Source organism: Camponotus floridanus, unplaced genomic scaffold (genome assembly GCF_003227725.1).
Source record: "Camponotus floridanus strain SB8 unplaced genomic scaffold, Cflo_v7.5 scaffold3, whole genome shotgun sequence".
Taxonomy (NCBI): Eukaryota; Metazoa; Arthropoda; class Insecta; order Hymenoptera; family Formicidae; genus Camponotus; species Camponotus floridanus.
In genome coordinates, this window is record NW_020229436.1 from 689,721 (window position 1) to 831,182 (window position 141,462).

The 141,462-nt window shown below is 32.0% G+C and overlaps 18 protein-coding genes and 1 long non-coding RNA gene across 40 annotated transcripts; 11 read left to right on the forward strand and 8 right to left on the reverse strand.

Annotated features, from left to right (window-relative positions):
• The first annotated feature begins 233 nt into the window (after nt 1–233).
• LOC105257660 (diuretic hormone class 2-like) lies at nt 234–17,463 on the forward strand. The gene is made up of 4 exons (XM_011268441.3): nt 234–355; nt 15,229–15,320; nt 16,065–16,169; nt 16,756–17,463. Exons 2-4 carry the CDS (start codon nt 15,229–15,231, stop codon nt 16,886–16,888), a joined length of 330 nt encoding a protein of 109 aa, XP_011266743.1. The 5' UTR covers nt 234–355; the 3' UTR covers nt 16,889–17,463.
• Nucleotides 17,464–20,366: 2,903 nt separating this feature from the next.
• On the forward strand, nt 20,367–24,489 carry LOC105257682 (lysosomal acid phosphatase). Of its 4 annotated transcripts, none has more exons than XM_025410136.1 (7): nt 20,367–20,782; nt 21,526–21,748; nt 22,292–22,387; nt 22,572–22,811; nt 23,097–23,403; nt 23,537–23,748; nt 24,238–24,381. In XM_025410136.1, exons 2-7 carry the CDS (start codon nt 21,581–21,583, stop codon nt 24,379–24,381), a joined length of 1,167 nt encoding a protein of 388 aa, XP_025265921.1. In that variant the 5' UTR covers nt 20,367–20,782; nt 21,526–21,580. The 4 variants fall into 4 exon arrangements, with proteins under 4 accessions (XP_025265921.1, XP_025265923.1, XP_025265922.1 ...); XM_025410138.1 differs by having other exon boundaries at nt 21,540–21,748; XM_025410137.1 differs by having other exon boundaries at nt 20,368–20,782; nt 21,549–21,748.
• Nucleotides 24,490–28,614: 4,125 nt separating this feature from the next.
• Nucleotides 28,615–32,315, forward strand: LOC105257662 (EH domain-containing protein 3). 3 transcript variants are annotated; one of them, XM_011268444.3, is made up of 7 exons: nt 28,615–29,152; nt 29,553–30,047; nt 30,177–30,490; nt 30,570–30,678; nt 30,811–31,129; nt 31,343–31,513; nt 31,603–32,315. In XM_011268444.3, the coding sequence occupies exons 1-7, from the start codon at nt 28,877–28,879 to the stop codon at nt 31,806–31,808; spliced, it is 1,890 nt and encodes a 629-aa protein (XP_011266746.2). In that variant the 5' UTR covers nt 28,615–28,876; the 3' UTR covers nt 31,809–32,315. The 3 variants fall into 3 exon arrangements, with proteins under 3 accessions (XP_011266746.2, XP_011266745.1, XP_019885049.1); XM_011268443.3 differs by having other exon boundaries at nt 28,615–29,022; XM_020029490.2 differs by lacking the exon at nt 28,615–29,152 and adding an exon at nt 29,247–29,313.
• Nucleotides 32,316–34,360: 2,045 nt separating this feature from the next.
• On the reverse strand, nt 34,361–38,675 carry LOC105257663 (dnaJ homolog subfamily C member 10). Its single transcript, XM_011268445.3, has 12 exons — nt 38,348–38,675; nt 37,945–38,098; nt 37,642–37,864; nt 37,198–37,409; nt 36,809–37,033; nt 36,460–36,663; nt 36,220–36,340; nt 35,923–36,138; nt 35,563–35,838; nt 35,202–35,478; nt 34,892–35,090; nt 34,361–34,804 (listed from the first exon to the last, which is right to left on the reverse strand). Coding segments are annotated over exons 1-12 (2,331 nt in total). The 5' UTR covers nt 38,350–38,675; the 3' UTR covers nt 34,361–34,582.
• A 1,623-nt stretch (nt 38,676–40,298) lies between these two features.
• Nucleotides 40,299–43,692, forward strand: LOC105257664. The gene is made up of 5 exons (XM_011268446.2): nt 40,299–40,514; nt 40,773–42,818; nt 42,891–43,010; nt 43,090–43,246; nt 43,456–43,692. Exons 1-5 carry the CDS (start codon nt 40,484–40,486, stop codon nt 43,550–43,552), a joined length of 2,451 nt encoding a protein of 816 aa, XP_011266748.1. The 5' UTR covers nt 40,299–40,483; the 3' UTR covers nt 43,553–43,692.
• Nucleotides 43,693–45,238: 1,546 nt separating this feature from the next.
• LOC105257665 (ras-related protein Rab-8A) lies at nt 45,239–49,105 on the forward strand. 2 transcript variants are annotated; one of them, XM_011268449.3, is made up of 6 exons: nt 45,239–45,487; nt 45,594–46,128; nt 46,424–46,484; nt 46,608–46,953; nt 47,273–47,275; nt 48,094–49,105. In XM_011268449.3, the coding sequence occupies exons 2-6, from the start codon at nt 46,005–46,007 to the stop codon at nt 48,190–48,192; spliced, it is 633 nt and encodes a 210-aa protein (XP_011266751.1). In that variant the 5' UTR covers nt 45,239–45,487; nt 45,594–46,004; the 3' UTR covers nt 48,193–49,105. The 2 variants fall into 2 exon arrangements, with proteins under 2 accessions (XP_011266751.1, XP_011266752.1); XM_011268450.3 differs by lacking the exon at nt 47,273–47,275 and having other exon boundaries at nt 45,243–46,128.
• A 362-nt stretch (nt 49,106–49,467) lies between these two features.
• LOC105257667 (early endosome antigen 1) lies at nt 49,468–52,941 on the reverse strand. Of its 2 annotated transcripts, XM_020029491.2 has the most exons (4): nt 52,860–52,941; nt 51,940–52,037; nt 51,061–51,452; nt 49,468–49,742 (listed from the first exon to the last, which is right to left on the reverse strand). In XM_020029491.2, the coding sequence occupies exons 2-4, from the start codon at nt 52,030–52,032 to the stop codon at nt 49,520–49,522; spliced, it is 708 nt and encodes a 235-aa protein (XP_019885050.2). In that variant the 5' UTR covers nt 52,033–52,037; nt 52,860–52,941; the 3' UTR covers nt 49,468–49,519. The 2 variants fall into 2 exon arrangements, with proteins under 2 accessions (XP_019885050.2, XP_019885051.2); XM_020029492.2 differs by lacking the exon at nt 52,860–52,941 and having other exon boundaries at nt 51,940–52,106.
• A 125-nt stretch (nt 52,942–53,066) lies between these two features.
• On the forward strand, nt 53,067–57,405 carry LOC105257666 (locomotion-related protein Hikaru genki). Of its 3 annotated transcripts, none has more exons than XM_025410024.1 (10): nt 53,067–53,443; nt 53,954–54,045; nt 54,300–54,462; nt 54,753–54,926; nt 55,173–55,307; nt 55,521–55,664; nt 55,736–55,948; nt 56,313–56,495; nt 56,746–56,834; nt 56,938–57,405. In XM_025410024.1, exons 1-10 carry the CDS (start codon nt 53,347–53,349, stop codon nt 57,052–57,054), a joined length of 1,407 nt encoding a protein of 468 aa, XP_025265809.1. In that variant the 5' UTR covers nt 53,067–53,346; the 3' UTR covers nt 57,055–57,405. The 3 variants fall into 3 exon arrangements, with proteins under 3 accessions (XP_025265809.1, XP_011266753.2, XP_025265807.1); XM_011268451.3 differs by having other exon boundaries at nt 53,076–53,443; nt 56,292–56,495; XM_025410022.1 differs by having other exon boundaries at nt 53,076–53,443; nt 53,960–54,045; nt 56,292–56,495.
• Nucleotides 57,406–57,476: 71 nt separating this feature from the next.
• On the forward strand, nt 57,477–60,843 carry LOC105257683 (ERC protein 2). Of its 3 annotated transcripts, XM_020029493.2 has the most exons (10): nt 57,477–57,781; nt 58,184–58,383; nt 58,494–58,598; nt 58,764–58,928; nt 58,995–59,243; nt 59,570–59,709; nt 59,780–59,926; nt 60,057–60,349; nt 60,471–60,638; nt 60,740–60,843. In XM_020029493.2, the coding sequence occupies exons 1-10, from the start codon at nt 57,688–57,690 to the stop codon at nt 60,841–60,843; spliced, it is 1,665 nt and encodes a 554-aa protein (XP_019885052.2). In that variant the 5' UTR covers nt 57,477–57,687. The 3 variants fall into 3 exon arrangements, with proteins under 3 accessions (XP_019885052.2, XP_025265806.1, XP_025265805.1); XM_025410021.1 differs by lacking the exon at nt 60,740–60,843 and having other exon boundaries at nt 60,057–60,367; nt 60,471–60,590; XM_025410020.1 differs by lacking the exon at nt 59,780–59,926 and having other exon boundaries at nt 60,471–60,752.
• Nucleotides 60,658–62,447, reverse strand: LOC105257668 (39S ribosomal protein L38, mitochondrial). Of its 2 annotated transcripts, none has more exons than XM_025410026.1 (3): nt 61,551–62,447; nt 60,931–61,475; nt 60,658–60,828 (listed from the first exon to the last, which is right to left on the reverse strand). In XM_025410026.1, the coding sequence occupies exons 1-2, from the start codon at nt 62,228–62,230 to the stop codon at nt 60,944–60,946; spliced, it is 1,212 nt and encodes a 403-aa protein (XP_025265811.1). In that variant the 5' UTR covers nt 62,231–62,447; the 3' UTR covers nt 60,658–60,828; nt 60,931–60,943. The 2 variants fall into 2 exon arrangements, with proteins under 2 accessions (XP_025265811.1, XP_025265810.1); XM_025410025.1 differs by having other exon boundaries at nt 60,931–61,470; nt 61,546–62,447.
• A 316-nt stretch (nt 62,448–62,763) lies between these two features.
• Nucleotides 62,764–74,483, forward strand: LOC105257670 (type I inositol 3,4-bisphosphate 4-phosphatase). Of its 6 annotated transcripts, none has more exons than XM_011268456.2 (19): nt 62,764–63,191; nt 63,258–63,309; nt 63,743–63,923; nt 65,115–65,207; nt 66,905–67,060; nt 67,229–67,429; nt 67,920–68,074; nt 68,159–68,331; nt 68,526–68,673; nt 68,790–68,905; nt 68,979–69,065; nt 69,142–69,302; nt 69,460–69,643; nt 69,725–70,818; nt 70,902–71,206; nt 71,281–71,498; nt 71,594–71,913; nt 72,000–72,267; nt 73,054–74,483. In XM_011268456.2, exons 3-19 carry the CDS (start codon nt 63,806–63,808, stop codon nt 73,184–73,186), a joined length of 3,930 nt encoding a protein of 1,309 aa, XP_011266758.1. In that variant the 5' UTR covers nt 62,764–63,191; nt 63,258–63,309; nt 63,743–63,805; the 3' UTR covers nt 73,187–74,483. The 6 variants fall into 6 exon arrangements, with proteins under 6 accessions (XP_011266758.1, XP_011266760.1, XP_011266759.1 ...); XM_011268458.3 differs by having other exon boundaries at nt 70,941–71,206; nt 73,054–73,238; XM_011268457.3 differs by having other exon boundaries at nt 63,798–63,923; nt 73,054–73,238.
• A 290-nt stretch (nt 74,484–74,773) lies between these two features.
• Nucleotides 74,774–80,203, forward strand: LOC105257672 (protein scabrous). Its single transcript, XM_011268461.3, has 3 exons — nt 74,774–75,826; nt 76,365–76,704; nt 78,535–80,203. Exons 1-3 carry the CDS (start codon nt 75,597–75,599, stop codon nt 79,849–79,851), a joined length of 1,887 nt encoding a protein of 628 aa, XP_011266763.1. The 5' UTR covers nt 74,774–75,596; the 3' UTR covers nt 79,852–80,203.
• Nucleotides 76,530–78,360, reverse strand: LOC105257671. Its single transcript, XR_889683.3, has 3 exons — nt 78,117–78,360; nt 77,133–77,600; nt 76,530–76,716 (listed from the first exon to the last, which is right to left on the reverse strand). It is a non-coding gene; the product is annotated as an uncharacterized LOC105257671 (long non-coding RNA).
• LOC105257673 (zinc finger protein 490) lies at nt 79,671–82,034 on the reverse strand. 2 transcript variants are annotated; one of them, XR_003122979.1, is made up of 4 exons: nt 81,890–82,034; nt 81,663–81,797; nt 80,465–81,584; nt 79,671–79,853 (listed from the first exon to the last, which is right to left on the reverse strand). XR_003122979.1 is itself a non-coding variant. In XM_011268462.3 (3 exons), the coding sequence occupies exons 1-3, from the start codon at nt 82,019–82,021 to the stop codon at nt 80,814–80,816; spliced, it is 1,038 nt and encodes a 345-aa protein (XP_011266764.1). In that variant the 5' UTR covers nt 82,022–82,034; the 3' UTR covers nt 80,287–80,813. The 2 variants fall into 2 exon arrangements, 1 of the variants encoding a protein (XP_011266764.1); XM_011268462.3 differs by lacking the exon at nt 79,671–79,853 and having other exon boundaries at nt 80,287–81,584.
• A 662-nt stretch (nt 82,035–82,696) lies between these two features.
• Nucleotides 82,697–87,076, reverse strand: LOC112638389. 3 transcript variants are annotated; one of them, XR_003122978.1, is made up of 6 exons: nt 86,700–87,054; nt 84,212–85,531; nt 83,760–83,940; nt 83,209–83,609; nt 82,880–83,094; nt 82,697–82,819 (listed from the first exon to the last, which is right to left on the reverse strand). XR_003122978.1 is itself a non-coding variant. In XM_025409993.1 (5 exons), exons 2-5 carry the CDS (start codon nt 85,381–85,383, stop codon nt 82,935–82,937), a joined length of 1,824 nt encoding a protein of 607 aa, XP_025265778.1. In that variant the 5' UTR covers nt 85,384–85,531; nt 86,700–87,076; the 3' UTR covers nt 82,831–82,934. The 3 variants fall into 3 exon arrangements, 2 of the variants coding, with proteins under 2 accessions (XP_025265778.1, XP_025265777.1); XM_025409993.1 differs by lacking the exon at nt 82,697–82,819 and having other exon boundaries at nt 82,831–83,094; nt 83,850–83,940; nt 86,700–87,076; XM_025409992.1 differs by lacking the exon at nt 82,697–82,819 and having other exon boundaries at nt 82,834–83,094.
• A 227-nt stretch (nt 87,077–87,303) lies between these two features.
• LOC105257685 lies at nt 87,304–88,733 on the reverse strand. The gene is made up of 4 exons (XM_025410112.1): nt 88,513–88,733; nt 88,354–88,450; nt 88,147–88,231; nt 87,304–87,440 (listed from the first exon to the last, which is right to left on the reverse strand). The coding sequence occupies exons 1-4, from the start codon at nt 88,724–88,726 to the stop codon at nt 87,330–87,332; spliced, it is 507 nt and encodes a 168-aa protein (XP_025265897.1). The 5' UTR covers nt 88,727–88,733; the 3' UTR covers nt 87,304–87,329.
• Nucleotides 88,734–90,244: 1,511 nt separating this feature from the next.
• Nucleotides 90,245–91,929, reverse strand: LOC105257674. The gene is made up of 3 exons (XM_011268464.3): nt 91,607–91,929; nt 91,145–91,451; nt 90,245–90,872 (listed from the first exon to the last, which is right to left on the reverse strand). The coding sequence occupies exons 2-3, from the start codon at nt 91,375–91,377 to the stop codon at nt 90,617–90,619; spliced, it is 489 nt and encodes a 162-aa protein (XP_011266766.1). The 5' UTR covers nt 91,378–91,451; nt 91,607–91,929; the 3' UTR covers nt 90,245–90,616.
• A 455-nt stretch (nt 91,930–92,384) lies between these two features.
• LOC105257675 (protein crossbronx homolog) lies at nt 92,385–94,337 on the forward strand. The gene is made up of 7 exons (XM_011268465.3): nt 92,385–92,566; nt 92,714–92,895; nt 92,965–93,029; nt 93,416–93,516; nt 93,597–93,784; nt 93,879–94,047; nt 94,120–94,337. The coding sequence occupies exons 1-7, from the start codon at nt 92,552–92,554 to the stop codon at nt 94,201–94,203; spliced, it is 804 nt and encodes a 267-aa protein (XP_011266767.1). The 5' UTR covers nt 92,385–92,551; the 3' UTR covers nt 94,204–94,337.
• Nucleotides 94,338–94,688: 351 nt separating this feature from the next.
• On the forward strand, nt 94,689–98,248 carry LOC105257676 (cdc42 homolog). Of its 2 annotated transcripts, XR_003122989.1 has the most exons (6): nt 94,689–94,960; nt 95,610–95,807; nt 95,898–96,007; nt 96,098–96,295; nt 96,867–97,175; nt 97,265–98,248. XR_003122989.1 is itself a non-coding variant. In XM_011268466.2 (5 exons), exons 2-5 carry the CDS (start codon nt 95,630–95,632, stop codon nt 96,954–96,956), a joined length of 576 nt encoding a protein of 191 aa, XP_011266768.1. In that variant the 5' UTR covers nt 94,689–94,960; nt 95,610–95,629; the 3' UTR covers nt 96,957–98,248. The 2 variants fall into 2 exon arrangements, 1 of the variants encoding a protein (XP_011266768.1); XM_011268466.2 differs by having other exon boundaries at nt 96,867–98,248.
• Nucleotides 98,249–141,462: the final 43,214 nt, after the last annotated feature.

A 141,462-nucleotide genomic window follows, 5' to 3' on the forward strand; every position in this document is an offset into this window, starting at 1 on the left:
TCGATAATCGAGGTACGAGATTCGAATTCGCGTATGAACAAAATTCGCGAACGATCGCGGGACCAGAGGAGGAAGAATATACTGTGACCGAAGTACCGGGGTACGTATGATTGGACGAGGATGCTTTGGTGGCGGATCGACGGACAGGGGTGGGAACCGGTCCCGGGGGTGGGGACGTGCATGGAGGGTGCGAGAATCGCAAAGTCGCGCTGGGCTTATATAAACGCGCGGCGGACGGTTTGCCTTCGCAGAGCCGTATCCACCGTCGCTGGACGACAGACTATCATCCTCGCAGAAACTCCTCGGTAGACCCGCTTCTGTCAGCTTCCCGGCTTTTATCAGCGTCACACACAAGGTACACATTCGTTTTCTAAATGTATTTATCTCTTGTTCCCACTTAAGAAAATCTCTCTGACATTTCATGAGAAACGTTCGACAAATGTCATCAGCGTTTTTTTTTATTGTATATAGATTTTTATCAAAAATTAAAATATCTTTAATGGAAAAATGTTAAGACCAAGAATTTTTGCGTTATAAATAATTAAAAATGATCAATAATGATGATTTTACCTTTTTAAAATAAAATAAATAATAAAAATATATATAAATTTAATAATATATAAATTATTTTATACATATATTATATTTTGATAGATAAAATCTTATTCTTCGTGTAAATTCAAAGACAATATTATTTTGATAAAGATTTAATTCATAGAATAAATACAAAAATATTTGAAACTAGTTCTGCTGCAATAATATATCATTGACAATAGTAATCTTTCACATAAACCGGATAATAAGTTGCATGTATTTCCCCAATCCGATATAATCTGTCAACAGCTAGGTATGTAAGTTTGCATTTGAGATTATCCAATAGAAACTTTTGGCTCTACATCTCCCAGTAGTAAAGCTCTACAATATCTCAGACAGTAGTAACTTCTGACTTGTAGTTTATCATATGATAGAAGTTGGTGAATAATTGGAAACTCTACTTGTTTTCTATATAATACAAGTTGGATATATTATTATATTAAAACTGATACTAAAACTTTATCCGATATTGACGATAAAAATTAATTTTAATTTAAAAAAAAAAATTCACGGTTAAAATAAAGTTTTATTGAAATATTTACGGTATATTTTATATAACATAAAAAAATATTGTAGAGATTATTTTATTTTCAATTATAAAGTTACTAAAATGATATCAGTTATATATTAAATAAGTTTTTACATTATTTTTTATTTATTTGTAGAAGGATATTAATTTTTTTAAATAGCGATACGATCTTAAACAATGGCAAGGAAATATTTCTTGAAAATAAGAAAAGAATAATGTATTTGTGTTATCGCGACGATAAAAATGCGAGAGTAAAATTAATTTGACTTAATAATAAAACAAAAAAGAGAGAAAGAGACGCTATAAAGATATATACTATGTAAAAGTGACATGAAGAAATTATTCAAGTTATTAAATCGTGAGCATATTATAGAATAGGATAGAAGTTCGAAGAATATCATCTATAAATCTATCGATATATGAAAAATTTTGCTTGGTTAAAAGCGTACGTACCTTCGAGTACTAGTCAGAAAAGCGAAATGAATTAGTATGAGAAGATTTTATTTTGATCAAATAATATGGATGACTAACTTATCTGTAAGAGAATTTTCAGTTATATTATTAATAAAATTCAGTTATATTATAATAAAATTAAACAAAAAAATTTAGTGTTTATTTAAAAATCAAATAAGTTTTACTCTCTTTTAGAGATATATACGAGCTTTCATTATTATGAGGGAGAAAAAGATTTTATTATTATTTAATGTAAAAAATTTGAATAAAAATATTTATACAAGATTATGATCTTTTTTTCAAAATAAAAAATTAATATTCTAAGTTTACATAAAAAAATTCTTAAAATTGATTGATTAAAATCGATTATATCGGGACACCCTGTATTAATGCATAAAATTCAACTTGTATGGACGCGCATCATTGCGCATTTCACACCGCAAAATACCTATCGTCACTAACATTCATTCCACGCTCGCAGCACAGCATATTCGCGGTTGAAAGGGCATCTAATAGCCTGTAGTAGCAAAAGGATTAATTGTTGACAGATAAAGCACCTAATGAAGCGCGTATACCGCAATAACCAATCGTGATTCTGCAACGCTATTGCTGGTGCACAAAAAAATAACCGACGCCTATTTGGACACAAAACATGAAAGCGTTAGATCCGCACCGCAGTTGCATTATGATAATTTGCAGTCGATTAATATCTAATTACAGCCCGGACACGAGCAAACATGCAAGTAGGATTATTCCGCGATGCGCGTATCCTCATAATTTCCACTTCAATTACCATGTACGGTTAACAAGATTGATTAATCAACTAATCAACTGCTTGTTTAAACTGATTATTTATTAAATTATTTGCTTAAAAAGTAGCATAGTTAGTGAGTAAATAACTTATTGATAAATTGCTATTTAAAATGCTATTTAAAAAAAAACTAATCAAGTCAATCTATAATTCAATTTTATAGAGTTCAAACAAATTCTAGAAACAGTGTTTTCATATAAGTAGTAAAAAACTTATTGGCACGCAGTTTTACGTTTTCATCTGCGACTTTTTACGACATTGTATGATTCCACAAAAAGCATTAATGTTCTTTCTGCCAATCGAAAAATCACTTTATTGGCAAAGGAAAAGAATAGAAAAGAAAAATTGTGCTATTTTGCTTTGTAAAAGCTTAGCATCCGGTGTTACTCCGCAGTTAATGGATTTTACTTTCGCATTTATATATTTATAAATTTATTCTTTATGAGAAAAAGATGAATTTTGTTTTCCTAGAAATATATACTACACATATAATAATTTTCAATCAATATTTGAAAAATTATATTATAATATAAAATGTATTAATTACAGCAATTAAATAATTATGATTAAAAGATCTTATCTTATTATTTATATATTATTTTCAGATTATAAAGCAATTACTATTTATATTGTTCATAACATCACATATTTCGTACATTAATTAATTCTCGATGGGAAGCTGAGTTTATTTTCAATATATAATTTTTTAAACAAATTTAAATTCCACATTTAAAATCTGTGCGTAATAAGATATTAATGAAATTCTAAGAAAGTAAAATGGATTATAAAATTAATAAAGGAGCTTTTATATATCATAAGAAAGATGGAATGAAAATAGTCGAATTTTACGGTAACTGTTACAATTGATCAAATATTTACTTTTACTATGGTTCGCGCACGGAAATGTAAGTAAATATTTTACGATTGACTTTAGATAGAGGTTACGCATTTCAGTATATTTACGAAACGATTAACGACAGTGGTCAGCGGCGCCGCGTCGACAGAAAAATGTTGAGCTAAAGAATTCGTTCCGGAATTAGCTGTAAAAAAAGCAATGTTGCCTGAGCGTGCTTTTACTTTACGTTTAACTAAGCGAGAGATGGAAAAAACTGGTTGCAATTAATTACTTCCTACAAGATAAAATATCTTTTAGCAAATATCCTTCTAGTGCTTCTAATAACTTGCAATCTTAATAATAATAATGCCACGTTTATTTTAATATAATAGAGCTCTTGGAAGCTCAGAGAAAGAGAAAATTTTATGAATAAAATTTCTCCTCTTTCTCTTTTTCTCTTTTTCATGTGCATATTTTATTTAAAAACTATTATTATCAGAGAAAATTTATTAAAATAAAATTTCTTAAAATTTTGTACGAATTATAACGAATCATACAGTGATATATTATACATTGTACTAGTTAATTCTATTTCTACATTTAAACAAGATGATGCTTTTTTAGAATAATTTGTATAAATTGTGGTGAGAAACAAATTGGACTCTGCTCATATATCGGTGGGACGCAACGAATAATGTTATTTTGCAACGGTACGTCTATGAATTTCGTATGAATGGACTCTTGATGGTAGCGAGTCCCACCTGTAACTGGAACGCGGTTTAACTTTTACGTTTAACGAAATGAAATCCGTGAGAGGATATATCTTGTCTACAAACGTGATATATCTCGCGCCGTAGTAAATCGTTTAAAATATTTACCTACGCTCGAGTCAGTGTTTATGCACAAGCACACATATGAAGAATGTATGTTTCATATTCAAAATTTACATAGTTTTAAAGAAGACCATGCGCGTAGACTAATCAGTATCATTGACTCACAAAATACATTAATTTATTTTTCTGTATCATGCTCTTTTCAATATTACGGGATATATTATATAGATGAAAATATATTATCAATGTGGCATATAATTGATCGAAGATTGCAGCAATATATTTCGATTGTGATTTCAATTAAAATGCGTCTTTTTTTAAATTGAAAGAAATTGATAGCCATTTTATTTGATTTTCAATGGCAAAAAATAATAGAATTATGTTTTATCAATGAAAGAAAATAGTTGCAATAAAATAAATCAATTACGATAAAACAAAACAATTATCAAAAAAAAAACACGAACTTATTGAACAATATAAAAATGCAATAAAAATAATTTCTGAACATCTATATATATATATTACTAACACATATACATAAGCTCGTTTAATAATATTTAAATTTATGAAAAGTAAGTTTATGAAGAGTAAGTTCTTATTGTTTTCTGAACAACTCTATTCCTTGAACTTATAGCATTTGTAGGTCAATCTTTTAAATTATGTTTCAATTGAAAACAGATATAAGTTTGTTTTACCGCAACAAAAATTCTCGTGAGAGGTAAGCTTTTGAACACGAATCGCATGGCGCGGAGTATCATTGATTTATAGGTAAACTCTTCTTCTATTACGATGGCCATAGAAATTCCAGTGAACTGAAAAATAGTAGCTTTTAATATAAGCACGAATGACACATCGTGAATATCCGTGTAAAGTACATAACCAATTTAACAGCGACATTCGTTGTGTCTATCGTAGAAATGTTCGAAGCTCAACTATTTTTATCTATGATTTCTTTACTTTAGGAACGATTTTTCTTTGGTTAGGATAAATTTAATTAAATCTGATCTATCCTCGCGATCTTTTAAAATTTTAAATTTGAGTTAATGGAAAAATTTGTATTCCAGCGTAGATCATCTGCTTAGAAAGTAAAAGGAGGTTGTCGTCCATAAAATGGATATCCTATATAACATTGACATAACACGAGCAGAGAAACGCGGAGGGAATTTTCTCGAGACGAAACGAACATGAGAATCGAAACTGCCGAAACGCGCTTCCTCCTAAGAAAAACACTATCGAGATGTTACCATAAAGTAAACATGGAGGCCGGTTTGTCTTCTTGATCGAAAAGATACGGGTAGCCTCTTAATAATAAAGGTCGGAGCAGTGAAAGCCAAGGCTTACGCGTAATACCATGAAAAATTGTGCAACCGGAGGAAAATAGGCCCGCAACTGGGATGTATTTCTACGAGGATAAATATACACAAGTTCCAATGTTTTTATACTATCCTATTTTTTTAAAGATGAATAGATATCGATATGTATAGATTGTATTCCAATGGAAAAACAAATTGATTGTATCGTTAATATCTCTCTTTTACAAGGCGAAACAATAGAAACTCAACATTCATTAATAAATGAAATTGGCAGAATGTGAACGATTTATTAAAACATATATATAAAGATGAGATTTAAATTTAACGTTGAATATATTATATCCAAATGTGAAATACAAGAGTATTTGATTATCTTGAATGAGATCGTTGTTCGTTTAAATACAAACGAAATGCTTCCAAAAATAATAAACATCCTCAAATATAATTTCGGTTATGTGCATTTGTATTTTATGTGTAATTGTATTGTGTGCTTATCATTATTAATAAAATAGTAATGTTGTAATTGACAGTAATGATCACAGAAATATTTGAAATTATGCGTAATTACTCTACTACATTATAATTAAGATGCAAAAAAGAAATTAACGATGTTTAATTAAATTGTCGAAAAATATTTTCTATGACATTTGATTCTAATTTTATTAATTATAAAAATTAGAATGTATAAATAATAAATATGTAAAATATTTCTAAATAAATAACCAGCATGATGATAATATTTTAGATAAATTTTCATGCTATAACTATTCATCGTTTGCATTCAATGTATTGCAAATATATATATAGCATTTCATCTTTGAGAGGAAATGATTGTTTAATTAAGTAGGATATATAATAAAATGCGGTGATAAATTTATGATAAATTAAAACTTTGAAAATCGGATTTCGAAAATAATACATTTAAAATATTTTTTATTAGCGCTTATAAATTGGGCCAATAAATTATTTATATACCTATTTTTTATATATCTATCTATTATATATTTATTTTATATATCTGTTTTCAAATATGCCAATCGAGCTGAATTAATATCACGAGTTTATTTAAAAAATTATTAGTTCAAATATCCTATAAGGCTGATCTGGTCTAAGTAATTTTATTGTAAAATATCGCATATTTTTCGCGGTATATGTGCAATTTTACATGCATAATAGTTGGATGTGCAATGCGTATACAGTCTACTAAATTCCTCGAATATTTAAAGTTAAATTATCGTAAGATACAACAAGAATGATAATTTTCTTTACAAGTTTTATTGTGATGTAATAACGTCATCACTTTTTAATCATAACAACATTTATTCTATACACAGGAATAATTTCAAATTCGCTATTTGTATTTTTAACTATTAAATATAAATTTTATGATATAGATTTTATTTTGTTTCAAATTTCTGCTAATTTATAAAAGTAATTATAATCAAAAGTGTAAATTTTTGATTAAAGATAATTGGTAATTTAATTGTCACTGATAATTATTTTAACTTATCACATTAACAAAATTTGTTAATTATAGTTGTGCTAATTAATTAATAATCATAATTAAAATCACTAATTGTAATAATCACTAATGTAGCTATATTTGGGCTATTATTTCTATTTTGCAATCGAGTCAATAATCGAAATTTTAATTAAATAATGTCTTATATACTTAGACTTTAAAATTGATGTCGCTATAAAATGTAATTGACTATTTAATCAACTGTCGAAGTTTTCTTGGATAAAGCTTTATGTGATGAATTAATTTAATTTGCGCACGATGTATCTTCTCTCATAGCGAATTTCGATTGAGTGCTTCATATAAGCAACGGCTAATATATAAATGTCAAGGAAACGATACATCATTTCGATGTATGAGAAGAACATCTCAATAAGAATTTTATCAAGTCATATTTATTTTGTCCATTCGCTTATTAATAATACTTGTAATATTATTTTTATGTCTAATTAGAAATTGAATATATTATAAAGAATTCTTTATAATATTATATTAAAATAAAATAAATATAATAATGTTTTATTCAGAGAAACACAGAGAAATTTAGATTTTTTACTTGAATAAATTTCATAACTAAATGCTTCGAAAATATTGAAAAATGTCTGAAAAAAAATCTGTTTCGCTTTGATATGATTTTTTATTGAATTTACGTGATGAAATTTTATAGCATATCTACATATATTGCGCAGGAGGTACACATGCTTGTTCGCGCCGCGCAAAATTCTCAAAGCGACTAAAACCGCGGATAGACAACCACGATAACAATGGCAGCAATGATGAACGGCGGGAAAAAGGATTTTTCCGAAACAAAGGCGCTTCATATGCGATACTAGCAAAACGAAGGATTGACGAAATTCCACTAGGTTGAAGAATTCCACTGCATGCGTGCATGAAATGCATTACGGTCCCAGTGTTAGCAAGCATCTCTGACATCTTTTTTAACCCTTAATCTCTAAGGAATTTTATCTCCTCATGCTTTTAAATATTTTATATACATAATAATATATTATATTTTATATATAAAAATATTATATTTTTAATTCCATTTTTATAACTATAAGGATTTGTTACTTATAAAAAAAATTGAATTAAAAATTTTTATAAATAATAAGAATTTATCTCTTTAGATTCTTTTTTATATTCTCCCTTATAAATGCTCTTTATATCGAGTACATTTTATCTCTTTCTATCAGAATAATATTCTCCAGAAGGGAGAAATGTAAATATCGCATAAAAGATCAAAAGTGCGCACACTGAGAAAGTTAAAAGAAGATATCTCCGAACTGCGTAAAAATTTTGAAATAATATTTGCAATTTTCTCAAGAGGAAAAACATTGCTCGATCGTCTGATGTGGACTGAATCTTCAATTGTTCCTAAGTTTACTTATCTAACTAAGTAAAGTATGAAGTCAAGCATTTTCAGGATTCACATAATGTCACACGAAATCGTGTTTCGATCAAAAAGTTACATAACTAGCATATTATAAGTCGCATGTCAATATCTTAAATCGTAAAGTTTAGAAATATACTTTCACGACAAAACTACATCAAATTTAAGTTCAGTACAGCGCGTATTATCACTAGCACATGTCACCTACAATGTGACTTACAATTGTACTTTGCAAAAGTTCAATTTCGCAAATTGAAATCATCCAGAGTCGTCGGAAAGACGGAAGCGATAAATATAATACAGCTTTTAATTACAATTCTACTTGATTATCTCATTCACTTTTCCATTAAAGTCTAGCAAACTTTCAACATGAGATGAAGTATTTAATGTTCTAAACGAAAACTAGAAAACGAATAGCACTTCATTTTGATTTTGCATAAACGAAAATGATGATGTTCTTTCTTCCTCCTCCTCCTTTTCATTTCTCTTATCGTGAAATGAACGTATTCTATTTTTGGTGCTGATAATCGAATTTAATCAGTTATAAGCAGTTACTAGACTATAACAATCTCATTATAATAATTGATCAATTATAAAAACGGAAATATTACTGTTATCTTATAATCTTATAATCTAACAATCAGTTAATTAGATGTTAAGTGTGACGTTGCCATTAACTCAAATAAAAGATACAGTAATGGAAATAAACATTTATACTCAAATACGGAACACATTTTTGAGCGAAAGCCTTTTGCGAGACCCTTTTTCGACATAACAGGAAATTTTTATTTCTTACACAAAACACAACGAAAGCAATACATATATAATGCTCTAACTCTGTACAAAACAATGCTTTTATTCTGTGTTAGACGTTTTATCAATGCAAAAATTTTTATAATACTTTTTAGAAAGCTGATTTATAATTTACAACAGTGATTGTATACTGGTACTATTCCTGGTTATATACTGGTGTAGTGCAATAAATTTATAAAATTTACATAATACACGCATAACGTTGGCAGAATAGTTGAGTATATTATTGAAGCGATACTATGGTAATAAATTCTCGTTATCACATTGTATATTTATTGCTTGCAATGCAAATGTTCATAATGTGTCAAACCGCATGCATCTTGGTACGAGATTTTAACTACGATCTAGTCATGTTAATCTTAAAAAATGAAGAAAACATTAATTTTTTTGTCAAAATTCTCAAAGTTAAAAATATTATGTGATACGAATTTTTAAAGAGTTCATATTTATCGAAAATCCGGAGCTAATTCCACAACTTTTACTTCTTAAATCTCGTGCGTTTCATGAGATGGAAAAGGCTGGAAATGTTAAGGATATGCCAAAGTCAAAACTTGATTAACCACAATGATCCCATAAAATCGTAATAAGCCATAAACGCGATTGAAATGATATCGAGACGTTACAGAACACTTATCTCGGTTTTTTTTAGTCGCACAAAATGACGTTTCTGGTCAGGCAAATATTCCTATAAAAGCGTCACTCATTGCTCGTTCGCGTAGTTGTATTGACCGTCTAGCTGCTCGTAAAAACGTGTTAACGCTATTATTGGAAAAACCCGGAGGACCCATCTAACTTGGTCTCGCATCCATTCTTATAATCCGCGAGCCTAACGCAAAGAATTCAATTTTCCCGATGTGAAATAAAAGAACATACGTGTCACATAATGTATCATTTATCGTGAGATAATATACATCAAGTGTCCAAAAATTTCGATATTTTTATTTTAAATGATAAATACTTTGATGAACTTTTAAAACTTTTCCATGAGAGAATTAATGCAATTAATAAACTTTAAATTAATAAACTTTAAATTAATAAACTTTAAAACATTAAATAACTTTAAAAAACGTATATTACATTTATTTAAAAATATTGCTTTTAAAATGATTGAAGGATTCATTATTATAATTAAGCTTAAAGACGTATGTATACGGATCACACACAACAATCACAATGCAAATGAGGATAATTATTAGATCTGAGGATAATTATTAGATCTTTAATCGTGCATTTGTATGAATTAATTTAAATTTATTGAAAGTGCTATAACTTGTGTGACTTATTTTACAAATATTGTTTTGCATTTTTTATTCAGCTCTCCATATATAATATATGAATAACAATAGATGCGCGTACCATGTATATTTATAAAATGATATTACTCATTTATTAATAATTAAATCAAATAATTGGCTTGTTAAGTTAATTTGCATTTATATTGCCACATATAATAATTATTTTTATGGTAGAAAATATTATATCGATAAAACCGTAATATGCCAACATTACTGATTAAATCTCTCTATCGGAAAACATATGAGCAGCCTGAATCGATTTGTCAATCGAGCTCGTTCTACAACTATATTTCTCATTCTCTTTTCAAGAGTATTTTTAGATTGATCTATAAATTATTCTGCTTATTTGTAATTATAGAGAATGTTTCGACAAAATACTAATCTATTTTTCTTTAGTAAAAATTTATAATAAATTTTTGAATAAATATTGAACAAAAAGTGTTTATAACTTTTTGACAGAGATAAAGTAAAACATGGAATTTTTATAGAGAATGATATTGCTTTACATAATAGAATAATATCGCTTTTACAGTCAAAAAGAAAAGCAATCATTATAGGATGCTCTATATAAGACTATGTTTACATCGAGAGATGAATTCCAATTGACACGAGTTAATCAAACATTGCAATCTCTTCATCATGTTGACTAGCTAAATGTTCTTATAACTCAATTTTTGCAAGATTAACCATGTCCGCTGGCATCGACGGTTATTGCGTCACGCTATTGTTAGCAAATCTACGTTTTATTTATGTATTCTTGTATAACGAGTACAATATATGCATTACGTACGCGACACATAGCGATAACTACGAAATGCATATAAATGCATCTACAATGACGTTGAAGTTACAATAGCGAACAATGTATTGCGGAATCGGCTCGGTTGTATTAGTTGTCGCTTTATCGCGCGTGTGGGAACATTTCATAAAAAAGATGCGACTGACACATGCATATCGCTGCGAAAGTTTTCGTCTCGAAATTACTGATGTGCGCGATTTGTATACATAATTTAATTTAAACTAGATTGAGAATTATCACAATAAAATTAAATAAATAATATAAAAAAATTGATAGGTTTTGCAAATATGATAAATACGCATAATTGTGAATTTTTTGTGCGAACGTGAAATATTTAGCAAGAGTAGACATGTATATATTTGTAGAATTTATTTGATTTATGATAAAACTCCGAAAAAAAAATCTCAGAATGATTAGTGCAACGCTTTTACATCCACACATGTTCGGCTAAAATTGATATCGTTCGAGATTCCATAAATATCGCTCGGAGTAGCATTTGCGATATGCGATCAGCGATCATTCGAATTTGCCCATGCGTAGCTCTTATCAGCCTGGGTGCATAAATTTTATAGGATTATCGTCCGTACAGTATTACGCACAATGTACGAATGATAAAAAGAGGGCCATCACGTTGACTATCACCCACATTATTCAAAAACCAATAGTGGCGACAGCATGATTGAATCGATTTAAGAAGTGATAGAATAATATCAATATAATGTGAAAAAAATAATTTATATAGAATACAATTGCGTTATCATGGCATGCTCCGTTTAAAAAAACAAACATTTAATAAAGTCAACGTAAAACAACAGAAAATGAGATGACTAAATCGCAATGTTATTGTAGCAGTTAATTGCATAAATACAACATTATTTACGTTATTTTTTTTCTTTTATTATTACTTACTATTCCGGACTTCTTCCTATCGTTTATCTAATAACAAGACTACTGAATTCTCAATTTTTACGATTTTTAGATGTAATAATAGTATTATTATGAATAGTATTATTATATAAATAGGACAAAATAAATAAGAAAATAGAGAAGTGCAAAAGGAATGATGTCAAATTTTAAACTTTTTAAAAAAAAGTTTGATTTTAAGTTGGTCAAGAATTACAAATACACATACAGATACATTTGAGAATTTTATAATATCGTAAGATTGACGCACGTTCTGATGGTGAGGAAATAATTTTTGGCAAACTGCAGATAGTACTGTGTATTTCGCAGAAAATAAAAACCTTTTAATGCGAACGAATACAAGAAAAACGGCCAAGATCTCAAGGTTGAAAAATCGACACAACATAACTACAGTCTCTAGATCGAAATTCGATTATCGCATTATTAGATTTACCGTGGCACTACCGGGAACAATTATCGGGAACGTGTTTTTCTAGGGAAATAAATTTTTATCGGACGTTAACGATATTAACCGCGAGGGCTATACTTAGCATGCCCTTACGTTGCCACGTAGCTTTTTTTTTAGATATGATTTGATTTATCCCGCCCATCTCGTTCAGCGCGCGGTTACGCCTAAGTAAGCCGGGGACGATAAATTCGACGAAATTACGCAGATTTATAGCTCGCGACTTTTCTCGAACATAATAAAATGAAGACGACGGCGCCAGAGTCGTCTAATTCGCATTAATGGCAACTGGTGTAAATTTAATATGAATTTTAAATGTTCTCTTGGAATGTTAACTCGATATAGAGTAAATTTTTGTTTTCTGTTTATTTTCAATATTATTTTTATCAAAATAAAAAGCATGAAAATGATCCGTGTAGAAATATCACAAACAAAGAAATATACTGTATAATTTGAAATAAAGATTTATCTTATTTACAATAGGGAGAATTAGTAGAGAGAAGGAAAGAAAGAAAGATATCAACACAAAAACAGTACTTCTAAAATTTCTTTTGAAGTGAAAAACATAATTTGCAAGAGATACAGATTTAACAAAAATAGGAACCTTCTCTTCATCAATTTTTTAACAAATACGTTGCACAAAATAAAACAGTGCGAAATTTTCTGCATTAATTGTATAATATAATAATTTCTTTGATATGATCAAAAAGAACAGAAATTCCCTGATATAGAGCTATAAACGTATCGTTTCATTCGTTGATGAAAATAAATATGCATATGTGAAATAACGGTCCGTGACCATCAATTATTTAGAACGATGGCTCCAATTATCTATCCATACTATAGATACCGTTCAAAGTGAATTGTGATTATACCGCAATAAAATATTACTTGAACAAACATCAACAAAAAAAGGACAAAATAAAAAATATAAGTAAAAATAACAAAAAGGAAAAATAATAAATTTAACTATATATCATATAATATTTAAACTTCATTTCATTAGAGATATATTCAGAGATTGTAAATTGCATGAAATTGTATAAAGCGCTATTTGTAGATTATTTACAATTTCGCGAAATATAATCTATTCTCTTTTTTTGCTATTTGATATTTTAATAGAACAATGCGAGAAATTTATTACAGATATTTTATAAAATTAAAAATTGTTCTATATTTAAAGTTCACACAACAATTTTTAAATCCATCGTTACTTGGACGCGCTATTTGACTGCAGAATGATTCTGCCTGTACATTACTGTCGTCAAACGATGGCAAGATGTTCTTCGTGGGTCGCGAGTTGAATAGTTTGTTAGCTGAGAATGCGCCAACTTTTCTCCATATATATCGAAGAGACTATTGTTTCATCTTTCACGCCTTCAACCAACCCCGCAATCTCACCCTCTTCGTCTTATTTAGCGTTTCATCTAACAGCCAACTTTCTGCATCTTGGAGGATGCTTGGTAAGATATGAGCAAAAGTTTCAGGACAATATCTGCATTATTTGATTAAAATGTAGCTAAGTAAACAATAAGATTGTCATTCAATCGCGTTTTCTTATTATGACAAAATAAGAAAGATAAGAGATGAGAAGAAAAATACAGGTAATTTAAATATGGAAATTTTAATTTCAAAAATATACGATTGGACTCTTCTAGCTTGTAGATAGATACTGTTTTTCTTATCACAGTCCTCGTTTATGATAACCCGGAATCCATGTGAACTATATGTTACATGTTTATGATTATAAAACAAGCTATCTCGAAATGGCTGGAAAAAGGACTTGATAAAAACACTGTTTCAATAGAATGCATTTAAACTTTTTCTCCCATCATAAAAATATCATACGGAATATTTGGAAACAACTACAACTCTTAATGGAACTAGAGTTGTTTCGAATAAAAGTTTTAAACGCATGTTTTTCAAGACACTATTTTATTTACTATGTTCTTTCGTAGATCATCACAAACAATAATATTCTCAATATTCAATTACCGTTGCTTAATTATTCATAAGCCAAAATTGAAAATTTACTTGAGATTGAGTATATCGTTCCGTCAAATTAGAATCCCACGGTAAAGATGAAATGCTTGCCTTGAGCGAGTACTTCGAGACAGCTATTTGGCACTCAATCCGTTGCTAGAATATGTGAGGTAGTAGCGAGTTGCTCGTATAATCAGAACGTTTCTCTCTTGGAGTTTACTACCCTTTAATCCACGAGCGTATGTACGATAAAGCGTATATATATACGTTGAAATCGTGGTACATAATTTTCTATTTAACGATGGAAGAGATAGTAGCTTAATAGTAGAACAATTAATATATCGCCGAATTATTGTATGAGAAATACATAGATAATATATAGATCTATGTATATTTACATCCTAATCTTATTTAACGCTGAATACGCCTAAGTTCTATTGATCTAATTTGGAAAGTATATATTTAATGTTAAATCAAATGATACGAATAATTCGTATGTACATGTTCACATATACGCTATAGTCTTGAATATCTAGACAGAAAATTTTTACAGAAAATCATATAATATTGATATTGCATTCATATTCCATACTTATTTATTTTTCACATTTCTAATCACAAAATTATTATTCAATTTTTGTAATTATAAAATTAATTATTAAAACTATAGGTATGTATGTAATTAATTTTAGATGCAACCTAAAATGACTGTCTTGTGCACACTGATGGCGTTTGTGATGGTCGTCGCAATTTCGAGTCTCACAGTCGATGCAATACCGCACAGGTAAAGTAATTCTTATTTTCTTACAAGAAATTAAATGATAAGAAAAAGCTTGAGAGAAAGATATACTGATAAGTATTATGAAAGTAAACGTAAACAAAACCATATATACATGCTTATCTATGTACTTGTCTGCGACAGGAGAGATTATTCTCTTTTTCTCTTTTAAATTGTTTCTAAAATAAAGTTTTTTATTACACAATAAAATAAATTTAATTTAGATTAAAAACAAAAAGACAGTAAAATTTTTAGCTACACAGTAAGCTTGCGCAAAAAGTCACGATATGTAAAAATAATTTTTAAATATATTCATAGAATATCAAAAAATGCAAATCGCGTGATTGCTCCGAGCGCGTATTTACAATTAAACGAATATATCGAACAAGAATAGAAATCCGCTTCGAATAGTTTAACCCAGTTCTGTCTGACGACATACTAACTATAGAAAGGAATCTCAGTAACTGAAAGTGACTTGCCGAATGACGTTCCAGACAATCACGATAGGGGTGATTTGAATTGCATGTAGGCATACCTACATTAACATTATTCTTGTATTATATTTACGAACTTTCTTCTTATTGTTTAATTTATAGTCTAATCCGAAGCCTTCGCGTTTTGGCTTCAATTCGTATTCGGCCAATTAAATTATATTCTTCGTACATTTTTACGTTGTATAATACCAAGCCTGTTGCTATATGTCATTTTCGCAATCAAAGTTAACCGATCGATCCAATTTTGCGCACGCAGCCATGAAAGTTACTGGGATCAACAGGATGACATAGACCGAGACGAGTTTTTAGAGCTACTTTCTCGTCTAAGTCGCACCGTTATGAACCGTCCCGAAATGGAAAAGTAAGATGTTCTAACGATCTTAATAATTTACTAAAATGCATAATATTATATATGTATTTTATATATATTTATAAATATATATATAGAATATATCTGTAGAATTTTTAAAATTAAAATTATTTTCTAATTTAATTTAATTTTATGATTAAATTAACTTAAATTTTAATAGAAATTATTTTCAAAAAATTTTGAAATTTAACCGTTAAATCTTCAAACCAATGTTTTACATTCAGAACATTGCCGATATCCTTCATATCATGACAGTTTTTACATTACATTTGCCTTTATTTTAATTCCATCAATTATAAATGAATTGAATGCATTTTAAAAAGGGCTTTATTTTTAAAATATTGAGAACGTATATTCACTGTACGCGTTCTCTTTTTATATCGAAATGTATTTATATGAAAAAGACTTTTTATTATTGATATCAAAGAAATAATAGGGGATCAAGAAATAACAGGGAAACATTCATATTAATTTTAATATGCGTGCCTTGTATTTCTTGAGAAACGAGATTTTGGGACAATATTTTTTCCAAGATGACTGATTGAAATAAATATAATAAATGTGGAATCGTTCGCAGCAGCAAACGAGGATTGGATCTGGGTCTCAGTCGTGGCTTCAGCGGTTCTCAAGCGGCGAAACATTTGATGGGACTCGCGGCGGCGAATTATGCCGGCGGTCCCGGACGGAGGCGTCGCTCGGAACAGGCGTAAATCGCAGACACGATCGCTGATGCAAAGAGATTACTATCCGTAATAACTATCCGTAATAATGTCACTTTTGACTCGATCTTTCCACTTTGTCTCTATCTCGAGCTTGAACCGCCACCAATTTCGAAATCGCCGTTGCCAGTGGCGTGACTGAATGAGCATGCAATTAAATCCTCTCTATTAATTATTCCTGCTCTTTTCCTAAATAAATCTTAATAGAATGTGCATAAATATGTACGCGTGTCCATCTCTTTAGAACGTAAATAGAATAAGTTCGTTATCAGTCTAAACTTGCGATAATAGTAAATTAACAATCGATGTTGACAAATTTAATCAATTTTTCATCTCTCTCTAGCCTTTGCACTTAAAACTTTGTACATTCCTCCATTTAGTTGCACCACTGGCCGTTCGTGTCTGCTGCATTGTTAAATTGCGAATTACTTTTTGTTTTATATCCTTTTTGTGGAAGTGAATGTGTGATAATATTGCTTGGCAGAGATGCTTTCATCTAAAATTAATGTAAAATAAAAAGAGTACCTATATGCATTTTTCAAATTATATAATGGATACAAACTGGCATACCAAAAAAAGATTATTTATTATACAAAAACATTATGGTCTAATCTTACAATTATTAAAAAAGATTAATTATTAAAAATAATTTTTAAATAATTTTACAGATTAATTTAAATCAAAATTATTTATTCGCGAAGGAATTTGTGCATTAATATTAAAATTTTACTATAATTTATTAAGATAATTTTCTGAATTAATATAGAGATTAGATATTTTTTTAAAATTAAAATTTTTCTTTCTTTTCAACTAGCGAGCAAAAATTCGAAAGCATCTTAAAAGCATCCATTATTATTATTGCCTTTTTCTCTTTTTTCCGTTACATTTATCTGTTATGCCGTGTACGAATTAGCAATCTTATCCGTGATGTAAGATAAATGAAATTGATAGATGTAGTATTTTGCTGATCCAACAGCAAGGCTCCTCCAAGTCGTGCGTCTGCGAATCGATGACGCTCCACTTCCGGGCTGGATTTATCCTAGTCATTACTATTTGCAATTGAAATCGTATACTGCGACGCGTATCCTACGTTTCCTGGAACGAACTGCGCTAGAGAGTTTTTCCCTTAATCCTTCACGCGCGTGGTATAATTTTTCTCCCGCGCTTCGAACGCTCGCTTCGTTATACTTTCATACCGTATTGGATGATCGCTTAAATCCTCTTTCGGTTTTTCATTTTTTTTTTCTTTCCCGATATCTTAGTGACTCTTATAAAAAGAATTGTTGTATTTAAACTATAATAATTGCAAATATTGCGTTTATTAGATCGAGTGTTCTCAAATTTCATTTGTGTCGACGAAACGTCAAATAAATATTTCGCGTGGTGTGCAAATTCCTCATCGATAAAAAATCGATTTCAAAATTTATGATCAGAGTTTGTGTAAAGAATATTGTGGTGAATTTTGAACGATCGTATTTTTTATTTTATATGATTTTTACGATTCTCGTGGCGTGTCGCGCGGAACAGTTTGAGAACCCTACTACTTAGATCATTTTCTTTTACTAGCTCCAACTTTATCTATGATATGCCTATGTAACATGTAATGTGCACTGGATGCACCGCGTTCGCATAAAACGAAATCGTATAAAAATACGATGTAGAAATAGTAAAATTTCGTCTTTTTTCGTGTTATAAACTATCTTAGATTTAGTCCGTAGATCAGGAGTGTGCAAAAAAATGTTCAATTTATCCAAAAATTTAAAAAATATATAATGAGGCAAAAATGCTTGACGACGAAATGTTTGTCTTCAATATTATTTTCGCATTATATTACAAAAAATATATTATAGAAATATATCAATAAAAAATAAAAGTAAAATGTTATTTATAATTTTTGCAATTTAATCCAATTAATTACTTTTTGGAAGAAATAATAATACTAATTGCGGCGTAAATATTTTTTAATTATTTGTTAATAGATAACAGAATTATAATCGCAAATATTAAGAATAATTTATTTAAATTTAATAAAATATGAATGAGCATGATGAAACAAAATTTAATGCGCCACTTGATTTATTTTGATTTAAACTGGACTCGATTCCTACTTTGACATTTAGGTTGTGCACTCCTGTCAACAGGTGGTAACCAAAGCGCACAGTAAGTTGATAGCGATTCTTAATCACGCTCGATAATAACACACGTTGTATAATTGAAAGACTTGGAGCAACGACTTGCTAAATCATTCATACATGCAAGATTTTCTTAGGTCACATTTCTTTCCAGAATTGACAATGCACAGAAATATGTTATCATGTTTACCTCAAAAATAGAGCGCTATAGATGCGATATGTTCGATATAAATGTACTTACAATAATCACACCAAGGTTTAACTCAATTATTTTTTTATTCACAAAATATTAATATATATGTTGTTATATAATCTTAAATAATATTAACTAAAAAATGGTTTAATAGTTAGAATCATATAACGTTATTATAAACGATATTTCTGTCATTTAGCATAGTGCGATTTAAAAATCCTGTTGCTCCAAATCCTTAAATAATATGCTCGATCAATGTACGCGAATTTTATTTGATAGATAAATTATCCAATATTCTAGAAATAAATGTGTCCGCGGATGAATTCGTTCCTTTAATCGCGAAATCCCACTTGGTTATCACCGACACCAGAATGAAGCGCGTGAAGTCGACCTGCGTCATTTCTGTGTATTATAAAGAAATTTATTGAGCCTCTAGTAATAACTGATCGTAAATAAAAGTTACCTACTTTAACCCAGCTATACGCATACATTATTTATTCCGATGCTCATATTTTCTTCGCATATTTAAATAATAATATGATCCATATAAATATGATCCATATAAATATGATCCATATAAATATGATCCATATAAATATGATCCATACTCTACTACATACGTATAAATATAACACTGATAAGTATATCACTAAATTTATTTAGAGATATGAGATTTCTTTCTAATAAATTACGTGACACAGCAATTTTTCAATATCAGTGTCAACAATCAAATATCTAATCGGAAATTTATTTAAAACTATTAATTGAAAATGCTTGAAGCAGCTTCAGTGAAGTATAAGAAGGTATACTGTATTAAAAATAATATATATAAAATTTATATATTAAATTTATATATTTATAATATTCACTGTATTATAAAGAACATTTTTGCAAATTTTAACAAATTTCAAAAAATATTTTATATGCGATTATTTGTATGTGCTATTTATAAATTTCATATCAATGGTATCAAATTTATCAGTCATCAAAAATTGAAGCCATTATGATATCACTTGAGTAAACTCAGACCAAATATATTAAACAATTATCGAATAAGATTACTTTATGACAAAACAAAACCAAGTTATCATTGAACAATTGACCCTAGATACTCGTGTAACATTTTGGGGAAAACAGATGATTTTTATATCGTGGTTACATAAGTGTGACACACGCTACAAACACAAACACACCTAATGGCTGCTCACAGTCGATCCTTCAGTTGTGCGTAGCACGCGTGCTGTGAAGAGGAACGCAACGCAGTTCTTATGCGCACAAGGTTTTTCGATTAAATCGTGGTAATAGAGTATATTATCGGAAACGCGATCGCGAGTCTGACCGACTGCCATACATTTTGGATTGCGAATTACGGAGCGTGTCGCGATTCATGTGATTCTGCATGACGTGTATTCACGTCACGCATCTCGCATTTCTTTCTGTTCTACGTTTCGCGAAGGATATAACGATTGTACCGCTCGACGCAACGCCTCCAAACAGTGCCGTACGCTATTTGGATTTAGTAGAGGTTCAAGCGAGGTTCTACATCGTAAGTGAATCAAGGTAAATCAAACGATTTTTCGAAAGAGAAATTTTTTCAATATATTAATTGCGATAATCACGATAATCAGGACGCATGTATCTCTTTGATTGATAAATAAATCTTTAATCTTTCATAGTATATGTGATATAAATATATAAATCGATATTAATCAAACATCTTATTTAGAAAACCAAATAAATTAACGGCTATGATTTTTTTGAACAAAGAAAGTAAACTTGATATTTGTAGCTTGATATTTCTAACCTTGAATTAAATATTGGAATTGAATTCTTTTAATGCAAATATAATATTGAAAAGAAATTTTTCAATGGAGACTTCATTTAATTTTTAATTTAAACTAATTTTTATTTAATTTAGATTTACGTTAATTAAAAATTGAAGATATAAAAGTTTAATAGTTAAAAATATATATATTTTTTTATTTCTTATCTTTATTTCATCTCTTTTAATTTATTGTTATTATTCAAAGAATTTAAAATTTTATTTCTCTGAAATAAATATACATTAATGAGATAAATGATGTGTTACATAAACAAAGTTAGTGCAATCACGCAAAATTGAATTAATAAGATAAATGATGTGTTAAATAAACAAAGTTAGTGCAATCACGCAAAATTGAATTCTTAACATGTATGTATTAAACTTAGTTTATACAAAAGACAGCTCTTATATCCGATTGCAATGACGATCGAATTACTCGACTCATTATATACTAGCTAATGAGCGCTAATTTACTATCTAGCCTTCTGATCAAAGAAGTTACAGGATTGCCACGCGAAAAGGTATAATTGGTTCAAATGGATCGAGTGAGAAGACGAACCTCGATGGGTAATTGTCGCTCCAGAAAGCTTGCCGTTTGCGTGAGCGTGACTATACTCGGGATCTTTATTGGTTGCACGCTATTAGCGTATACAGCGTTTGCTTCTTCGACTACTAAACATAATACATTACAGCAAGTGGTGTTTGTAAGTGACTTGTTTGTAACAATTGTTATCTGTCACCTCATTATTCCGCTCTCGTAATATTAATTTAATTTTATAATATTAAATTTAATAAAGTTGTTAGATACACAGATATTTAATTAACGAATATCATTAAAATATGTACCATAAATTTATAATGAAAATGTAATTTATTAAAATGTATATTAAGTGTATATTAAAATATTTATATCAATATAATATACATATATAAAATTTTAAATATGATATATATATATATATATATATATATATATATTCCATAATTAAAATGATATATATATATATATATATATATATATATATTTTAATTATGGAAAATAGCATTTGAATCAATTTTGTTTATTTTATATATTTTAATCTTGTTTATTTTATATATTTTAATTATGGAAAATAACATTTGAACCAATTTTGTTGAAAGATTTCAAATTTAGTCAAATATTCGGCGAATAATGTAATTAGCTTCCAATATCTTTAAACAAATAATTTTTTTCTAATTCACACAGAAATTGTTGATTTTTTTAACAGTTGTTTCGTCACGGTGACAGAAATCCTACAGAGACCTATCCTAAGGATCCCTACATAAATTACGCTTGGCCCAATGGCTGGGGTGCCCTGACTAAGGTTCGAGAAAGATATAGGAATATTGTTAAATCAGTGTTTCGTATAATAATAATAGATAATATATATCTGGACTCGCTATAAATTAAATCACCTCTGTGCGCACAACATGTATCGGATATAAGACGCGCAATCGAGCGCGAGTAATAAGATAGGATACATTATCAATCTTGAAATTCGCTTTCAGAGAGGAATGCTTCAGCTGTATAACGTGGGTCAATGGATTCGCCAAGAATACGGCGTTATAATCGGTAATAAATTCGAAAGCGCAACCACACTGATGCGTAGCAGCTATGCGGATCGGTGCATTATGTCGGCACAGGTATTACTCGCCGGTTTGTTCATACCGAGTCCTGAGGATATGTTTTTGCCAGGATTAGCGTGGACTCCTGTTCCTGTACATTCCATACCACGAAATTTGGACAAGGTATAAACAAAAGAATTAATTTTTTTCATATCAGCTAAAAGACTTATAAGATCTTAGACCCCGCTTCCTCTTTGAGAAGGTTTTCCACCACATTATCTTGAAAAAGTTTCTTAAAATAACTTGAAATATGATTAAAATAGCCTGTGTGTATATGTGATTAAAAAAATTCTTTTTCAATTTGGAAAATAAATATTTTTATCATATAAAAATTTAAGTAAATTGCAAGAGCTACTGGTTAAAATATGCAGATCTATAAAAAAAACTTATTTATTTATCATATTACAGCTGATAACGATAAAAGCACCATGTCCGAGACTAGAGGAAGCTTTAAAACAGGCATATTTAAACGAAGCAATAAGATCAGGCGCAAAAATGGCCGAATATTATAAAGAACTGACGGAACATACCGGTCAGAACATGAGCACGATTACCGATGTCGAATTTCTTTACAATACTCTCGAGATTGAAGAGCAACACGGTTTACAACTGCCACAATGGACGCAAAAATTTTATAATAACGAGATGCGCGAAATAGCCGCCCGTAGTTTGGCGATCTTTACCAACAGCACTATTCAAAGACGCCTTCTGGGAGGTATGATGATACCTTTGTACGATCAGTATCATTTCAGATGCGTTTTTTAAACTGCATTGCAAAAGAATATTGTATACCGTTACGGAATACCATAAAAATTCTAATATTGCTGCATAAATTTTAATATTTTCAGGTCCGTTACTAAAGGAAATTTTATCGCATATGGAAGAGACTAGAACCGATTCCAAACCGAAACGATCTTACTTTTATTCTGCTCACGATATAACTATCGTTAACGTGTTGAGAACGATGGGATTCACGAACGAACTTTTTAAACCCGATTACGGAGCAACGCTCATATTCGAGCTACATCTCGCCAATAATAGTATCGATCAGGAAGTAAAGGTATTGATATGGTTATTGGTAGTGTTATCGTAAAAATTTACAGTCATAAATATTTTTTGTAAAATCAGAAATTGTTTCGAATATTATATAAATTTTAAGATGTTTCTTAACAAAAATTTCATTATATTCCATCATTATATGGCAAATTTAATAGCTATGTATAATTACCAGAAAATTAGATCTGATTAGTATAATTAGTTGATATTTTGCAATTATAATCACTGAAATTCATTGCGGGATTTCTAATAGCTTGCACAATTCTAATAGATAGCACAATTACGTACAATAAGAATATTGCTTACATAATCACGTACGAAGAATATTGCATATGCAATACATCTATATTATCTCTCTAAATTAATCTAAGTTAATCCTGTATATATCATTTATAAAATTATTATTCTATAAATTTTTTAGATTTTATATCTCTATATTTTTACTTATAAAATAATTATACAATTATTTTATATGTTCTTTTCTTTATTATAGGCACTATATTTGAATAATACGGAAACGAAAATCGCGCATCCTTTGGAAATTCCTAATTGCGCGACTCCTTGTTTATTACAGAATCTGAAGCAAGTGTGGCATAAAGTAATCCCAAATGATTGGGACGCAGAATGTAAAATATAAAATCACTAAATATTTTCTGTATTAATTGTCATATATTTTCAATGCGAATTTTTCCAATCATCTTTTTATACGGAAATTGCAGTTAAATATACATACAATGTAATACAAGACTGAAATATATACATATATAAATTCAACAATTGTTTTTATATTTACATATTAACTTAAATATTAAAATTTAAAAAAGAAATATATATATATATATATATATATATATATATAATTATATGTATATTTCTTTTTTTCATTTTTTAATTTTAATATTTTAATATTTAATTTTAATATTTAAGTTAATATGTAAATATAAAAGCAATTATTAAATATTTTTAAATATATTTGTAAATTTTGTATCTTATAATTGTCAGTAAATTTGGACATATTAATATTTATATAATTAATTATATATGATTTATGCATTTATATCATCATTGACTAAGATTTATAATGAACATAAAGATTATTTGAATAAAAAGAGAAATACAAACAGAGAAATTATATAAGCATCTTGTGTGAATAATAATAATATAAAAAATTTTGTTTTACTTACCAACATTGATCTGCTAGTGAATATGCTAGAACAGCAGGAATTAATACTGTTGTTTTTTACCTGTATGTAGAGACGCACTGATAGAAAGAGTCCATCAAATCTGAAAAAAAAAATATATATATATAAACATGTGGACATAAATTTATGTGTAACTTGAAAATGTACGTATGCATATTTATTTAAAAAATTTTCATTTTTATGTATTTAGAATATGAAGGTACAAAGAGTTTTGCACAGAAGGCGCCTCTGATACTTTGCGGAATAGCGTTATTATCAACATCATTATCAACGAATGTGTTAGCATTTTATATAAGATCCGATAAATGATCCGATAAGAAAATATCTTTAACGCTGTCTATATTGACATTAATATAAGATAGAAATTTTTACACACGAAAAATTCCCTTCTGCAAAAAGTTTTGAAATCTAAAAAATTAGTATTTCTCAGAGAAAATTTTCATTAGATTATTTACTGCTTTAAAAAAAATAATAATATGCTTATAAAACAATTTGAAATTGTTTCACTGAGAGATCATAGTGTTTGTATTGTTTAAGTTATTTTTTACTTTATATTTTCATATAAATTTTAACTTTTTAAATTTTAATAATTTTAAGATGTTTTAGAACATGATTATATCAAAAATATTCATAACTATTATTCTATTTCTAGAGAGATTGTAAACGTATGGTCAAGTGTATAATACGCTGCATAACTCGGTATCCTAGCAAACCAGTTGTAATTCAAGCGAAGCTTGTTAAGATGAATAAATGGACACGAAATCGTTTAACCGGGATGTGCCCGGTTTGCTTATGCAACGGCTGACACTGATCATTTTGCATATCATTGTGCAATATCACATGCGATTATTGTGTGAGTTATTGTCTATTATATCCGATATTGCGTGCGCAATTAGTAATTAAACAGTGCAATGTGCTCAGTGCAATAATAGGAAATATATCTATCACAGATATTTCTATATCTGTGATCAATGTGTTTCATTTTCTGATAATTTTGGAGAAACATTTTATAATATTTTAACCAAAATATTTTTTAATTAGTAGCTTATTATTCGAGATTTAAACAATAAAAATAACAATATTTTCTGATGAATAAACAAAAATAATTTAAAGTGAAAGTGAAAATAAATATTTATTATAATTTGTTTTAATTACATTCAATGCAATAATGTTTCAGTCTGAAATACGAAGCCTTCTCTCTCTTCAAGTGAGTTAAAAGGATCTATTAATTATAATTATGATTTATTAATTTTTTTTCATATATGATATTGCCTCATTAATTTTATTTCCGCAATATATTTTGCTTTTTAAGTCAAAGCAAGTCAAGGAAATTGCTATATATGTAATATCATGTATTTAACAGAAAAGATAAGACAGAAAGCTCAGCTTGTGCTTATCTATTACCATGATTCACTATTTGATGATTTAAATTCCGCGGTTTTATCCACGCAGATTTATTGCTTTGCTCACAATTCAATCGAGCGCACTATATAAGAGAAGGCCATAGTTATCGATTGTCTTTTAACATGGTCACACATTGTTAACATTACGTTCTGTGTCGTTATGTCACTGTCATTCACAACTATTACAGAGTTACATAATTTACTGTTCGTATATAGAAGGAAATCCTGGAGTAATTTGAGATACTTTATGCTTTCTATCTATTTTTATCAGAAGAAAAAATTAATAAATCAATTTCTTCATATATCTATTAATTTAATCTATTAATTTGCTATCAATTTATATTTTTTTATCTTTAACAATTTTTAGTTACAACATGAAATGTGTTCTAACAATTGTTATAATTAAGAAAGTGAGCTATCTATTTATTAATTAATACAATACATGCAGATGGAAATTTTGAGAAAAAAGAAGGAGCGGAGGAGCATTATTTATTTTTTATACCCTTTTAAAATATATTTTTTTGATTAAGAGAATGTGCATATATATACATACATACATATATATATATATATATATATATATATATATGTACATTATAATAGTATACAATATTTGTAGTAGTATTGCTATAAATGTATTCGATACTCATATAAGTATATATAAAAAGAATAAATATATCCACATAATCGAATGTGAAATTCTTCACTTAATTCTTCACTTTTATTTAACAGATTTTAATGCAGTTTTCTACTTCCGGCTATTCTTCTAACCCTTCTAACCTTGATTCTTCATTCGAAGAAAAATTCATCCTACCTTGATATATCTCTGCATATTTTGCCGTCCTTCGGTTTACACACAATAACGACATAAAATTTTTCGGAAACAAATTAAATACACGTTTTCTTTTTAGATTCAATCTATCGTCGATGCACATCGCGCGATTTGTACATCATTCGCGTCCGCAAACTTTAGTTAGGTTTGAAAAATAATTTACGTAATGAAGCGGGGCAATTTCGCGCCTAATCTAAAAGTAGTCATCTTCAGACGTCAGGGCATACAAATGTCGAGTGCGTGAAAATTTTCATGAAATTTTTAATTCAACTTTTAACTGAATATATATTTCGCACAAAAATTGCAATCGTAAATTTTAAAAATAATTTTTAAAAGTAAAAAAACCTTTTGGCTTATGTAATCGCGCGTTGTCTTATCGGAATTCTACGAGTACAAATCATGTCCGATATGCGTGCAATAAAAAAAAATTAGATAACAAATAATATATTGATATTATATATATAAGTACATAGTATTATCTCGTTTTTAGCTTACTTCTTTTCCGTAACTTTTCTGTTTGCTATCTTTTATTTCGAACGAAGCGACGAGGCGTTTCTCGATCAAGTATACGCGTTCAATGTGAAGTAAAGTTATCACGCGCGATCTTATTAATCGACCTGAATTCGCGCACGCGACTCTTGTGTTCGACGGCCAATCAGAATCGAGAAAAGGCAATTATGTGATTACGCAAAGTATATCGAACTCTGTATTTTTTCTTAAGGTTGTGTTCCAAAATTTACTGCCAATACTAAAAATCTAAGTGTACGTCACGTAAACTATAGATTTTCAGTATCGGCAGTGAATTTTGGAACGCAGCCTAAGATTGAATAATAAATTTTTAAAAATTAAAAAATCAAAAATTGAAATATTTTCTAGTTTCTTTCTACATTTTTGTGGCCGGTATATTTACAGTCCGTTCGTATATTTATATCGTCTTAAGCACAATTTTACAATGTTATAAACCAATCACCGCATAGAGAGCTGTATTAGCATCTTAAGACATTACTTATGGTCTTGAATTATGAACAGACTGTGAATATATAATTTTGTTTTTACTTACTTTTATGACCTACTCAATGATCTCTACTCTGATCTCTACGCTTTAGTTATTTTATATTCAATAAATTTAATTTATTTGAATTATTATAAGATTAATTTATTTTTATTATGTATAATTTATATAATTATGATTAACTATGATTTACAAATGCACATTTCATGTATATAAATAATATAAATCCAGTTCCTCCATACTGTCTTGTTCATTCATTCGCGCCTTGACAATTGTCAGTTGTCAGTCGCGCTGTCAGTCAGTCGCAAGGAAAGAAAGAGAGCGTAAAGAGTACTAAAGAGAGAAGGAGATAGAGACAGCGAAGGAGAGGGGGAAAGAGAGAGAGAGAGAAAGAACGCATCGCTCCGCGTCTGTACGAGGTGCACGAGGAAGGAGTGCCTCAGAGATCTAATATATCGGTTCCATTTATCAGTGCGGCACCGCCTCGCGATCGTTCGCTCGCTTTTTCAGTTCGTTCTCGTGAACTGTTCACGTTTAACATAACGCAACGCACGCAGTGCAACGTGTCTATCCATCGGTTTGCGTCATCATTGACGATTGTGACAACCGCTCCTTTGCCACCACTACTACCATCACCACCACGTCCTCCGGAAGTCCGCGTTGTACGCGATCTTCCGCGGTCGATGTGCATACGTCACGTCGGCGGCGGATCATCTTGTCGTCTTGATTGCGCGCTGTACTTTCCCACTAGTATTAGTCCGCATCTGTCTTGTATATCGCGCTCCAGCAAGCGCGCCCGTTCAACCTTGACTGGCGGATCTGAACAAAGGTTGGTGCTCGCCCGGCCTCCCACAGTCCTGTCCGTGAGCTCATCTTCACAGTTTTTGCCTTTTCGCACTTCGCTGTTCATTGCACGCGTTAAATATTTTGTTTCCGAGGTTTTAGAGCGAGTCTTGAAAGTGAGTATTGAAAGATATAATAAATGGAAGGAAGGACTAGGTCGAAAAAGAGGATTGTACCTTGTGTATGGTGGAGAGATTAGATTTTTTAGAGATGATGCTCATCACGATACTTATCATCCGTCTTTAAAGAATACTTAAAGCACAAACAAAATCAAAGTGTAATATTTTGATTTATAATTAACGTGATTTCTAACCTTTCTAAACCAAACTATTCCAGTTTAGCTGACTTTGAATTATCTATAGCACTAATTTTGTCTATAGTATTTTAAATAAAGAAAATATGTTTTATACAGGGTTGGGGAGAGTTAATATTAGAGAGCAATGAATAATTGATAATATAATATGAAACTGTATTAATACAATATTATTAAGCAAAAAAATATTTGACTTGTTACAGATCGCCAATATGTTTAGTTGGTTAAATCGCGAAGAGAATAGCAAGCAAGATCTTTTCGAAAATGTCACCGAAGGTCTCAAGAAGATATACAAATCCAAGTTATTACCATTGGAACAATATTACCAATTCCATGACTTTCATTCACCACAGCTGGATGATCCAGATTTTGATGCAAAACCCATGATTCTCTTAGTCGGACAATATTCAACTGGCAAAACTACATTTATCAAATATTTATTGGAAAGAGAGTTTCCTGGTATTAGGATTGGACCAGAGCCTACTACAGATCGATTTATAGCAGTCATGTATGATGAGAAGGAGGGTGTTATTCCTGGAAATGCTTTAGTTGTAGATCCTAACAAACAATTTAGACCACTTTCAAAATTTGGCAATGCATTTTTGAATAGATTTCAATGTTCAACTGTAGGTTCGCCTGTTTTAAAAGGCATATCTATAGTAGACACACCTGGTATATTGTCTGGTGAAAAACAACGAGTAAGTGTTGCTCTTATGTAATTTATTCTTTGATAATTTATTTATAATAAATAATTTATTTATAATAAAAGATGTATAATATTTGATAAATCTAAATACTGTATATCTAAATACAAAATATTCTTTTAGGTTGATAGGGGATACGACTTTACTGGTGTTCTAGAGTGGTTTGCTGAACGTGTAGATAGAATTATATTGCTATTTGATGCTCATAAACTCGATATATCAGATGAATTTCGTAGATCTATCGAGGCCTTACGTGGACATGATGATAAAATTAGAATTGTTCTTAATAAAGCTGATATGATAGACCATCAACAACTCATGAGGGTATATGGTGCATTAATGTGGTCTTTAGGAAAAGTTCTGCAAACTCCAGAAGTGGCTAGAGTTTATATAGGCTCATTTTGGGATCAACCATTAAGATATGATGTTAATAGAAGGTAAATGCTCTTGTATATCTTTTCTTTTTTTGGTAATTTATATGTTATACCTGTAAGTCATACATATGAATCTTTTTAGATTATTTGAAGATGAAGAACAAGATTTGTTCAGAGACATGCAATCACTTCCAAGAAATGCAGCATTACGAAAGCTTAATGACTTAATAAAACGAGCACGCTTAGCTAAGGTATGTAAGATAAAGAATTTAGATAAAAAAATTTATCAATATATATCTTAAAGAATTTAGATAAGAAAATGTATATATCTTGAACTGAGTATAGTAAGAAACAAATCTGTAATTCTTATTAATAATTTACAGGTGCATGCATATATAATAAGCGCCTTACGAAAAGATATGCCAAGCGTGTTTGGCAAAGATAACAAGAAGAAAGAGTTAATAAAAAATTTGGGTCAAATTTATGATCAAATACAAAGAGAACAACAAATTTCACCTGGTGATTTTCCAGATCTAAAAAAAATGCAAGAATCTTTAGCACATCATGATTTTAATAAATTTAATCCTATTAAACTTAAGCTATTAGAAGTGGTAGATAAAATGCTTGCTGAAGATATTGCAAAACTTATGGCTATGATACCACACGAAGAAGTCACCACAGTTTCAGAACCACTTATTAAAGGTTTATCTTTATTAATGCATATATTTAGATTTTTTATCTTGAATAAAATTTATTTTAAAAAATTTTTAACGTTAAGAAAAGAAGATAGAATAATAATCTCACAAAATTTTTACTAAAAAAATAAATATAAATATTATTAAAGAGTTAATATAATAAAAATAGTGATTACATATTTTGACTTTCTGAAAAACGTTTGTATTTATTTAATTTTAGGAGGTGCATTTGAAGGTGTAGAAGATCAAGTTAGTCCATTTGGATACAAAAGAGGAGAAGGAATTGATGCAGGAGCAGGTGAACCAGAATGGATTGTCAATAAAGAAAGATATAAATATGATAGCATCTTTGAATCACTTGGGCCACAAGATGGAAAGATTACGGGAGCAGGTAAAACTAATATATAAATATTTGCAAACATATATTTACTGTTATTAAAATAATATGTCTTAATTTGTGTAATTTTTGTATTACTGTAGCGGCTAAATCAGAAATGGTCAAGTCTAAATTACCAAATAGTGTGCTCGGAAAGATCTGGAAACTCTCAGACATTAATAAAGATGGATTCTTAGATGCTGACGAATTTGCCTTAGCTATGCATCTAATTAATGTAAAACTCGAAGGTTATGATCTCCCAGCTGAACTGCCAGAACATCTAATACCACCATCGAAACGCGATACATAATGATATGCGTTATATGATTCCTGGTACTATAATTTAATAAGTTTTACAAATGGTATGTGCGAGTGTGGTTTCTTGGAGTCACAAGATTACCACAGATATTAGGGCGACTTATCATTTGTGCACTGATTGATGCCATTGGTTCATAAAGTTCGGGAAATATAAAATTATACTTTTATGATCAGCTGTATCATATTATGTGTATATTATATTATTCTGATAATATATCAAGGCCGGGGGACATATATAGCTTGCAATTTCTAGAAAAATGTGCTAAATTGTACAAGATTGACTAGCACAAAACGTATATGGCATCTTTCAAATAATATTTTTCTGAAACATGTATAAATGGAGATAAAAATTATACACATAGTATGCCCACATGCTTATTGGCATATTAGTATCTAAACAATTTAGAATATTTGCTTTTATTTAAGATAAGTTGTTACTTTGGCCTTGGAATTATATTTGTATTTTATAACTTCGTAATTATACATGTCCTGAATTGAAGAACGTTACTCGATCAATGAATAAGAGACTGTATTTGGATATACTAAAGCAAATAACTTTTTTCTTTTTTTTAAATAATATACAGGATATTTTTAACAGATCTGATCTAGCTTGAGAAACATTTTGTATATAAAATAAGCTTAATATGTCTGAAAGTATTTCATGTGGATTTCATATCTATATACACATATAAACGAATATTTATTTTATACTTAGAATTAACAAAAAATGTTTCTAAAATTGGGTCAAATCTTTTGAAATATCTTGTACAAAAATAAAAAGAAAATAGACAGTGGACATTTATAAGAAGATAAAAGACTGGATTAAAAATGTAGGTTTTGCATATTTTAAGAAAACGAATAAATTTTTGAACTCTGACGAAAAATATTCTCAACAATGAAAAAAGTTTCTTATACTATATATCAATAAAAAAATCACAAGAATGAATTTTGAATTTTTTAAATTATAAATAAGAAGCGAAAGCGATAAAATTCTTAACCAAGCTGACCAAAAAACATTTAAAATTTTCAAAATTATAACGAAGAAATACACAATCTTATTCAGTACATTATTTATCAATAATAAATAATGCACAAAATAAATTATTTTAAGTTATAATTTTTGAATTTATTTAATTTATATTGCAGCCTATGTCTATTATGTCTGTTATGCTATTTTATCAGACTTGTTTAGATTATTAAGTTTGTCTTTTCTGCAATATTGACCAAAGAATACAATGTTAGAAATAAAAGTATATGTATGCAATATAAAAAAATTTTTAAACAAAATTTATATATTATTATTGGCAAAATGCTATTTATAAAAATTTCAAATACAGTTGAAATATTTTATTTTTTTTTCTATTTTATTTATGAAATAAAACAAGAAAATTATGTATATTTGTTATTCTTTAATTATATCCGCACTGTAAAAACGGCTGTAACACTACTTTGTTTAATTCTTAATTACATTTTTCTATTAGCACTGCCTTTGCATTTCGCGAATTTATGTGATATCAGAAAATACATTTATATTATAAAAACTGTTTACACTATTTGAACAAATATCCACCTCAAATTTACATTAAAAAATATAAAATGAAGAATAGCCAAAAAACAAGGCTATTTTGGGATAAATAATAATAATAATAAAGTGTAACTAAAAAATTTACTTAAAATTTATAACAATTTAAAAGAATGCGTATCTATTCTATGTTATATCTAGAATGTTGCTGCAAAATTTTTAATCCATTTTTGCATTAATATAAATACATTCGTTTAACCCATGTTTCTGTATTTTTATCACTAATAACATATGATAAAAACTTTCTATAGCAAATATCTTTTTAGTACAATTATTAAGAAAAAGAGAACATGAAAAAGCACAGCACATATATTTAGATACCATTTAATATACAAAATATATATATATATATATATATATATATATATATATGTATATATATATTTCACAGTTCTTTATATATTTATAAGTCAAAATTATAAATAGTTTTTAAATATCTACATGTGTATAAAATATAAAATATTTTATATATATTTTATAGAAAATATTTGGATACATATAATGCATTAATTTTAATTTTTATAAACAGCAATAACACGCACGGACTCATGTTACAATACAGCGTTTTTTATAGAATTAATATTCATCTTTCTGTATATTTAATTATATATATGTAATAACTATATACTCGTGGATACTATTTTTAGAGGCAGCGCGTCAAAGATTTTATTGAATTAAATGTTAATGCATTTACAAAAAGCCACAGAAATTTATTTTTTATTAAGATAAGAAAAAATAGAAATATTAAAAAAGAAAATTTCATTATACTTTATATTAATAAATGAAATGTATATGATATCTGTATCTTTTTGTTATACAGAACCGAAACAAATGAAATTGGGAAAAATTTTATTAGTGTCTTTTAATCTGCTTTGTAAATAAGATCCAAGATTTATAAATCATAATTTGTTTATTAAAAAATATTTTTATAAGTTTCAGTATGTATAAGGAAACAATGTATATTTATTAACTATTATACATATTATTCGTATGTGTTTAAGGAAAGTTGCAAAATAAGTATGTGTGTCTTAAAATTGTTTTACATATAAAAATATGTAAAAGTATCACAATGAAAGATATATATTTGATCTAATTTATACCTCATTCCTTCTAAAAGAATGGAATACGAATTTTTACGGCACATACAATTGCGGCAGTGGATCATTGTATACATTCTTTATCTATTATAACTCGTCATGTTTTATACGAAAATTAATAATCTTCAAAATTTCATCCCTGATTTCCTCAGCTGTCGTTGCAACAATACTGATATTATCCATATCATGTCTATTTTTCTTCTTCTGCTTCGGTTTATATAATATTAACGTCGGAAATACTTTTATATGTGCACATTCATTCATGTAGAAGTTACAATTAATTCTTCCAAATTTTACTTTTTCTAACAACTAGAATTAAAATGGATTATATAGTTTTCATCGAATAAATTGTCGAAAGCTAAATTGTAATTGTATTTATAATAGAATGTTATTTACCTGAGCAGCAATTGCAAATTCGGGTTCCATTTTTTGACAGTGCCAACATTGTGGCAAATAAAAATCGACGATCCATATATACTTACTAAACTCCAACATTCTTTGGAAATCAGAGGGATTTAAATCGTGGATTTTCTTTGGAAGGAATTTTGTTATCCATGTTAATATGGATAACGAATCTCGTTGTCCATTATATAAACTATAATATATAAAATATAACATCTATAATTTTATATATTAAAAAATTTATTATTTTTACGTAATTTACATGAATATATACATGATTGAATTGTGAATTATAATTACTTACGCGATTGTATTTAAACCTTCACTTCCTAATGGATACATTCTAATGGTAGGATAAGAGCGTATTCCTTGCGACGCGCACAAAGAAGCTTCAGCCTCGCAATCTACACTGGCTACATTTACAAACGACAAACTGCTCAATGATTTTGCAACAGCAATCCATTCAGATGCTAATCTCTGACATGGTGCACACCATGATGCGAAATAATCAACAATCCACATAATTTTACTTTTCTTTTTTGCCAGTTTACGATTAAAATTTTCCGATGTTAATTCTATAACTAAATTAAACAACATAAAACATACAATAGAGATATGAGAAGAAATGAGAAACATATAATGTTTATATATATATTATCTCTTACCTGATGGGTTTCTTTTTTCATTAATGAATTGGATAATATTTGCAGCTGTTTTTTGTAGTGTAAATTGATATGTTTTGCTGCCATTTAGGAGCATTGCAGTAGGATATTGCTGTATATTGTGATGATGACATATCATAGTATGAACAGTGCAATCAATAGTACCAAAACGGACAATAGATGCATCAAATTTTAATGATGCTCTGCGAAGTTCCGACAAAAACCGTATACAAGGTGGACACCTTGGTGAATACCAATCTAAGAACCACACTTCATTTTCTGTAACATTTTACACTTACACTTAGTATTGCAAAATCGTTTGTCACAATTAGTATCATCAAAATGAGCCATGTGTTTAGATACCCTTGTTTTGTAATATTGATAATGCTTCCTCTGCAGAGAGCGCCCAAAGATTTGTAGTTTTTATACTAATCTGTACAAATTTGATGATATCATTGTTAGTAGCTTTTCCATGATTCAATTCAAATGCTCCACCTGGTTTAAGCATACCCCAAACTGGATAACGATTGATGCCTAATTTATTACAAAATTGTCCATTTTTACCACAATGTATTATACCTATAAACATATATTGCATAAATATGTAAAAATATTCTATAATAGATCTCCATCTATAAATTCATAAATGCAAATTTTTACCTAAATTAATACCACTAATTGAAAATTTTTTCATTTGCAGATTTAAATCTTTCAGATTTTCCGAGTCGCCAATATAAAAACATATAAGCCAAGCAGCATTAAACTCTGTTCTCTTAATAATCTACAAATTATATTAGATATAATTATATTAGATGTATTAGATATATCTAATACACAAAATTTGAAAGAACAAATCGTATATCTATTATAGAAAGATTAACAAAATAATACTTTACTTACATCAAAATCATTGTCCGTCAGCTCTTGTGGATTTGGCAATTGTTCCCAGAGTTTTTCTATTAATGTATTTATATCAGATGTACTATTAAAGAACACTGGTTTGTAAGATGTGCTATACATTGGCAGATAGATCGCGCGTACCTTCTCACGATACATGTCATAATGATCCTCGCATATATATAATCTTACATCAATCAGCTTATCCTGAAAAAATCCCATATTGTTTATATTTAGAATATTAATCTAGAATAAATACAAAATCTTTTGGTAAAAATATTTTACCAAAAGATTATATTTTATAAAAATATATTTTAGAAAATAATGTTTATATGAATAATATAATATTTACAAATGTAGCTGCTACTATAAGCCTTTCATCAGAAGTGAAACAGTTTTGCTGATCATCACATATAAAAATTAGCACAGGTCTTTGTGTAATGATTTCGTGGTTTAAAAATAATTCCCATTGCATTTTATTTATTTCAGATATGTGGATATTTAGTCTATCTAATGCAAATCGCATAATGGCTTCTTGTGATTTTTCCTCTGTATAGTGCTCTCCATGCTGTGAACGCTTTGAGACAAAGATGAGTTAGTATTTTATTTTACTAACAAATATGATCCATATATATGGTGGAGGAAAAAATATCTAAAATTATGTAGAATCTATTTCCTAAGAAAAAATAATATGTAAATTAAGCATTCCCTCTTTCTTATTATCTCTGTATACATATATACCTTTCCATAACAAATCAATGTAGGATAAGCACGAACTCCTTCTCGATGGCATAGTTGCCTGTTATATTCACAATTCACTGCTGCAATTTTCATAATGCCATTGAGTAACTTAGCAATTTCCTTCCAAGTTGGTGCTAAGTAATGACAATGACTGCACATCGGAGAATAGAAATTCACAAACCAGCTTGAATCCGAATTCATAATATTTTCAACTATAAAAAAAAGGTATATATAAAATATTAAAAATAGATAAATATTAAAAAAAGGTATATATATAAAATATTCAGTTTGCTTTATAACTAACTAATTCTTAATATTAATTGTTTTATTTATTTATATATATATTAATCTTAATAAATATAAATTTAATAATTAATAATTTTTAATACAGAATAAATGTAATATTTACAAATGTAGCTGTTACTATAAATCTGATATACTCACAATAATCACTTTCCTCCAAATTAATAACATATTGATCATCTTCATACATAAAACTATTTTCATAATAATAAGGAGATGTCCATGAATGATAGGTTTGCTTCTTATTAGAATTATTAAGGCCATCTTCTCCATAAAGATCATATTTTTTTCTTAAATTATTATCCTTCAATACCTCATAAGCTGTTGTTAATCGAACAAACTTATCATGAGCATTTGGATCATCCTAAATTATTACAGTATTGTTAGTAGTATTTTAAACAATGATAGTTTATTGTATTATTTATATAATAATAATTAACACACATTATTTTTATCAGGATGATAAATGATAGCTAACTTCTTAAAAGCCTTTCGGATTTCATCCTGATCAGCTGATCTGTTTATACCAAGAATCTCATAATAATCTTCTCCTCGTATTAAAGTAATAATAATAAAGAAAGTAAGGATAACTTGATACCTGTAGTAGAGAGATTTTTTAAATTATAAATGTTTATTTGTAATAATATTTGATTAAATAAATAAATATATATATATATATATATATATATATCTCATGATACAAAACTAAATTCTATTTCAAAAAATTGTTTTGTAATTAAATAATATTCAATTCAAAACAATGGAATTTTATGTAAAAATTATAGTAATTAATTAGAAAATCAATCTTTTTTTAGAAAATTGGATATAATATAAACAATGCACTTACATTTCTATAAAAAATTTTAAAATTAAACTGAAAATGTGATTTAATACTTTGCTATCAGATCGAGGCTGCAGTCAAGGGGACACTGAAGATGCTTTAAAGCATTTGATTAATCAGAGTAAAAGGAGTAAAGATTTCTTTAACCTGACGGTTCCTCAGCATCTCTTTGACCGAAATAGTCAATTATACTTCATAGTATATCACGTATCCTTATAACCACCCACGCTTTAGCTTTGTGACGTTATTACACGTACATTTTACCGTATTTGGATCAAATGACAATCCTAACTCGTCCAATTTTCAGTTGCAGAAAAAAGAGAAAATATTTATAAATCTCTCTTTATAAATCTCTATATAAATATAATCATAATACACTGTTAATATTTCATAAATATGATAACATTAATTCAAACTTTTTTATAAATATACTTGTTTTGCACTGTATGTTCTGTGCTTTTTAAAATTATTTAAATTATATTCTACATATTTTCCATGTTTATTTAAATTTAACTATTTTATTTATGTGACAATTTATTTTACATAATTATTATATTACAAATAATATAGCATATTTTACATGCAGGTAGATTTGTTTATACATCAAGGGTGCATTCACATCTTTGCAATAAAGTAAAAAGCCAATCAAAACTTGCGCTAGTACAAATTGTGTATAAGCAGTACATAGAAGGGCAAAAAATAGAAATTGTAACTACTAGCGCGAATTCTGATTGGCTTCTGCCAAGGTGTGAATATATTCTTATGGAATTTAACGTTATTGGACAAAAAAATGCGTGCCACTGTAGGCAACAAAATCTTTGCGCATGATTGATAATAAAATATCCATACAGTATCGATTTGATGCCACCAAGTCACCTAAAGTATTAAAACTGGATATATTTTTACATTTTAAATAAATTACTGTTGGAATTATAATACAGGCTATTATAAATTAATATTTAAAAGAAGTATTTGAAAATGTTACACTTTCGCGCGAAATATCACGTGACATCAGTGGACTTGTTGGCTCTTTGGGTACGTTTTCAATAGCACAAAAAAGTGAAATATATACATTTTTCTTTTAAATATATACGAATAATTGATTTTTAATTATAATTTTAATAATTTGTGAGATATAGATAGATATAGATATATAACTATTTAGATCATCTTTTTTTTAGTTTTTTCCAACTTTTTATTATGAGAATTATTATTTGATTTATTCAAATTCTCTTTAGATGTGATAAGCATTGCAGAGGTTGCTAAAGAGAATTTAATCAATCAAGTTAAAGAAATCTTTACTCCTTTTATCTTCGGTCAATCAAACGCTCCAAAGCATCTTAGCGTTTTCTTGATCGCAGCCATTTTTTTGGATTTTAAGTAGCCTTGGGACAGTTATTGAATGTGTTTTTACAAAACCTAAAGAAATGGGCGATTTCTTAGATGTTTTCTTAAGTCTATGAGGAATAAGCTTAGGTATGACAGTAATCTAGATTTTTTACATCTACGGCAACAGTTTTTCGTTGAAATTTTTTATTAAGCATTTTATTTAAATCTAAATTTTATGAAGCATTTGATTAAAAAAGATCGTCTCTGATATATTTTCTCATAAATACTTTGTTATGTTTATATCCTTATATTTTGTTATATGAGCGTTCCAAATGAGAACTACAGTTGAATTTTTTAGGGAAAGGCTGTATATCAAAATAAAGTATTACGATCATTAGCCAATCAATGAGGTCAAATATAATTATTTCAAGCTAGTATTAAAATTAATCTACATTTCAGCAGCATTGTCGTCCTTAAATAAGCCAATTTTTATATCGCGTTTTTTAATCGCTTGCATAATTATATATATTCAGCGCGAAATACGTTGTTATTTGAAATTTCAGGTATGTAACGACGACCAATCAAACGAGCGCATTAGGAACGCGCACATGAGGAACCTTGCTATTGGTCGTTGACAAAATAGGCGCGCAAGCATGGCCAAGCTGCTTCATGCCAAGCTTCGAGTCCTTTCGAGTTAAATTAGTGCTAAATAATATCATTTGTAAGAACATAATCAATTATATTTTAATTATTTAAAGTACATTCGTGCATGAATAGATTCTGTTGCAAGAAACGTCGAGATCAGAAGGTTAAATGTCACCGAGGCGAACTCGTGCGGGTGCAGGTGAGACAAAAATATGTATATTTTGATCTTCAGGATCTAGAAGATACAAGGTTATAATTTTTCTCATATTTACAATTGTCAATTATGTCTGCGTATATTTTATCATCACGTGGATTTTGAAAACTTAAGATTTTAACATTCTTCGTTATGATTTGTTAACGAAATAATTCTAATGACTAATCAATTTTAAAGCTTCATATTTTCTTGTCAATTTTCGATGTCGCAAAAAGGATTTTAAGATAGCTCCTTATTTTACAGCGAAACAATCTGCCGTTTCCACCAGATCTAAAAGGCAGAAAATAAATAATGAAAATGAAGATGCAGTAGAGTTGATACAGCAAACTAGGCAATCGCAAAGAAGAGAAAAGTCTTTCGATGTCAAGAATGATTTTAAAGCCGAACAAAGTATCAAAAAAGAATTGCCTGATGCAATGATAATGTTGAGAAGATCTGCGAGAAAGAAAGATTCTCATCAGAAATTTAATTTAGTCCAAGCTGAAGCTGAGGATAAATTTACAGTGCAAAATCTAAATATGGATACCAATGAATCAATCAAATTATTAAGAGATAGGCATAATAAAATATCTATGACAGAACATATCAAGCACAACCTTTCTCAGTCAAATACTTCACAAGATTTGGATTCAAATAAAACGCTTAATAAAAAATTTCAACGGAAAACTGTTGCCATAGATGTCAAAACTTCACCTATTATTGTTACACCAAAAAGCACACCGCCTAAGCTTAGTCTTACTCCTCATAGATCTAAGAAAACACCCAAAAAATCACCAATTTCTTTAGGCTCTCCAAAAACACATTCAATAACTGTTTCAAAGCTACTTAAAAGTCCAAGAAAATTATCTCTACTTGCCACATCTGAAGAGAATTTAAATAAATCAGATAATAAGTCTCCCAATAAGAGATTGGAAAAAACTAAAAAAAATGACTTAAACAATTCTTCTATGTCCAATAAATTATTAACATCACCAGTAACAAAAAGTAAACACAAGAAGTCTGATAATTTAAAGACATTTGTACGAAAATTCTCAAAATCTCCAAAAATAATGTTAAAATCTCCAAAATCACAAAAATCAAAATTACGTAAGTTGAAGTTATTATCTCCAGCTCAAAAAGTTAATAAAAAAGATTCATTAAAAACATCTAATACTATTACTTCTGATACATCAGATCTTAATACTACAAAATCAAAAGTTGACACAAAAAGATCTCCTTTATCTAAAGAAAAGAATTTATCAGGAATTAAACGTCAATTAATAAAAGCACTGACAGTTTCACAGAAGGAAGATGTGTTAACAGATCCAATAGTATTATTAGAAAGATTATCACCTGAAAGAATACAGAATATGTTAGCGGTTGCAAATAAAAGTCAATCAGATACTTCAGTTACAACAAAATCTCCTTTAATCAATAGAGGGACCAAATTTAAAGTATTGAGAACTTCTGCTGGATCAAATATATCTGTTAATCAAAATTCCAATGCTAAATTAAGGAATAATAATATAGAAGAGAAACTCACTAATAGAGTGTCACCAAGAATTAAACATAGTACACCAATGCAGAGAAAAGATAGGTCTACACCTTTATTGTCATCAACTCCACGAGAGGAGAATATACCATCAATAGATATCAATTTGGTACCCAATACATCTGTTATAAGTACAGATAATATACCTATTAATACTAGATCAAGACATCAATCTGAAAATCAATCCAATATGTCTAATACAATAATGGATAAGAGTACAACCATTGAAAATATATCTAAACCTTCTCTATTTGATGATATTAGTGATGTTGGTCAATCTCATACTTCAAATGTCAAACAAGATGCTACTTATGATAAGGATTATTTGATAACGCCAGTAAAGGAACTAGACAACAAAAAACGTAATACCTATGAATTAGAACAACCGCAAACATTAAGTTTACGACGAATGATCAGAAAACGTACTTCAAAAGATGCAAATTTAAGCTTCAAAGAAAATTTTAAGAAAGCTAAAGTACATTTTGTAGATGGAAAATTTGACACAAATAATGCACACAAATTAATTAATAAATCCACTGAATCAAATAGATCACATAATATTAATATGCAAAGCAATAATATTATAAATTCTGTGCAGAGATCGAGAAAAATTGAAATTTCAAAACTTAGCCGAAATTCATTAGCTTCTCCTTTCAAGACGAGATCAAGTCCAAAAATAAATATAGTTACACCAAGAGTTCAATTAAATAGAATTCAAGTTACACCACAAAATTGTACATTAATAGAAAAGAAATCAGGTAAAATAAAATAAAAAATTACTTGTATATTATATTTATTTTGATTTTAATAATATATAAGTTTATCTATAGCGAAAAAATCGTCGACAAAAAAAGTACCAAATTTTGGAAAAATACATGAACAAATGTTTGCTAAGTCAGAATCGCTCGTGGATGCAAAGAAACGTTTGGAAGCCAGACACTTAGCATTCAGTAATTAAATATATTTATTATTCATATGTCGACAAAATTGTTACATATTTTTTTTCACTTTGCATAAACTTGTTTGCAGCTGCAAAGAAAGTTTTTCCAAAAATAAATGCAAAGAAAGAAGAAAAGAGACCATTGCCAACCGACACAAAAGATGGCACTCATAATAGATTTGGTTTTAAATTAAGAAAAAACGAAGCAACACATGTCATATTGAAAAAGCAACCTACTTTTTCAAGGTACGTTAAATTTATTTAAAAAAAAAAGATTACATAATTATATATGCACAATGTATTTGCAAAACATGTATGTATAACAATTTACTCTTTATAATTAAATACTAAAATTGTAAAAGAAGCTTTAATATTATTACAAATATTAAATCATATATTTGTGCAAAAAATTTGAAAATTTAATATAAAATTTTATGTAATATAAATATTTGCAGGGAAAAGCAGCAACTTGAAACGCGAATGACACTGAAGGGTATACGAACAAATCGACGTTTTGAATTGCAAATGAAAGCTCGCAACTTAAATCTATAAAAATATATGTTTTATGTGATATATAAATATATATAAATTGAAACTTTGGATAATATGTTATTGCACAAGTTTTACTTTCTTGAGATATGAAAACATTTTTGCTAATATGTATTAACTTTGGAAACTTCAAGAGATTTACAAGGTATACTTTGCATTTTTTTATTTCACATTCATTTATATATAAATATCAAGAAATATGTATATCATATGCTGTCCTTTAATTTTTATTCTTATGGAGAAACTACAATCTTGTTTTTGTTATATAAATAGAATTGAAAAATTATTATGTCAATTCGCAAATTAAAAAAAATTTAGATTATTAGTATTCTTAGTTTATAAGGACAACAAATGATTGTTTATTAAATAAAATAATTTCTATAATGTAATTTATAAGATAAATATTATATATTTATAAGATAATATTCTATAATGATGTTTCCCAAGATAAAATTATTGATCACTTTATTGTGATTTCAATAAATCAGTTCAAAACTGATTTATTGATTTTATAATCTAAAATTTAAAATTTTATTTATCTTTCTATAATTAAAACACCAATAATATCATTGTCGAATAAACTTATATCATGATACTATATACTATTGTATACTAATTCATTAATTTCTTTTACTAATTTCTTAAATCTTGTATAAATTTGCTAACAAAGATCTTGCAATTTTTTGGAATATGTAACTCCTTTGGAAATTATTTAAGAAAATTTTGTTTATTATATGTATATCGGACAATCATTATATTTATCAATATTATCGATAATTCACAGTTTTTTTCATTAAATTCTTGAATATTTTCTACTAAAAGATGTATCTGAAAAGGAAAATTATTTCAACACAAATTAAAGAGCTAATTCCTTTTTTTACTCTCTGATAACAAAAAATGGAATAATTATTAGAAAGAAATCAATCTTTACTTCATAACAAAGAAATTAATTAATAAATATCGATAAATAGTGATACAAAAGAGTGGAATCTATTACTATTTATATCTATTATTAAGACTTACTATTCTACTATTAAGACTTAAATTATAATGTATTTAATATAAAAAAATTATTTTATTTTATAAGCAAAGTTTCTTTTGAGATAGTTTCTACTTTTATGAGAGCAAGAGAATTGAGAAAATTGTTATATATATACATATACATATATTGAATTTATATATTTTATATATATGTTATATATGATTTAAATATATATTAACAAGTATTAGGCAAGAAAAAAATTATGTATACAATATCTCAATAGATAAATAGTCATAGAAGTAACAATGGAAGAATAAGGAGATAACTCGATATGTATAATCAAGGATAAATATCATTCGTATCTTTTTCCTCTCTATTTTCCACCAGCGATCAACGCCTCTTACGATTTTATCGGGAACGATGTGAACGCAGTCTGAGAAACCGTGATACACATGCGTGCGTAATACATACGTCTGTTGAAATGCCTGGCAGGACACAAGTCAAGGTGGCCACAATACGAGGGAAAAATCGCAGTGATCAAATGGCTGTCGTCGCTTTTTGTGACAGATGTTTTGTGTGATTAATCCGCTTTGTTAATTCACGATAGTAGAGTATAAAATGTTACTCCGAGTGCACTCAAAATTGGGAGATGAAAAAACCTACAAAAAAAACTCATAAAAGGACTAGAAAAAATGAGTTTTTATTCAATTTTCAAAACTTTTTTAAGCGAATTTCAAATCTCCCACAACACGCGGATTGATCACAAAACATATCTCATAAAAAGCGATGACAGCCATTTGATCACCGCGATTTTTCTCTCGTGTTGTGGCCACCTTGACTTTGTGTTGTCAGCGCATTTCAACAGACGTATGCATGTGTATGTTATAATGCACGCATGTGCACACGTGTATCACGGTTCTCAGACCGCGTTCACATCGTTCATTCCCGATGAAATCGTAAGAGGCGTTGATCGCCGGTGGAAAATAGAGAGGAAAAAGATACCAATGATATTCGTCCTTGATTATACATATCGAGTTATCTCCTATTCTTCCATTGTTACAGGCGTGTTGTATGTATGTATGTATCAGACGAGCTCTCTCCTCTCTTGAATCTCGCGCGGCGAAGCACGCGTCATCGCCCGTGTTGTCATCTTCCGAATTGTATAAAAAATTTCGTCAGAGCAGACAGAGAGCGAACGAACATCAAAGGAAGAAGAACGCGCTTCGTCAAATGTCTCGCCGACGAAGTGGTTAGATATTGAAGAGCAGAGAGAGATAGAGAGAGAGAAAAGGAAAGACAGATAGATAGAATTGGAGCCAGCTGGTTTTGCGAGCAGCCCGTCGCGGGCCCGTCGCGTACGCTGAGAAAGCATCGTCTGCGAGGAGTGTCGAAGTGTCGTGAAGTGATAATATCGCTCGGGGAGTCCAGCGGCGGACATCGCACACCGAGCTATCAATCGCGCGCGCGACAACAATGGCAAAGACGTACGATTATTTATTCAAGTTGCTCCTAATCGGCGACTCCGGCGTAGGCAAGACTTGCGTGCTGTTCCGATTCTCCGAGGACGCGTTCAACACGACCTTCATCTCCACCATCGGTATGTGCGAGAGAAGACACGTCGTGTCCTCTCCCCCCTCCCCTCAACCCTACGCTCTATCATTAATCGTCTTCGTCGTCGCGCCTGGAATCGCGCGCTCCAGGGTGTGTCTCGAGACACATGTATCCGGTGCGCGCGGGCCAAATGTCATACGGGTATATTAGACAAAGAGTACATTATGTACCAAGCTTCTCAGTAATGTGATTCATCGTGTATATTGGTGTTACTCGTTTGTATTTATCTCTCTAAATCCTTGAGAGTGCTTCTTGATTTATGATTTTGTTGTACGTTACAGGCATTGACTTTAAGATTCGTACCATCGAATTAGACGGCAAGAAAATTAAACTACAAATATGGTAAATATGTTCTTGCGATGTTCTTCCTTCTCATTTCTATCAATTAAATTGTCTCGAATGTGATTTATATTTGTAGCATAAAATTATATTCAACTATATTTTGGATCATGTATATAATTGTAGGGACACTGCTGGACAAGAAAGGTTTCGTACCATAACCACAGCGTACTATCGTGGAGCAATGGGAATTATGTTGGTGTATGATGTTACAAATGACAAAAGTTTTGAGAACATTAAAAATTGGATTCGAAATATAGAGGAAAACGCATCTGCAGATGTGGAAAAAATGTTATTAGGTAATAAGTGTGAGCTTACAGACAAAAGGCAAGTGACTAAGGAAAGAGGTGAACAACTAGCTGTCGAATATGGCATTAAATTTATGGAAACCTCTGCAAAATCTAGTATCAATGTTGAAGAAGCTTTTTATACTTTGGCACGTGATATCAAAGCAAAAATGGAGAAAAAATTGGTAAGAATGCATGTGAATTGTATTACATACTTTAATAAAATTAAAAATATTATGTTTATTACATGGATTATTCATTGGTCATTGGTATTCATATTTCACAATGTTTATATAAAAACTTTCACATTTAAAAACTTATTATATAAAGTTTAATATAATTAGAATATACAAATTAGAAATGCTTAATGATATCCTTATAATACTAAATTAAGCATTAGTTTTTATGAACACAAACATTTTTCTCATATTTATTGCAAAATAACCACTTTTCTCTGTTTCCTGTCTCTGTTTCTCTGTATTTGGTGCTGGTCTATCTTGGCAGAAGGTAATTTTTTGTACACTGTTTTTAGTTGGTTCCTAATTCTATACATATAACATTGTAGCAATCCCTAAAGCATTTTAATCATATTTTAACTATTGCATATTCATTATTAATCTCTATTATGGTTCCTATCTATTAAACTATTTTAATAATATTTTAACAACATTGCATGCATTTATGTTTGATACACATTAATTGCCTGCTAGAAAAATATTGTGACTTTATGTTTATTAAATATTAATTAAAATACTTTTCTCTCTCATATATTAAAAGCAAACAGATTTTACATACATCTATGATATTAATTTCAGTTTTTGCTTTTGTATATGTGTAGTGTGTGCATGCGTGCACGTGTGCGCGTATGTGAAGTGTGCAAGATAAAAACTACATCTTTTTCACATTATATATATATATATATATATATAAGTAATCTTAATAATAACTTTAATCTTATTTAGTTTTCTATTTCACACATAATATATTTTACAATTAATATTTCTAATAATATTATTACTATTATTTTGTAATAATAATATCTGTACTATATGCTTATTATATTTTCTTTATTTAATTATTAAACTCTGTAATATTTGTTAATAACAAGCAACACTTTATTTACTTCATGAGTAAATTATTTTAAAAAATATATTGTGCAAGGTTACAACAAACAACATATAATGTTAATTATAACATTATAAAACAGTTAATTTAGTGGTAATAATATAATTTGTTATAATATATTATAATTAAGTTATAATATATTATAATATATTATAATTTATTATTTATGTTGTCAATATCATGTTTATTATTTTCTGCAGGAAGCGTCGAATCCACCGAAAGGCGGCGGTCATCAGTTGAAAGCTTCAGAACCACAAAGGAAACCACCTAGTTGGCTCGCTCGTTGTACTATACTCTGACCCTTTAAATATTTTCAATTATTCAGTGAGAAGACACATCTATTTACAATCATTAAATACTTATGTTCATTTTGTCGAACAAAACCAATGTTTTGTGGAACTTTTTATGTCCCCAGTATTGGGTTTAGCAATGGGCTTACTCCTTGACAATGAAACAATCACATTTGTATTAAAAACTCAAAAATTACTTACATGAATGTATTTTTTGCCGAAAAAACCCTCAGAGGAGAAAATATATGTTAGAATTTTGTATTTTATTATATATAAGAAAAAGAGGGTACACATTTTAATGAAACTATTACAATTGCTATGTACTCTTCAATTCGTTAATTACTATAATTAAGTGGATTTATATATAGGTGATAATTTTTGTGATAAATATATCGATTGAGATTTAATTGTCTTATATCTTATCATATTACTTCGAAAATTTATGATATAATTATTAAATTACAATTAAAAATTACTACATGTGATATATTAATAAACACACAATGAATTTCTCCTCTGGTGTTTTTACACATTCGATGGGTATAATCACAATTTTTTTATCAAAAAAACTTGAATATAAAGTGTATCTTAATTTTATGGCAATGGGATGAACATTTTTTATGCACGAAATTCTGTATTGTTTCAAGATAATTTACATCGTGTGTGTTTTTTGAAGGATCATGTTTGTAAGAATATATATAGAAACATACATCACACAAACACACACTATGCAACATCACATAGAACGACTAAAAATTAAAAAAAAAAATAAATAAGATTAAGCAGTATAGATATCACAATCGTTTTTATACTGTTATTAAGCAGATATAGCTTTTTCACAAAATTAACGGAAAAACATAAAATGTACTAGAGCATTAACTGATGATGTAATTAAAATGCCTTGTGACGAATTGAACAAGAACTTTATAGACAATTTTATTATATTACTGATAGTCGTAGAATTTTATTAAGTCTAAGGATTTTTGCACACAGAACACGTCAATGCGTTATATGTGCAAGAACTCTTAAAAAGATGAACGCGAAACTTGTTTTCCGTAGAATTATTATTTTATAGAGGTAGATTCGTGCGCGTTTACAAGGATCTGCAGCAAACAAATCTTTTAATCGCTGGTTGTCATAATATGCAAGTTTATATTTTTACTTGCCAGACTTAAGTTTGCATTTTTACCATCAGAAGTTGTCCAACTTATACTTAAATATATAAACGATTATTATAATACATTTTTTATTAATCATGTATATACATAGTTTCAGTGTATTTATTAGTAAAATATCCTATCCTATTATTCTTCACATAGATTGTAGAGATAAATATCTATTTTTCTAGATGAACATATTTTACAAGTTTGTCTGTAAATTCTTCATTTCTGACTGACATTGAAGCTAGCATATATTCCAAATCTTTAATTTTTGTTTCATTCTTTCGATGTATCGCGTGTGTGCACATACCTATAACTTGTAAGCGTTGATTAAGACTGATAATTGCTTCACAAGACTTTTGCAGATTTTGTTGTTCTTGCGAAAGTTTCGTGATTTTGCTGAAATCAATCGTGAACTTCATATATACTAATATTTATATATTAATTATCGTTAAAATAATATTAAATCTTGCTTTATCATTAACACTGTCATTACAAAAAAATTGGATTGCAAATTAAAAATCGAAAAATTACAATTAAAATTAAGATAAGTCGGGTCTGCAAATTATACGTATTTATGTGCATTAAAATATATGCGTACATATATTAAAAATAAGATTATATATAATAATATTATATAAGATGAGACATCTTTGTATTTATATTTAAAGTACAAAGAGAAAAATGGCCAAATGGAAGTTTATGATATAAAAAGAGTATAGTTCAAACTTACACACACACATGATAACGAAATATATATACATGATAATAAAAAAATGATATAAAAAATGATATCAAGCTCCAAGTAACATTTCGAACAGAAAATAAAGTGAATTTTCTTAAATGGTTTTAGCTGTTAAGAAACTTAATATACACAATCATATGATATTGCAAATATAATGCACAAAATTAAAACAATGTTTATAAAGAAAATTACAATGCCAAGAACAAATAGAAATAAAAGGATTTACCTAATTGAAGAGATGGGAAGTGTAACCGTAAGAAACGCTCTAGTAATTACTAATTAAAATGATACTTAATAAGCATATCAAAGATTGATTTATTAATTGTAATTTTAATAACGATTATTAAATTTTTTTCCTCTCTTTGCATCTTCCGTCTCTTGAATTTGATGAGTCTTCTTATTTTCATTGTTTTTAACATTACAATTTTCTTTATGAACATTGTTTCTGTAATTTTACGCATGTTCTATTTGAATGTTTTATCTGTGAAATTTCTTAATAGCTGAAACCGTTTAGAATTAATTTTGTTTACTTTCTGTCCGAGACATAAATTACGTAGAGATCGGAGAATAATTTTTATATCACATCATGCATATATATATATATATATATAAAATTCTTTTTTCTCTTATATTATTCTTTGTATCGTTTCTTAGTATGACACGAATAATTTCTATTAACAATTACTGAAAATGGTCTAAAAAGGAACTAAAACATTTAATAATTAAAGGATTTTCAGGGGTGGATTTGGAGGTTTAATTCTTTTTATTCGTGCATTTTCGCTAAATTCTTAGCCCATTTTCCTCTTTATGTTGTACATTATTTATTAGATTTTTTGTTATTATTTTTATATATTTCTTACGTAACAATAGAAAGATATTTTTTTTAACTAAATGCGGACTCTCATCATATTATTCGTGAATATTCGTGTTACGATGGGTCGACAAATTTATTCTTGACGAGGTCAAACTTACTGATCGATAGCTGTAATAGTGCGCAAACTATCATGTTCCAGTTCATTTAACGTTTGCTCCAATCTCTTATTGCTCATCTCTTTCTGACGTAAGTTCTCTTCTAAGCTTTGAATTTTAATTTTGCATTTAGTCTCGTGTACTTTAGCGGTCGTGGCTTCATTCATCAGAGAGTCGTATTGTTTCGCCATCGCATCATATTTGACTTGTAATTGAACGCCCTCGACTTGACTTTTTGTTTGCTGTTGCTGCAATTCATTAATTGCATTCATAGCTGCTTTCAGTTGCATTCTTAACTCATGAGAAATTCTACGTTCTTTCTCGAGTTCTGACTCCGTACTATATAAAGCGTGACGAGTTTCCAGAAGTTCCTTTTGCGTCACCCGCAAGGTATCCTGTATTCTCGAAACGTATATGTATAATATAATTTATATGATATATTCTAGGATAAATTATCGCATTCCTGATTGAATAAGTCATTGTAGAAGAATGTTAAGAGATATAATAATTTCTACATAACCACTTAATTATTAAAATTTTCGAAAAAATTACCAGAAAATGAGATACATTCTGCATGCTTGAATTATTTCAAAATTCCAAATTAAAGAGTGATTTTCTTTAAAACAAAAATCCCCTTATTCTTTTTTTAAAATTCATTTGCAAAAAAATTTATTCAAATATACTTTTTGCAATATTTGATTTAATTCGCATGTTGTAATTTAGATATTCTTTGAATATATCAAATATTTTGCAATATTTAAATTTCCACATATGCATTATCGTTATCTTTTATGTTATTTAAAGGGAATGAAATTCTACAGATAATAATATAGGCTCGTGTAAAAGACTTCAAGTGTTAATCAATATAACAGTCGTACTTACCGTATTATTTTGCAACTCGTATAGCTTTTCTTGAAATTGTCGTTCTAATTGAGAGATATCTTGTATATTCGATATCATTATATCGTCATCCATGATTACTGCAATATATTATCGTCTTAAAATGTAATTAATTGTTAATTAACGCAGAACAAACACATCTGAAGAATTTTCTACTTTAATTTTCTTGTTAGTAACCAACTTCAACTTAAAGAACGCAAGTGGAACATTTTTGAATAACTTCCAAAGATTTAAATAATAAATTGTAATTACATAATGTCGAATATAAAATATGAATGGAGATCTACGCGAAAATTTGCGACTTTTTTTGAATAATATATTTTTTTAAATATAGTATAGTATTTTCAAATCTTATAAATTTTGATCGCATTTGAAACTACATTCGTATTTTTCATTTTATTTTATTTTTTCATATCTACATACTCGAATATAGTATATGAATATTTTTAAATTTTCTATTCTCTATTTCTCTCTTTTTCTCATACATTTTTTATATGAGATTTTTAAAAAGAAATAGAAAGATAGGTCATACAGATACTTAAAACGAGAACAAAATGATTTCGATCTCTCGTAATAACACTTCTATATAAGATTTCTATATAGGGTGCCTCATTTCTTCTATGCTTTATATATTTAGAATCAACAATCAAAGAATCTTTTCATTAAAATTTAATGCGATAATGTAATTATCGCATTAAATATCTCGATTTTGAGTCATTGAATTTTGTATGATCTCTTTTTTTGGTTCTATAAATTTTAATTCAACCAAAGATCATTTAATATTTATTATATCACTTAGATAGTGTGTAATAAATATATTGAATAATTAATATTATACACATATAAAATAGATAGCATTATTAAACGTAAAAATTGCTTAAGATTATATAATTGTTGCTCACAGAGTTTTTGCGTATATCATAAATGTTATAAATCCATTAAACGTGTTATCACCCGGTATATTCACAGAATTACAGATGTGGCGCATGGACCAAATGGAGTTCGGATGTAAAAACGGCAACGACGGAGAGAGGAAGAGAAACAGAGAGAAGGCTAGGGGTGGATCGCATGCGCATCTCTCGGAATAGCGATTCTCGGCCACCCCCGCCGATTATGGATGTTTAGTATCGACGTTGTTGCTAGTGTGTCGTTGCTCGCTCTCTCGCTCCTCCAAATTGCAGATTCCAAATTTATAATTGTGTTTACGAGTGCGACGAAAGTATTGGTGCCGTTTCGATCGAGAGATAATGATCGAAATCGCGAAACAGATACCGGAGTACATTGCGGATACGCGATTATGTGTCCGTATCGTTACCACGCTACATTAGCAACCCTCGATATCATTAATCATGGTCCTGCGTGATCGCGATCTACCAGGACACGAGCAACATGCCGAGCGACAACTATTTGGGAAAGACGCACACACATGTCGCAGTGATAGCGATTATGACGTTGCTTCTGCTCACGCTAAATATCAAGTGCATAGGTGAATATCAAGTGTCTTTCGCGACATCTTGATATTTCAATCTCATTACATCATTTTTACTTAAAAAAAATTACAGAATTAAAGAAGCAAGCGAAAAACGATTAATTAAAAAAATATATAAAATATTCTGGGGTGTGTGTTTAGCATCATGTAATTAATTTTAATTTATAATTAGTTTCATATTATCTTTATCTTATATATATATATATATATGAAAGCTTCGTATGTACAATTTCCTACTCGTTTAGTTATCTTAGGACAACATTGAAGGGATAGCACGTGGTACCCTTTGCTTTATGATTCAACCGCGCGTGGACTATGCCAACGTAACCGGTTGTTTCGCGATGGGTGCCACGCGATCTTAAGTCAAAGCGATCTTTAATTCGGCGTTTATCGCGCAAGCCGCTATAAAACATGATCGATCTTCGGGATGCTGTTGCGAGGGTGTGCGCGAGCGTGCGCGCACTAAAAGGCATAGTTTCAAATTCTCCGATTACTTATCGTGTGTAGTTGCAGATACCGCCGAGAGCTTGCAACGAGGATGCAAATTAGAAGGCCTTCACCCTCTCCTTATTGTTACCTATAAAGAGATCACTATATCTGTAAGTATATACTCTGCTTTTCACTTTTTATTTATTTATTTATTGCTTGATGATAGCATTAAATTAATAAAAATATAACTCAAAATTAAGAAGATAAATTTAGGGTATTCTGAATATTCTTTTAATAAATATTATTAATAAATATTTTAAATCCATTATTTTAAAGATGGAAAGAAAATTTTGTGTGATACAGCTCTTATAGTTTTTAGGAATCATAATGAATTTTCCAATGAAAAATATAACAAATGTTGTAGGTAGACAAGATCACGGTACCTCACAATGAACGAATCACAGTGAGGTGTCGAGAACTAGGTAAATACAAACTCATCGGCGAGCCTTTGTTACACTGCCGTAATAGTACGTGGAACGGAAAGACACCTTATTGCGTGCCTACCACGGCCATTTCCAACTATACTGGTATGTTATAATTAATATCGTGATCATATTTAATAATCGATTTAAGATTTCATATAATACAAAAACATTTAGTAAAATTTTTTAATTATTCAAAAGCATAAGATTGTTAATCATTTTCTATCTAAAAATAGAAAAAATAATATATATAACTCTTATCTTTTAATATAATATATATAATTCTATAAACATATTTTGATATATTTTGATATATTCTGGATTTTTACGTGGTATCTTTAGGAAGGATGATAACTTTTGACAAATCTTCTTTTCTTATTTTAATTTCTTAACAGATAATGTACCGCCGACCATTGTCTTCGGTCTACCAGCCGGTTCGGCCGCCGTAGAGCCAACTGGTGCACTCGCTGTCTTCCCAGGAAGTATTCTGCATCTGGAATGCCTCTTTGCGAGAAAATTAGGCAATCCTGAATGGACATGGACCTCAACTTTCCGCCGATATCTGACAGGTAAATCGCAAGAGCTAAAAATTGTGAATATAATGAACAAAAAACCTTACATTTTTATAATATTTATAATATTTTTATAATATTTATAACATTTTTATAATAATTCATATTATAAAATCGTATATTTGAATCTCTAAATTATGTCTTTTAATTTTGCTATTAAAAGAAAAATAAGAAAATATAACTATCTCGAGCAGTTTCGTTTTAATGATCACTCCCTCTTCGTATTTTATATATTTTTTTTAGGATGGGCAATCGCTGCACGAGAAAGAGACTACAAGTATCGTCTCTCGATATACTACGCTAAACATCATGATTCCGGGCTTTATACGTGCTCCACACCCAAAGGATTATCCAATTCTATACAAGTTCGTGTTATAGGTATGATCATAAAGCTATGCCGTGTTTTGAAGATAATATATTAAAAAAAATGTTTGTACAATAAATAAATAAATAAATAAATATAATAAGTAAATATATTGTATAATAAATATATATGCTTTTTAGAATTTGTCATATTAATATTGATCGTATTCAGCAGGAGACAATAAAGTTTTCCAACTATCTTATCATTTAAATTTTGTTGTTTTGCAGATGTCCAGTGTTCGGTATTGGCCGTTCCTGAACCACCGTTGATCAGTGATATCGGGGGTAGTCGAATAGGAGACAATGCAATTTTCGAGTGTCCAATGGGTTATAGATTAGAGGGTGCTTCCGGTATTACGTGTCAATATAACGGTACGAAGTGATGCGCTTTCTTTCCCTGAATATAATTAGATATGAACTTAGAAAAAATGCTGTTTTTATAGGCAAATGGTCAGCAAGTGTGCCACATTGCGAAGAAATCGAATGTCCAGCAATAGATATCGCAGACAACCCATTATTAACTTTGATCGAGCATAATAATACTTATGGCGGAAAAGTTGTTTTCACTTGTATGTGGGGATATAAGCTGTCTGGTTCGCAAAGTATAAAATGTGAAGGAAATGGCAGATGGAATGGAACTATACCAACTTGTCTTGGTAAAGTCATTTAAACAAACATTACGATCAATATTATTCTTAAAAGCCATTTCTTTATATTATATTTCTAAATATATATATATATATATATATATATATATATATATATTTTATTGAGAAAAATATTACTTAAATATCTTCTTAAAAGGAAAAATTGCTAAAATTTTAAGCATCTGAATTTTAAATTTTTAATTCAAACATTTCATTTGATTATCTCTTAACTATAAAAATATAATCCTAAAAAATTTTTTGTAGATTTCAATGGTTTTTATTATCACATTCTAATCTATCTTTCATTATTTCAATCAAAGATAATGCAGATAATAAGGAATAATATTTACAGAAATTACTTGTCCAATACCAGAGACGCCACGAAGCGGACGCATCATCGAGCAAACACGATACTCTAATAAGAAGCGATATCGCGCCCAAATATATAAAGTTGGTGCCCTAGTGAGATTCGCTTGTTTACCGGGTCATCAACTGATAGGAGAAGCATCCATCATATGTACTGAAAACGGCACCTGGTCTCACCGTCCACCCGTATGTGAGTAGCGTTGTGACTAAGCTTTCTAATACTTTAAGTGTCACTTCATAATCTATAAATTTAGCATTAATTAAAAAATTTATCTATTATATTTTAGAAAAGATTGCCAATGTTATTCTATAATTTTGTCAAAAATAATGACATTATAGAAATATTAATGAAATATTATTTTCCATGTATATATAGTATTTTCTTGAAAATTATTATTAAAATTTTTAAATAGTAAATACTAATCAGTGCAATATTTTAGGTAAAGTAAGATGTCCTTACCCGGGTGATCCTCCTCATGGTCGAATCGCGCCTCTCAAGTTTTGGTACAAACCAGGAGACAACATTCAAGTAAATTCCATTTTACATTTAACATATAATTATAGATCATGATGTAGTGATTAACTTTCGAAAATAAATTATTCGAGCATAATTCTGGGATTTACACGGACAGGTAACATGTTCGCCTGGCTATGTGACTCCTTTGGAACCAGTGAAGAAACCGTCGTGTCGAGAAAATGGCATTTGGAGCGCACCACCGCCTCCCTGTCGATCTTACAAAGAGGTGTAAACGTGAAGAAAAATCGCTGAATCTCTTATAAGTTTTACGGGCTATCGGGCTCTTTTATCTTTCAACGAGAAAACACATCTGATATTCATTACGGGTAGCATATAAATAAGAGGAACGTGGAGAGACTCGCGTAAAACATTCGTTTTGTTTCGAATGATAGATATGCTATGTAAAGTTAATGATTTTATCAGATAATGAATATAGCAATCGTACGAATCGACAAATAATCACGAATAGATCACTGGAAGGAAACATCTTGCGTTAAACGTAGGCCGCAAAATGACCAGTATTTTATTTATAATTTACTTCCAGATATACAACGATTTTAATAAAAAATAAATCCCTTTTTAATAATACACCCTTAATAAATATTTTCTCACAATTATTTCTATCTATTTAATATTGAAGTGCAATACTATGATAAATTTCTTTCTCTCTCTATACAGAATAGATATTAAACCTAAACGAGTTCTAAAACGTTAGCAACTGACATAGTTACCGCTCTCGTTGCCATAATAATTGGAATGCAGCGCGCAATTAATCCAATCGGATAATAACAATTATTTCGCGTGCACGTGATGTGATTCAACATTCGACGCTGCAATCCATCAAACGTCAAGGAGCATCGAGGAAATGGGTCGAATGAAAATTTCCAGAAAGATACAAGTGGAAACATGGCTTACCAGGGACAAAATAAGTCGATATCGTGGAATTCTGAAATTACATGGTTAGAAATAATTAAAGTTTATCGATTTTCTAATATATACGAATCGAAATACAAACACATCTTTTATTTCTAACTGAATCAAATAATGATAAGTGAATTATTATAGAGAAAAGACTCTCTGATATAGTCTCTTAGTGCAATTTTTATTTTTCAATAATAGAACATATATAATTCTACAAAATAGAGATTTTTAGAAAAATAAAACTATCATAGTGTTATACTGTTATTTCCGTATAAATAGTTAAGAGAGCAATTTTTTAAACACAAAATAAAGTTTATATAAATAAGAGACATTTTCAATGTTTTATAAAAGATAAAGTCCTTTTCATGAGACAGTACGATATAATTGATCTAATTATTTTCTAATCTATATTTGAATATACCTAATTCTGATATATCCAGCACGCGATAAGAAATTGCAGTTGTCGCAAGCTACGAAATTGAAATCAATAGTGTCGAAAAAGATCGTGTCTCTGGAAGTAGATATTAAAAGACATCGCGAAATTGTTACTGATTTGAGCGATGACGGTAAACGACATGTACTCGGATCGCTGGCTGACCACAGACTATTTTATTTGGCATTCAGTCACCTAAAACCATCCGTAAGAATAGATCGACATTGAAACCTTTGAATCTTAAAATTAATTTAAATTTTTTTTGGAGATTCGCGAAGTATCTGGAATATGCGCTATAATATGCGAATATCTCGCAGGAAATTTATGCAGCGATATATCAAGATTGCAGTGTGAAACGTCGTCTCTTGGACAAACTCTATTATAAAAGAAAGAAAAAATTGCAGCGAGGTATTGAACTGCAGGTAAACCTTGATCTTTACATAGTTATGTATCGTATCTATTATATAATACATTTAATTGTAGCTAATAAATCTATACTTGTCTACTCAATAAAATAGTATTTTATACGTTTCGTGCTAATTTTGAGCTATAGATTAAAGATTTGTTTGCTTGTTCTCGCGGATAAGTCGAATCGCTGCGTTCTTTTAACCGATCTCGAGGAGCAAACCGAGGAATTACCACACTGCGAGCAGCAAAAATTGATAGCGAGATTACAGCAATCCATCACAAAATATGACGCGGCGAAAGCGATATATTCTACGTACTGCTCGATGTTAAATATCCTGAGAAAGGTAAATCTTCAATTTTATATTACGTTATTAAATAAACAAGTTCGTTCATCTCTTTGAAATTTCTAGGACGCAATATTTTTCGATTCCTTATTGAATATTTTAAAAGAGGATCAATCTTCCCAATGTAAAGCAATGTTGAGGGTGACGGTGATGGGTCAGCTGGCAGCTGAGAGTCTGGATGACGTTAGACAGAAATATAAGAGAATGACTCGTATCGTTTTGCGTAATATGAAAATCAGAGAGCAAATGTTAAGTACTATACGTTGTCAAGTGGACGATTTGTGGGCTTACGCGCAATCGTTGATTCGCGTTGAAGTGAGTGATTGCAAATAATTGCAAAAATTGAGCAAACATTTACTGATTTTTTTTTTGGAAAATAATGAAAGAGAAATGACACAATACAAATATAAAACTTTGAAGAAACAATCTTCTGTAAATTAATAAATTTATATCCCTATAAGTTAATAAATTAATAAATTAATAAGTTAATAAATTTATATCCCTATAAGTTAAATTTCATATATCCTACAATTTTTTATCCTCTCTCCTAGCTCTATCGAATTAAAATATACATATACTTCTTTCAATAATAGCAACGAATATACTTAATACTGCGTTTTCTTACTTCTGGTAATTTACAGAGCGATCACATTTTTGCGAAAAAAGATCCCGATGTATCTGTTGATAAAATATTAGAAAATCAGTTAGCACTTCTGGAAAATATCTGTATTAAAGTAAAAGAAACTCTACTCGTGCGTTCTTATTATGACTTATTATCAAGGTATTTCAAGTATCTAGTAAATAATTTATTTCTTCTATAATTGTTATAAAATTCTATTTCCTGTAATTAGACTTGAAACCCAATACAAACAGAAGAGAGCTTTGCTAGCGCGATTAGATACCAATATAAAAAATCGCGATCTTTTGTTGAGTAAAAAAAATTATGCTCTACAATTTCTCGAGAATCTCAAACATTCTACAAAACCTACAACAGAACAGTAATTAATTGCTATATAATAAAGCATTAAACAAGATTATAAATTTATCTAAAGTTATCAATATAATATGAATGTATTTTTACTGTTTTATTATATATGATATTTTTTAAAATTGATTAAAAAACTTTAGGTATAAAATAAACGATGTACATGATATACTGGAACAAATCGAGACTGAGAAGAAACGCGAGAAAGATTTGAAGGAACAGAAGAAAACTTTGGGAGAATTGTTCACGAATATCAGAGCAGCTTTACTGAATATAAACATGATATTGCTCTGTGTGAAACTCAGTACCAAAAGTACAAAGAAGCTACCCAGAGATGCGAATAAGACGGGACTGAAAGAAAGTATAATCACGATCGATAGAGAAGATGTGGAAGAACGCGATATGCTATTGGAACTCGAAGGAATAGACACCGATGGTAAAAAAATATAATTATGTAAGAAAAATTAACATGAAATCTTTTTTTCCATATACTTTTTCTATTCCTCGAAACATCAAGTTATTGATAAAGAAGATCAATTCAGTCACTGATTTTACAGTTTTGATGCTGTTATCGAAAATTAGCCGGAAAGTAAACCTTCTCTTCGGCATGAGCAATTTTGAACTCGAGCAGGAAAAGGAAGATAGAGCACGGGATCTCTATCAAACTTACGTATCCCATTATAATTCCAATATGATATTCGGAACCGGTGAAGAGGAGCCGATTGGTAAATATTATTGTTATATATATATATATTTTACACATTTTTATCTAACATACCAATAATCTCTTAATGATGGATTTTATATAAATGACACGATTTTATAGGACTATTGGTTGAACATGAGACAGTTGATGTCACTATTCCGACGCGGACAGACATCAAACTTCGTAGCAGGCAAATTATAGAGGCACATCTGAAACCAGAATAATATCAGATCTATCATAATAAACACAATAATGTAAAATAATTTTTATTTATTGTATTGTAATTTTTATTTATAGTATTTTGTATTTACCATTTTGTATTAACTAGTATTCATTGAGATCGTTAACACGACCTTGTCCCTTTCTCTTCTTTGTTATCTCGAATTTCAACCAAGAAGGCTTGTATTTACTAGATCGAAGAATCAATGGGTATTTCAGCGGTGGCTCTGGTCCATTAAAAGGATGAACTTTCTTCAATTTTCTCAATAAAAACTCCTTAGTTATCTGTTTGGGATCACGGTATTTGTCCAAATAGAGATTGAAAGGTTGTTTTAAAGGAAACCACTTTTGTTTTCTAATGTATGGTTTAGGAAAATTATACCGAAATATTGGCATTTTTGTATTTAACGTATTGTAATAGAATTCTTTGAGGGAGGAATCCCAATCTGATTGAAAAAATGCTAAACCAGCAGGCGTCATTTGATCTTGATGTTTTCTGTAAAATTCCAGTGTTTTCCAATCACGTTCTTTCAGATTTAAACAGGGCTTTGTTTTTTTATATCCTGAGAAATCTATGTGACAGTCTTGTTTGTACAATACAAAGATATATCTACAATATCCAATTCCATATGGTGCTTAATTGGTTCTTTAGATTTAATATCTAAATCTAGTCTCTTTTTCTACAATTTTCATTCCAATTCCATATGGTGCTATTGGTCTTAGATAATCTATCAGCTCTTCTCCTTCTTCCACACGATTGCCAGGAATGTTGCCAATAAACCAATGACAATATTCATTACATGTGTTCAAATTACCATCCGGTGTAGTCATTATTAGAGTCCACAATGATCCAGCCTTTGCGTTATACTTCACATTAGGTACATTAGAAGCTTCGCTTGGCTTGATCACATTACCATTGTAAACTCTTGTCAATTGATCATTTTCAAGTTCATAACTTATATCTAATGGAACAGTTGGCATGAAGTAAGCATCTTCATATAGATGTTTATAGATGCCGTAATGTTCTGCTATTCTGTGAATGTGAAAAGGTCCATCGATTTGTAACCAGTCCTTTCGCATTTTTTGTAGATCTATCAACAGTTTCTTGTTACGCGAAGCTCTTTCTAATTCAGGATTTTTTCTAAGCTCCAAGATCTCCTTCGACCACATGCCCGATATCATTCGTCTGGTGACTTTCGACACTGGAAAGCCGATGTCCACCTTGAAATTCACATTCGGATCCTCTCGTTTGAGACGCAATTTCTCGAGACGTTGCTGCAAATTACGAGCGAGTGTCGGCGGTTTTCCACGTAACCGATGACCATGTCGCACATGTTGATTTCTCGGAATTAGAAGATCGTTGATGAGACAACGAAAAAGTTTGGGGAACATATTGCGACACTTTATCGAATCGTGTTTCACGAGAGGCAGTCGAATGACATATCTTTATTTAGCAGCTACGAAAAATTGTCTGCAACATAGATACGAATTTTTTTCAATTTTATATATAATGTTTAACCTACCGTCAATCGACAGGTATACGAATTAGGTTATATTAGATCATAATCGCAAAAATACAATACACTCCGTCAAGCATAACTATGAATATACAAGACTGGTTATTTACTAAAATTTAAAGCTAATGTAATGAGAATGATGGCCATCACACATAAAATTCCATAAGCACGTAAAACGTAACGTAAGAAAATCGACCAATCAGGTCGAGTATAGATCCCTTGGAGGGGCCAATACTCGACCGTGATTGGTCGATTTCCTTACGCTTACGTGCTTATGGAATTTTATGTGTGATGGCCATGACAGATAGGGCTTTTATACTCGTAAGAGCAGCTGTATGAAAACGTGGCTTAATTTCTACATTCATGATTACACAATACACTGCAATACACACATACAGCCGGCCCATAGATGATGTCAGTGACGTGAAAGCATCGGGATGAAACTACCCAATCGCATCTAATGCACGGTCGTTTATTACTTTTCGGAATCGCTAGATGCCTATTTTTTTTGACATATTGCCAATTGTTATGTTTTCCTTTCACACTACGCGTTATTAACGTTCCATTCGTAACGCGATTAATTTTGATACGAAATGACAGGTATTCACTTTCGATTAGATTGACCGATATCTTCCATGTCACACGTGTATCTCATCGGTTTGAAATTGATCCAATCCGATAATGTAATGAGAATGACTAGTTTTTGGAGAACAGCAGAAAGAAATTCATCCGATTTTTGACAGAAGTTTTTCATTCGCTTTTACAAACAAATTCCTGCGAGAGCAAACGTGTTATGGATTTTCGTTGACGTTAAATATAGCATTGACAAGCATAGCGTGAGTGTAAATACACTTTTTATGTCATCGCCACTTTTATCTCTTAATGATGTCTTAATCTTTTAGTCGTAATGGCAGCGAAAGGGAATCTCGACATTGTAATTCATATATAAAAATGGTATGTATATTTTTAGTCTTTTGTTTCATACAAAAAGATTTCCAACGAATTGATCCTTTAATTAATTAATATATATGTTGATTGATATAATTAATATGTTGTATTGATTAATTTAATTAAAATAAACATTACTTTTAAATGTTTTATTACAGTTGCATTAAAATTATATTAGCATTATTTGATTATTTATACATTTTTTTGCAAGTTATAAAGTTATAAATATACATTATAAATAAATATGTCTCAAAGAATCCTATACAATAACACTTTCATTAGAATTAGATTTATAAACATTATAGATTTATAAATAAATTGTACAATTCTGGATTAATGTGGTATTATATTGTAAACAAAATATAACTACTATAATACTACTTAATAATACTATTTTTTATAAAAATTTCTAAAAAAAGTTTTCTATCTCAACTTTCAGTATATAAAAGATAAATAAACTGTGGAAATTGTAAATATGTTGGCTTGATTGTCAGAATGCAAGATGAGATTCAATAAGCAAGAACTATTAACACTAGCCACGCAGCCTTCACAGAAATTTGAGAAAGAAGGTGTCCTGTATGTGAGAGAACGACAAGAAGGTTTCTTTCGCAGAACAGAAAGTAAGTCCTTGGATTATATATATATATATATATATATATATATATATATATATATATACACAAATATTTATTTGAATTGGAACGATAACATTATTTTAGCATATAAAATTAATGCATGATTATCCCTTATTTATATTCTATGTCTTGACAATAAATTTAAACGATGTATACATTTTTCATTTGGTGTTTAATGTAGAGCCTGTCATCTTGTTAAGATTGTCAAAGTATGTTGTGATTAAGAGTATCATGAGTAAAAAAAGACTGCATTTGATTGAAGCTTTGTTATAAGAAAAAAAAGAGAATATTATTTGTTAATGTCAGTTTGTTAAAATATTTTTATATTTTTATATTTACTAGAACTTCTTGTTTAAAATGTAAATATATTGATAGTAATAGGATGGATTAAATGTATATTAATAGGTATTACAGAATGTGTTGCACGAAGTAGATTTTATCAGTTCTTATAAATTGTTATGAATTGTTGTGCGATAATAATGAAGATAACAAATAATTCATACTATTTTTTTATTCTTTTATATTATGGTATGGCTTTGCACGAAATATGAAACATGTGTTTTATATATCTAATATTGTCAGCACTAGAAATTTTGTGAAAGTATTAAGAATAGAGAAGTTTATTTAATTATTCTCTTTCTGAATTATTCAAGATTTATCTAGCTATTTTAAATATTAAAATAAAGTAATAACTTAAATATACAATATAAATATATATATTTAATTATATATATATATATATATAAAATTCCATAAATTTAAAAATATATTAAATAAAATTCTAATTAAAAATATGGTTTAATTTATTTTAATAAAATATATTTTTTTATTTCACATTATAATCCGATAAATTATAAACATTAAAATAAAATATTTTATCGTTTCACTCGACATAATTATTAACAATTAGATAAGGGACAATTATTTATATTAACTATATTAATTAATAACTTAATTATTTATATTAATTTTAATTATATATATTATATAACGAGATACAATAATGAAATAAAAACATCGGTAGATTCTCATTTCATTTTTATATGATTAATCATAAATCGACTCGCCTGATCATCATTGCGTAGAAAAGATAAATTATAAATCATACTCCACTTTTTATTTTATTGGGATATATCGTTATGTGTGGCAGCTATCAGTACCTCGTACAATTTCCAGGTACGGGTAAAAAACCCGAGAACAAAAATCAGAGAGGAAGATCGCATAAGAGTCTACGAAACCTCAATTGCGTTACAGCTGGCGCGAGCAAAGGTACATTATCCGAGTACGTTTACGTATTTATTTAAAATCCCTCTCACGCTCATGACTTTTACGCAATTAACACACACTCTTCAACGACTCGATTAATCTTAATTATAGACGTGTATAGACGTTTTTCCTCGACACTTACAAAAGACACTTGCAAGAGTGATTCGATGCACGCTTGAACGAAATTGATCTTGCATTTCGTCGATTGTATATTGAAAATTGGTTGAAGGAAAATGGAATGAACTGGATACTAAACTTTTAGCTCGAGTTTAATATTTCTATTATAATATTTCGTATTTAACATGCATGAGATTTAATGTTTTTGTCTATCCAAATTATTTATATATTACTATACTTTCATTGGCTTTTTCATTATTTGACGTAGATGATTTTGATGTTTGAATGCGTATTTATATTAAGTTCTTGATTCTCGATTTACCAGAGGACATAAATACATAAATGTTTTAATGTTAATCTTTTTCATTTAATACCTTGTAGTCCATCCATTTTATTTGCCTTATTATATTTAAATTATTTTTAGAAATTAGTACTTGAATATACATAATGTAACTCGTAAATTTTTTTTATAAAAAGAATTAACTATTAATTTTTTTAAAAATATTATTATTAAAAAAACTAACTATTAATATTTTTATTACTAGAGTTAAACAAAATTTGTCTCATCCGATAAGATATTATAAGAATCGTTTTCGACGAATCGAGGATTAATTGCATGTGCAACGGAATGCTTCGCATGTTCTGTAACTGTTTTCCTATAGAAGCTTCATTCATAAGAGGGTTTTAAAATCCTAGCGATTTAATTCATGAATATTCGCGTCACAAAATATATATTAAATTGTACATATATTTTAAATTTTTAAATTTTTAATATTTAATTTTTAATATTTTAAATTTTTATCCAAAAAAAAATGTAATAGACATTTCTTTTTTAATGCACATATATATTTATGCAGTATAATATGTATAAAAAAAGAGCATATGATACATATGTAAGAAATAAACATAAGATATATATATATATATATATATATATATATATATATATATATATATATATAGGAAATTTCAATTTGAATGCAATTTTTGTGTCGCGAATACTCGTAGCTGAAGATCGCATTGATTTTAACGAAGAGAATGAGAAGGGAAGAGATTAAGGACATGTATAGTGATGTAATAATGAAACGTTAATAAGGGCAAATCCCATGAGAAAAGTTGTTCGCTCTCGATAGGGCATGTCTTCAAGATGGGATGCGTCATGTATGTTGTACCATCATAGAAATATTTTACATAAAATTTAATGAAAAATGATTTATGATACAAAAAATTTCATTTTAGCGCCGATCAATATTCACAGGCATATAAATCTAAGAATGCTACAACAGATCTTGGATTTAAGGCTTCGCCTCTCGTTTTTGTCATTATTAAGGTATACGAAGTAAATTTCAGTTTATTTTCTTAAGAAAAGACATTCTCACATTTATTATGAATTATTACGTGTCGTCGACAATTTCATTATTGCCATTAATCAGCAGCCCATGAAAGATATATAAAATAACGTTGTTCTTCTCTTTCTCATCTTTTCCTCTACCGCTTGCTACTGTACGCGGAAACCCTAACAAAATCTTCCAGCGTACGAACGGTTATGCCTAAGCCGCTGCTCTTCTGCTTCTGTTGTGCAGTAAGTCTCGAACGATGGTGCAGATTGCGAGGCAATCTTTTGTTCTATTTCAAATCGCGGGAGCAGTGGTCGGAGCCGCTGGGGGTGATCATATTGGAGCAGTGCACGGTCCGCGTCGATCCACCCAGCAATCACGTCCCCTATGGATTCAGTATAGGCAAGTATTGTCATTCACGAATCCTTTCTCTTTTTGTTCCAATTCATTCCAATTCATTGTTATAATGGTGCATCGATGACGTCTGCTGTCGTCATCGTCATTTGCATGTATGCACGCGTTTTCAACGTAGCTTGCGAGGTCAAAAGCACAGAGGGAAACATGTTACAGTTTTCGACGGAGGCTTGTTTCAACAGTTAGGCGCCAACACGGCCGAGGAACGGGACAGTTGGTTGCAAGCATTGCAGTTGGCCAGTTACGAGTGCATGCGAAGCCAATTATTATCATTGCGACAGCGCATCGAGGCTTTCAGCGAACACAAGCACGACACTGACATTCAAATGTTGCGGTTGCAACGTGGAACTTTCACAGGTTGCGAATACTGAGAATAAAACTTTCCTTTTGTTTGAAAATACATACATATATATAAAAGAGTAGCTGAATAAAATAATATAGTTTTGTCAACATATTCTCTTTAACATATTGATTCTTTATCGATTATAAGTTTGAATAGTTTGTATAATTTTTTCTACGTCAAATTATTATTTAATAGACTTTAGCAAAACTTTTTATCTCAATTAAATTTTTTAAATTATTTAATATAGAATTAAATAATTTATAAATTATTTATTATTTAAATTTTTAAGTTATTTAATATAGAATCTTTATGAAGATATTTATTATAGGATTTTCATTAAAAAAAGAAAAATATCGATACGATATTTATCACAAAATATAGTTTTATTATTTAGCTTGAAATTTTATTTTAATGATGGAGTATAATGAGATCAAATTATATATATATATATATATACACATATATATGTATATTATTAGTTTCATGTTAAATTTATTTTATTAGATCCGGCGGAGGTACCAATGTGTGAGATATCACTAGCCTGCGATAATCTATTATGCGATGGACACGGCCGACCACCTACTCCCGTTTTAGAGATAGATGTACAATCGAAATCTTCCAAGACTTGGATTAAATATGCACGGACGGAAGTCGTTGAGGTAATGATGAAAAATATTCAGAAAAACTTCAGTAAACTTTAAATTGTTACAATTGCATAAACGTTTTTTTATGACTCATTTCAGCGAAGTAGTAATCCAAATTTTTTAACTACGGTAAGTTTCCGAGCTAGCGATGGTTTGACTACTGAAACAAAAATTAGAATAACTGCATATGACGTCAGGGAAAAAGTTAGCCAGACCGCAACTCCGATAGGAAGCGCGATAGTAATATTTAACACAGTACAAGATACTCCGAGGTAATTCTAATTGAACTATATTACTATTGAATAAATAAAAATCTCTCTGCTGTCAAAAAAATATAGACTTTTAAACTAAAATTTCAATTTTATTTTTAATAAACTTTAGAAACTTTATATTCAAAACAGTATATTACAATTGCCGTTTATTAGCTTTCTTATAATATTTTTAACTTTTTCTTTGTTGGTTTTAGATTAAGGATACCATTAAAATCAGCGAGAACAACAACAGTCGGATTTTTAACGATTAATGTATGGAACTTGGAAGCCGAAGATAAAGGAAATAGCACGGAAAGTACACCATCACGGAATGCGGTATACGGCAGTAACAATCAACAACAGGTAATGAATTAATTTAATCAAGTGTTTTAAATAAATTTATCGTTACAGTATTATTATATAAAGATACAGACATTAAATTTCATTCTAGTTTTATATTTTTATATAATACATTTTAGTTGCCTTCGCACAGGCGCTCTCAATCCTTACCTCCAAGACTAGGAACGAAAATCAAGTTTCCACATCAAGGCCAGTTAAAACTTTTGTTTGCAAATCCATTTGTACAGACTTATAGGTAAGTTTTTGCATTTTTAATGATTAGGACCAACTTAATTGATGCATTTATATCTATAATGCGAATATTATAGATTCCACTCTGGACTGGGCGGTGATATATGCGTACACGAGATTATGGCGGAAAGCAAGCTCTGTTTTCAATTTCCCCAGCATTTATTGTAAGTATATTTCATATTGTTTTATATATTACAAGTGTGAAATTGCGAAGTCAAGTAACATAGTAACAAATTGTAGGGGTATTTGGATACAGGAGGAAAAGGAATTGCTACAAGAGGTAGCTGGAATGGGAGAATTGAGGGAGCCATGGCATACCAAGCAAATCGAATTGCTCGATCGTCATCTTCATTTGTTACATTTATATTCTCAAGCCAAAGAAAACTTAGCTGCTTACAAAGGCAAGTATACTGACATTTATATTTATTTAACAAAGTTTATTTTGTAATAAAACAACAGTTTTGTGATAAATTGTTTAGAAAGCGCAAAAAAAAAGAAAGTGAAATTTAATATATTTTTAAAAATCTGTTTTTACATCTAATGATTCAAAAATTTCAGGAAGTTATTTCAAACAGTCATCGCGGAAGAATGATCGCACTCTTGAATTCGCGCCTTTAAATTTGCATCTTCAAAGAATGTGGGTTCACAATGATACATTGAATAAATGTGGATTTTACGATTTTATTAGCGTAGGAGCGTTCACTGCTCATTCCCACAAAAGCAAAAACGGCGGACTCATAAGGTATATAAGACATTTTTATCCAAACGATCATTAAAATAAAACACAATTATAATTGTTAATATATTTTTCTATTGTGTGCAGATTGGTGCAAGCACTAAAAGAATCGCCCATGCGAAGTAATCAACTCTATCAGGGAACATCCAAGATTACAATGGCACATGACGCGATTCAAGCAATCAAACAATTACGTCGGGACGTTGTAGAGGCAATGAGATCCTTGATGAAGCTCGCCAAGGAGAAACAAACGAGCGGCATGCTGCCAATATGTGAAGATATGATCACGAAAACTAGAATCTTACTTAGTCTCTGGGATCCGGGCTTGGTAGAAGAGGCATTAACATTTCTGGAAGAATATAAAGTTGCGAAGGTTCAGGAAGATTCCACGACATCAACCACAACATCGGATGACACTTTGACGTTAGATTTCAAAGTCAATCAATCCTTGTCACCATTCAAACGGATTACCCAACAGTTGAATTTTGATTTGAGAAGTCCTGATTTTGATGATTTTGTTACGCCTGATACTCCCGAATGCATGCAAGATATTTGGTCCAAAAGTAGCATTAAAAATGGCGAATACGCTCCTATATCGTACTCAAGAAATGATGCACCCAACAATAACGCCGGCGAGGGTGACGTTGCAGAAGAGAATTTCGTAATATTTCCGGATGTAGAGGACTATCCTAAGCAAACAGAAATGGAGCAAACTGACGAGAATCTTCAGCGAAATTACGATAATGAAAAAAAAGATAATTACGATGACGAAAAGGAAGATTTGAAAAATGACGCTGATCCGTGCAAGCGTTTTCTAGATACTCAAAAGATGTGCAATTCACCGTCTGCAAATTATTACAAACCTACAGACGAGCCGGAGCCGTGGGATCTCACTCAATTGAACATCGAGGCAAGTGTCATGTGTCTCGTGTCAAAGGTGAAATTTCTCTGCGGCAGATGCAGTAGTCCAGCTGTAAGATTACGTAACAAAAGTAGCTTAAGTAGGTCGCAGAGTCTCAAAGGTTGTCTACCGAGTAATCGACATAACGCCGAAGTCGTTACTATTCAGCCGAAGAACGGACTTAAGTGCGAGGAATCGAATAAATTACTGGATGAGTCGAATGAACAGCGGCAATCCAGTCCTGGATTAGAAAAACCGGCGTTTTCCAAAGCGAAGGAAGGTAAGAAAATCGAATACTTGATAAATAGATTTCTCATGTAGAAAAATCGTAGTAAAAATATGCAACGTAATGTGTATTATTAGGAATAACCGATATTTATTGTAACTCGTCTTCCAATGAAGTGTGCCAAGCGGTCGACTCAATGACGCGAGTGATCAAAAGTAATTCTGGACAGAGAAATAAGTTCACCGAGGGTTTGGATTTCGCATCAATTGTCGATTGGACGAGTGAGCTGAGGCCGAGCATGAAGAAGTTACGGCAAGCTATGGATGGACTATTAAAAACTGCCAGACTAACACATTCGGTGTTTCGTGTACAGGAAGATTCAAAAGCGGCGCAACGCGCGTGTAACGTTCGCTATAGACGAGATGTTTGCTTCAGTCAAGCAGTAAGTCATCTTCTTGCATTATTTTGCGTACAAAGATATATGAGAAATTCTGAAAATATTGCTGAAAATTTTAGCTAACTGCCTTGGTAACCGGCATAATGGCGAAACTATGGTGCCAACGACCTGATCCAATGTTTCTATTAATACTAACAACTTTGGGACCATTAGTTTCCTTCGAAGGCCTTCTTAGCTATTACGGAGACGAGATAGATATGTGGGGTGACATGGCTGTAGCAGTCGAAGATACACATACCGTCACATTCACTCTGTCCAGATGTGGTATCCAACACAGGTAAAATTTATTTAGCTTTATTTAAATATATTATGATTCTTAATTAAATGACATTTAAAAAAATCTCCATCTGAATATAAATATTACTTTTGCAGAATTGGGGGAAACTCTAACACATTTCAACTTCCTTCACCGCGCGTAGTAGGATCACGGAGTGCATTGACGGTGATACTTCCAGTTCCGGATGCGATTTATTCGCTTTTGCCATTAGTGCCATCCTCCCGACAAACGTTATCGTTCAACGTGACTCCGGTATTTTTCAACATTGGCATCAACGAGATGGCTTCCTTGGCCGAAAGTCTCGGCACTACGAAACCGCAAGAAAAAAGCAATATGGATAACTTTGACAGGCTGAATGAGTATTATTTGAGATTTAAGAAACTGAATCTACCAACGGAACCTACATCCACGCGTTGTAAGTATAAAATTCTAATTATATTCATTATCTTGAAATAATCTTCTTACTGATAGAGAGATTTTAAAATTAATATACTCTTCTAGTTGCTGCTAGATCCATCCTAGGACATACATTGTCGGATATGATGGCCAATTTAAAAATGTGCGTGCAAGAGAAAGTCAACAAGAATGTAGAGATATTGCAATTATCCTCGCAAATATGTCGAAAAATGCGCGGTTTGAGATTCACTAGCTGTAAAAGTGCAAAAGATCGGACCGGTATGTCGATTACTCTTGAACAGGTCAATATACTGTCATCAGAATATCATTTGGCTGAGGATGAATACATGAGAGCCCTCGATTGTATGCGAAGGTAAGTGTAAAAGAAGAAAGATTTGAGAAAATAAGTTTAAAAGATATCTTAAGAGATGAGATTTTGCAAGCATATTTTAAAGATTTATATTATTTTATATCAGTGCTGGATTTACTTGCAACTTTCGGCCAGATTTCTTAGCTTACGCCTACTGTTCCCCTCTTACTGCTCGCTCCTTAGCGACCGCGCCACCGAACGCTCGTAACTAAGGAACGCTCAGGAACGTGCGCGTCACAAATGTTATGTGGCAATCTATCTAAGTTCTCTTTATTGTTTATTAATAATAAAAATAAGTATTCTATTATTAATTACGTATATGTTCTGTAACAATTTAAATATTTGTGTTTTGAAACGTAATTACAATAAGAGAATTTAGATAGATAGATTGCCACATTACATTTGTGACGCACACGTTCCTGAACGCTTCTTAGTTACGAGCGGCGCGAGAGGTAAGAGGGAAACAGTAGGCGTAAGCTAAGAAATTCGGCCGAAAGTTGCAAGTAAATCCCAGCACTGTTTTATATGATTTAAATATTCTCTACATGAAAAATTCGAAAAAGATTGTATAATTTTACTTCTTAATTTCTCCATCAATTAATATAAATATTAATCATATCTATGTGAAAGAATTTCATTCGCAATATCCAAGTAATTGTTTATATCGTAAATAATTTTTTTTTAAATTTGTCTCTTTCATAAAAAATTAAATATATTTTGAATCTCTTTCTTCATATTGTCTGGGAATGTAAATTTTGGATTATTATACGTTTTTCCCTGCTGTTTCAGCGAGGGCTGCCGCCGGGAAAATACGTGGAAGAATATAGGTGTACGTAAGTACGCGTTTAATAGTTTGCAGATTCTGACGTTGCCCAGACTCTATCGACCGCCGACCGGCACGTACGGATCTGCCCAATCTTAAGAAATCCAATTAGCGTCAAGTACGCATGTATTACGTATTGACTCTTTCTGGCTGTGTAATCACGGATTAATTTCCGTAGTATGTGCTAAGTATGTAGTACTTATTAAAAAGTAAGAAATATTGAACGTCGAAATCGCCGTTCAAAAGAAAAATAATTCTTTAGAGAATTTATTGGGGACACGCGACTGGCACACGACTGACATGTGTTAGGCATACGAAATGCAATCAGGGGCGTAGCAATAGAGCGTAGCAAAAAGAAAGTGATGCTTCACGTTAAATTTTTCCTTCCTACGTATTCTAAGATTCAAGTAATTATTAGCTATATAATTATAGCTATATAGAAATTACAAGTTTTGTTGTCGAGCCTAATAACAGTAGCTGTCCCCTTCTCTTGAAAGCGCTCTGTAAGTGCACTATGTAAGTGCATTATTATCTAAATTTGCAACGCAGAGTAAATGCGAATGCAAGTTCAAGTATGCCACAAAAAAGTAAACGGTAAATTACTTAGGTAATACGTATTGTAATGAGATTGGCTGGCATTATGCAGAAAATGAATCGGATTAGAATAAAAACTTTCCTATCGATTTTTTTTCATTCACTTCTTGACTCTTGAGTGATTCTTCCAGTGTCATTAAATAGCAGTTATTTTTTGTTTTTATTTTTTCTACGGTGCAAGTTTTTAATTGTAATCCGATTTACATCATTTATTTCAATCAGCAATTGTTGACGAATTTTTGCAATACAATGCTTCGAATATCATAAATGCTAAACATCCATTTGATGATTTTCATTTCATGAAGAATGATAAATCATTATTATAGCAATTTCTATCTCAGATTAGCATCATTGCACCATGATTGTTAGCGCTTGTCCTATTCGCAAAACATTGGTATTGCAAAAATCTTTATTGCATTTATTGAATCGTGTTTGACGAATTTGTTGAATTGGCGATTATTCGCCTTTAAAAGAATAAATAGCTCGGTGCCATTTTTTTGCCATATAATTCACGAACAAATATCCGATAATATTAATGTCATTCGAAGAAATTTGCGAGTTCGCGTAAATGTTATTTGAGAACAAATAGCGTTGTATTTAACGGGAAAACGCTATTCTTTCTTGCAGAAATCTGCACGTATGTGGAAAAGTGTTCGTTATATCCAACACTTTATTGTACAAAAGATCCAAAACATGAATAGACATATAGTCATTTCCATCAGTCCGATTAAGTTAATCTATTAACACGTTACCGTATCCATAAATATAGACGGTAGATCCCAATTGGATTAGAAATATATTGTTTTCAATAAATTATTAATTTTACTCGATGTTGAATCAACCATTTGTTTTCCATCAATTCCATTTTCAATTAAGTACAGCATAATTAAAAAATCCAAATGTCTCTTTTCTGTATAATATTATATATATGTGTGTGTATGTGTGTGTGTGTGTGTGTGTGTGTTGTGTTGTGTGTGTGTAATATTATACAAAAAAGATATATATATATATATATATATATATATATATATATATATATTTGCGTTTGATTTTTTACACATTACGAATAAAAATGTTTAATTAGCTAATTTTTTAGGTGGCCTTAATTGAACAGAAAATTGACTAATTTTAACTATGATATCTGTAATAGAAATAAAACTTTAAAGATTGCAAGAAACAATTTAAATTTTACGAAGAAAAAAGTTATTCTAGTTTTGGCAAGAAACCTCATCCCATTCGCCAGATGGGCTTATTATCCAGTACCCTGCACTCGCGCGATGCATTTATCATATCACGATCCTATACAACATATCTATTACGATCTCATGCCAGAGCATGAGCGCAACGAAACAGGGTAGGGGTCTCATAGCGAGCGTGTGGGGGTACGGCCGGCCGGCGCGCGAGACAATATATACCTGGGCCTGGTGTTGCCGAACACCTGCTCCACACCGGGTCCTTGCGGACCTTTGTCCAAGAGCCGATATAAAACTCGTACACCGTTTCGGCCACGTCAGTGGACTTTCGACAGGCGACCAGGCGCGCTCGATGAGTCTCTTTGAAAATAGATTGGATTCTTTGGAAATCACGATATAAATCTGTTCTTATTTTAATTAGCAGTGATAAGGTGCGGTGAAAATTTTTCGCTAAAGAAATTCAACATCTCAGATGAGAATTTGAAAATGTGCGAAGATGGTTTAAAAATCATCAAGCTTGGAGATAAAAAAGATCAAATATATATCAAATATCAGATTCCGAAGATTTGTGAATTATAAAATATTCTCTCGAAGATTTATAAATCAAAAATATCGAAGTCTGCTTCTTTGAGGGGAAATATATGAATTGCGAAATATAAAAATTCAAAGATTTTGGAATCGAAGAATTCTTAAGAGAATTGAAGAATTAAGGAATTCAGGAGATGGCGAACGTATTGTGGCTGTTATCAGTGATTATCGCTGCGAACACGCTGATTGCTGGCACGCGCGCGGACGAGGATCTCAACAGTACAATCAAGCTGCTGCAAGAACAAGTTAGCGCATTGCTAGAGCATCGACAGGAAGATTATAACGCTTTGGAGGAAAGTCTGAAGCGATCGATAGAGAAAAACACGGAACTCATCGTCCTTAGAAATGAAGTAAAGCAACTCAGGTGAGATTCAATTTGTCAGCTTTTTTTGCATGTAATCGTAATATGATACATGATATATGAGTATATTGGAAGTCGCCAAGTATATAATTACGGTATCTGTTGACAGTGAGAAGCCTTAGAATTTAATTAAAATTTTTTTACTTTATAAAGATGATTTTTTAACGAATTTTTTGTATAAAATTATTAAAATTATTCATTTTTTAATACTCTAAATCGTTTTTTATATTTACGAATATATATTATTAATAATTTTTATAAAATAATTTAATTATAATAAATGATAAAATAGTAAAATTTATCTGCATTTAAATGAAAATAATTATTATGAGATAATTGATAATAAAATGCTAAATAATATTTAAAACAATTTTTATAATAAAAAAACATGAAAAAGATATTCTAGTTTTTTTTCTATTATTTTCTATTATTCTTGAAAATCGTAACAGTCAGCCTTTATTGGTATGTAAAGAAAAGATATAATGATAAGATATCCTAGAAAGATGCATATTGTAATCGACATATTCCTTCGCACGTGCAGGAAGGAAGTAAACGCTCTTCGTGGCGGAAGCGGCAACGAGGCGAAGAACGAACGATTGAGGGTGAGATGGCTCGGCAGTGCCGTGACAGAGCTGCAGAGTGAGGTCACCGAGGTGCTCAGAGCGCGGAACGCCAGCGAAGAGTTGGCCGAGCGTTCGAGGATGAGGAGCGAATTAGCCCTGTTAAGGGGTGACGTCGCCGAAGTCGGCAGGAATGTACGTGATCTCGGTAGCAGGATCACCAAGATCGAGGCTGATCTTGGTGTCATCAGGCTTGACATTGCTACGAGCAAGAAACACGCCAATTTCTTGTCTAGCTCCTGTGCGGATGTCAGTACTCAGGTAAGTGGTTTCCTTTCGCAAATGTTAAAATAAAATTAATATAAAAAAGAAAAACAAAGTTGGCAGGTGCAGGTAATACTAACTTACTACGCAGCTAAATCGAATCAAGTTATGTGGAACGAAAAGAAATTTACTTGAATATTTTCTTTATTTTGGAGCAATAAATTGATTTTTCAGTTCACACTTGTTTCCTCGCGAAACTAAAACTTTGATCTAAATTTGGAACTTAAATTTGGAATTTTACTTTAATTAGTACATGTTTAATTCAATCACTAAATAAATATTTCAGATAATTATATTCGTTATAAATTAGAGCTTTTATAAATCTCTAAATTTTATTAATATCTAATTTATGAATTAGAGATTTTATTTTCTCTTTAATATACACAAAAATTATGAAAATATCTTATATAAGAGGATATATGTACCTATACAATACATATATGTCTTTCGCCATCGGTAATTCTGTCGGGACTCCTAGATGCGCGCGTGCCACTCAATAGCTATAGCTAATTTTTTTTCGCATACAAGGTCTTGAGATTAATTTCGTGGTGAGGGCATACACATCGAAGGGCTGAAGGGTCCGGCATGTGCTTGCTCGCGCGCCGACAACGCGTCTGTGTAGATAACGGCTGCCGCTACCACTTAGTATTTACGGCAGGAAGAAGAAAGGGGGATGGATGCGTGGTCGGTGCACCTGCGCTTTGCACGGGGCGGCCAGCTGCTAGGTTCCTGTTTCTCGTTTTGCCGCTTGGCAGCTGCTTCTCCTCCTCCTCTACCTTTCCTCTTACCTCGCCCGCGCAACGGGCCTTTGGGCCACACTACCTATGCCCCTTAGGCCTGCGGCTCCCCCAATTCCTCTCTTAAATACTTCCCGCCCCTTACGCTTCGACTTTCTACCATCAGAAGAAGTTAACGTGTATATATATGTATAATATAAAATGTAAGAATAAAATTCACACACACAAGGAATGAGATGTAGTGGGTTATCGGGTAGAGTAGTCGTGTGTTATGAGTCGATAAATTTAAAACTTAATTCATTTCGATTTTCCACAATGAATTACTTTGCAGTGATAAAAATTTATTTATATGTTATATTGTTAGGTTTTTTAAAATACTTTGCTTCTAAATAGAACATTAGTGAGATATACATGTCAATTCAGTTATTAAAAAATATAACACGTAAAAATAATATAATAAAATAATAAAATATAATAATAAATATATAATAATACAAATATAATATAAAATATATGTTAAGTAATATATATAAAAGATAAAAAAATATAACTTGTGAAATTAATTTTCTAATCTTTTTAAGTTTTTTTTATACATGCACGAGAGAATTCAGAAATAATGGTTTTATGTGTGTTTATAAATTGGATCCCACATACGAGTCTTGATCGACGAACCTTAATGCCTGTAGTATTTGACACACGCTGGCGACCGCAGCCACACGAGTCGACAGCTGTGGGCCTACTCTCACGCATTCCATAAATGCATGTGTATTATATATGTATAGGTACACACACTATATCATTAAGGACTGCCTGTAAAAAGTCGGTGGATTAAAAAGAATCAGTAGGAATTTATTGTGGAATGAAAAAGTTTACGAAATTGGAGATTGATAATAATTTTACTAATTGTTTGGATTTAATTATTTATATAAAAAAATTCTGCCGCTATTTTTTAATTATTACATTCATGTTTTCTGATATTGAAATTTTTTAAAACAAAAAAGGCTTTAAAAAATTTCTAAATCAGATAAGAATATTAAGAGTAATTATTAATACTTGTTTTTTATACAAAATATGAACTTATCTTTTTTAGTTGAACACGCTGCAAATAGAGCTGAAGTCCCTGAAAGAGTCTACGCTTCCCGGTCACGATCCACAAAAGTTGGAACATCACGACAAAGCCGATCTCTCCCGCAACGAAGTGAACAGTCTGCATGAAATTACATCGACTCGAAAACGTAATTATTTCCGCACCCTGGCTCATCGCGCTCGCTTCGAAGAACGTTTACGGAACGTCGAAAGGAAGATTTCCGTGGTGGCACGGAAGCGAACGATGATCGAGAAGCGAGTTGTGTACGAGGATCGCGAACATCTTGAAGAACGAGTGAAGAATCTCGAGTTGGCACAGGCGGAACTTTCGAAGAAGATATTCAATGCCAGCCAGGATCTGGTGTCGATGAATGAGCTGGATGAATCGGTCGTGCGATTGTATAACTCGGTACGATTGCTCGAGGAAGCTGTGTACACCAATCGCTCCGAGGTGAAACGAGAGCTGGCGAAATTGGGAATAAACGCGGCACGAAAAGCGGCCGAGCTGTCGCTGACCAGGGAACAGCTTGGTAATCTTCGACGCGCGGTTCAGGCGCTGAGCGTGAGTGCGTCGCAATTGCAAGAGAAAAGTGACGTCCAACGAAAGAGTCTGGACACTCTGAATGAGACCCTCAGCCGATTGGATCTTTCTCGCAATTTGGCCAAGGCGGCGAACGTTACGCATGAATTGGAACAGGTGGAGGATCAATATCGTCTCATGGTAGATTCTCTCCCGGGCAACTGTGAAGAGCGCGATGGTTTAACTCTCTTAGCGCCTGGTCCCGGGACACCTTTACTAGCCTCCTGCCGTGCCGGTTGGATCGTTGTGGCTCGCAGGATCGACGGTGCGGTAGACTTTGATCGCACCTGGAACGAGTACTCGATCGGTTTTGGTTCACCAGTCAGCGAATTCTGGTTAGGCAATGAAGCGTTGCATCGGCTTACCCGTGACAATTGTAGCACGTTACGAGTCGATTTGATCGACACCTATGGCGTGCACTGGTATGCCAAATACGAGCATTTCACAGTCGACTCCGAAGAGACCGGTTATCGGCTCCATGTATCAGGTTATTCAGGCAATGCGACTGATGCACTATCTTATCAGGATGGCATGGCATTCAGCGCCAAGGACCGCGATATGGATATCAGTACCACCGACTGCGCGGCCAACTATCGAGGTGGATGGTGGTTCAGTCATTGCCAACACGCCAATCTCAATGGTAGATATTCTTTGGGTCTAACGTGGTTCCAATCGACCACTAATGAGTGGATGGCGGTCGCATCTTCTGAAATGTCGGTGCAACGAAAACAGAATTGTTGATCCTGAAACATTAAAAGAGTGAAATTATTCTTATCGAATCAATAGAATTAAAGATGATATGGAAAAACTTTAAGAAAATTAAAGATTATTTTGTGCGATTTGAGTTATGCATCTTTTGCAGTCAGTCGACAAGAGAACATTAATTGTAATACCAAAGAATTAAGTATAACTGAAAGACTTGAATAAGACTGTAAATATAATGTACAGTTATATGCACAACAGAGTAAATCCTGTAAACGTGTGAAAAACACATGTTACTTATTATATAAATATTAATAAGAAGCCAATAAAGCCATTAATTTTTGCCTCTAAGTAAAATATGTATATAATCAAGTCAATAAAAGTCAATAATTTCTGCCTCTAATTAAAATATGTATATATATATATATATATATATATATATATATATATATATATATATGGAATACAGCTTAAAAGACAAAATTACATAATGAAAAAGCAATGTCCACATAGAATTAATCAACTGTCACATTATATATCAATTTTTAAAACAGAACTTTTACAACTATTATACACAAGACATATATGCTCATGATATTTGATAGTATATGTGTATGCATTAATTTCAATGCTATTATGTTTCATATTTTACCTGTTTAGCTTTGTCGGTATTAAAGAGGAACGTCAGCTGTTAGAGATGGAACCTTTTAAGTCTAACAAGCTGTTGTATCCCTTTTTCCATATGCAAAATTCGGACTTTATATTTGCGCACAGATGTATTACGCACTGAATATATGTATATTTGAAGAAATAACTCATTACGCAAGAGAAAATATTTTTTCGAGTTACACATAAAAAACATTTGTACATAAAACGAAAAAATATATAATTTTGAATCAGCTATCATTCTGGATTATATCAATCATTATTCTAGATTATATCAACCATATTAATATATAGAGAATATTAAATTATTAATCAGGTATATTTTAATGTATCACTTATGTCAAATCATTATTGCAACTACGACTTTGAGAATCGAGTGCATGTCGTGATTTGCATTTCTTTTCGTGCGCAAACAGGCTGCCAGAGTTGCGATAAGCGGAACCGCACAGTTTGCAAATGTACGGCTTTTCTCCGGTATGCGTAAAGGTATGGTCTTTCAGATATTTGTATCGGACGAAGGACTTGCCGCAAATATCGCAATGATAATTCGCTTCACCCGTGTGAGTCCTTAAATGATACTTCAGCCCGTTCGATGATGCGAAGGCAGTGCTACAGATGTGGCAGACAAAGTGCTTATCGCCTGTATGAATCTTCTCGTGCCTCTTCTTGTAACTCGGAATAGCGAAGCTCTTGCCACAGAATTGACAAGTGTGCGGTTTAATACCGTAATGCGATTTAAGATGCAATCGTAATCCGGACATCGAGGCGAAGGTTTTACTGCAAACATCGCAGAGATACTGCTTTTTATTGTCACTTGACAGTTCATCGCAGCAAACATTTGTATCAAGTGTAACACGTTCGTTTAAGGACGTTTCTCGGATCTTAAAACCAAGATCGCTTCCATCATTATCATCAGGTTCTGAGTTTGCTGTCTCTACGTTAAGTATATTTTGAGATAATGTAGTAGTGTATGTTTCTGAACTTATAGCAATTTCTGAATACGTCCTTAAAGATTTCTTTGTACATCTTAAGAATCTGCTGGCGTATTTACATTTTCTTTCTTTCGGCTTTTGTCCTTTTTCTTTCAGTGATATGATTTCCTTGACCTAAATATATAAGCATTCTAAATTTAATTGAAAAATCAGAGATTTTATCTCTCAGCGAATAGTACTTCCTTCACTTACCTGGTCATTCTTTTCGTAATATTCATGCAGCTTATTGTTGGAGTTTTTACAAAGATTTACAAACTCATGAGCGTCTCGTAATCTGATATTGCATTTACAGCATATGAACTTGGGTAAGTCATCATCTTGCAATATCTAATAGAGAAAAATAGCTATTGTAATGGTATTGTAATGATAATCTTTTCTAGAACTTTATTTTGGCATGAATACAATGGACAATTACTCACGATGATAGAACACAAATCCTTGATCTGTAACCTCAGTCGTTGGCATTCGTTATCCTCGTTGACATCGTCACAAAATAAAGGTATCACCTCGCATTGTTCCGATTGAAGACACAATCTGCATACTTTTTGCATACTGTCTTACTCATAAAATCTCAGAATACAAGTGGAATTTTTCTATTCTTTCGAATATTGATACGATCAGAGAGCAGTCCTGCATCAATTGCCAGTCTTTTATGTTTAGATTAAGATTAAATTTTTAAATTATATTCGTCGAAGAGAACTCTAACGAAAAATTGTCATTCGACAAATGTAAAGTGTTTATATAAAATAACGAAAACATTTAAAATTTATTGCTTCGTTGAAGATGTAATGCTACACGACATATTATCAGTTTGAAGGTTAGAAAATAATGTATACTGATTGTATTACATAGCATATTATAAAAAATATTATAAAATTAATAATAAGATTATTTACATGCTAAAAATTTAACATAGAATTAAAAAAAATATACAGGTTATATTATTACAAAATTGTTTATAATAGGATTTCTTAAATGTGTACATACATTGCCATGTTTATAAATTTATATATATCACAATTATGTATCACAATTTTCACTTATAAAATTAATTTATAAAATGTGATTTTTCACACAATTTATAGAAAAATATATCAGTAATATATATATAAATGGTTATTTTTATAGTTATATTATAAGTTTAGAATATTCCTAGTAAATGATTAGTACATTATATATCGTATATATTAGTATATATTAGTATTATATTAGCATATATTAGGGTATAAATATATTAATATATAAATATTCTTTCATATAGATGTGTCTAAAAGAAGTGTATATTGTTTCCACAAAAGTAACACTCATATATATATATTATTTTTTTTTTTTTTCAAAAACACCGATATCTAAAAAAAAATATATTAAAAATCTAGATTAAATCTCTCTTTTGCTCTCTCATAGTATACCTGATCCATGGGTGTTTCTTTTTTCCAAAATTTGATGATTTCAAAAACATGCCAGTCACATGATACTATTGTATGCATGATCTATTTCACGCACAGTATCTTTTAAAATTTCAGTTAAAGCTTTTTCATCATTTATTATTGATTTATCAGCTATTAAAGATAGATTTAAATTGCCTCCATAACTAATCAGAGAAAAACCGAGAGCAGTTGCACCCCTGAAAATAAATTGATAGATCATATTTTATAATTGTAGATCATATTTTATAATTATTATAATTTTTCATTTTTATTTATTATAATAAAAAAAACAGAATAATGAGATGCAATACTTGTTTGGTAGCCAGAAAGTAAGATTGCTTGCTAAGTAATTATTGAGAGTATGAATCTTTTCTGGTCCATATATATTACTGAACACCATAGTGCTTTGACTTAATAGAAGAAGTTTCAAAATTTTTGCCGGCAATATGGCGAGTACATATTTCATGACCCAAAAATTAATTAATATGTTCGGGCATTTTCTGAATTCATTATTTGCTTTTGTAATATCCTGAAGACGTTTAAAAAATTGAGAATCTTTATTTGGCTCGTTGATCTTCTGTCTATTCATCTTGGAAATGCAAATTCGTAGACGAGCAACTGAAAAATTATTATCGAACGTTATATCTTCATCAGGCATCGTCATTCTTATCGGCAAAACGGTTGTTAATGAATCGGGTGCTGGTCTATTAATCTGCAAGGCAGAAACATTACATGTACGATAAAGAAAAAAATATAGTCTATTAATCTAATTGTGCAAAGACGTCAATTTTTCAAGTATAATTTTAGGCGTATTTAAATATTTTTTGGACTTGTGTTATTTACTTTAAAAACATATATTTACCCGTAAGTGATATCTTTGTACACTAGCAGAAAAAGCTGTTAATATTACATCTTCAAATGTGACACTTGTTTTTTTTTTTATTTCACGAACCTTCATTAAAAGCTTCTGTGATTTGTCATTAGCATCGTCTAACCAGTAGGATATGATCTTTTCACCTGTTAGTGATGGACCATGTAGAGAGCTATAATATATATTTATTTAATATATATTATTAGAATAAAACTTATTTTGTGAAACTTATTTTATTCTAGATATATAAAATTTATTTTATTAGATAAATTAAAAATTTTATATTGATAAAATTTGATTGAGAAACTTTATCATATAAAATTATCTTAATTTTTTAAGAAATCGGAAATGTTTATTTTAGCTTATCTTTATTCATAGAATAATCAGATATATATATATATATATATATATATATATATATATATATATATATACACACGTACTTTTCGTCTATACTACAAGCCTGTTCAATCATGCATTTTGGAGTCAAAAGGATGATCAGTGTAAAATGCATGATTTCTTTAATTTTTTCGTACACTTGTTTCAGGCAGATATCTTTGAAATTCAACCTATGATTGATCAATATTTTCGTTTGCCGTTTTATAGAATCGATCGTTATGGTCTTAGAGTATTTCAATAACGCAAGAAAGTGGCTTCGTAAATTTTTCATAACTTGTGCCAGTGTTGTAAAAAATATAGATGCGGCGAAAATATTCTTTTTATAGGATCGTACAATTTTCTCATTCAAATTTTTTGTCTCATTCGGGAGATTTTTTTCTGAATTACGCAACGGTGAAACAAACTCTTTGACATTTATTTCATTCGCATTAATCATATTTTCGATTTCTACTTTCGTCTTGTGATCAAAGATCCTTTCGAACCATAATTTTAGGAGAGTTATTCCATCGCCCAGAGAATGATGGATGCGAATTATTAAAGGAATCTTGCAAGTATCGGTGTCAAAGCATTCTTCGGAAGCCGAATGATCGTCGATGCGAGATCTACCTCTTGAACAACGTTTACCGACCAGAATCTCCCAAGCGGCTGTGTGATCATCGGGCAATGTTTTATTGCATATGCTTCCTAAATTCTTCCTAAAGAATTCACTAGATACATCCTCACAAGATCCATCGCAATCAGCGTTCTCGCATTCCAACCATCTGATCCTATTATTCAGATCGATCTCCTCTTCATTTCGCTCCCAAAAGTAGTAACCAAACTTTTGTCTTCGACGATAAAATAACTTTTCAAATATCGTACCAGTAGTCTTTGAAACTATGCGATCATGTATTAGGTTCTTCAAACCTTCCAGAAAAATCACGTTTGAGTTTTGCTTAGGTTTTTCTATTATTATTAAAATATTAAGAACGGACAAACAAACAGCATCTTCACTAGCCCATACACAATCTGTGCCTTTCAAAAAACCAACAAACTTATCCTTCAATTGTATTCTTAAAATGATTTCGATCAGACAACGATAAATATATAAGAAGTTCAGAATGATAAGGGTCAATGGACTAAATAGATAAGCAAGAATAATTGCTACAATTGCAAACAATTGCTGTAATTTATGACGTCTGAATCCATTGAAAAAGACTGAATTTTCGAATTGCATTCTGTTTACGATTTTAAATCTTTTATTAATTTTAAACTTAAATTGATTAATTTCTATTTAAATTGATCAATTAACTTTTAATCGATTTCATCCATTAAAATGAAATAAAATATTTCTAATTTGATTTGTGATCAAATTGCACCGTTATCTGAAAAAAATATTTTGAAAGATATATTAAAAAAAATAATAAGTATATATACATGTGTGTGTGTGTGTGTGTGTGTGTACACAACTGTTTAAAAAAAGTCGAGATCTTTTAACATTTCGAAAAAAAACGCATTTTCGAAAAAAAATATTTTACACGGAAATTGTAGTTTCAAATAGAGCATTATATTCATAATAGTATTATTTTGAATAACACTGTGAAAATCATATAAAGCTCATCTTGAAATTTTTTAAAAGAATCTTCCATTTTTTAATACATATTCTTATAGCTTTTCTTGTGAATAAAATACCTTTCTTTTATCTTTCTTTTACTTTTCGAATTATGAGACTTGAAATAATTTTTTAATTTTATATAAAACTATATAAAATATTTTGTAAAATATTTTTCTGTAAAATATTTTTATGTAAAATATTCAATTTTTTATTACTTTCAATACTTAATAACAGATATTATTTATGCACAAAATAAGAGAGGAATCAATTGATATAAAAAAAACACATATAGTTGTTTGTAAGAAGTCTTTTGAAAAGCTCTTTAATAAGAAAATGTAATAAAAATGGGAAGGGTTCTATTTGAAAATTTCAATCTGTATGATCTTTACAAAATCTTGACAACGTTATTCAAGGTACTAATATTACTATATAATAAGCTATTTGAAACCCTTCAATTTTTATAATGGAACATTTTTTCGAAAATACGTATTTTTCGAAATATATATATATATATATATATATATATATATATATATATATATATCTGCAAAGTGTTCAAAAAAGATATCTTAATATTTCGAAAAAATGTTCCATTATAAAAATTGAAGGGTTTCAAATAGCTTATTATATAGTAATATTGGTACCTTGAATAACGTTGTCAAGATTATGTAAAGATCATACAGATTCAAATTTTATAATATGTATGTATGTATGTATTTGCAAAGTAAACATCAGCTAATAATTATATAATTGTTAGTTATAATTTCCAATGTTACACGTAATATATGTAATAACTGTTACATATAATATGTGTAAATACTGTTACATGAAATTATAACGAACATTTAAATAATTGGGTACATATGTATAATTTTCAAACTACATTCTTTAAATTTAATTGAGTTATCCATAATTTACAGGAAAAACTTATTACTTACTGTTAACAGTATGTACGACCGAGCAAAAGTATTATTCATATAGAGAAGCCACAAATTTTTCACCTGCTTTCGCAATGAGATTGTAACTAAATCCCTTAATTGTCTTACATGTTTTTACTGATATAAATGTGATGAAATCTTATTTAAGTCACTGAGACGAAATATACTATCTATTGAAGAGTATGTTCGAGGAGCACACCTTTAAGCGATTTTCCGAATATAACTGAGGACGCTCTTAGCTTAAAATAATGTTGCAGTAAGTGAAAAACAATGCTAAGTCCGAGACCTAAGAAAAGACTGCGTAGCGACATGTATACATAACAAAAATGCCTGAATCAATCGTATCGTGTAACCTTTGATAGCAGAGAGGACACCTATACTGTTTCATTCAACTAATAGTCTAATTCTTATCAACCAATATTATAGTTCTTATCAAGCCAGTAGTTAAAATAATAGGCGATATTATTTTATTTTATATATGCATATACATTGATAACGTGTGTTCGTTTAATATTTAAAGACTTATTTTACAAATAAAGTTTTATTTTTTTAATAATTTTTAATAATTTTTCCATATGTGTGATAATCTTGAATTTTAACTCGCTCACACTAACTAATTCACATTTTAACTTAGGGTTCATTTGTTAAGATCCAGCATTTGCTGCAGATTTTTTCATTATTTTCATCAGAATTAACGATTTTTCCTGCCAGGTTGAGCAATTTCTGCTGCAAAGTATTGATCTACAATAAACATATTTGTTTAAAGCATTCGTCGAATATATTTTAATAAAATATCATATTTGCACGAATTACGAAATCATTAAACGCAATGTAATATACAATAAAAATTTATTTAATTCAATATAAATTATATAAACGCAAACATAATACGTGATAAAAACTTATTTAATTCACTATAAATTATATTATGTATAATATATAAAGTACCTTAAAAAACGCCCATTAAATACATAGTTATTCCTGATCAAAAATTAAGTTGAAAAGTCCTATGTTTTCTATAATGCTTAATAAAGTAATTATGGAGTAAAGTTAGATCAATCAGTACTGATTTTTAACCGAGCACACATCATTATGGTATACATCCAGCTAAAAAAATGATGCTGATTGATGCCACTTTACTTCATAATTATTGCTTTATTAAGCATTATAGAAAAAATAGTATAAGACTTCAATTCGATTTTTGATCAGAAATAACACTATATATTTAATGAGCGCCTTTTAAAATACACCCTGTATATTACGAGAAGAAATGAGATTTTACTCTTTGACATCTTATATGCATTATTATACTTGCAAATATGTTTGTAATGACGTACAAAGAAATCATAAACAAATTTAACATGTAAACCTATTTCTTTTTCATTTTGTAATTCATAGCGTTTATAATAACATACAAGAAAAACACAAACAAATTTAACACACAAACCTGTTTCTGCTTTTTTTTCATTTTGTAATTCATAGTGTTAATTTGCTCCTTCAAACATTCGTTTTGCGATAACAAAGCGTCATATCTAAAATACATGCAATAACAAAGTGTCGTATAAAATGTATAAATATGTAGCATAATATGTGTGTGAATATTTAGCAATGAGATACAAAGGCAAATAATATATTAAGATACGAAAGAGATTACTTTTGGTGCCATGTTCTCTGTACTTGTCTCTTTAAAGCTTCCGGCAATATATCAACAGAATCAAGTTGAATATCCGTAACACTTTGTCGAAATAAATCTAAAAAGTAAATTTTTTTTTCGTATAAAACAGTAAAAAAAATCAGGCAGAAGTTTACTTACTTAACATTTGCTCATTTTGTATTTTAGCTTTTCTTAAATTATCCGTTAAAATTCTATCGCGAGATTTTAAAGTAGAATACCGTAGGAAACGGACAGCTTCTAAATTCCGCGAATATTTTAAACTCATTTCTAATTTTCGAGCGATATCACGTATTTTATTAATTGTTGCGATATATTTTTCATCGAGGTTTTTTACACGTGTGGTATTTAACATTTGTCAATTGTAATCTCGAATGTATCCTCTTGAAAATCTCGAAATGTAGAGTTAAACATTAACATGCTTCTGTTTCTTGATTCGGTCGGTTGTCAACCGTTATTTTATTTACAAAAATGCTGGTATTGTCTGATATCTAACAGGAAAGTTTGTTTTATAAAACAATTTTAATAAAAAATAATTTTAGGAGATTGCACAATTTTAAGAAAAAGATAGTCATATCGTAGTCATATCCATCTTAAGGAGATGTAACTGCACAGATTGAAAGTGGCAATGAAAAATGTTCCGTGTAGGGCCAGATTTGCTGAATGTAAATTACAACATTTTGTCGCCATCTTGAAATTGTATGTAAATGACAGATGGTGACATAAAAAGATTAAAAATTATTACTGTTAAAAATTATTTATACTAATATTTGGATAATTACACTTAGAAAATATACTTATTCTAATTATTAACATCATAAAAGATATTGCATGACTAAATTTATATTAATATATTTAACATGTTAATGGATTATAAAAATTAAAAGTTTTGCTAAAGTTAATGCTAAAGGAAATATTATAATTTTTTTTCAAAATCGTATAAATCATATAAATTACAAAAATAAAATTTAGAATATATTTACATTAAAATGTATTATCAAGATTTGATACACAAATTCTATACACTTAATACAATTAATAAAAACGACGTGACACAATTCAAAATGTGACTACACATATACAAATAACACATAAACAATATTCAAGATAGAGATGAAATGTAAATTATTCCATTCAGTGAACCTGGTCCTACACGAGACATTTTTAATCATCAACTTTTGTCTCTCTACATTATGAAGTTAAGTCTCCTTACTCTTACTTCATGGTCATATCTTTGTTGTGATTTTCTCATAATTTTTTGGCTAATGAAGAAAATTCGCTTAAAATTAAAATTAAAATATTTCCCAAAAATATTGTTCAAAAAGTATTTCGAGATACTATTCAAGAAAAATTCTATATAATTATTGTATAATTAATAAAAATTATATAATTACGATGTTTTATCGACAATATTTTTTTTTTAATAAGAATCGATATTTTTTTTTAATAAGAGAACTTTAAAGAGAAAAATCTTATATGAAAACATAAAAAGCAGAAATTATGAAGTAAAAAAAGTGAGAGAGAGAAAAAGAGAGATGTATATATAAAGTTAAAATAATATGAGAGAAATAGTTAAAATAGTATTAGAGAGGAGAGTAATTCTACATAATATAAATACAAAAACTTTGAAAATATTTAAATTGCAATAGTTTAAGTTACAAATGATTTAAATTAACTAATAGTGGGCAGTAAAATTTGCATCTAGGCATATAGTGATCTGCTATCTTATTGATTTTTTCAATGTGATATTGGTTTTTATTATAGATAATTTTATTTTCCTTTTTTTTCATCTAAATACTATGTATGTATTAGTTATCAATTATATCTTTATAATAAATATTAATATTTGAAAAGATAAATAGTACATGGAATGTTATGTTCTAATCTAGTTGAAATGACAATAGAAAGAATAAGATACATGAGAGAATAGTTTTGGTGATATCGTTAATCTACTATATTTCATATGTGAAAAGTTTTAAATAATACGAAGCTTCCATCATCAAATGCGTTGTGTTCTATATAACTTTATAATTTAACTCTGCAGCCTTAATTTTCTGAATATTTCTATTCAGTATACACATCTTTAGATATTAAATATATCTTTCAACAATAAGTACTATATAAGTTGCATATAAATGGAGATATTCACACATTATATACGAAAATAAAAACGTACATTACAGATTTTTATAGTACAAATATAAAAAGCATTGAAAGTTCTTGAACATGTTAATGTAATATAACATTATTTCGTTATTGGACATGGTTCTGAAATATATTGTTTAAAACTTTGATGTACATTTTTTAAATAATCTCGCGATCGATCTCTGGTGTCTTCCAATATATTAAGTAATGCTTCTCTAGTCTTGTTTGTTAAGGCCTCATTAAATCGTTCCATAAGTGCCATGTCTATTTGTGGAACACCATCCAGATCTTCGGTAATTTCCCTCACCGTCATCACATCAACAATTAAAGATTCTAAATCAGAATCTTTTGATTGTCTGTAAATTATTCTTTCATATGAATATTGAGGAATATGAAATTTTAATGAAATATAAAACTTTAAAACATATTTGTTTTATATTTATATTTTATAATTAAATAATATATTTAAATAATACTATATGTACTATAAAAATTGTTATATTTTGCAAAAATTTCAAGTCTTAAACTTCATTAATATTTGAATATATTGATTTCGCATGCAAATATGTAATATTTTATGATATTAATCTTATTATATTGGTACAAGTTACATATGTGATACACTTACAATTTACTTAATTCCTTAGCAAGAGACTCTGAACAGATTTTATACAATTCCAAACATTCCAGACTACTTTGAAGATTGCGTTGCTGGAGGTATCTTTCAAAAATTTGTCTACCCTTTGGATGAGATAAAGTCTTATTTATATTATCTGTAATTTGATCTAATTCTTCAGCTGTCAAACCAGTTGTACACTTTCCAATACAGCCAATTGTTCGGACTGACAATGAAGCCTGCATGTTTCATCACAGTACGAAGAAAATTGTAGATCAATTTTTTCTTAAATTTTTTTTTTTTTTAAGATTAAAAAATCCTGCAAATAAGTAATTGTTTAGATTAAATTACATTTTGTTTAGATTTAATTACAATTTTTATAATTTTATCGAATCAAAAATAAGAATAAAGAATGATAAAAGATAATAAAAAAGAAAAAAATATATGTATACATCTTATAATTTAACAGCTTACATATATAATTATTGTTTTCATATTCAATGACATAATAATCTTCCCATACAATAAGCCATTTAATCAACATTGATATGATTCAAAAACATGTGTTTTCGGCCAATCAGCTGTTAATTTTCAATACCAAGCGTAAATCATCCATGAAGTAAGAGAGGAGATCGAACTTGGGGTACGTTCCAAAACGTACTCTCTGAGGAAAATTTTATTCGATAGCCGTTCCGAAACTCTTTTAAGCGTTTCCAATTGGTTCAAATCAGCCATCGAGTAAAATTTTCTTCCTTTTCTTTCTTTGAGCTTCACCCTCGCAGCAATACACTCTGTCCTGTATTTCTTAAGCTGGATCTACATTGGTCGTATAGTAAGGCCGGGTTTACAATAAGTAATTTAAGCTTAAGCCTTAAGAAATTGACCAATCACAGTCGAGTATTCTCTTAATACTTGACTAGAGAACCTCTAGGAGAGAGAATGGACAACTGAACAAGCTTTTTCATGATTGGCTGGCAGAAAATGTATCAATTTTAGCTATTGCGACGTCAATGCAAAATATGATACACACAAATAGGTTAATATATGTGTGTCATGTGTGTCCTATTTGTGTGTCATCATATTTTGCATTGGCGTCGCAATAGCTAAAATTGATACATTTTCTGCCAGCCAATCATGAAAAAGCTTGATCACATGTCACATGATCAGTTGTCCATTCTCTCTCCTAGAGGTTCTCTATACTTGACCTTACATCCATGCAAGTCGAACATACCAATACCATCAGTTTGAATCATATGATCTATGGTTGATGCTGCGTTTCATATGTCAATCTGTAAATTAGCCCAAATGGTCCAGTAATCTCCAAAGATTATCAACAGGCATGGTTTATCTTTATGTTAAGTGCGATGTAGCGAGATTTTAATATCTACAACTTCATGCATTTTTTTAAGACGACTCATCATGTCGGGGACCAAGGTAGAAATATTTTTCAAGATGCTATATTTAATAACAGTGGTCAAATAAATGATACAAGAATATATATGATCTCTATTATTTTCTACGCTTTTTTTGTATTTAATAAGTATTTTTTAAAAATGTGATAATGTTTTGTTGTTATTTCAGAGTGAAGACAGTAAAACTGATAATTTAAACAGACAAGGTTCCTTTAGGAAGCTTGTGCCAGGAAGTAGTAATGGAGAATCTTCATTGAGCATGTCTGTAAAAATGATAGATAGACCGATTGTCTCGCAAACTAATAAGCAACATGCTGTTTTCTTACAGGAATATAATATTATTTCAGAATAGTGCGTATATAGTAGTACTATAATATGTGTATTGTAAAAATAACAAACTTATATATTTTTTTTTTCCAGTAAGATGTTATGTTCTCAAGATTTAAAGGGGACTTATATAATACCATCTGCATTAAATTCTTTTTGTAAGTACTACTTAATTAGCAACAAGTTATATTTAGTACATTCATAATTTAGTATGTGTTTTCTATGATAATCCTGATTAACAATATTATTGCTTGGGAATAAGAACAGCTAGTCTATGATTCACAAAAAGACAAAGAAAAAGAGTAAATATTCTATATTCTTTTCTTTTTAGTCCATATTTGAAATTTTTTTTTATTGAAACGTTAGTGTGTTTTTGATGAGTATAAACCTATTTTATAGGTCTTGCTCATCCTGATTACAACTTGTATAATGGTTCTGATGTAAATATAATCATATCTTTTGCCTATTTCACTTTAATGTCGTTAAGATGACTATTATAAAATGTTCTAATATATATGTTATTTTTAAACACATTTTGCTACAGTATGGTTTGGTGTACAATTCGTTCGTCAAGGGATGTACAAAGGCGGGGTTTTCAGATTCACTATTACATTGCCTCCAAACTTTCCGCTTGGAGATTGTCCTGTAAGAATACCAAGTTGCAAATAATCTTATATATATATATATGTATGTCTTATAGTTTTCATACCAGATATATATTTTAGAAAATTGTGTTTGAAACTCAAGTTTTCCATCCATTGATAAATCCAGAAAATGGAGAATTGTGCACATCGTGGGGATTCCCTGAATGGAGAAGAAATAACAGAATTTGGCAATTGATACAATATATTACAAAAATATTTATTAAACTAGATACAAAAATGACTCCAATTAATCAGGAAGCATCTAGTTTGTAAGTATAATTGTTATTTGCTTTACATGTAAAAGATATATTTAAAACAAAATCGTGAAAAGAATATGTCATCCAGAAATTGGTAATATTGTAGACAAGAAAGTAATCTTGAGGCTTTCCGAGAACGTGTGAAAGCTTGTGTGAAGACAAGTGTAAATCAAGTATTTGATCCATCTACCATAGATGATCCACATTATATTACATTTACTCGATATGTGAATGAAGTGCATGATCCCATTAAACGGGAAATTTATGAACCAAAGGTAAATACATATTTGTAAATCACTCATCATGATAAAACATTAAATTTAAATTTTCTCTATTATATCTTATAGAGCGAAGATGAAAATAAGCCATTAGGTTTGTCATGGGTACAACCTGGTTCTCTTCAACCGTTTTCAAAACCAGAAGCTAGATAATAAAGGAGTTTAAAATTCAAATTTTGACAAATAGTGAAACAATGTACATCCTTAAAAGTTATATAAGGAAATTATTGCTCTCTTGGCAATCATTATATATAGATACAAATATATTAATATTTTTCTATTCAGAGATTATATATATATATGCCTTAAAATTTTATATGACTGTGTTAAGTCACTGCTGTATAGAACAAATTAAAATATATACTCTTGTAGTTTTTAATAAAAAAAGATTAATATATATTTGTGTTTAAATATGAATATACATTAAGAGTGTCTAAATTATTTAAGATTGAGAGCGCCTAATTAATTTAACATTGATTGTAATATACATATATTTTTTTAAAATCATTAATATAAGAAATTAGGAAAGAAAGAGAAAAAGTGAAATATCGTAGAGTAAAAAACTTTTTCAAATTGAGCGCCACTTTACGCTTCTTTTGTGACGTTCCAGGTTTAATCCCCTCCTCTTTTTACGTCGTCATAGGAATCCGGTTTTACGTAGCTAACAAATCGCTTGAAACAGCTCGAAATCGCCAAGAAGAGAGATAACGTATGTACATCTCGCGACAAAAATCTGTGGAATTTACGTTATTAATGCAGTAATTTCGCAATTCCAATTGTGAAAACGGACTCGTGCAAATCGGTACTTTTCTACCGGCACACGCCCGAAGCCGCTTCCGCTGCGCCACCCGGGAGTTTATTTTATGAGTTGCAGCGGTTTTAACCTTTAATGACAGCCCCACAGATTCAGGTAATTATTTCATTGCGTCTTCATTACGCGCGATGAGCAAAAAATATCATGTACGAGAGTCGATTCTCGCTCTAAGTTCACATTCGGAATAAAAAAAGTCGCGAAAGTATTTTAATGTCCTATAGCTAAAGAATCTTGAGCAGCATGTCGCCCTATCCTTATTGCAAAGAGATATATACCTATAAATTAAATTCAAATTAAAGACGGAATACGATGAGAAAATGATCATCGTGCCGGCCAATATTATGATGATGTTATCGCTTAAGTAACATTTTACTGATAATATTTCTCTTGTATTTATGACATCATGTGAATGTAATATTATGGCTGATAAAATTATTATGCAATATTACAAAGCAGACTGCTCAATTAAATAATATAACACATTGTATTCTAATGTTGATTTGAGTTTAATCAAGGTCGAGTGTAAGATTTGCTTTATTTATGTATAAGTGTTTAGAATAATTGTAACTCTTAGGCCCAGTTGCACCAATATTATTTTAGTTTTAAGGGAAACTTAAATATATGTCTGTCTTTATTTATTTAGAAAGAAATATAAAGATAGACATATATTTAAGTCTCGCTTAAAGCTAAAATAACATTGGTGCAACCAGGCCTTAATTATATATAAATATATATAATGTTTCAGATTGCATAAAGAGCATTAAAATGCAGACGATAAAGTGTGTTGTGGTAGGTGATGGAGCGGTTGGTAAAACATGTCTCTTGATTTCTTATACCACAAATAAGTTTCCTTCCGAATATGTGCCTACTGTTTTTGACAATTATGCGGTAACTGTGATGATAGGAGGTGATCCATATACATTAGGATTATTTGATACAGCAGGTAAGAAATTTGTTTTCTTTTGGATTATTTCTCTAAAGATAATTTGCTAAAGCTTGTTTTGTAATCTAATTCAAACTTTTTGTTTCTTAGGTCAGGAAGATTATGATAGATTGCGTCCCTTAAGTTATCCTCAGACCGATGTATTTCTAGTATGTTTTTCAGTTGTATCACCGTCATCGTTCGAAAATGTAAAAGAAAAGGTACATCTATTATCATCTATTATTATTCATTATTTCTACATCTTAATGATTTTAATTCAAATTCTAATGTGATAATATATTTTTTTGCAGTGGGTGCCTGAAATAACGCATCATTGTCAAAGAACCCCATTTCTACTTGTCGGAACACAAATTGATTTGAGAGATGATGTTGCAACAACAGAGAAGCTCGCAAAAAATAAGCAGAAGCCAATATCTGGGGAACAGGGCGAGAAACTTGCCAAGGAGCTCAAGGCTGTAAAATATGTAGAGTGCAGTGCTCTAACACAGGTAAAAGAAAATTAATATTTTATAGTTTTATTAAAAATATTTTATTGTTAAAATATTATTTAAGAAAAAGTAAGGACAACTGTTGTTCAAAATTTTTTCAACTCGATATTGGATTTCATTTTTTTAAAGGTGGTTTTTACAGGTTTTTATTTTTTCATTTTTTGTAATAAATAAATTGTTTTAGAGAAAATAACCGGTCAAATAAGTTTTTCTTTATAAGAGTAAAAATTAAAACTTTTGTAAAAGTGAAAAATGGTAACTTGGATTATACTTGTATATTTCTCATTTAGAAACTTGTATATTTGTAATCTACGTATTATAAACTTTATTTTAAGCCTTTATTTTAAAAATAAAGTTTAATCTTGAATTGGAAAAAGTTTGAACAATAAGCCTATAGGCATTCTTCACAAGACCTTTTTCTCACTTAAATTTTAGAAAGATATAATTTTTTTCATAAACATTTATATCTCTTTAACTAAAATGAAAAAATATTTATATTAGATTCTATAAATTATATTAATAATATTTAATAAATTACTCTTTATGTAACATATTTTTTTTGACATGCTAGAAAGGTTTGAAGAATGTATTCGACGAAGCTATTTTGGCTGCATTGGAACCGCCCGAACCAGTGAAGAAAAGAAAGTGTACGCTTCTGTAAATCGACGAAGAATTATTATTGAAGGAACGCATGCCGAACATCAAAATAACGCTACGTAGTACCAGACAACAGTCTTGTATGTAGTATATTGTATTAAATATAACTAAATTTGCCTCTACTTTATAATCCGAGGGAAGAAAAAGCAATCGCGCAAGAGTCAGCTACGATAGCGACTGCAACATTCCATGAGGCGTGCTACAACGACTCTGAATTTGTAAGGTTAGAGAAAATTTTTCTATCAAACAATGGCTATCTTTTTGAGATAACTTGTTGCACAAACCTTTCATTTTTCCAATACAATTTTCTAGGCGGCGCGAAATTTTGAAGCGCATCTGAGAATTTTCTGAGATAGAAGTTCTGAAACTGTTCTAAAATTATTGATTTTTAACATTTATATTGAATAGGATAGAGGTGGAGAAACAGAAAGATTGGTGCTATTGTTCAATAATATTTTTTTAAATCGAAATGTTTACCAAGATATATATAAATATCTCTGAGTCGTCGATATCCAATAGAGTACTCATTTGGATTAATAAGGTATTCAAGCATCTTTCACTAAAATGATGATTGTTTCTTTCGATAAGTACTAAAATAAAATTTTCGACGATGTCAGTATTAGGAATTCTATGGTGAATGTATGAAATGACAAATATATATTATAGCAATATCATTATGTAGGTATATTATCGAGTGCATATAACAAAAAGATTATTATTATTTCTAACAATTAATCTATATGAAATATCATTGTTGAATATTAAAGGTTTTTGCAAAACTATCTTTACGTGCGCGATAAATTAATTTGATTATTGACATAATTTTATGATAAAAAATTTGTCATATAATAAATATATAATTACTTTCCTACCATTTATTCTTCGTCTAAAGTATAGCAGCGTGTGGGCAAAAGCTTTTTAATATCGATAATGAAATTTCAGATCTTTAAAAAATATACATGATACCTTAATTAAGGAAAGCTTTTAAGAAAATCGACCAATTTTTTCATGCATTTTTGAGTGCCGTTTATTAGATAGCAAAATATTTTCAACGAATTTACTACTTAATAAAAAGAATTGAGTCTTTAAATCTTTTTCTTAAACATTTATGATTCTCACAATTATATACATGAAATTTTATTAACTATCATGATGCTGCATGCAATGAATTATATCGATTCACAATGTCAATGGCACGCGACTAATTTTTCATTGAGCTCAATTGTCGCATATCGCTAGTACTAATAATACATGAATGTCGCGTTGCAATATAGGGATATTGTGAGAGAAAGCATTTCATCAAAAAGATTGAATCAACTTTTACACTAAGAATCCAGTTAAAAAGCATTTATTAGCACTGTACGTGTCATGATATAGACACAATCATGTAATGAAATATTCACATAAATATATTTATACTATGTATATGATGTTCGCGCGTTTATGTTTTTATTTGTTAACTTGTTTATAATTCTTTCATATATTAATATCCTTGTTATCTTTAATTCCTTGAAATTTAATATCATAATCATAATAGATAAATAATTATTTTAAAATATATTGAACATTGATGCTTTGATGCTTGAGATATATGATTTACTTATATAGGGCATTTATTAATAATAATTCAAGTTTTTTAACAAAATTTTCATTACACATATACATATATGATGTACAATAAAATGGAAATGAAATTAATATAATATATATTTATATAATTATAAGATATATATAAATTATATATATTTATATATAATTTATATATAATTTTTATATATAATATATAAAAGTACTATACTATACAATATACTTATTATTGTATAATTTTACGCAATATATGTATATCCTTATAATTTATTTTTTATTTCAAAAAATATTTTATAATAAGTTTATAATAACAAATTGGTTGTCATTTTGCTTGTTTTTCAGAACATACTATTGTTTCTTTTTTTTTTTTTCTTAACAAAGAGATACGATATAAGTATAATTTTTCGCCGTTATATATTTATTATTTTCAGATTGAGAAAATAAAGTAACATAAATCGAATAATTTAAATAATGGAATGTTATCAAATATAACGATATGTTAATAATCGCTTAAAAATGTGAGAGACAAGATATTCGATATGAAATTGTAAAGTTAAATATACGATATAATATTTTAGAACGACAATATACATCGGCTGGAATGCGGCCTTGAAGTTTGTTTACAACGCGTGTACCTACGTGTACCTACGTTTCATTCGGACGGCAACGGCCGAGCCGACAGATAGTGATACGATTCGCTCCGTATATCGTCCTTTTATTCCTCTATTAATGATTATCAATTCATACGATTAATTTAATAATTAAAGATTGTACGTATCAAGGCATCAGGTATTTATTGGAATAAATATTTCGCGCAACTTTTTTATTTTAGAATCAATCGAGAACGATGATTATAAAAATTTTTTTATGATAATTGTAAATATACATTCCGCGTGTGTATTTCTTTACGAATGATTTATAATTATGTTTTATTTAGAAAATATTCGATGTTTTATTTTGAAGTTTGAGAACACATTCGATTTTTTATCTTAAATTTATGAAATTTTAAAAACATAGAATCGCAATTAAAAATATTCGAATATTAAGATAAGATACGTCGCATTACAACATATAGAAATAATACTATAAAGTTATTAAACATTCATTAAACATTCTGTTTATTAAGGTATATCTCATTTATTTCGCATCAAACTTTGACTGAAGTTTTTTTTCGGATATTAGGTACTTTTAATCCATCGTTATTTGATTTTTTAAAGATGATTGAGTATATATTCGCGTCGAAGTTCACACATTACATACGTGTCGCGCAACTTCAATTTGTTGAATTACGTCACAGGACGCTTCACACGCATCGCGGATATCGCGGACGATCTTTAATTGTTATTTATCGGATTAAGTGCGTAGTACGTGCCATAAGTATCGGGAGTGCCGTATAAAGTGACGGGCGACCGTTTTATCGTATTATTTAATGAAATCGTAATCGGTGGTGCCCTGGTGGACTTGCATCTTGTGCGAACAAGTGTCCGAAGCGACGAAGCAACCAACGAAAATATGGCGGCGTTTCGTCGACTGGTGAGTAAATTGAATTTATTTTCTTGACTTATCCAATATTATCTGTGAAATTTGCGCGAAAAATATTCAGCGCATAAAAAATCGCTCCAATATAATAATAGTATATTTAACAAAAAATCGATTTTCAAGCAGCTCAGAGAGTTAATTTAAATTGTAGATTAATATATATATATATATATATATATATATATATATATTCGATAAGCATTCGCAGTAGTCTCTCTCTTAAGAGTTTCATAAATATTTTAGGGACTCGCTATTTTTTATTTTATATATTTTGAGGAAGATAAAACTCGAATATTTTTTTATCGTTTGGCGTTTGATGTGGAATCGATCGCGATCGATGCTTTTCTTGTCGCGCGCGCGCGCGTTTTCTCGTCTTTGTTGGCAGTCAGCCAAAGGTAATGACAACCGCGCGCGAGATACAGGGAGTAGTAGAACGAGAATATTCCCGGGCTAAGAACCGGAGCTGTGAGAATCCCCTCGTCGAACCGGCACGTGCGAGCGGAAATGCAGGGGCCGTAGAGACGCAGAAACACGGGAGGCGGTCATTTGACGGTCTGATGGGATATCGCCGACGTGGATCGCCCACCGTCATCCACACGGCCGTTTCTCCTCCACGTTCATTTCTCTATCCTCCTCGTCTCTTCTTCTGTTCAGTGGTTCAGTGGCTTCAATAAATGCGAAGCCTTACGATAAAAATTTAATAACGAAAATTGTTCGATATTTTAATTACTCAATCTTTGATAATTGTGACAATTATAAATTGTAATAATTATATATATTTATATAAGCATTATAAATCAAATGCCAAAATTTTTATCGTAATTATTATATATGTATATATAATTTTATATATGTAAAATATATAAAAAATTTATGCTTATATGTATCATAAATATATATTTTAATTGTAAAGAAAAAAATTAATCAAAAAGAAAATTGAATCGTCGCAAAAATATTATTTTTAAATTTTCAGATGCGTTTGTGACTCTATCTCATATAAATCTATATAAAAGTAAATTTCATATATACATGAAAATTAATTTATTAAACGCCAGAAAATATTCTTTTATAATTTATTTTTTTAAGAATATAATATTTTTGCGACGACTCAATTTTCTTTAATTTTTTCTTTACAATTAAAGTACATATTTATGACACATATAATTATAAATTTTTTAACGCGCACGAAGAAGCTGACGGTCGTCCTATTGTGAAATCCGCCACTATCTCCTTTCGGTTTCTCTTCGAGAAACGACGCGGTCGCTCGCGCGAAGAAAATCCTGCCGTTCTCTTCTTTTTCCTCTTCTTTCGTGGTCGATCGCGATTCGCCAGTGTAACGTGACGCGTTGCGCCCTGTGGTTAATTCAATTAGGTGGAATCATAGTTACGTAGATCGGCGGCTACACGTTGGCGACCGCGGCCAACGTTAACGGCCGATACAGAAGGCGCGCCTCGGTCACGGAGCCATCGCGGACGTGCCTCGTGGACTCCCTTGACATTATCGCTAATCATCTCGAATCGATAGCCGCGTCTACGCGGTGGTATTGGTACAGGTATGCGCCGGACGTGCGCTGTAATGCGGCCAGATGCGGTGTAATTCCAGTAATTGATCTACGGGCGAGCGCGCCTTCGCTCGCAAAATCGCGTACAAGTCGCGCTAACAAAGATTTCCGCGTTAATCAGCGAGCCACGCGTAATTAGTCCCCGGTATTCCTCAAAGTCCTTTCGCGACACACACACACACACACACACACACACACACATGTGCGGCACGTGTCGAATTTTAAAACAATATTTTTTTTTAATAAAATCAAATATTTGAGCAAAATCAGGATCTTGTTTTAATATTGTAAAAAAACGGATTTTTTTACTAAAATTTCTGCATAGTAATCGTTTGAATTTCGAGGTACGAGACTCGTCTCGTTTTCTTTCTCGCGTCAGGAGACTTCCAGATTAACATCGCTCGAATACAGGATCTTGTGATCTCCGAATTCCTCTCGATCCTCGCGCCCGTTCTAGGATCCGAGAGTTATTACACGAAAAACAGACGAGCTCTCGTAACGACCTAATAAAACGAGCCGCCGGGGCCACCTGGTGGAGCGGGCCGCATCGGGGGCCCCCCGGGCACGTTGACACAACTCATTTTTACGCGATGCTCGCGCGCGATGGGCGGCCGCGCTCGTCCCGCGCTCTCGCACCCGCTGTTTATGTTGCTTTATGCCAATGTGCTGGCCGTACCACCGCTCGCTGGGCTGAGTAATGGCGCGAGATCTGTGCCGTGGTCGCCGAGGGGGTGCTTCTCAACTCGGCCTGAGCGCGAGAGATACCATCGGAGCTCTCGCGTAGATTTCTAGTCGCCCGTCGCGACGTCCCGCATACGTGCCATCCCGACGAAATCGTGGTGCTCCCTTCCTCAGGACCGCATATCCTGCTGGTACCCTGACTGAGAAATGAGACAGGCTGCACGCATCGTGGCCTGCAAACTCGTTTGCAATATTTAAAGATTACCTATGTAAAAAATGTCTTTGTGTACTAATTTTCTACAATGTTGATTTTCAACGATTAACTTCAAAATCAGTTTATAAATTTATGAATATAATTTTATTTGTAAATTATATTAAAGTAGATAATTTTCTAATATATTAATAATATAATTTGTAATGTATAATAATTCATTTAATTTCTTTTTAATTATTTATTGTTATATTTAATATATTAATAATTTATTTAATATATTAATCAGTAATTTATTGATTCAATAATTATAATTAAAAGAATCTCTTTATATATAATAATATTTGTTTATTAAATTTATTTATTAAATTAATGGTTAACTTTTAGTTTTTCTTTCGATTCTTACAAATTCATAAGTTTTTTATTGGCCATATAAATATGATTTTATTATTTGATAAATCGTGATATTTGAATAATAATCATTAATTTGATATTTAAGTAATTAATGAATAATTGTAAAAAAATCATTGTCATATTTCGAATTTTTTACGAACATGTATATTAGAATTCTCTTTTCGCTAATAACCTTTCATCTATCTAATATCAGTAAGAAATTAGTAAGATTTCTTCATCTATAATAGATGCAAAAGTAGTACAGGAAGAAATGTTTGTACAATTCGCGCAATTGCATTTTCTGCTGCCAGCAAATCGTGATTTATCTCTAACCCTTCTTTTATTTCTCTCTGAAGACATTTCGCTTTTGCCATTCCCGTATTCGAAAGTTTCGATCCGCCGCCCGTAAATCATGCGAAAATAGAGTAACAGAATAGAAATAAACTTTCAGCGAGTCTTAGTTTTCGCGCAGTTTGCAAGAATTATTTCGCTAAATATTCGTATTTTGCAATCGTGTTATCTCGACGTAATTTTCGCATGAAATCATTATTATTGATATCTGCAACATTAGCAAATAATGATCAATTTCGCGTAAAGATGAAAACGAAATAACTGAATTGTTGAATGTAAATTACTAATATTATACTGTGAGGCAATTACAATTCGCAATTATTGGAAAAACCCGTCATTTTTTTAAATATCATATCTTGAGCATTATTTTAAAAAATATTTGCGATGCGAAAATAATAAAAAAAAATATTCCATATATATATATATATATATATATATATGGAATATTTTTTTTTATTATTTTCACATCGCAAATATTTTTAAATTAGTTAAATTTATAGTTAAATTTAATTAATGTTTTCAAATCTTTGCAAATGAAGTTGTCGATATTCCTACTATTCCCCCGCCTCTTTTGCTTTCTGTTTTCCCCTTTTTTTCTCCCAAAGTGGCGACGGCCGCGAGCGCACGAGTACCGGTTCTATAACGACTAATAAAGGTTTAATGAATTCAATGGTCCCTCTGTAATTCCATTCTGTCGCGCTACCTAATTAATACGGAATCCGAGGTAAGTCGATGAGGGTGTATTCGAGAGTGAGATGCAATTATCGTGATAAAGGTGACTATAAATTTCTTGCAAGTGATTTTATGACTTTATCGATTCGTACGCGGGAAAAATTTTGCTCCTTTTTTTTGTAAGCCGGTAAATAGAACGTTTCACACGACGCGATAGTATCGGTATGCTGTGGTGGTAGTAATTTAATACCTGCTTAACTATTCCCCGACATGGTTTTATACTGTAGAAAAAATTAGCTAAAGATTTTCACTAGTTATAGCGTATTTAAGTACGATTATAAAAGAAATTATATATATAGTCGAGATATAAAGTTTGATTCATTTTAGAAATTGCTTTAGAGATCTTTAAAAAGTGTTGCAATATTTAATTACTTGATGACTTGATAAGTGTTCCAGATATTTTCGCGAATCGTCGAATACAATAGACTGTGAAAAATTATTTTCCAAATTATAATTATACTTCTAAAAATGTGAAATATAAATTATTGTAGAATATAAATTATAATTGGTAGAATACAAATTATAATTTATAATGGGAGAGGGAAATATAAATTATAATTATATTTCTAAAAATGTGGAATAAAATATTCAAATATTTTTTTTTAATTTTTTATTCTCTCTCTCTTTCTCTCTTATATAACATTAAAATGTATTTAATTTCTTGAGATTAATTTATAAAGCGGCAAAGACTTCTATTACGATTACAAATTTAAATATCTGATAATCCTGTTACATATACAATGCGACTTTTAGTGGGCGATTTTTTATAAAATTCAGACATTCATCATTACGAAATAAAATTGCGCGATGTATAATTTTCTCGAGATCGACTCATTATAGAACATTCTTACGTAAACGAATGCAAAAATGCGTGCGTGTGCGTCGGTCTATATCCGACTATAATTATTTTTACGCACGCGAACGAAGAATTGCGTGCAAATTTGTTGTGTGAACAGAGCCCCGCGTCCGCGAGAATATACATTACCGCAGAAAAAATTTCCTTAGATCTCTTCGCCGACTGATAACGAACCGAATCGCTTTACTTTTACGCTTACAATCGCGCTCTAACGAACGACTGAAACTGCTCGTAAATTTCACGCTTCGCACACGAGCAAGAATTATTCATACGCTTTTCATAATTCATCCTACGCTGCGTAAAAACTGTAATTAACATCCGAATGGTCTCACTCGGCAATCGAACTGTCTAAGAAATTAGATATCAATCGTATAAATATTTTTTACGTCTGTTTCGGCAGCTGGAGATGATAAAATTGAATTTATATATGTTAATAGAAAAATTGATATATATTTTCAGTATGTGAATATTTTGTCACTTAAATACGTTCTTCTTCATGTTTAGTAAAATAGTCCATAATGTACTTAAATTGCTGAAGCAAAAACAAATGTATATTTTATTTTAAATTATATATAGAGAAAATTTATATCAATTACAGAGAAATATAATGAAAAATTTCTAAATTATAAATAATAATCACTAACGTGTACACAGACAGATGGTAAATAATAAATAAAACATTAAGTATATAATAATAATAAATATAAAAATCTTTTGTAAATGGGAAAGTAATAATCATAGATGGAATATTATATGTCACAATGCAAATGCAACTCGTATTTGTAAGAATGAAAATTTAATATAACAACTGTTGTCGCGCACGTGCGCATTTTCCGGAAATGTTGCATTATGCTCGCTACCATTTTACAGCGTTTGCTCGTTTTGAGACAAATCGAGCGATATGAAAGACACCTGGCCTCAGGATGGACACGTGATATTATATCGGCATACCGCATGATGCATTATAAAGGCTGTAAGACTCTGGAACCCGTTTCTTAAAGTTCCCTGCTTTTCATCAGATATTCTCGCTCTCTCTAGCACGCGTTCTAAATATATTTTTTACTCAGATTGAGTTATCTTGAAAGTTATATCTCATTTTGTACAAATGAGATTGTATGAAATAATTATTTCTATAGTGTTTTTAAAAAACTTTTAAGATTATTATGAATAAATATTAGGCAATCAAACATAATTTTCATATAATCCGATTAACAAAAAAGTAATTAAAGTTAATATAGAAGAAACAAGAAAATCAATCTAGAAATTAAATTTTATTGCTAAAGAAATAAAAAAATTCAATATTTATTAAAGAAAATCTATTATACTATCTTATATATAAATATCATGATTATTTTCTAGGAAATCTTTAATATTCGCATTTTTTAGCCATAGACTAAAGCGATTAACTCCATTTTTTGAATTTAAAAAAAAATTTTTAAATTGATCAATTAAATGCTTTAGCATTAAAATTTCCAAAAATTAAAAAAATAGAGTTAATCGCTTTAGCCTGTGAACGGCTCACATATATGTATTTAGTTTATTTCTTTGATCAAGACATTATTTCACTTTTTTTTAAATTGCTGCATAAGCTTGTTTTCACTTTTAAAAAGAGAAATTGTCGCGATAAAGGTCGATATGAGAACTGCTCTAAATTGAACTTTACAAGTTGCGACGAAATTTAATCTCCATTAGTCCCGATGAATTCCGCGTCCGCCATCAGAGGACCCACTTGGTCGCTACGCTTTTATTTCTCGATCAGTCAGGATCGGGGCCTTCGAGTGGTATGGACCCCCCGCGGTTTTCTCCCATCGAAAATCCAGATCTGAACGACGACGAGCGATTCGTTGTCAGCCACGTTCGCTCTTACGCTCGCGCCCGTGTGCGTAGAAGCGCTCGACTGGGACGCACGCGTGTGCGTGCGATCGGCAACGGTGATCAATCACCTTCAAACCACGGTCGTACAATGCGTGTCGCGCCACCAGAATCTGGTCGCCCGAGAAAGAGCTATTGTTACCACCCACGTTGTCTCTCGAGGCCTATGTCGACCGACGCTTCGAAAACCGAAGGTGAAGCCTTCAGGGTAATTCAGGATTGCAGTTTCGATAGATGATGCGATCTCTGAGATATCTTTGTGCGCGTAACATCTAACGATGATGCGTTCCAAGCGAATTCCTCGATTCTCGATTCGCGTGTGTGTGGTCGCGATACTCGACTTTTTTGAAATAAGAGAAAAAAGTATTAAATTATCTGTGTTATACAAAATTAATATATAAAATTAAAAAAAATATACAAAAAAATGTTAAAGTATTATATACATATATTAAATCTTTATTAAGATTTTAGAGATATAAATTGCATTTATAATAAAATCGAAATGATGTAATTTTTTATTTATAGATAATCTTATTTATTTACTTAGTGGTACAATTATTATAGAAAACGATATACTCTGTGCAATCATCAATAAGTTATAAACTCAGATTGAAAGATTCCTGGTATTTTTTTTAGTTTCTTAAAAATTTAATTACAATTTTTAGGTCCATAATATTGCTTCGATAATATTTATAAGTCTCCTAACTATGATTTTAAATTGGTCATAAAATCTGTATAAATAATATTATACTACGCTGACAATTTTATTATACTACTAATACGCTGACAATTATAAGATCACATTTATATTTTTGTAAAAATTAAAAACGTACATACAACATATGAATGAGTACGAATGGAAGAAGGGCAAGTTTAATAGAGAAAAACCTTGAAAAAAGCGGAGATCAGGAAATCGTGGCGCGTACGAGGTACACGATAATCATAAATCGCCGCGGCCAATCCAAAAATCTAAAGTTTAGATAAGAGGGTATAAATATGTGGAAAATGTTCCCACGGGAGACCCTTACTGGATATCAGAAAAGAGGACCCTCGGCTATAGAGGGAGGATCGGGAGACGGATTTTAAGGACTACGGCCACTCGCGCGAGTACTAAAAGAATGGACATCATAAAAACTGGAACGAATGCGCCCTTAAATATTCCAGAATCAGCCACGATTTCCGCGAAGACCAGCAATATTGCTTTCCGCTCATTTCCAGTTAGAATTTTCGTTCTTATGTTGTACACGATCCGATCTATATCATGACAATTGTTTCGAAAGAAAAGTTGTCCAAATCTCCAAAAATATCATGTTCGGTCTGCTTGAACAAGGTGGCCACCCTCAAACTGTCCAAAAGAAAGCCATTGAATAGAAATCTGTACTTAATACATTACTATTAAAAATATCCGCAGAAATCGATATAGCCGAGAATGGAGATAAGATTTCGGGCATGTTTAGGGTGTAGTAGCATCACCCCCAACATCAAACGCTCACATGAAAGACACGGTGTCGCGGTGGTGGTGGAAAAACGACGGCGCGTGCATTCTAAAAATGAATTATCGGAAACCTGGTCTCTGGTTTAGTCTGTATCTTGAACGTCGATCCTGCTAAGTATATCATTGTCTGCCATTTCGGTCGAAGCGTCGGCGACACGTGCCACTTGTCTGCAACGTTATCAGCCGGAACGTGGTAGCCATTCTGGTAAGGCAAGTCAGCCAGCCAGCCAGAGCCACTCGAGACCGCGTCGAGACAGTTTTCGGCGGCGATCGCGCGCTCGTAATCGCGGCCCGAGCTCTTCATATATCGACTCTTTACGATCTTCTTTAAACAGCCGACAGGCCTTTAAACAGATTAGACGGCGACTTTCCCGCCGTCGCGCGAGAACGGACGTTATCGCTCGCGTCTGCCATGTTGCTTGCAAGATTTGTACTCGAGAAGCCAGGTTTTCCCGAAACTTTCGTGGTGTCAAGCGACGTTAGTCAGATTGTCTCTGAACGCCGTCTCCTTAAAATATGCACTTTTATTAATAAACTCTTTCTCGGTTAATAATTGTAAATTAATCGTTTCCTTAATATCTGATTGCGGAAAAGAAATCCTGCCGTTTTAATTTTAAATAAATAATATATCTCGGGATATTCTTGGAATCTTTTTTTAGCTTTATTAAATAGCTAACTCTTTTTTTGTTAATGATTAAATCTTATTATTTTACCGGAGTTTCAGTCAGTTTAACAGAAAATAATCCATCGTTTCTTATGAAAATATCGAGGAAATTCTTTAGTCTACGATAGATGTCATTTTGCCTGCATTGCACGTGCTAATTTTTATTCTAAAGCTGTTACGAGAGGGACATATTGAGTAAAGTGACAGTCGAACGTGGCTGCATCGATCGGCTCAGGCATGCGTGAAGAAAAGCTTGACGACTTCGCGCGATTTTCGCATAAAAGCTACATAAAGATTCGAACACGCATGCGCCAAGTCGACGCATCTTTCCACCACGAAAATATTACGTACGAAGTCGAAAAAGCGATCATGTATGAAATATTAATAATTAATTGAATTATTCATCGAGTACACTTAGGAGTTCTTCTTATGAAAATTCGTTGTTTAAAAGAGGATAAGATGTAGATTAAGAGATAAATTGATGTTTTATTTTCGAATCTGCCTTTTCGAACTAATAATTGACGATCAAAAAATTATTAAAATTTAATTACTCGATAGAAAAATTAAAAGGTATTTTACAAGCGAATGACGATAACTGTCAAAGACTTAAGCGGAAGTGATTTATTCGCTGTTGTAAGTTTTATTCCTAGAAATGATTTACAGCGCATAATCCACATTACAATTTCAGTTTTCAATCATGAATATTCTTAATGCGACTAATACCGGACTTGTCACAATTTCAGCGCTCGAAATAGCTTTACTGAAATTTACATAAGTCTTTATTGGAACGCATCGTGCTCGTGTTGGGGAACAACGCTCGTGTACACGATTCGTGTATGTATCGCGAGTGTCTCGCAATTTCTAACAAAATCGCCGGTGGTCGCGAGGCAACGTTCATTTTAATACAAATTGTTTTGGCTCGAGCTATATACGACGCTGCCACATGTCGCAGGGACAACGTCGCCGCGACCCTTGTCGTCATTACCAGCCCCTCCGCGAGTGAGCTCACTCGATCGGTAGCGTCATATGGCGAAACTCCGGAGCGGATGTTTAGCGCGGATAGCGTGCTTTGCTTCGCGACAGGGGTTGCGGTCCAGCCACGCAAAGTCGAACGTTCGATCGATTATTCACTACGACAAGATCGTTGTGTAAACTGTATATGAAGCGCGTGAAGCAAGATTTTACTTCGAGTTAAATGGAAAATGTTTCGCAATTAAATACACAGTAAAAAATACAATTTTAATTTTAATATTTTTCACATGTCCCAGAAAGTCCACTCTAAATTTTAAGTTAAAATAACTTATTCGTCGTATGTTACTTATTGACAACTAAAAATGTTAAATTAAATTGACGCAATATTTTACATTTATTTTTATTATTGTGACTTTAAATGCAATGTAAAAATAACATACAAATTAATTAAAAATTATATGAAAGAATAGTTACACTAACTCGTAAGAATTGTTGTAGGACATTAACATGTAATAGTAATTATTTTAATTTAAATTATTCGTAATAGAAATATTTGATTTTAGTAAATTTTGTTATTTTGTACGTCAAAGCTCAAGATTATTTGAAGATTTACTTTAACTTTTCTTAGAATGTTATTAATTGACTTTGAGACATGTTGATTATTTAAAATGATTATGTTAAAAATACTCGAAATAATATTCCATTTCTAAGAGACATGTACAAAGTGTTAAGTTATGAAGTTGACATAAATGTAACACATGAAAACGTTATAAAAATAATAAGTTGTATGCTAATTTTACATTAAAGTACTAAACAAAATGAGGTAAGAAGAAAATTTTAACATATGGACGCACAATTGTTTACTGTGTATTTATTGGTATTAATATTTATTCAATTATTGAGTTTTGAAACTTCGTTAATATAGAACTCTAATAATTTTTATTATAAGTTTTTATAGAATCGTAAAATATCTTTTAGGATATATATATAAAATTGTAAGTCTTAAAGAATTTTAGGCTGAAATATTATATTCGGATAATTAAAATTTATTCTCCAACTTTTTTGATCTCATCACTCGTTTGAACGATTTTTTCTATTACAAAAGACACAGCTATATTTTAATCCGTGTCGACAGCGTCAAAAGCACATAGGGAGTTGCAGGTCAGTATCATGAGATAGAAAGAATAGTTGAATGTCAAAAGCATTCGCCCTAGATTTTTCCAGGGTCCCGTCAGCTCAGGCGAGCACAGAGAGGTGCGCGTATAGATATAAAGTTCCGTCGATAAACTCCTGTTCCCCTCCGGCTCGACTTGCAACGACATGGAACGAGAAGGAGATTTCGAAAGAGGATGAGAGAAAGAGAGTGAGGAAGAGAGAAGAAAGGGAAGGGGAGCAGAGAACGGGTGGCAGAGGGAGCGAAAGAGAGAGGGAGGAAGCGAGGGAAGGTCGGAGTGCCTCATCAGGCTGATAACCCACGAGAAACGCATGTCGCCCACTCACGGTGATTGCTGCCACCAGGCTTGTCCCCCTCATCCTCTCATCCCGCTCGTCCATTCCGCCGATAGTTCATCGGCATCCCCACCGTCGTTTACCGTGCCCCTTCCTCGAGGACGTCTTTCCCTCCACCGGGCCACGGTCCTGCCTCCTACCACCGAAGCTGCTGGTAACTGCTGGACCGTGCCTTCGTATCACCTTCTGCTCTCGAGAACCCAGGATCGTCCACCCACACGGTGATAGTTCGAGGTTCTCTCCCCGTTTTCCCTTAATGCTTGCTTCCGTTCCCATTCTACTTCTTCGTCCTCGCTCGAATTTCCTTTCTTTTTACCGGAAAAGAGCGTGTCATTCCATTCGATTAGATTACAATACGAGAAGCCGTTATTTCCCGTATCCTTGCGCATCATCTAAGCTATTAAATGTGATGCTGCGTAACGATTCGCGGTGCGGGCTTATATCACTGCTGGCGATTGTCGCGAGCATCACCGACAATATTGCTACACAGAGAAAAATATCATTCTACTGCCAAGAAAAGCGATTACTCAGTTTATTTTTCTTTTTTTAAGTAATAGTTTTCTTCAACAGAGAATATATTCTTGATAATAGTCTTAAAATATACTCATCACAAGTGTTAGAAAATCTCATTATCATGTGCTCGAAAGAAGAATTTATTTTCTCTTCAAGAATATTGTAAAGTATCAAAGAAAAATCAAACTTATTTTACGTCAACTCTTGTAGTAAGCAAACCAAATTTTTGTTTTAATTTAATATTCTTGACTAAAATACTGCACTTACTAAAATTCAGAATATATTCAATTAAATTTGTGTTCAATTAAATGCTTGTGGTGAATTTATGATATATTTGCGGATATACAAACTTATGATATACTTAAAATAAATAATATTTACTTGAATACAGTATACATTTTTCTCTGTGTACTATTGTTATTATCACAGTTACATATATATCAGTTTTATATATATATCACTCATCATCATTGGAATTAAACAATTTCGTTGCCAATAATAGAAAAAGCGCGATGATGAAATCTCCAACTTTGCCTGTTCTAGAAGATAGTCTTTACAATCGATTAAATTCTCCATCAATATTGGTATATAATCTTTTCGCTGCAAGACTGATGAACATACTTACTAGTCGCGCTTTGCATATTCGCCTCTACTTCAGTATTTTACTGTTGTTATTATCATTGATATCGTTATCATCATCATCGATAATGTTACGATTATTCCATTATCACTGGCAACACTGTTCGCTATCCGTCTTGCTAGTGATCTTGTCTATAGGTCAATTCATTAGAGTATCGTCGACATCATTGTCTATTCCGCATTCAGCCTCGTTAATATTATCGCTACAGCGCCATCGCCGTCCCTATAACTATCTCCGTGATTGTCATGCTGATGCTTTAGTCGCCGTTCCCACGAGGATCTTCCGCGTCGATCTAACGCAGTCGATCGTCGGTCACGGTTATGCGGTCGCGTTTACCCTGTTCGCGTCTGTTACGTGAGCGCGCGCCATAGGACACAATTTATAGGAAATTACCACCCACCCCACCCTTTAATTGCTCGTCATAACGAAAATTGCTCCTAGTCGCTCGGCCTGTGATTAGCCTAAAGCATGCGTGCTCGCTACAATTTGCCACACGAGAGTTCTTCCAGCTTTTTACTATCCGCACGGCATTATCCAGATGACATTCATTTCTAAATTGCGTCCTCGACTTTATTCATACTGCTGTATACATATGGCCTCCAGAGGATTGTACTTAACAGCGCGAATTATGATGCAATTAAATTTTATTTATCCTTCAAGTCTCGTTTTGAATGATCGACATTAAGTTTATGAAATATCATAATTAACCCGATAAATTATTGGAATGAATTTTAAATCGTAAAGTGACATGTGTAAGAATTAATGTAAAATTTGTATTTCTTAAATATTTTCTTCTAAGCTTCTAATCATTACGAATCTCTGAGATGTATACCTCGAGATTCCTGGAAAAGATATATGTGTAACGAGTTGTTCGATAAGGACGACGAGTTGTGATTTGGAGAAAAGTGTAAGGGGGTTGAGAGAGCGAATACACGAAGCGAAGGGAGAAAATGTCGTTCCTTCGGAATTGAGATTTCTCTCGTCTGCACGTTGCCGTTCGCTGCAAGGCAGCGTCGGTATCTGCACCTCGAAAGCTGAAAACGTAAGGGAGTTAAAACGCGATCCAATTTCTCAGGCCATTGAGTGCGGCGACTGCCATCTGTCTAACGGGTGGCGTCGTGCTTTTTACAAGCGGACCGTGAAATGCGCAAACAGAAGGTCCGTGCCTCCTTTACATTTTAATCAAATCATTTCTCTATTATGCGCATCTCGCCTTAAAGGATCTCGCGGGACTAAAGGGTTTAATCTCTCCCTCTGCTTTTTCGTTGTAACTGGGTCGTGTCTTATTCTTTTTTTTTATTCTCTCTGTTTTAACGTCCCACGATCAGTCTTTAATGCCCTTTTCTGAGCCTCCATTGTCACGCGGGAGAGAAATGAGCCGTGACATTTCGTGGCTGGACTGCCACTTCGTTCCTTCCCTCTCTCTCTCTCTCTCTCTCTTTCATTTTTTTCTTTTTCAAATGAGATCGAAATGTTCAGAAAAGTTATATTCAATTTAGTGAGATTGGTGCAATTTATTTTTTTGACATTTGTGGTATTTTATGAGGTTTGCTGGGGTATAAAAAAGATATTTGTTAACGTCATTTGTTACCGTTTAGTTATCGAAACAATTTTTCTGGGATCCGGGATCATAATAGTCACAAATAATTATTGTATTAAATACGTAATAATTTTGTGTGTGTTATCTTTATTATTTATAAATTTTTTGGGCTTCATGTAAAATGATATAAAATGCTTTATTATTTCAAGCATTCTTATTTAAAGCCTCTGTGTGTGTGTGTGTGTGTGTGTAAAATCTTTACAGAATTATAAACTTCTTCATACAAAGATGAGGAGAAATTTAAAAAAACTTAATGTAAGGGAGCACATAAAATATTTGAAAGTGAACTAGAGAATGGAAGGGTTAAACATAGTAACGTTAAGCATACGACATAGAATAAATCATGGCTCCTCGACTCCGCCGGGAAAAGGATGAGAGTAGCGGAGTCGTGACACGTTTCGTGTCGAGCTTCCATATCATCTCCCTTATGCACTGAATCAATTTAATTTTGTTGCAAATTGCAGCAACCCTTTCGCTGCCTGGTCCGCAACGTAACGAGCACGTACGTTTTTCAATCAGTTAATGACTGTTCGGAGGATCGATCGTTTCCCAGGAGAAAGCGCCGAAATGCGCCATCATAGTTTCACTGTAATTGCGGCACAGGAAATGAGAAATGCCTCAGAACGCGAGTAAGCATTCATTACATAAAAGTATGCTAATTATTCGCGAGAGCACCCGATGTATCATTGATTCTCGATCGGTACGTTTGCATCGCGGTTAGCGTTATACATATTTGCATTGGAATTGGAAAGCATTTCCGCGAATAAATGTCTTGGCATATTGATTCTTATAATGTACCTCGATATTATGTAAATTATTCCAATCGCGTCAATCGCGTGCGACGTTTACAACTCCGTGAGATGGAAACATGGAAAATTTTATTGGTAAAATAAAAAACCAGAAATACATATCTCAATCGTGAAATATGTTGTTTGCTGAAAATTTATGTCAATTTCTTATTTATTACGAGACTGAATAATAAAATTAAGAATAGCAAATTTTGTTAATAATATAAAAAATACTATCTAATAATGTTAAATCATAAACATAATAATAAAATTAATGTTTAATATATATATTAATTTATGCTTTCTCTACTTATACAGGGAATTTCTTGATAAGTGCGAAAAATTTTAGGAGATGATTCTTTGTCGAAAGGGGAGTTTTTCATGTAAACATATATTCCTACATCTTTCCCTGTGAAGTTACACTCCTCCAAAAATGGGGGTAAAAATTAGATTTTTATTTTTTTCTTAAATTTGGAACAAGTTAAAGAAATGAAATTAGGTGGATATTTTCTACTAGTAAAAAGATTATTTATTAATATTTTTTTCAGCCTTCCATATTGTTATAAGGGGATGAAACTAGTAACCCCCTTCAATTTTTTATTAAAACTTTTCAATGTTTATATGAAAAACTCCTTAATTCTCGACAAAGAATCATATCCTAAAATTCGCACTTATTAACAAACACTCTGTATATACTTATATTATTGGAAGTATAGAACCTGAAAACTGATATCGTTGCTAGTATCAGCAATTTATCAACCATCGAGGTGGACAAATTGAGTAGGACATTATGGGGAAGGCAGTGGAATTATAAAGAGATCTGAAAATTTGACAAATGAGCGACCTGACGTATCTATGCACTTGGATTCTCTTGCCGAATGCATTGATGTATGTACGCGGGGATTGATATATGCCCCTCCAACACACATATATATACACACACACACATATGCGCGCATGACAACGGTATAGATATACATATAGATTTTACACAATCAGGCTACACAAATGTTCGATATGATGCCGACGGAGGTAGATTCATCTTTGGTGCGAATTGTGGCTAGGGTGGTATAAAGCTGCCATGATATCGCCATTGAAAGGACTATCTCTTGCAACAACAGAATCAAACATTCATTCTGGCGGTAATGCCCGATCAATCTCGAAATGGATCACGTAGCTCGATATAGGTAACAGAGTATGTTGTAGTTGGCTATAAAAGAAGCTTCTTATATTTTCTTTTTATTACGATAATCGAGCGTGTTTGATTCTTGAAATGACTTCGCCAAGTAGCAAATTTTTCCATCGAATTCAAAGTTCTATCTTATCTAGAAAGAATATCTAAATATTTATTAAATATTTATTAAATTTATATTTGAATGTTAAATGTTAATGGCTCTGTTTGGAAATGAAACTTTATTGAACAACGCTGCGAGTGGTTAAAAATGCGTTCGAGTCGATCTGGCGTATATCCGTCATGATACTGATATCCCGCAGGAATATGTGCGGAGGGCCGGCAGCTCGTTCCCATCAATTTCGGGTACGCTGACACGCACTTGACTGGCGCGTACTCGACGGCGCCCGTCTCGACTCGGTCGTCGTCATCGTCGTCGTCGCTGTCGCCGTCGTCCTTCGAGCAGTCGACGCTAGGATACATACACAGAACGACGTTGTACGCCCTTAAACACGCGGGGAAGCGAGCGAACGAGGATGACAGGAGGAGAGAGCCGGAGAAAGGGACAACAGGGTGGCGAGAACGATACGGAGTGGGCGAGCACGCGACGGGATTCAGGGATAACGCCGGCTTCGGCGTCGGTCGCGGGGGGATTGGCAGGGCAGGTTTCGCAGGGAGGGAGGGGGCGACGCGCGCGGGAAGGGGTGGTATAAGGGGGTCGATAAAGTAGCGATCGCGCACGGGACTCAATTACACGCTCCGGCGCTCCCCCTCACCGATCCCCGTCGCCCCCGCGCGATTCCCTCGCCGACCGACCGCCATCGGCACTCCCGCCCCCACCTCCCAGCATCGCGCACCCCCTCGCGCGCGCGCCCCCTCCCCCTCCCCATCGCGTTTCCCGCTCTCAACCCGCTCGCTATCCCTCTCTTCCCTTCGCCTCGGTCACCGGGAGGGTTTCGGGCTTCTCTGGGGATCACTAAAAGGACGACTCCGCTCGACTCGAAGCGGGAAATCAGCCAGACAACCCGATGGCAACGCTGCTCCTGTCGCGAGTTCCTCGTGTTAGGTGCTTCCACCAATCTCCGGGGCAACCTACCCGCCGTCCCTCCCGATCCGACTCACCCTCCGCCGCCCCCTATTCGCTTCTCGCCGCGCGTCCTTTTCCTCTTTCTCTTCCTTCCTTCCTTCTCTATTCGTTCGCAATCCGCACCGTCACCAATCCTGCGCGGCTTAACCGGACTACGTTTTCCGACGATTTAGATGAGTACACTGATACACGCGAGTTGGAATAGAAACCCGGATCGCGCGCTTTTTGCGTCCACCCTCTTTTTCCCTCGTTTCTCTTTCTTCCCCTCTTTGCGAAACGTCTCTTCTTGGCGAGAATCGATCATCATCGCGCCTAAGTATCGACGTCGAAAAGATAAAGCGATATCGAGTTAGCGCGGCTTACACTCGTTATGCTACCTGAATGTTTTCGTGACGTTGCGCATTACGTTGCAGAATAAAGTGGAGATGCGATACGTAACACGGGTAATGCGTAATGTAGAAACCATCTGCCTCCGGTTCTTAAGGATTTAATCCCTTCAGCATGAGTGAGCGAATATGACGGCGGAGAATGTTACTATCTCGGCGTGATCACTCGACGTTGACATTTGAAGAAATCCGCCGGAGATAGTCACATTTCTGACTTGCAACATTTATACAACTTGCAGAGGAAATGACGACGAGAAACATATTCAACGAAGAAAAAAAGCATCGGAACTAGGAATATTTTCGAGCTGCTCTTTTTTCCAGGTTTTGCATATCAAAAACGTGTAAAGCTACATTTGCCAGATAAGAGAGAAAGAAAGTTTATACTTTACGGCATCGTCGATTGAATTTTTCATATTATGAGGAGAAACCATTTTTTGAGCGATTGTAAAAAAATTTCGACGGAATAATTTGTCGGAAATGATTAAATTATGAACGGGAGGGAAATGCTGTCAGCATAATCGCGTCATCCATTCAACTTTTCTTCGCGTTGAAGCGTCTTTTCGAGGACACAACGTGTATTTCTCGCCTCGAAGAAGGGAAGGTTATTGCGCGACGAGCGGATGAGAGCGAATCGCAGAATCGTTCGAGTGGTAATCCCCGTGAAATTCTCGAGACCAACGTTTCCGCCAACGAATCGATCTGGCGGACAAGTCGACGGCAAGGAGAGGCACCGTATTACACGCCTCATCCTACCCCTCCTCGTGCTCTTCGCCATCGCCTCCTCCATCTCCTTTTCCTTCTCTCACCTTCTGGTTCCTCTGCTTTCTCCGCCATCGTCGTCGTAACAGCTTTCTGCCATCTCGGTTGACTCTAGTCGCCGATTCCGCGGTCTTGAATCCTCCTCGTGCAGCTGGGCGCTCTGCGCCTGCTCGCACTTCCTCCCCTCAAGGGTGAGATCTGTCAGATGGCAGCACCCTTATCGTTATCCTTTCTCGCACACTTCAACTATGACAGAATGTTGAGTATCATACTGAGCGTTTATATCTTTCGATAGAAAAATAGGTAAAATTCTCTATCTCTGTCGACACCCGCTGGCTGAAAATCGTTTTCACGTTTCTAGCTTAATCATGAAACAAACGATTTCAATCTGTTAAATTCATATTAGCATTTTATTTCTTTTTAGAAAGAGAGAAAGAGAGAGAAAAATTTAGAGAAAGTATCCAAAAAATGTGTCAAAGATTATTTAATTTTGTAAAGCTAATCCCTATTTTTTTTTTTTTAAGTTAATACATTAGATTTGTGAATTTTATAGCAGAATGTTGATTATTCCGAACGTGTCACATTTGATCTTCTCCATTTTTTAAATATTTATATTAAATTATTATTTTAGTAAAATATATGCACAAAATATGTGCACATTATTGTGCCTATAAATTTTTAGTTTTAGAATTTATCGACATATATATATAATTTTTTTTAAATGAATATAATTTACTTAATTCTTTGTAATTTTTAATTTTTATTCATCTTTTTAAAACTTTATTTCTTTTCTGAAATAATCAAATATTGTAGTCATTCTTTATTACACTTATGATAGTTCGTAATTCCTATCGCATATATATTAGAGAATAATCAGAAAGACTCATAAATCCGATCAATTAACGACAGGCTTAAAAATTAATTATCTTCGCTTCAGAATTCACGATGTGTGCTGTTAATTAATTCAACCGGGTTCGTCTTTAACTCATACGAAGTTAGGGAACCGCCATTTGGATTATGGATGCCTACCCGAGAGCTTATTAATTACTCTCAGTTAGTCGGTTAGTCCATCATCCACCATCTCGCGTTTCTGATGTTCCACCGGAAGTCAACGGAATACGTAAATGGCTTGGCATACCTGATACTTAATGCGATAATATACGGTGCCGTCTATAAATTTCTGAAAACGCATCTTCATGTTAGGAAAAAAGAATCATTTTTGAACCATTGAAATACATCGTGCTATATGTTTATACGCAGTAAAAAATAAAATGTTAATTAACATTTTTCACATGTCCCAGAAAGTCCACTCTAAATTTTAAGTTAAAATAACTCATTCGTTATATATTACTTATTGATAAACTAAAAGTGTTAAATAATTGATTTCAATACTTTACATTTATTTTTTACATTCATTTTTATTGTGACTTAAAGTGTAATGTAAAAATAACGTACAAATTAATTAAAAATTACATGAAAAAATAATTACAAAAGCTCGAAAGAATTGTTGTAGAACATTAACATATAATAGTAATTATTTTAACTTAAATCATTTGTAATAGAAATATTTGATTTTAGTAAATTTGATTATTTTGTATGTCAAAATTCAAGATTATTTGAAGATTTTAACTTTAACTTTTCTTAGAATGTTAAACTAACTTTGAGACATGTTAATTGTTTAAAATGATTATGTTAAAAATATTCAAAATAATATTCCATTTTTAAGAGACACGTACGAAATGTTAAGTTATGAAGTTGACGTAAATGTAACACATGAAAACATTATAAAAATAATAACATAGGTCGTATGTTAGTTTTATATTAAAGTACTATTAAAGTACTAATCAAAACGTGGTAACACAAGAAAATTTTAACATATGGACGCACAATTTTTTACTGTGTACACAGTAACAAATCACAGCAAAAAAATTAAATTAAAACTCTATTTCAGGATTATATATTTAAAAACAAACTTTTTTCAAGATTCAAGAAATGTTTTTTTTAAATATAAGATTTATTGGAATTATTATAATAATATTGTAAATAAATACCATAATATAATATGAAGAACGAAAGATACAATATATATATATATATATATATATATATATATATATATATATATAGTTATCATAAAATGATTAAAAGATGACGATTGACAATTTAATTTTGTCATATCATATTTATTTCTTTGTCACAATTATTCTAATTGATTCTGCAGTTGTCGAGAACAATTCTAAATTATCTTACGTGCCTCTTTTATTGGATAATTTTGTGCGCAGTTTATCCGCATCTATTTATCATGCACAGTTAATTGCCGGCTACCTATCGAATAAGAAGTCTGTCATTAAGAAAATTTGCGGTTTGCTATTATCTCGTTCGTGACTGGCGCGCTTAGCTCGCATTTGGAGAGGACTGCTGGGAATTGATCGTTTCAATTACAATGGGTGCATTAGCGTAATTGTTACGACTCGTGCAATGCAGAATTTCATCGGCGAATATCACTTTACATATCGCCACGTATTCGTGCATCGAATTGTTTTCGAATTGAATATCTTATAATAATCAATATTTGTTATAGTAGTAAATTTTGAACTATTATGGAAAGAAAAATGAAAACTGTTATTGAATTTTTTAAATCAATTTTTCCTAATAATATCTGGATAGGTGTGCTCCGAAAATGTTCTAGTCTAAAATGTATTTATTAAATTCGTGGACTAAACTAAGCCTCGCGTGACGTCATAAATTTTAGAAGTTGTTGAGATTTCACGAATATTAGTTTCATAAAATGACCTGTAAAATCTTGAAACTGGATTAAAATATCACAATGCTTTGAATGCGTAAGGATTTCATGCTTGAATGTATAAAATTTGCAATTACTTGGACATTATATCGATCTTTCAATGGTACAAAGTATTGGCGGATGGAGGCCAATCAAATTCGGCCTTTTCAACGGGAGACTTTCACAACAGAATGATTGCGACACGCGCATCGCGCATTACGAATCGTATTGCGGCATTACCCGCGGCGTTCTCTTTCATTGTAAGTAGGAACAATGAGATTGAGGAAATTGTCGTTTCCCACGATTAATGGGGAACGTTGGAAATTCGTGGAGTTCTCTTTCCGTCAGGGTGGATTAGTTACGTATATTTCAAGCACACAGACTTACGAGTATATTATTCCGATTTATACAAAATTAATTATACAAAAAAAATTTGCACAAAAATTAAAAAATTTAATTTGGAGGTATCAATTATTTCGCGTTTTATTTTTTCTTTTTATTTTTATTCGAGAAATTAATTTTTAAAATTCTTATTTATTTCTCTAAGGTAAATATTGATATGCATATCGCAAATATCTATTTTTGTAAATTTTATTGCTTAATCAGTTTAAATAAAAATACTTTAAAATTGATTCCGTATAATAATTAATAGAATCTATGAAAGCTTTATTTTGTTATACAGGGTGCCCCAGTTATCTTCCGTCATCTTTCAAAGACAGATGATCCTGGGATCATTTGAAGACGATTTTTCCTCAGCGAAAATGTCAATAAAGGCCATCATTTTTTGCATGTTCCCGATTTGGTCATCATATATCTTTGCAATTAAGTCTTAAATTAAAACTCAACTAAAGTAAACTCTATTTAAAATTAATCGAAGACTGTGGTTTTGTTAATATTTTATTTTTACAAAGTTTAGTTTACGAAAAACCCCTTATTTCCGATCACTTATAATTCGAAAATTATTAGTGCCTTGACATTTTCGTTGAGGAAAAATCTTCAGATGATCCCAGGAATCTGTCTTTGAAAGATGACGGAAGATAACTGGGACATCCTGTATATATATATAATTTACAAGTATAAAATTTCTATTATTCCACGTCTTGACTCTTAAATAATGCGAAGATTAATTACGATATAAAACGATTTTTTGCATTTATTGCGCTTGCATCTTTCGCTTTTCTCGATTGCATTTTATTTTATAGCGCGTGGTCAGTTAGTTAGCCAGTTAACCAGGATTACAAGAAACACGCACTTGGCAAGAAACATTGCATTCAGTCGGATTCTCGCTTCTCTCGGATTTTCGTGATGCGCAAATTCGAAAAAAGAACGCGCAAAACCGGGTGGCAAAAATCACGGGACGATTGCCCGCAAAGAGCTCCTCGGTGGTCGAGCGACGATGACCGAGCAGAGGAAAGGCCCAAGTCAGGGGGGAAGAGGAAGGAGAATGATTCAGTAGTGAAATATGTTAGGAGGTCGCGGTAATGCCTTTCTTTCTTCTCTTTTAAAAATCGAGTATATGAAGCGAGGCGGACAATAATATTTCACATGCCGCGAGGCTAATTGAATGCTACCACGGTAGTTCTGGTCCTTAGCGGAGTCTCTCGGGAGTCCTCGTGTTCTTCGGCATCTGTCCCCCTTCCCTCCCTTCCCTCTCCTGCCGCTGCCGTTTCGGCCATATTCCGCCTCCACCGTCGCAGCCACCGTCCGACGTGCCACCGTGTCCGTGTGAGGCCCCGGCGAGGAAGGGGGTGCGGATCACGCATAGAGGGGGTGTCCAGACCCACCGAGCGAGAGGACAATAATTAACCGGCGGTTAGTTTACGTTGCCCCCCGCGGTTCCCGGAGGCCCGGTATGTATATCTCAAAAAACAGAGATTCCCAACCTGTGTTTAACATTTTTCTCGTAAATTAAAATTCCACGCATTCGCTGGCATAATTTTGTTTAGACGCATGCGTGCGTGTATCTTGTATTTTCGAATCCGAAATTCACATATTTGCGTATTCATGTTTTTTCGTTCGGGCATAATATAATAATTTTCCTTATAAGTAGGAAAAAAGAAATATAAGAAATTATTTCAAGTAACAAGTTTGTCAAGAATAATTCAATGAAATATTTAATTAAATTACTTGTTGGTAAGATTATATTTTCAAATAGAAAAATAGAAAAAAAAACAAGTGAAAAGTTATATTTATTTATAAAATTTATATTAATAAATATACACAAAGAATTGGAGTATAACATTTTTATAATGATATTACAATCTTGATAATTAAGGATATTAATTAAAAAACATTAATCAGGCAAATTAAATTAATGAAACCGCTACAGGAAAAACATATTAGTAATGCAGGTTGGGAATACCTGAACTTAAGGACTCTGCTCACGCGGTTTGAGATTCATAAATATGGCTGTCCGTAGGTGTAGCGAGTGAGGGGTCACACCTTCTTATAATTATTAACACGACAAATGAGCCAGTCCGTGGGTCGTATACAAAGGGCCGATTGGGCACGACGATTTGATTCGCTCGTTTCTCGATCGTTGAATTCAACTTGCCCCGGTTACCTCGAGCAAGTCAGACCTCGAATAATATTTTCCTCTTTGCCTCTCGTGCAGGCCATTAACTCTCAATCGTTCTCGTGTAAGTGTCTCTATTTCTTTTTTATTACTATATGCTAAAAGGATATTATAAAAGTATTTCCTAAATAGTAGCTTTTTCATAAATATAATTAATTTTCCCGTCAATCATAACTTTTAATATATTATGTATTTATGTCTCAAAGAAGACGAGTATAGCTACACCTTTATATACATATATATTCGTTATATCACTTCGTAAATATCACTTGTAGAAGGTTTTTTATCTCTGTTAATTTTTTAATCTTGAATATGCTCTCTTATGTAAAAATAGATTTATTAATTCAAAGTGCGTTAATTTCCGAGTGCGTAATTATCCTTACTTTGATCATTTATCTTTACAACGGAATTAATATAAATTTTAAAATAGTTTTCTGAAAAAACGTGAAAAACATTGAATATTTTAAGATCAAATTATTGGCTATTAAGATTGAAATAATTATGCGAATATCGCGCGCGCCAACATTCTTTTATTGTGCGTCTACTTAAGTTACATATAAAAAATCCAAATACTATCCAATAAAACTATTCAATCCACATCTTCTTCGGTAGAACCCGCGTCCTCTCTTTATTGATTGATTTGTGGCCAGCGAAGTATGGGCGTGGTCGAAGTTTTTCGGGTGATAAATACCGACGCGAGATTTTCATCTCTCCGCGCCCGAAGACACCTGCTGCCTGAAACCTTTTCACACACTGGCCCTGACCCCGGAGTCCAATGATTCCCGAAGAGAATCTCTCTTCTTCTGTCCTCCGCCATTCCCCCTTTTTGATCCGTAGCGTATCTTTTTTTTTCTCCATCGAAGGTGTCACGCCATGTCTACGAAGGTAGATCGTAATCGGACGCAGTCGAAATGCAATCGAAGAATTGATTGGTAAAATGGATGGCTCGCGACGGACAATATATTTTCTATCATAAATTCCGTCGCCGAGACAATCATCTTTTTCCCAGAAGGGGTGTTCTCTCTCATGCATAGATGGTGACACGTTTAATCCGAAATCATATTATATCTTTAATCGCGAGATGAATGTATATCTTGTCTTACCGTATTTTTATCCTTACTTCTCATATTCTAAATTAATATTCTTCGTCAAGAAAAAATCATAAAGTTTCTGTGGAAAATTTAACTTTTTTAAAAAATTAATTATGCGCAAATTAAAAAATTAGACAAATATCATTAATCGGATGATTTATATGTATTAAGAAAATGATTGCAAGTGTGAGAATAAAATAAATTTAGTTGAAAAAAAAATGTGAGGTGAAAGAATCATCTCAAAAAATATTCTTGTAACTCGCGCATGTTTCATCGATTTTACAAAATATTTCCAAAATTATCTTATTGATTTAGATTAATATTTTCTTTTTTCAAAACATTCTCATTTATATAAACATTCTTAGAATATCTTCGACTTCATTCTTTATAGAAAATATTCCGAGAATATTCTTGTATACAACACATTCTCCATTCACAGAAGAATCTCTCACATCACTCGGCTCGATAGAGATGAATGCAAAGGGCTGACAATGTCGTTCCTTAGAAGCATGATCATCGGTTCTTTTTTATAAATGATCGTTATTGCCCGAACACGGCGGTCAGGCGATAATTTTCATCTTTATATTAGATCCGATGACGCGATTACCCCCCTCGAGTCCGTCGCGGAATTCCACTCGTACCGGCGCGTTTCTTATTTATCGCATTATTTATCTCCCCGAAATTGTTGATACTTAAGACCGTGCTATCGGCTCTCCTCGCGCGGAATAAGTAATAGTTATTGCCGCAACGAAAACTTACATTTCCAGCGTTCGCGATGAAACGAAGATGCCATGGGGCCTGAATAAAGTCTCGCCGGAGAATCCTCCGCATCATCCACCTCCGTTTTCATATTTCGTGCGTCTCTCTTTCCCCGTTCGGTCTTTTATTTCTCATTCAGCGTGACCGAACGGGCCGATTATAATTGTAAATGCTACCATAAACCAGACCTAACGCCAGCACGAGGTGAAATGAATTGGCACGTTGGGGTTAAGCTTCGTGCGGAATCTGCGGGGGGCCTGCATGATGAGCGTAGGGCCTCGGCGAGTGTTGTGAATGGCCCCGAAGAATAACGTCCTGGACCCCTCGGGCCTCTCGGGCTATTAACTTGCGCGCGGCACTAAATCATCGTTGCTGTCATCATCCTCGTTATCTACCGCCCCCGCCGACTATTCTTACCACCAGCTATTTGTATTATCGTCATCGTTTCACGGCTCGCTGATCGGCCTGCGGAACGAACGAACGATCGATTGATCGATCGATCGAGCGTGCATACGCGAGGTCAGATGGACTTAATAAGCCAGGACGTGGCGGTCAAGTCCCGATAAATCTCTCGAAATGGATAACGATATTAATTGGGTTGATAAATATCCGTTTGTAATTTCGAGCTCTTTGATGCACGTTTCGCTACTGTTCATTTTTTTTCTACGCGTATATCTCTTAGAATCCTTCAGACTCGCATTCATTTCTAAACGTTTATCTGATAAAAAAAAGATTCTTTTAATTTCATAATGTGTAGCATACATGAACGATTTTATATGTTGCTTGTTATTTGATTTGTATAAAATAATTAATGCTACGTAAAATATGCTGCATTAATATTGTTTGCATTTCATAAAGTAAGTTGTAAATTTACAAATTTATAAAAAGAATGTATTATAATTGACGCACGGTTTGTAGCGACATTGACTAGGATGACAAATGAACGAATATGATAACATTAAATGGCAATATGTATAGTAAGCTAAGATGATTGCATACTTCATGATAATGTATGCAATGCCGCTTTAATTTATGTTAACGAGACAGTTAAATTACTCAACAAGATGATTTTAATGATATTAACGGTATTCGAATGACTCTTCTCTCGTAAACTATAAATTTACTTTAATGTTCGATCAAACGAAGTTTGCCGACATGTAAGAAGGAATCATTGTATTTTGACTCAGCATTTGAAACGCATTCAAATTAAAAAAAAATTGAATTAATTTATCTTATATATGTAAAATAAAAAACTCTAAAATGTATTATATAAAAGATATGCGTAAAAGTCATTTTTATTGAGTACCAATGCATAAAATAAAAAATTATTCAATTAATACTACATATTTCTTACAATATTATTTTAACCTAATTAAATTAATATTATTATAATAATATAATTATATCAATGTAATATTATTATAATATTATTTTCCGTAATATTATTTTGATCTTATTTAAATTTAAATTTTTAACTTAAAATTATGAAAGAAACTATTTTTATTGACAGCACACGTAATTGAATTAAATAATTTCGAAATAATAATTAATTCTTTAAAACCATATATAATGTGTTTCTTTTTAAACAAGCGTTTCATTCACACTTTTCTGTGATTTTATAATAATAATATAAATATATTTTTTATTAAGACATGCAAGAGAGAGGGGAGAATGTAATAAAAGGAGAAGAATACTTACATATTTTCATGTAATAATAAATTACTCGTGTCGGATTGTTTTTATCCAATCACATAATAACATACATTCGAAACGAACATGGTTAGAAAGTTAAACGAGAAACGACGGCGATTTCGCCGTCAGGGAAGACCCTCTCTCTTCATCGTTTCGCACGATCGCATCATGTCCGGCCGATTCACGACGTCCGGTTAGCATGATCGCGTCGTCTACGCGTTGTTGAGCGCCAGATAGGCGGGTGGGCGCAGAGAAAGAGAAAGAGATGAAGAGAGAGAGAAAGAGAGGGAAGAAGGGAAGGAGAGAGAAAGAGAGAGAGAGGATACCTCACGGGGAATTGTCCTCACGATTGCCGTTCTTGCGAAAGAAGCCTTCGCTTCCGCGCGAACAAGTATGCACGTATACGTATATGCGGTTGGCGCGTTTCTCCGCGGGGGGTACGTCACTGTCCCCCGATGTTGGCCACGCAAGGTTAGTCCACTTCTCCATCCTATCGAATCTCCTTCTCTCTCTCTTTGTCTCTCTTGGTTCATCAGTCTACCTCCTTCCTTCTATACGAAGCCTTCTTCACTGCCTGCTGGTCACCGCATTCCGATCTGCTCCCCCTCCCCTCCCTCTGCCGGACATCTCCCTGATTCTTTCTTTAAAGTCTCTCCTCCCTCCCATCTTTACCGCGTGTCCTGGACCCTCTTCCCCTTCGTATCACGCATACGTTGCAGGCCTTCTTCGAAGCTTCAAGCGTCTTGACACTCTCGTACACCGGTGGTATCATCGTAGTTGGCTGCAGCCTTTAAGCTTTTATCCCTCTCCAACCGGGGGAGAAGATAACATCGGTTTGCCTCACGGTCTCTTCTCTTCTCCTCTCTTCTCCCGCGACTTCTCGCCAGCACTTAGAATAAGAGAGGAGAGACCCCACTGAGCGAGGCACCGCGGTGGGTATTCCGGGTACAACCTGCCACTCGTCAGCCCACCCTCGTGCACGCGTGTGCGTGTATATGTGTACAGCCGGAGCTACCAGCGGCTCGCGAGCGCGATGAAGAGAGAGGGAGGATGGGAGAGCGGGGGTAGATCGCGCTGAATCGAATGCACCGATCCACGGATCCGATAGCGGTTACGGGAGAAAAAAATGACAGGACGTTACCTTGAAGAGAGCCTGACGTATTCTAATAGGCCGGAGCTTTCGCGCCGGCACACCCGGGGATATCGGGAAGCCGGTATCACCGATTTCTTCTTCTCTTTCTTTTCTTTTCTCCTTGATAGGGCGAGAGGCGAGGAAGGTGGCTGCTTTTCATCGAGGACCTCGGTATCCGTTACGATGCCGAGTATCTCGGCGTCTCTCTTGCGATCGCGTGAAACCGGGCTGACGAGATATGTCTTTCTTCGTATCGAGTGCTCGTATTTCTAGCATTCTAATCCTGGACTATAAAGTATTTTGCGTTCCTGATGTCGAGCGATGCTTACATAATAGTTCAAAAATACAATACGTATTGTCTTATGTCAATAGATTCGATAGATCGCAATCGAATGCAAATGTGCGCCCGGATTTCGCGCGATCTCGCGATCGATTAATTATTCCGGCGACGATGTATTCGCGTAGCTATTGTTGGTAACACGTTTGTCTCGTGTCTCGGCGAAGTCAACGAGCCAAACAATGAACCTCATGAAATGAAAGATTGCCTCTCTGTGCTGCAATGGCAAGGAGCAGTGTGCGCGATACGGTGCGCAGATAGCGCGGCAGAAAGAGGCCCACCTTTCAGAGAAGTTTCTCTGATAAGACGACGTACCGAGATTATAGACGCTAGCGCCACACGATGATGACTACGCTGATAATGATGTTGATGATCCTTAGGTACGTGGAATTTTCTATCTAATGGCACGAAGATGCCACGTCTCGGCGTCAGCAGCGATCATGGGAACGAACATGCGATCGCTAATGAGATAGGACGGCCAGCGGGACGTTCCTTCCTCTCAGGTGTATGCAGAAACGAGATGGGTTCGTTCATGCAACTTGGGATGGCGACTTCCGAAACGTTGACGAAATACCGATCGATGCTTATGATGGACGTTCCGAATTCAAACGTACCTGCTTTTCGCATATAGTATTAAAAAATCCTTTTGTATTACAAAGAGATTTTTTCTTTCTCTCTTTCTCTCTATTTTTGAAAAATATTTTAAAAATATTTTAAATAATAGTAAGTATTATTAACATAATAGAAGATAATTCATACTAATATTATGTTGTATTATTATAAATTATGTAAAGCTATTTTAAAAATAATTTGATGAATGGCAAGTGTTAAAATTTCGATCTAGTATTAATATAAAAAGAATTATCTCGATCAGAGCGGTCTCGCATTCAATCATACTACTATCTCCATTATCGCTAAATTACTGTTTACTTAGATTCCACAAATTTGTAAGTCATCAGACAAAGAGAGAAAGAGAGAGAGAAAGAAATTAAAGAGTCACATGCGAGGATTTAAATTTTAAATATACGGCGTGTCGGATACGGGGCGCGGCGGGACAGATAGCGGCCGGCGCGTTAGTATTATCCGCTATTCAAAAGATGAGCACCGCAGCGCACAGTAGCGAACTCTCCGACTCGCTGTCTCTCATCCTCGGAGAGATCGAGGACATAAATCTCGCGACGCGCTTAAAATATGTTGCGAGGTGAGGTGATTTTTTTCCCGGTCAAAGAAGGAGACGGAGAAGGAGAGAGTGAACCAGCGGCACCGAAATCATTGGCTGCGTCGCGGATCCCGTGACAATAAAATAGAGAGAGATGGCGAGCGGTTATTTGTGATTTATCCTATACGTGGTCTGTATGTGTACCGTATTCATCCGTTTATACAGAGTTAACAAGATGTTTCACGGATCACCGTAGTGGCGAGGGATCGGATACGCTTTGGAGGTCTCCCCGGCCGGATTTCAACTCGCCGGACGCTGACGAGCGAGACGCGGACTGGAACTCCGCATATATTAAATGCAACATTTTGACGTGCTCTCCTCGGCTGCGCAGCAGGAATCATGGAAAAGTCGCGTCCCTGTTCTTAACGTTTCGCTTCGTTGCAGAATTGCCATGTCAGTATTCAGTTGGGAAGATCAAAAGTAATGATTTCTTCAAGTAGCTATTAAAATATCGAGGGTACATTTTTGAGTATCCATTGTACACATAAAAAATACATGTGCTTTTTACTTTTTTCACTAAGATTATAAAAAGATTCATTGTGCAAAAGTCATAATCTTTATTATAATTCTCTTGGTTTGACATCAAGACTACAATAAAATACTATAACGGGGAATTTCCATTTTGCGGATAAAAAGCAGAGAGAAATAATTTAAAATATAAACTTTCGAAGGCACGCGCTGCCAATCATTCGCATTCGTTCGTTAATAGATGCTGACGAGTTGCCCGATCGTTTGGTCCTATTGTATAGTCTCCCCGAGACGCTTGAGAAAAAATTACATCCTTTCAAGGAGAGAGGTGCCTGCCTCCTTTTTGAACCGGACGAGGAGGATGCGTCGCGTCATCGTTTGTCAGCGATCTTGCGAGGAAGCGATCGTTCTCCTCTCCTTGAGTGGTCGCGGATGCTAATGTTGTTTACGGCGCTACCGTATAATCGTCGCCGGCTATTGTCGTGTTCACAAAATGTGTTTTCCGGGGCCCGGCCGGGGCGAAGCTCGAGGGTGGCGAGGTTCTCGATTTTTGAAGAGGAGGTGGCGGCCGTCGGTAAGTCGAGTGGATTCGAAACACTCGCGTATGCTATGTAGAACCACGAGAGCGAGAGCGGCTTCTCGAGTGGCTGCCGCAATGAAAACACTAATTTTGTCCGCACGACGGCCTCCTTAGAGTCGTTCTGAATAAGATTAGGCGATCCGGCTCTCCACACGAGTCCCGTAAGCGGTAGGCAATGGAGAAATTAATCCACCGCACGAAAAATGATACGACCTGTTCCAGAAAAGCTCGCTTGATGCATTCAATATGACGTGTATTTATGTATCATCTCTTTTGTAGTATCTCGATGGACTAGAAAGGCTGGATGTAAAATACTTTCCGAAAGCAGTGAATGCATTATGTGTAGAATTATAATTAAATATCCATTTAAGCGATGTGGTAGCATCGTGATATCAAGTTTATCACTAGTCGTGTAATTACATTCATTGTCGTGTATTAATTCTTATATAGTGTAATAATATTAATATTTATTCAATTCTGTTTATTGCTTGTGATTAATAACGAAAAAGGCGTTTATACATATCATATATTCCAATTAATTTATTTGATAAAATAAATATTTGATAATAATTATTAATCGTACGTATTATATTTTATAACGCGTCAATCTTTTTTTATTCCAATTTTTTTAATCTCTATATTTATCGATAATGATTTGATTTATGACTTGATTTGATTTTTGATGATTTATTGATTTATGATTTGATAACTTCATTTTATTTTACTTGAAACAAAAAGTAAAATAACATACGTGACGTAGATTAATCGATGAATATTTCATCGCGTAACAGAAAGAATTTTTTATATATATTATTCCGAAGACGCGATTTTAATTATTATAAATATTAAAATATTTGACATTTTTTTGAAAGAAAGAAATAAATCTTAATAAATTTTATTTAATAAAATATTTTGCGGCGAGAAAGATTGGCCGGTACTTAGTATTTATTTTCTGGAGCATCTCTCTTTTTGTCGACGAAACCCTCCCATTGGGTACACCTTGACGTAGGTGGGAGGGCTCAGTACCTGGATGGTTTATCCTGAAGGGGAAGCTAAGTACCCAAACGGTTTTTAACGGTTTCTTAAGGCTTTTAAGGCCCGCTTCGTCAATATTCTCGTTTTTTTACTGATTGTCGAATATTGATTCGTGATCGCAAAATTCGGGAGTGCCGTGAAAAGTAAAAGTCGCGCGTTTATTTTTATCGTATTTCGCGGGTGATTCATCGTATCTTAAATTCGGGAGTGCCGCATCCGTTTTTATTCGTGGACGATTCGCGCGCGATCGTCATTAACAGTGTTTCCATGAATAGATGCAGTGCGCGAGTGCAACGAATCCTGCAGGAAGAGGATAATCTGGTAGTCTGAGAGGAGGAGGAGGTCCAAGAGGCATCGGGCAATAGCGGAGCAACCTTACGGTAATTTATTATTTGTGTATCATTTTTTTAAATTGTGTACGCCTATCCATGACCATTTGTTTACTTGAGTAGCTTAAAGAAGAGAAATACAGAATTTCATTAAGTATTTATTTATTATTACATGTATTGAGTATGAAATCTCTCTCTCTCTCTTTCTCTCTTCTATAAGTACAATAATAATTGTTTGAAATATTAACTATTTTGAATTTTATTATAACTTGAATTTTATATTTGTATGTTACAGATCTTAGTCTACTCCCCGCTATTATGCATCGATCGGTGAGTGACAAATTTTTATTTTGTGTAAAAAATATATATAAAATATAAATACATATAAGTAGTAGATCTTTTTAATATATATCATTTTAAATTTTGGTTCATTTTAATTTCTTTCTGCATACAATTTAAATATTTTTTATATATTTAAAATGTTTTATTTTTTTTTATCTTTCTTTTATTGTCAGCTGAAAACTTTTTATTAGAACGAATCTTATGAAGTTTTCTTTTTTCATTAACAAAATTTGTAACTTTTTCCAAAGAAAATTTCTATTTTTTTTCTAAATTCAAAGTAAATTCTGAAATGCTTAAATAGGAATATAAATAATATTTTATTTTTCTAAAATTCTTATTATAATTCTTTAGTTTATAAATTTTCCAGAACTGATTAAAAATTTTGTTTTATACTTGAGATCTACATTACATTTCTATTATATTTTTATTATTTATATACTTATTGTATTTATCGTTTATATATATAACCAAAATTACTTCGTATTATATCGATCGCAATAAATATATTTTAATGAAGCAACGACATTTTATTTGTGATAATCAATAAACGCGATTTGCTTGTTTGAATGAAAACACTAATATTACGCTCTTAATGATGGGATATAAGTGTGGCCGTTGAAACCTTGTGAAAGAGGTCGGTCGAATTCGTCGTTCTTGAGAGCAGAAGGGATCCATTCGAGCATGATTTGTGTCTCGAGGATGTCTTGAGACGAGCAAAACAAGTTCCTCGGGACCCGAGGAGCGCGAGGTCGTTTTAAAAGGGTTGCCAACGCGGTAACGTAGGTGTGTGCCGGATCGTAACAAAAACGCTCGTGATGCCCGACAAATCTCTTCGGGGAAATTATCGAAAGTTTCGTTTCGGGTATAAATACGAAACAGGACTTTTGAGGAAGGCTGACAGCGGAGCATCGGATTTGATGTCGGTTGAGAGCTGAGATCGGAGCGTGTCGTTTACTAATTTTCGGACCCGAACGAATTGACGCGCAGCGACGCGATATGAATATACATTTCTTTTTCTTGCCTCTCGACGACAGCTATTATAACCACTTAAATCTATAATCTAAATGTTCCGATATGCCCACCAACATCTTCGCTTTTATATTAAGAGAGCCGCGAATATAATAGGAGAAGTTTTAAAAGTTATACATGTACATAACTGTAAAGAAATACTTTATTTCAATAATTCCACGATTTATGCTGCTTTAGTTTCACTTTACTAGGTAGATTTTTTAATAACTTTTTAAAAAATTATTAAATTTATTTTTTATCTTCAAAATAAATATAAATTTCTATTTAAATCTATTGAAATCCAAATATCCTAAAAAAACTTAAAATTTTATATTTCAAAAATATATATCACACACATTCTTGAAATAAAAAATTTTTAATTTTTCTTCAGAATACCTATTTCAATAGATTCAAATAAAAATGTACACTTCTCTTAGATCATGAAGTATTGGTTGGCTTTCCTCCATGTTCCATGTGACTCTCACGACTCGCAAATTGAATTGAGAGCGAGCAGCAATCCGGGCCGCGTTTAATCCGGCGTTTGTCTTCCAATCCCTGATCGCGGCGCGGCGCAATTTCTGATACGTTACGTGGCGGCGCGTACGTGATGGTTCACCCGGTATGCAGGCAATAATTCTGGAGTTATATCACCTATCGGCCTAAGTATTAGGCGGCGGCCGATATAATGACGTATCTAAGGCGAAATGGGAGGGTACAGAGACGCCGCGGGAACCTACGTTATTACATGCTATTGGGAACTAATTTGAATCAATTTACTTTAGGTGGCCTCTCAGCGCGTTTTCTTAACTCGGGCCTCGCGTTTAGTGCGGACGTGTTGGCGGTGCCGCGATTCGCTTCAAAGGCCGGACTGCAAATCGACCTGTAAATCGTGACGCGAGAAAGTCGCCGGATGCCCGAGAAAATGGGAAGTCTTAATAACTATCGCAATGTGAACTAAATAAATTTTATAAAGTTGTTTTGTGGAACTGAAATGTTTTCCTCGCACTTGAACGTATCAAGTGTGTTATATAATATATTATTTAATTATTAAATGAAATTATTAAACATCTTCCGCTAGATAATCTAAGGTTTAAAATATCTAAGATTTTTTTAGGATAAGTATTACTATTTATATGTTTCGAGAGTAATAAAAATAAGGAGTTTAATTTCGCAGAGTAAAATTCTGATTAAAATTTTGTTAAAGTTATTTATTTTTCACAAATCCTTTAACTTCTTATTTGTTTTGTAACTGTAAAACAATTTAATTTTTCATTTAATTTAACGCGATTTAATTCTAGAAAAGGCTTAAGATTGCTGCAAATTTCATTTAAGGGGTGTTAGAATCAAAACGACCGTGAGATAGCGCGCAATAGAAGCGAATGCTTTAGGAACGAATGGAGTGACGGAGCATCATAAAGTTCCGATTTTGCACGCACGTCGATCTGATCTCTAATCCGTAGATTAGAGTTCCATCGTGCGTTCGAGAAAAAAAATCGCGAGAGCGATTTCATTAAATTCGTCACGACTGCCCCCTCGTCGCGCACTTACTGAATCGTAAATCCCACAATCGAAAGATTTACTGCCGTTAAATCGGGTTTTCTATTGCGTTGGTCGACTTATCGCGCGCTCACCCGGTATATACCTTTCAATGTGCACGCGACCACGCACGATCGCAGCCACAAAAATTGTTTATGGACATTGTCCTTTCTCATGTAAACTATCGGATCTTGGTAAATATTAAAGATTTTAGACATTTTTTTAAACATAAGATCCTTTAGTTTTCATGTAGTATCTTTACTTTTTCATATTATCAAATATTCAAATTGGGAAACATTTAATTCTCAAATAGAGAGAGAGAATTGTGTAAATGTGTTAAAGAATTCTGATATTTAAATCTCGAAATTTTTACATTTTTAATTAAATTTATTTTTGAAGTTTTAAAGCTTAAACTAATTTAACTTTACAAATTTTATATTGAATTTCTACAATATAAAAAATATTGCTAAACATTGGACTTTTTTAGCGAGATGTAATGTGATCTTAAAGTATAATTTAACGATCTAGGATGCGCCGACGATACGAGTCAAGGGGTGCACGCGAGTCGCCCTCCGCGCGTTCACAGTTAAATTCTCCACGGAGATTGGGATCACGGACAAATTCACCCCTCTTACGATCTCTGCGGCCGTAAATCACGGATTAAAGCAGACGCGTGTGTAATTCGCAGCAGTTTTAACCGTAAACAGTTTAATCTCAGCCGCGAGTCTAAATCGGCCACGTCAAAACAAGAGATCCTTCACGCTCTTCTCTGAACAAAATTCTCGATACAGAGAAGTGCGCTTCTCAAACTTTAAGAATCTTTATTAAAAATCCTTTAATATATCGCTGATATTCAAATAATTATTAATGTTACATTAATTAATATTTTGGAACGTGACAAAATATTTATTTCATTCAATTTTTGTATCTTTTTATTTATAGTTCTTTATCGGTTATAGATAGATATATTTCATACAATAAAATATAACTATCATAAGAGAATAAAATATAAATATATACTATCGATTATATATGCATGAGTCTGTGAAATCTAGATAAATGTCCAATCGAATGCTATAATAAATATCCCGAATTTTCTGAATTCGATTTATTTCTTTCGTAATTTATTTCTTTTTTCTTAACTCATTATATCGATACATTATTATCTCCTATGCGATCCATCATCATTGTATTAAATTTTGCGAAATTGAATCACCGCGTTTGACAGAGCATGTTTTCGAGCGTGTGGCTCAACCGCAAAGATCATTGAAAAAACGACCGTACTTCAATTTCGATACGTCAAAGCGATTTGCTTGTGAGTAGAGAAGCATCTCGTAGCCTCGTCTAAGGGCACTAACGGCACGGAATAAAATTGACGAAATTTTTACGGCACGCGTCACCTGGCGCGGCAGTCGGAGCCATCTACAAGCGGTAGGGTTGTCTCATAAAGTAACTCGTAAGTTTATTACGATCGTTATTAGGCCGATACATAATACTCCGGCCATTTATTGCCACGATATTGGATTCGATATTGCCACCGCGGAAAAACATCTCCATCGTATGAGAGTTTGAGAACACCGCGAGTTGCGATGACATTGCTGAATCTTGCAAATGCTGCCATAAGTTTTTATTTACAATCTTAAATACCTGTCATCTATTGTGTTTTATGTTTGATTGGCTGAATCTGAAGATATAAATAGCAAAATAAAAGTTCTACACAAAAAAGTTCTAAAGGTTCTAAATAATATTGATAATATCGATTTTAATAATATTAATAATATTGACAATATAAATTTTTCATAATTTTTTAACAAAAATTACAAATATTTGCGTGGCACGATTTTATAGCTTTTTTATATCAAAGCGGAATTAAAAAATTACGAGTGAGAAAGATAGAAAAATAATAAAAGAAAAGAATATTATCGTATGCATACGAATGTTATTGCCATGCTAAGAGAACCATTGTCGTGTGAAAGCGTTCAGGGGGCGTCGCGAGTCACGCATGTTCGCCGTCTTTTGGCAACGGAGGGTGGTTCTAAGTGCGGGGTGAGGGTGGCTTCGCCTTTACCGTAAAGGCGCGCGCGAACCATTTCGTATGCCGCGCAACATGACAACATGCTGCGTTATCAGAATTATTGCTCACCACCGCGTTTCTAACCAATACCAGGCTAATGCGGCGCGTTAACATTCGTAGGGTGCGCCTCGGGTTCGCATCCCCGCAAGCTGTGGCCGGACTACGCTGCCGTATTGCTATCTTAAGGCCGATTCGCGCTTTCGAACTTGCAGACTCGTTTTGTAACTTTTGACACTGGAGTTTTCTTAAATGACACTTGTTTGTCTAATATTATAAAAACAATAGCATTGCAAAATTTTTAATTTATCGCAACAGCGTATTGCATGATTGATGATTTTCTCTCATGATTGATGCTTTACACTAAAATAAAATATTTTTCCTTAATTGTATTTACTGGAATAAGCTTATAAAATAAATAGCACAGTATTCTTTTGATTTGTAAATGTTAATCAATTACCGTGAAATTTATTATTTATCTTTAGGAAACGTTTCGTTTAGAATTGAATTAATTAAGCATACATTTATTAGTGAAACAGAATCAAATGTTTTTTGAATTTTTTTTTATCATCAACCGCAAGTATGGATTGGGTTTTACTCTCTTCCATGTACCTTTCGGTATGTTTCATGTTCTCGTTTCTCTCTGCATATTGCCTCTCCGTGCACATACGCATATGTCGCCGAATATCCTACGATATGCCGGATATTCCATGGCGCGGGTGAAAAGGGATACGAGGGTTAAGAAGGGGCAGACTGAGTAGCTCCCTCGTGCAGTCCTTTCAATTTATTATTCCAGTTCCACCAGCTAGATTCACGTGCCATCGTGGAGTATGCACCCTTGGCTCCTCGAATCTGCTGCTTCTACGATGTTAGGATTTTCGATTCCACGAGTCGCAGATTTCACGGTTTTACTATTCGTAGCAATTTCTTGCAAAAGACTAGGTTACTTTAAGATGCTATATTTATTTTTATCATTTTAAACCGTACAGTTTAAAAGTTGTTGTCAAGTTGAAGATCGAAATCTTAGAATTTTAAACATGCTGAGCAGTATCTTCTCTCGTTCAAGATTAGAAAAGTCAAGAATTTGAATCTTTAACATATTTCTAAATCGTGAAATATCGAAATCTCTCGTAATATTTTAATCATAATTTGAGCAGGCTTGAATTTTCAATCTATTTGCGTGGGCATCGCTTCTCGCTCATCGAAACGCTTCGAGTACATCAGAGAGCTCGTTTGGCTATTATCATCCACCTCTTACTGCTGCCCCATCGCTCCTTCCTTCCTCCCCGCTCCAAGCGATCGTAAACGCGGCGCGTCGCTTCGGGCCCTCTTCTGGAAATCCCCCCCACGGGTGTATTTCGCCCACAAAAGCGCGCCGCGTTATTTATACCGGTGGCCTACATCGCGTCTAAATTTGCATAAAAATTTCATACACCATTCTGCAGGTGCAGTCACTTAGCCTCGCAATTTCGGATCAAAGTCGGCGCCGTCTCTCGGCAACCGTAACGCGCTTTTACTCTCCCCCCATCGAATAAAACGCCCTTAAACAGCTCTATCCCGGTGGAAAGAACCGTGGTCCCGGAGTTATTTCGCGAGGCACCGTAAAAATTTGTGGGAATACTTTTCCGGAAAGGCGGTACGCGCGTCAGGACAGGACGACCCTGCAGGACGCTCCCGGTTGCTATAAACATTATGGAGAATGGCTGCTAATAAATTAGATACCTCGCGCAATCGCCCTTTGAGTCTCCTTAGCTTAATCGATCCTGTCGCGTCTACGGGGCTTTCTTTTCTCTCTCACGATAATGAGCGCTAGCGACTCTGATAAAATCCTCGACGAGGGTGCAGATCTTCCCTACAGCTTCAATTTTAGTTTCCTTTAATCCTACACGATACAGAACCTTTTCTTCTTTACGTTATCTGCGTCATTATCATACCGTAATAAACTTCTGTTTATTAGCGTTTTAGATTAGAAATCTTTAGAAATTTTTAAAATATGAGTTTTTTATTTTTTTACAGTCAATTTTCAATATCGCGCGCAACCAAATGTCAGAAGGAATAAAAATCTTCTTTTCCTTCTTCCTTTTAATTTATTTTAATTTAATTTTTTAATTTTCATAAGTATCTTTATAATTTTATATGTGACTATTTTTCTCTATTTTTTATCATAAAAATAAATAATAAAAAGAATTGACGCTGCCTTTCATTCGGTTAATCAAATATATAATGCCATTTTGTTACCAGATCAATCAGATTTCATAATGGGACTTTTCCATATTCAATTGTAATAAAAGACTAATCGCGATAGAAGCTCATCCATGACACGTCTCCATCTGCTTCGGCAGGAAGAGGACGAAGGACTCGCCGCGTACTCGTTCGTTTTCAACGGTCGATCATTAAATCCGTAAAAAGATCAAGGAACCGCCCACCTACCGGCCCGACACCGGCTCATGGAGCATCGGTACCAATTACTATACCTGGCGACCATTAAGCTCGTGTACGTACGTACACACCATGCGGCATTGGCGTAGTCCGTCATCTTTCCTGCTTGATATTCTCGAGAATTGAAATCGGGCGCGGTTCATATTTCGTACGCGGATCTTTAATAGTGTGAATAATTTTAAGACAGCTAAAGTATAATTAAATGTCTAGACGCGTTTGATTGATTGTGACAGGACCGATAATCGTGAAAGAGATTATTGTTAAATTCTAATAGTCGATAGACTATATAATGTAACTTTGTCAGGATTGAATCGATATGACATATTCATAAAGGCGGGGCGATATTCTAAGGATATGTCAATAGAATACGAAGGTTCATCAGATGTCCAGACGAGAAGGATCAATTATTAGAATCTAAATGATAAATTTCGATTATTTCCGATTTTTAATCATATACTGCAATGGTATTTTTAGAATCACAGAGCTCGACATACTTAAAATTATGAATTAGAAATTATGAACTAGAAGGTCAAAATGCTCTAGATTTAATAGAAAAGGTTAACATCTACAAGTGCAATTTTTTACAGAAATAGAACAGGCTGTATTTTCCAAATTAAATTACTTGAGAAATTAAGTTGAAGAATTCTTAATCCATTTGTTTACCAAATTCAATCTTATTTTAGCAGAAAATATTATCTCTCTTTTTTTACAAAAATCGGATTATATATATAATTCAAAAGATTTTCGAAAATCCGAATCTACTTATGTAAAGTTTGAAAAAAAATTGAACATTCAAGAAAGCGCGAATTATTTCGACGCCAGTGGCTAAGGCCGACACGTAGGCGGCCGGTGTGTACCACGTGCACGTCCATACATTGTATATACGTATGTGTGTATGTGTATGTATTAATGCGCGAGTACATGCGTCCGCAATCTTTCACGTGGGTGTGAAGTCGCGCGCGTGTGTCGGCGGCCGTTCGCTCGCGCGAACGTATGGTAAGAGAGAAGGCAAGAAGGTAGTAGCTCTCTCGTGGCCCAGGAAATCTATCCCGGCACATCGGCTCCCTTCTCGCCGCCATCGCGCGCCATACGACTTTCGCTTCACCGCCCTGTAATCATCGCGAGTCAGTGGCGGCGGCCGCTAATTATGTTTCATAACACTTCTTACCCCCACTCTAATATCCACTCCCTTAAGGGCAGCTCGTCATTTATTTACATCATATTCATCCCGGGGGATAACGCCGCTTCTCCGGATCTTTGTCCTCTCCCTCTCCCTCCCCCCGTCTCTCTATCTCTCTCTCTCTCTCTTTCTCTCCCCTTTCCCTCCTCTTGTCCTGTTTGCTAGCGTTCTCTCTGTTCTCTCGACCGCGCCGAGACCGGGACAAAAAGCGGCCAATTTCGTGGCGAAATAATGCGCGAAACGCCGCGCGGAATCGTCGAGGCGATGAGACGCGAAAAACTCACTCGCTGCTGTCAGGTATCGCGGGAAAACACACGGCAAAAAAGCAACGCGGCTTTTCCTTCATCTTTCATGATGGAATCTTGATTGAGACGTGTTATGAGCCGTATATAGATTTAATTCTAAATAATATTATTATAATATTAGTTACACAAAAAGGAGAAATTTATGCGAGAAAATTTTACGTGTTATAAAATAATTGAGTTTCAATAAAAATAATTTTTTTAGATTTAATATGAAAGAAATACATAAATCTTTCGTAAAGCTTTATATCTGATAATCTTGCTG

Bases quoted from the DNA above. Each gene is read 5' to 3' on its own strand.
- LOC105257660 (XM_011268441.3), top strand. From the start codon at position 15,229: ATGCAACCTAAAATGACTGTCTTGTGCACACTGATGGCGTTTGTGATG. The intron at 15,321-16,064 runs GTAAAGTAATTC...TTGCGCACGCAG, and splicing joins GTCGATGCAATACCGCACAG to CCATGAAAGTTACTGGGATC. The intron at 16,170-16,755 runs GTAAGATGTTCT...AATCGTTCGCAG, and splicing joins AACCGTCCCGAAATGGAAAA to CAGCAAACGAGGATTGGATC.
- LOC105257682 (XM_025410136.1), top strand. From the start codon at position 21,581: ATGGATCGAGTGAGAAGACGAACCTCGATGGGTAATTGTCGCTCCAGA. The intron at 22,388-22,571 runs GTTCGAGAAAGA...ATTCGCTTTCAG, and splicing joins GCTGGGGTGCCCTGACTAAG to AGAGGAATGCTTCAGCTGTA. The intron at 23,404-23,536 runs GTATGATGATAC...TAATATTTTCAG, and splicing joins TCAAAGACGCCTTCTGGGAG to GTCCGTTACTAAAGGAAATT.
- LOC105257662 (XM_011268444.3), top strand. From the start codon at position 28,877: ATGTGCATACGTCACGTCGGCGGCGGATCATCTTGTCGTCTTGATTGC. The intron at 30,679-30,810 runs GTATGTAAGATA...AATAATTTACAG, and splicing joins AACGAGCACGCTTAGCTAAG to GTGCATGCATATATAATAAG. The intron at 31,130-31,342 runs GTTTATCTTTAT...ATTTAATTTTAG, and splicing joins TTCAGAACCACTTATTAAAG to GAGGTGCATTTGAAGGTGTA.
- LOC105257663 (XM_011268445.3), bottom strand. The intron at 37,865-37,944 runs GTGTGTTAATTA...GTAATAATTTAG, and splicing joins ATCATCCTGATAAAAATAAT to GATGATCCAAATGCTCATGA. The intron at 37,410-37,641 runs GTGAGTATATCA...TTTTTTTTATAG, and splicing joins TTTGGAGGAAAGTGATTATT to TTGAAAATATTATGAATTCG.
- LOC105257664 (XM_011268446.2), top strand. From the start codon at position 40,484: ATGTCACCGAGGCGAACTCGTGCGGGTGCAG. The intron at 42,819-42,890 runs GTAAAATAAAAT...GTTTATCTATAG, and splicing joins ATTAATAGAAAAGAAATCAG to CGAAAAAATCGTCGACAAAA. The intron at 43,247-43,455 runs GTACGTTAAATT...AAATATTTGCAG, and splicing joins AAGCAACCTACTTTTTCAAG to GGAAAAGCAGCAACTTGAAA.
- LOC105257665 (XM_011268449.3), top strand. From the start codon at position 46,005: ATGGCAAAGACGTACGATTATTTATTCAAGTTGCTCCTAATCGGCGAC. The intron at 46,129-46,423 runs GTATGTGCGAGA...TGTACGTTACAG, and splicing joins GACCTTCATCTCCACCATCG to GCATTGACTTTAAGATTCGT. The intron at 46,485-46,607 runs GTAAATATGTTC...ATATAATTGTAG, and splicing joins AAAATTAAACTACAAATATG to GGACACTGCTGGACAAGAAA.
- LOC105257667 (XM_020029491.2), bottom strand. From the start codon at position 52,032: ATGGATGACGATATAATGATATCGAATATACAAGATATCTCTCAATTA. The intron at 51,453-51,939 runs GTAAGTACGACT...TCGAGAATACAG, and splicing joins ACGAGTTGCAAAATAATACG to GATACCTTGCGGGTGACGCA. The intron at 49,743-51,060 runs GTAAGTTTGACC...GATTGATTTCAG, and splicing joins ACTATTACAGCTATCGATCA to CAAAATCACGAAACTTTCGC.
- LOC105257666 (XM_011268451.3), top strand. From the start codon at position 53,347: ATGCCGAGCGACAACTATTTGGGAAAGACGCACACACATGTCGCAGTG. The intron at 54,463-54,752 runs GTATGTTATAAT...ATTTCTTAACAG, and splicing joins GGCCATTTCCAACTATACTG to ATAATGTACCGCCGACCATT. The intron at 54,927-55,172 runs GTAAATCGCAAG...TATTTTTTTTAG, and splicing joins TTTCCGCCGATATCTGACAG to GATGGGCAATCGCTGCACGA.
- LOC105257683 (XM_020029493.2), top strand. From the start codon at position 57,688: ATGGGTCGAATGAAAATTTCCAGAAAGATACAAGTGGAAACATGGCTT. The intron at 58,384-58,493 runs GTAAGAATAGAT...AATATCTCGCAG, and splicing joins TCAGTCACCTAAAACCATCC to GAAATTTATGCAGCGATATA. The intron at 58,929-58,994 runs GTAAATCTTCAA...TGAAATTTCTAG, and splicing joins TGTTAAATATCCTGAGAAAG to GACGCAATATTTTTCGATTC.
- LOC105257668 (XM_025410026.1), bottom strand. From the start codon at position 62,230: ATGTTCCCCAAACTTTTTCGTTGTCTCATCAACGATCTTCTAATTCCG. The intron at 61,476-61,550 runs AGCACCATATGG...AAGAACCAATTA, and splicing joins ATAGATTATCTAAGACCAAT to AGCACCATATGGAATTGGAT.
- LOC105257670 (XM_011268456.2), top strand. From the start codon at position 63,806: ATGAGATTCAATAAGCAAGAACTATTAACACTAGCCACGCAGCCTTCA. The intron at 68,332-68,525 runs GTAATTCTAATT...TGTTGGTTTTAG, and splicing joins ACAGTACAAGATACTCCGAG to ATTAAGGATACCATTAAAAT. The intron at 69,644-69,724 runs GTATATAAGACA...TATTGTGTGCAG, and splicing joins AAAAACGGCGGACTCATAAG to ATTGGTGCAAGCACTAAAAG.
- LOC105257672 (XM_011268461.3), top strand. From the start codon at position 75,597: ATGGCGAACGTATTGTGGCTGTTATCAGTGATTATCGCTGCGAACACG. The intron at 75,827-76,364 runs GTGAGATTCAAT...TCGCACGTGCAG, and splicing joins AATGAAGTAAAGCAACTCAG to GAAGGAAGTAAACGCTCTTC. The intron at 76,705-78,534 runs GTAAGTGGTTTC...TATCTTTTTTAG, and splicing joins GTGCGGATGTCAGTACTCAG to TTGAACACGCTGCAAATAGA.
- LOC105257673 (XM_011268462.3), bottom strand. From the start codon at position 82,021: ATGCAAAAAGTATGCAGATTGTGTCTTCAATCGGAACAATGCGAGGTG. The intron at 81,798-81,889 runs GTGAGTAATTGT...TTTCTCTATTAG, and splicing joins AGGATTTGTGTTCTATCATC to ATATTGCAAGATGATGACTT. The intron at 81,585-81,662 runs GTAAGTGAAGGA...TTATATATTTAG, and splicing joins ATTACGAAAAGAATGACCAG to GTCAAGGAAATCATATCACT.
- LOC112638389 (XM_025409992.1), bottom strand. From the start codon at position 85,383: ATGCAATTCGAAAATTCAGTCTTTTTCAATGGATTCAGACGTCATAAA. The intron at 83,610-83,759 runs GTAAATATATGT...TCTGCCTTGCAG, and splicing joins TACAAAGATATCACTTACGG to ATTAATAGACCAGCACCCGA. The intron at 83,095-83,208 runs GTATTGCATCTC...ATTTATTTTCAG, and splicing joins ACTTTCTGGCTACCAAACAA to GGGTGCAACTGCTCTCGGTT.
- LOC105257685 (XM_025410112.1), bottom strand. From the start codon at position 88,726: ATGTTAAATACCACACGTGTAAAAAACCTCGATGAAAAATATATCGCA. The intron at 88,451-88,512 runs GTAAGTAAACTT...TTTACTTTTTAG, and splicing joins ACAAAATGAGCAAATGTTAA to ATTTATTTCGACAAAGTGTT. The intron at 87,441-88,146 runs GTTTGTGTGTTA...TGTTTATTGTAG, and splicing joins TGAAAAAAAAGCAGAAACAG to ATCAATACTTTGCAGCAGAA.
- LOC105257674 (XM_011268464.3), bottom strand. From the start codon at position 91,377: ATGCAGGCTTCATTGTCAGTCCGAACAATTGGCTGTATTGGAAAGTGT. The intron at 90,873-91,144 runs GTAAGTGTATCA...AATAATTTACAG, and splicing joins GCTAAGGAATTAAGTAAATT to ACAATCAAAAGATTCTGATT.
- LOC105257675 (XM_011268465.3), top strand. The intron at 92,896-92,964 runs GTGCGTATATAG...TTTTTTTTCCAG, and splicing joins TATAATATTATTTCAGAATA to TAAGATGTTATGTTCTCAAG. The intron at 94,048-94,119 runs GTAAATACATAT...TATATCTTATAG, and splicing joins GGGAAATTTATGAACCAAAG to AGCGAAGATGAAAATAAGCC.
- LOC105257676 (XM_011268466.2), top strand. From the start codon at position 95,630: ATGCAGACGATAAAGTGTGTTGTGGTAGGTGATGGAGCGGTTGGTAAA. The intron at 95,808-95,897 runs GTAAGAAATTTG...TTTGTTTCTTAG, and splicing joins AGGATTATTTGATACAGCAG to GTCAGGAAGATTATGATAGA. The intron at 96,008-96,097 runs GTACATCTATTA...ATTTTTTTGCAG, and splicing joins TCGAAAATGTAAAAGAAAAG to TGGGTGCCTGAAATAACGCA.